Below are 144179 nucleotides of genomic sequence, written 5' to 3' on the forward strand. Positions count from 1 at the left end.
TTATGGGACATGCCTAAATAGATAATACATTATTTATAATAAATGATGTATAATAAGTCTTGATGATACAATAGCCTAGTTAATCATTACATTACTTTTAACACACTATCTATGTTTTGCTCAGTCTGTCAGTAACCCAGAACAATCAGAGGCAGATGATCTCTCTTTCAGCTGCTGCGGACAACAACTGCATGTATTGATCTTCTACATCATAGTAATTATATACTGTATGTCTGCCAGTGGCGGTCGGTGCTCTTTAAGATGAGGGAGGATGATTATTTTTTTGGAGCATGGCCTTCTTTCTATTACAGCATATTGGATGTCATTCATATTTCATTCACCCAGTTCAATGTAACATCGATAGGTTTAGGCTACTACATGACACTCATAATGTCCCTATACCCATCATGAGGTTGCTACAACCGAGCCTATGAATGAAAGTTTACAGCGTAGGTGCACAGGTCGAGAGAAATTTGAGTAATCAAGGTGACAGACAGTGATACATTCAATACTGCCTTGCACACTCTTGCCTGCATCTAGCTGATCTAGGGTGTAATCATTAGTCCAACAGTTGCAAACAAGAGTTTCTATTGGACAAATTCAGGTATGTTTATCCCCGTTTTGTTCCGTTTGTGTAACGGATGTGAAATGGCTAGCTAGTTAGCGGTGGTGCGCGCTAATAGCCTTTCAATCGGTGACGTCACTTGCTCTGAGACCTTGAAGTAGTGGTTCCCCTTGCCCTGCAAGAGCCGCGGCTTTTGTGGAGCGATGGGTAACGACGCTTCGTGGGTGACTGTTGTTGATGTGTGCAGAGTGTCCCTGGTTCGCGCGAGAGGACGGACTAAAGTTGTACTGTTACATTGATGCTGTTGACCCGGATCACTGGTTGCTGCGGAAAAGGAGGAGGTCGAAAGGGGGGTGAGTGTAACGGATGTGAAATGGCTAGCTAGTTAGTGGTGGTGCGCACTAATAGCCTTTCAATCGGTGACGTCACTTGCTCTGAGACCTTGAAGTAGTGGTTCCCCTTGCTCTGCAAGAGCCGTGGCTTTTGTGGAGTAATGGGTAACGATGCTTCGTGGGTGACTGTTGTTGATGTGTGCAGAGGGTCCCTGGTTCGCGCCCGGGTCGGGGTGAGGGGATGAACGTAAAGTTAAACTGTTACATTTGCTTCCCTATAAGAAACTTTTTTTTCAACAGAATCGGCAGAATGAATACACCCCTGATCACACACAAACAAAGTTCACTTTCATAGCTGCCACATACAAATAGCATGATTCCTTTGATCGTTGAATAATTCCGTCTCGCATCTATGCCGTCTCCTCCTCTCACGTATTCACTTCGCTTGTGGACTTCAGTGCACAACACATCAGCCGTCAGTGACACGGCGAAAAAACCTTTCCAGGCCAAACCTTCATGTCATAACCGCTAACCCCTACACAGAGCCAACATCGATGTCACCATATTAGCTAACGTCAAGTCAACATAGCTACTAGAACCAAAGCGTTAGTAAACCCGCTACAATCTTGCAGTACAGTGTACAGTTAGCAAGCAGTTTAGCAGTTACATCGGCGGTCCCCAGTGGCAATAAATGTATAAATCCAAAAGCTTACCTTGACTTGGAAGAGTTCTAGTGTTGGATAGCCATAGCAGCTAGGTAACATAGCATCCCTCTCTTTTTGAGCCAGGTGTTTGAGTAGGCTAAACTAGCTAGCTACATTCGTTAGCTAAGAAAGTGAAAGTGAAAATATGAAATATAGCTAGCTCACTCTCCCTCTCTTGCTTCTCCTTAATTTTTGAAGAAATACATTTGTTCAAAACTGTTCAACTATTGTCTTTTTCTCTCTTTGACTCAACTACTCAGCACATTTTATACACTGCAGTGCTAGCTAGCTGTAGATGATGCTTTCAATACTAAATTAATTCTCTGATCCTTTGATTGGGTGGGCAACATGTCAGTTCATGCAGGATGTCCTCCGGAAGTTGTCATCATTACTGTGGAAATCTGTGGAAAGGGGTGAGAACCACGAGCCTCCTAGGTTTTGTATTGAATTCAATGTTCCAAAAGGAGGACTGAAACGAGATGTCCCCTGGCTACACCATGGTGCTACCCAACAGAGTGCTGTTGAGACTACGGTACACGTTCATTGCTTAACAGTGTGTTTTAATCAATTATTTGGTGACGTGAATATATTTAGTGTAGTTTTCTCTAAAAATTTAACTTTTTTAATGTTTCACTATTTTTATTTTTATGAAATTCCCTGAGGATAGTCCTACCCTTCCTCCTCTGAGGAGCCTCCACTGATGTCTGCATAGCATTTTGTCTTCATTTTCTGAAGATTACCTCATGTTTTTGCTCCTTTTTTCTTCTTCTCTGGAACCAGTCAGACATTAACCCATACTGTATTGGTGGTAGGTAGCCCAGCGGATAAGGAGTTGGACCTGTGTCCGAACGTTGGCTGGTTCAAATCCTGGGGCCGGGCGCTGGAACAAAATGGGTGGAATTGATCTGACAACTGGAGGGCTACTGGGTTCACATCCTCAAAACATTCCCCTACTGTTGGACCCTTGATCAAGGCCCTTAACCACACAATATGCTCTTCGTCCAGGAGTGCTGCACTGCAACTTAAACATGTGCACATCTAAACTGTATGTTTGAGGTTTGGGGGAATGAGAACGGAGCAGAAGACACATTTTTATTCTTCGCCGTAACTGGACAAAGTTACATTGTTTTGCATTATATTGTATTGTAAAGAAGTCAGCCAGAGTTGATGTGGGCCAGCATTCAAACAAAGGCATGCTTTCCTGCCCACCGATGCATATTTCCTATTGTTTTTGTTGCATATAATGACAATACATTCTAAAAAAGATGCTACTATTCTATTGTCCATTATTTAATTGTATTAAATTATATTGTTAGCTAAAAATATTTATATTTAATAGTAGTAGCCATAATTCATGAATGTCACCATGCAGGGTTCTGTATGGAACCATTTTGTTTCAGTGAAGAAGAACATCTAAGGTTCTGATCCATATATGAAGCAAGCAATATAACCCTTTTGGGTCCTATAAGGAACCTTTTTTAAGAGTGTAGGACACAAAAACAGAAAACTCCCAACTGCCCTCACTTGTCATAGGTCCTCACTTTGGACCATAGCAGCAGAAAACATCATAACATGTATCATTACATTTAGCACTTTAGGGCTCTAGTATCAATCTAGTTACAGCTTTAAATGCTGTATCCGAAAAAATTTACCCACTGTTTATAATCAGTCGATACAGAATGTGGATGGAAGCCTAAATTCAAGGTTGAACTACAAAGTTTCTATGTCAGTATCCACAAATAAAACCACCCCCCATGGTAGGTTATTGATTTGGTATTAATTTACCAGTAGGCTATATCAGGTTCCTGACCTGCTGCGTAAAGGGAGCCTAGTGGAAGACAATTAACATTCCTACCACACGGTGTACACGTTTTCAATCAAGCGTGTCCTTGGGACATTGAGAAAATCTATACAAACAAACCTAAGATCATCAATGATATATCTATAAATTAGACAAATTTGAATAGTATAAGTGGTCTATATTAGCCTATATTAGAAGAGACTTTGAGGCGTCCCACGCGGGGATCAAATCGCCAGAGAGATTCTGCCCTGCCTCTCCTGCTCCTGGCGCGCTTCCATAGTGGTGCTGATGTTGGGAAGGACGGAAGGAGAGAAAGAAAGGGGAGGAGAGGAGTGGGACGGGGAGGGGGCGCCGCACTGCTCTGCTACAAGTTCATCCCAGTGGCTCTCTTGCTGCAGCGTGAGAAACAGTCTTGACACACGACCCGTTGCGGAACAACACACAGGACACAAACTCACTTTCTCTGTTTCTCGGGGTATATTTGATTGAAACGAATCTCATTCCGTCATTCTTTATTACTTTGAATGAAAAAGAAAACGTTTATTTAAGTGAGATATACGGCTGGTAATAATTGTGGATCGCGGTGGGATTGAAAAGGCAGGCGACAGGCGCTTCACTGAGTGATTTGTTCTTTGGGTCTGGCGTTACAGATGGAGAGAGGGAGTGCACATTTCAGAGGAGATCGCTTTCCGATAGCGCGTATGGATTGAATGGAAATGCGGAATTGAGGCGGAAGGCATTCTTGATTCTAGAAGAAGAATGATGCGAAAATCCAACGGGAAAATACCACTATATGTTTTATCTCTAATTGAAAGGGGTTGATTTATAACGCATGTGGTTGACATAGCCAACCTAAATGGTGCATTAGTATACATATCAACTTGCCACGCAATTGGTTACATTGGGTAGTCATAGTCTTAGAGTTTATTGTAAAATCGAAAAATAAATTAAACTATATATTTTTATCAGGTCAAAGAATGGGAATATAGCACCACTATAACCAGTCTTAGTACTTTACACGAGTAGGCATTTTTTCCTCTATTGGAAACTGATTAAAATATTTTGGATTTTGAAGAAATGGCAATCAACATAGACACTGAATTCGAGAAATCTAACCTGGGAGAGAGCGGCCGCGCGCCCGCCAACGAGTCTCAGGAGACGGAGAAACTTCTCAGCCCCGTGACCACCGAGCCCGCTGGCGGCAACAGTATGAAAATGTCCTCCTCCTTCACAGTCAACGTGGGGAGCGACAAAAACCTGGATGTAGACCAGAACGGCCACAGTTTGCCCTTTAGGTCGGGCTCTGCAGGGCACCTTGCTGCTGCCCCCCTTTCCCCGTCCCGGGTCAGTTTGAGTCGCAGTTGCACCTCTTCCATCGGAAACGCCGCGGTCCAAGAGGCGCAAAAGCCCAAAGACTACCTCATACTGGTCATATTGTCCTGCTTCTGCCCTGTCTGGCCCGTCAGCATTGTTGCTTTGTTATTTTCAATTATGGTAAGTGGATATATATCGTCTAGGAAAGTGGGGTCTAAAAACGCCTGTCGTTTCTTGTCAATTCACTGTCCATGCTGTATTGATATATTAATCATTATTTGCAATTTCTTAATAAAATAGAACTAGGATATTAACACTAGTAATAACCTCAAACAGCATTGTTTAGAATGCTGACTGTTGCCACTAAATCGTAGCCCTATAGCCAAGTTGAATTCGAAAGCCCCTTTTTACCCATTCGTGATCAAGTGTAGGCCTAAGGGCTCTATTCAATCTGTATCGCTGAAGTTTACAGATTGCATGCTAGAAATGTAAAGGTCATTTCCGATTTTGCCGACATATGCAGTGTTTACCTTGAATGCAGTCTCTGCTAAAACGGAACATTATATTTAAATTTCAATCATGCTGTAACAATTTCCGCGATATGGATTGTATAGAGCCCTAAACTATTCAACAAATAAATGTATGATAACGGGAAAAGGACAGTATATCTTAAATTTGGAGGGATCGCAAAAACTGGGATCACATGACATATCCATCACCCTTCAATTAATTACATTCCAAACTTGGGTGATCAAATATGACAGCTGAGGAATGTTTTTTTGTAATTTTTTGGGGTTGCAATTAGTTAAATAGGAGATGAAAAGAGGCTAGGGCTGTTGTGGGGACTGTATTACCGCCACACCAGCAGTCATGAGTCATGAAATTCAATGTGACCGTTGAGTCCTCTGGACATGTGTTAGTAGTAACAAACTAGCGTTAGCCACATAGCTAGCCGAGCTAATGTTAGCCACAACAAAGTGGAATTCGTGTAATGTACACGAATGCGTAATAAAGACAGAAAATTGTGTAATACACACAAAATGCGTTGTGATGAAAATCATGTATTAATGAGTTGGATTGATCAATTTGAAGAAAGAAATTTAACAACAGGTTGAAACTGAGTGGAACACATTGTCGATGTGGATGTTGTTTCAAAGCCTAACACAACGAAATGGACAGCAGCTGTTTTCTATTGACATTCATTTGGATACATCCATAACAATGTTTGCCTTCTCGTCAGGACACTTGACAGTGTTCATTACGAGGAGATCGCACTGCAAATCTGTCATGAGAATTTTCAATCCCAATGATAATAACTATCAATCAATCAATAGCTTTGACCAATCCCCGAGGGTTGTAAGACCATGGGTATAATAATAATTGGGCAAAGACTCAGCTTTATGCAAAAGGTTAGCACAGTTTATTCAGAGAACGTTCTAAAGTCAAGAATACAAAGACATCCATTTTATACCAGGCTCCTTAATTACGCACATACTTTCACACAAACAGTAGATATTCTACGCACATACATACACACAAACAGTAGGTGAGTTTTATCCTTCTCCATAGTTCTCACCACTGTGTATCACTACCCAGCCGACAGTTCCATTCCCCCGAGATTAGGGGAACCTTGAGAAGTACACCCTATCCTATCATAAGTTTCTCAGAGTCCTAGCCAGGTCGGTTCAAACACAGTTTAATTGTTCTTCGGTATTTTCTTAGGCACACACATACAAGTTCAAATCCTAAACTACGCCTTGCTCAGACAGTCTGTGTTTTTCCACTATACAGATACATTGTTTAATCTAATTCTGACTAAAACTACACACATCATCAGATTATAATTTTATGATTCTAATCAATTTCATACTATTATATGGTTTCAGAGTGGAATTATTTAATCATTATCTTTCAACATAAAAATTATTTTATCAAAATCCAAAATTAGGCTAGAAGCTAGCTAAATAGTTTGTTGCTAGCAAACTTGCCAATATGACAACCAAATTCAAAAATATCAGTTGCTGAAAACAGCTGGTCAAACTAGAAACGTGCAAGGATTTGACAGCATAGCGCCACTTGCGTCATGACTGCAACACTGCAGTAGGGACCAGAGAAATTAATGTTCATCACTCACTATGTTAGGTCATCAGTTGCTCCAAAAAAATATGTCTCTGCAAAAACAAATCAATGCTAGCTACCTAGCTAACTCTTTCCTAAGTGTTTACAATGTATTACATGTCGGTTTGTGTGGTTGTTGGTTTAGTTTCTGTAACTTTGTAGTAAGTAAAGTGTGTAGGCGCTTACTGTGTCATGATTGCAAGCTGTCCCAATATCTTTTCCAACTGTCCCTTTATCTGGTTTTAATGTCCATTCTAGAATGCCCTTCTTGCCAATCAGAAATGAGTATTCAACAATGCTGTGGTATAATATAAAATAATGGCACAGGACTTATAAGCATATCTTGTCTGCTAAATGAACAAGCAACAGCCTATGGCAAGGCGCATACCCAGATAACATACAGCAGGCCCACTCATATTCTGTTCTTCTGAAATAAATGTCCTTCATATTATAATGTTTCTTTAGACCTGCGTAAAATAAATAATGGATTTATTGTTATGGTTTATATTCAATTTATTTATTAGACTTTTTTAAATGTAGATGTTCCAAAGGCACGCATCAGCAGCTTGTATGTGTGGAGTCCTGGAGATGCTAAACTTGTTTATGTTAATTAACGGTACTTTACCGTGAGACCGGCAGTCTTTTGCATGACAATAACCGTCTGACAAAATATCATGACTTCCATAGCCCTAAGAGAGGCACAGTGTATGTAGGTTACGGTGTTAAGCCTCGTGCACACCGGTTGCGTCAAACTGTATGCGTTCTGGCGGAAGTCCATTCATTTCAATGGGAGGCAGTCCACACTGCTGTGACTCATCTGCCAGATTCACGGCGTGTAGTACTGCGTGCAGTGTGTCGCATGCATTGGATTTTTCCATCTTGTGTGCGTTACTTTGAAGTGTGGTATCAGACACGGAAGTAGATAAACCACCAAAGAAGTTGCTAATGTGTAGCGTGATTCTTTATGTTGTGATGCCGGGCATGGATTGCGAAGACTACGTAAAATGTACCATACAGCAATGTAATGATACAACCTGTGTACACGCTTATGGTAGCCAACCTCTTATGCTGGACACAATCAATATTGTGGTCGTGTGGTAAAAATTCGAAAATATTACATAAATGTCCTCAAGCTAAAATATACACAAATAATACATAATCTAATGAAATTGCTTTAGACAGGGATGTCTTCTCTCCCACTCCTGTTTGCACTGGCAATTGAACAGCTTGCAGAAAGAATTAGACAGGGCCCAAACCTAACAGGTATCAGTATTGGTTAACATGAATACAAACAACATTTATTTGTAGACGATCACCTGATATACCTGACCAATATTAAAAACTCAATGCCCTCTTACTAAAAATATTTTCAGAATACTCTAAAATCTCAGGATATAAAATGTATGTGTAAAAAAACAAAATAATGTCAATAAGGAAAAACCCCCGAATGATCTAGAGAAATCACTTTGCAAGCCAGCATAATGTGACTTGCAGGCCCGATGTGGCCTGTAAACTCAGAGTTTTCTAACACCACTGTGTTAGAGTATAACTAGGCCCTCAAAAAAAGGGCCCGGAACCCTTTATAGAGGCAGATAGGTAGAATCATTTACAGGGGGTTCTTTGAAGCGCCAAAACATTTTCCCCTCCTATGTGGACAAATGGAAGAATGTATGGTTCTCCTTGGCACCTTTTTTTCTAAGAGTGTAATAACTAGAGAACTTTTGGAGAGGGTTGTGTTGAAACTACTGAGATGTTACTGGTGTTTTTTTACAGATCTCATTACACTGCTGTTATGAGGCTGAAACCTCCACAGAGTTTGTGTCTGACTTAAGTTGTGACTGGCCTACATGTTGGTGGCTGTCCTTGCTGCAGGCTACATTTTCTATGCTAGTGTTCTAATAAGATAAGTTTGGTCCAGGTATAAGTGCCTCTAGCCAGTTGAGAAGAACACAATTTGGCTCATGTGTCTTCTATCTTTGGGCTTGCAGAATGACTCAAAGACAGGGACAGCACACAATAATAAAACATTCAGTTTATAAAACATGGCAGTTCTGACAACAACAGTTCTCTCCTAATGGAGCCAGTATCCTAGCTGACAGAGGGAGGGAGAGAAAGAGAGGGAAGATAAGAGAGGGAAGGGGTAGAAACCAGAGATGGCCACTAACTCAATAGAAGGCGATAGAAGTCAATTGAGCCTTTCTGCAGAGGGCAAATTGCAACAGTTATCCAGCTATGTGGCTTTGATAAACATCTTTTCAGTCCTGAGGGGAGCAAGACAATCTCTCTCTCTCACACACACACACACACACACACACACACACACACACACACACACACACACACACACACACACACACACACACACACACACACACACACACACACACACACACACACACACACACACACACGGAAGGGGGATACAGGGCTAGCATCAGGATAGGAAATTACAATATTACCTGCCCGCCACAGGGGTGGACTTGTAAAGATTATTCAGGCAGCCTACAGATTGGCTAGAACACATTTTCTAACACTGAAACAGATAGGAATTTAATCAAAAGGGAAAAATATAATAAATCCTCAAATCTTTATTTAAAAAGGGGAAAAGGACTTTTGCCTACATTCTGTATCTACATGTGGGGATAAATTCATTCCATAATTTCATAACACTGAATACCAAACAATTGGTTAATAATACAGTATATTGCTCAACCACCTAAGGCATAACAAAACGTAATAGATGTATATATATGATATATTGTACAGTATATCTTGTACAACCACCAATGGCCAACTCATGCTGATCTGTAAATAGAAAAGCAAGTTAGGCTTAACAGATGTAAGACAGCTGTACTGATGGCTATTGGTGTTGAGGTTACTGCTGGTGGACGCAGAAGACGTGGAGTCAATTCTGTGGCGTGGAGAGGCAGGGAGAGACAGGGTTATGGGCTTTTATTGGCTGTGCAGGACTGACGGCTAGGCCCAAACTGCTACTGCACACTCGGCACGTTCACTGGTGAAATATGGGCTTCAAGCTTCAGCCCAGTGGATATTTTTCCTCTTTCTTTTAAGGTGTGGGAAGGGGGAGCCGTGTGTATGTGTGTGTGTGTGTGTGTGTGTGTGTATATGTGTGTGTCTAAATGGCTTATTAGTAATCTTGTGCAGCTGCTACGTTGGGTAGTTTTGAAATCAGCATTCCCTCTGAAAACTTGGAAAGGACAATGGTGGAATAAGTACCCAGTTGTCATACTTAAGTAAAAGTATAGATACCTTAATAGAAAGTTACTCAAGTAAAAGTGAAAGTCACCCAGTAAAATACTACTTAGGTAAAAGTCTAAAAGCATTTGTAGCAGCAATTTAGCTATTACTGAAGTAGCCCTGCTGATATAGTACTACACCCTACTACATTTAACCTGGACTCAAAAACATTTTCAATGGCGATTTTCCATTGAGCTTGTTTTTAACTCCGAACTAGGCTTAATCTGTGCCCTGGAAACAGCCTCTTCATGTTGTATGGATAAAACAATATGTTTCCTCGAATACATGACAGTGGATTAAACTATGTGAATCATCAATCCTCTGGAATAGAATAATGGAATACTTTCTCCAGCCCTTCTCTTCCTTAGAGATACAGGCTTGCCTCATTCAAGCCTTCTACGCATAATCCAACATACTGTCCACATGTACCACCTCTCAGCTCTTTGACTGTTTGCCCTGGGGGAAAACAACCATTAATGAGGACTCATGATGCCTTATGTGGATACTTCAAAGCCGTATCTGTCCATCCTTGAGGAGATATCTGATTTGACATAATGAGGTTGTTGTAAGCAGAAGGGTAGAAACATTGTTTTCACCGATCCAACTCGGTCAGATCAGTGATCTCTTAACATGGCGTCCTATAAGTTAAAACATTATGTGATTGGTAAATTAACTCTCAAAATCTACTCAATTGTTTTTAGACATAGACTGACCAACTGAATGTGGTTAAGATCAGTGGTCTGTTTAGGGACGTAACATCCAACTGATAAAGTTGTGGAATTGTTGAATTAGGTGTTTCAGTGAACTCTTACACACCAGGGTTTCCTAACCCTGCCCTGCCCGTGGGCTCCGTTCCAATAGTGTAGAAATGTGTCCTACTGTCATTCCTCCCATCAAGTGGTCACTGATCTGACGTGACTGGATTGGTAGAAGCTAGGTCGTAGTGGAACTCGCCTATCAAATCAAGTTAGATCAGCGATTACTTCAAAGAGGGAGAGAAGGAAAGGAGACATTTTAGAGTTATCTGAATACACACGGGCATACACACATAGACGCCAGGGTTGGGCTCAATTCTCTCTCTCTCTCTCTCTGTGTGTGTGTGTGTGTGTGTGTATGTACAGTACAATTCCTGTCCTCCAGGCTGCTCCCATCCCTGGGACCACACTTCATTATTAATGACAGCAGCAGCAGGGAGGGAGAGCACTTTCTTAGAGACCCATAGCTCTCCATGTTCTACTTCTTTCTCTCTCCATCTATCTCTGTCTCTACCGCCATCTTCCTCTCCATCTCATCTCTGATTCTGTCCTTCTCTCTCCATCTCCGATTCTCTCTCTCTCTTTCTCCCGCCACCTCTCTCCAGCCTCGACTGCAGTGGGAACAACCACAGGGCTGGGGGAGGGGATGTGATGTGTATGTGTTTGTTGTGTGGGCTTGCCTGGTTGTACTGCAGGTGGGATGAGAGGCCAGGTTTTTGCTGAATTTCACATTCATAAGAAAAATATGAGCAGGTCTCCCTCTCCCTGTAAATCAATACAACCATTTATTACCTAGTCTGAAGGCTCCCTTCCACCTACCCCCAGCTACTAACACACAGTCACACTTTACTCTTTCTGAGAATACAGCTGGAGGTCTTTGACCCAGGCGTATCTGACTTCCAGTGCACTGTGTGAGTTCCTGCCTCACTAGAGACAGCGAGGCTCATGGGTAGAGGGAGAGGGAGGAAGGACAGGGGAAGGGTAGGGGGAAGAGAGGGAGGGAGAGGGATGAAGGGAGGGATACACGGAGGGAAAGAGGGATGGAGAGGGAGAGCAAGTGAGGGAGGGAGGGAGGACGGAGTGTTGTTCTCTGCAGTGATAAAAGGGTAATCTCATTCGTGTTTGAGTTGCTTTGTTTATCAGCAAAGTTACTTGAGATGATGTCGTTTGCAACCTGCAATTGCAACAATAATTTCTTGCAAATCGTTTTGTGTTACACAGGCTTTAAATGACAATATCTACAGGAAACTGCCAAAATAAAGGAAACACTTGAATACATGAGGGATACAAAGTATATTGAAAGCAGGGGTTTCCACCCCAGGTGAGGCTCCTGAGTTAATTAAGCAATGAAGAAGAGATCTGTGACTTTGAAACAGGAGTCTCAAAGGAGATGGTTTAAAGTGTGTGTGTGTGTGTGTGTGTGTGTGTGTGTGTGTGTGTGTGTGTGTGTGTGTGTGTGTGTGTGTGTGTGTGTGTGTGTGTGTGTGTGTGTGTGTGTGTGTGTGTCAGTCACCAGATCTTAACACTTAAGGGAGATTCTGGAGCCGTGCCTGACACAGCATTTTCCACCACCATCAACAAAACATCAAATGGTGGAATTTCTTGTGGAAGAATGGGTCGCATCCCTCCAATAGACTTCCAGACACTTGTATAATCTATGTCAAGATGCATTGAAGCTGTTCTGGCTCGTAGTGGCTCAACTCCCTAATAAGACACTTTATGTTGGTGTTTCTTTGATTTTGGCAGTTACCTATATATTATAGGTATTTACATTTGGGGTGTGCTATTTGCACATATACTGTTGTCTTCTGGATTTATTCGTCAACCCTTGCAGTTTTGGTACTCATACCAGACAGCATATTGAAAAAGTATCAGACAGTAAATATAGCATCACTGGTCTAAGCAGAAATAATAATGTATGCAATTGAAGGGTTCTGTCCCGGATCAGTCCTTATGAAGACCTAAAGCATCAGAGGACATTTAAAGAATGCATGACTGTGTTCTGTTTAAGATTATGATTTGCATTCCTCCCTGTCTGCTCAAAAACGTAACTATCACCCCCAGTTCTGAATTTGAATGAGGCTGCCGCTATGCACACAGCATTATGCATAGCTAGTAGCTGCTCTAAACAGGAAGTATTAAATCACATCTGGATGTCCTGCCAGACACACAAATGCACACACACACACACGCACACGCACTCAAGTGCGGGCGCCACACACACAACAGCAAACGGTGAAGCCCGCCTTGCTAAGACATACACACACACATTCACGCAAGTTCACATACTGTACACACACGCATACCTAGCTAATAGAGAATTACTGTATTCTGCCAATGCAATATCATTTTCATCATCCAAAGAGAAAAATGGAGGTGTATTATAAAGGAGATGGGGAAGAAAGTGTTCTAGAAGTGGGATCACCATTACAGCAGAGCCTCCAGTCATCTCCATAGATGTCATGGTTTAATAAAGGCTAATTGAATTCAGAGTTATATGTAATTTCCCCCGTTAGAATACTTTGAAAGTGTTTCCTTCTTTCCTCCATTGTGTGGTTAAAACTGATCTGACGTTGATATAAATTAAAACATAGGCCCTCATAGAGGCCAGTCCAGCACCATGGACAGCACCCACACCATGGACAGCACCCACACCATGGACAGCACCCACACCATGGACAGCACCCACACCATGGACAGCACCCACATGCTTCTCGAAGTGCTTTTGGTTCATGCTCAGATAGTACTGTATATCTGCGGTTGGCATTTTGTTGTTTTCCTATATCTTCTTCGAGATGATTGTTTAGATTTTGGTTTACAATCTGTTAGATGTGGTGATGACAGAAACAGATAATACACCACTGTACCCCAGTCTAAGAGGCTGAGGTCATTTGGAGAGATGCCTGTTGAGTAGAGATCTTTTTGTAGCTATTGATCTCCATAATGCAGTGTAGTGCAGTGGGGGTTGTGTGTGTTTGTGTGTGGGGGGGGGGGGGGGATTTCTACTGCTCATCCAAAGAGAAAAGCAGTGGCGGATTAATGGGAGAATGTGGCATTCTAGGACCTGGGTAATTGCAACCCGGTGCCATAATCAGAGGTATTTGTCTTTTGTGTCTCTCAATCACCTCCCGTGGTCCCGTCTTAGACACACAGACACACACCACTCCAGTCTGTCAACCTGTCTCTATTGTCTGCAACAGATATACGTATAGTACAGTATAAAGCTGCCTTGTGTGATTTACAGTAAGGTCCACACTACACTGTTCTTCAACTTAAACCAATAACAACCGAAAGGCTCTGCAGACAAAGTTTGATAATCAATGAATAGGCCTCACTGTGGTTTCCAAATATTGGAAATACTTTATACAACAAGGATAACCTCTTGGTCAAGTCGTTATCGTAAAATATCAATAAAGAACCTGGCAAAAGTGTAAATAAATAAAAGGTCTGCAAAGAAATGGTCCCAAATTTTGTCGAGCTTCAGGAAATCTCTCGGTTAGCGTTCATGTTCATTCCACTTTAAAGCCATTTCTCTGTGCATTAATGGACTATCAACTGATAAATATTTCAGTGACTGAGTGAAACTGCCAAATGAAATCATGTCCAGGTATGTTTGAGAATAAGTTTTCCCGTGAATCTCTGTATGGATTTAAGAGTTTCAGTTGTAAGATTCAGTTTTCCAACAAGAGCACAAGTCATACAAACAGGAAGTAAGACATCAGACAGTTTGACTATAAGATAACTAAAAGATGACATGAGAAAGGTGTAGTTCAAGATCTGGATAAGATTGTATGCTAAATGACCAAAATGTAAAACGTAACAACTCAAATTGTGTCATGACGGTTGTGTCTCTGTGAGGGTGTAAATGCATCTGGCCTTGTGTTGTGTGTCCTCTACTCTACAGTCAAGAAACAGCCTGCAGTCGGGAGACTTGGACGGCGCTAAGAGACTGGGTAAACTGGCTCGACTCCTCAGTGTCGTTTCCATATTCCTGGGTGTGCTCATCATAGTCGTCTCTGTAACGGTCTCTGGTAAGTAACACACACACACCGCTGCAATGCATAAACACATGCACATACACACATACTGCATAACAATTTCAAGGTAATATATGAACATACATAAACATACACCAGTCTGTCATCAATCACATTGATGCCTGGAAAGTGTGTGTGTCTGTGTGTCAGCTCAGCAGATTTCTGAGCTCTGTGTGGATTGATTAAAGACTTCAGCTATAGCAGGCTGGCTTTGTGGCAAGGAGAGTATCCCTCCTGCTGTTTCAGCTACAGACCAGCCTGTCAAACTGTAGGAATGACTGGACCTTAACCTTTCTCTCTCTCACCTCCCCCGCTCTCTCTTCCCTAACAGTAACCAAGTGACCAGTGTATATACTATGAAACAAGAGCACTGCTGCAAGCCAAGCAGAGGATGCAGCATGGAAAAAATATATAAATTCCGTTGATTCCTGAGATGAAAAAAATATATCATCACCTGCTCCACACTGTAATCAAGATCAAGGCAAAAAAATAAGAAGTTTAAAGAAGAGTAGGAAATGCAGTAGGAAATACACTAGCAAATGAATAAACCAAAGCAAAAATATCCAGATATGCATGCATTAGATTACAGTAACATTTGCTTGATGAAAAATAAAATCCTTGATATAAAAAGTGTACTTCAAAAGAACGTTGGACGATTGACTTTTGGTTTGAGGACTTGCTACTCTCATTCGATTCTCTGTGGAGTAAAAATAGTCTTAAGATGAAGAAGAGAGGGATGAACAGAGGAATGAAGTGATACAAACTTTTCTGTATCAAGAATGGAAGGAGACCTTGAAAATGGACTCCAAACATCAAGACAGCTGAATAATAACCTAAATATATACCTAGTTGGCCTGACCTCCTGCATTGAAAGCATATACAACTATACAGATATATTTGCAATATAAGTATATACAGATTAATATATCAATTCACATTTTATAAAAGTTGTGTATGTTGGGCTGCGATGATTGAGACTTAAGTTAAGATGGCTACCTGGCCGGCAGTGGCTGTCGCCTAATATGGTTTGCCGAAGGATGTAATATTTGACCAGGGAACACAATTCAGAGAAGATGTTTTTGAATTTATGTTGTTTTTTTTGTAGGTTTTTGACAAAAATAAGAGACCACTTGCATGCATGTCTTGACTGTAGATAGCCAACCTTCATTTTGTTTGTGAATTCATATTTGTTTGTCTGTGTTTTTACTTTGGGATATAACAAGCCAGTTGCTTAGAGCCTTTGGAGAGTGAATTGTACATAATGTGAGTGTTTCGGCTCCATGTGGGTTGACTGTGGGTAAGGACAGAAACATAATCCCCCCCCCCCCTTCCCCTGCCTTGCTGTGGGAGGGGTCTGACTATATTAATGCGCATGCCTACCCTCCCCATCCCCTCTCCAAACATCCATGCCAGAACATGGGCATAAGTCTGAGGATATTCAATTTGTCAGAACTATCACTCTCCCCTTCCCCACTGCCCCCCTAGTTCCCCCTCCAACTCACCCTACCCCAGTACCTTGTCTCATTACCTGGACTGTTAATGTAACTTGTTTCACTGAATGTATTTTGTAGTACTACAGAGACCAACACCAATCCTTAACATATTGCCACCGTGCTGTATCGGTATGACATGTATTTATATGAAGAATATATATGCAATATTATATAGGCATGCTTTGGGCTAAATGGTACCCAGGTTTTTGTATGTCACTGTAAGGACCCATGTTAAAGGAACATTGTTTTGAGGTTTGATTGATTGATTGGCAGCAGTTCTCTCTGTACCTGTACTGTAACACACTAATTTGTCTGTATTCAAATGTGTCACCATGCCATCTGGAATAAGTCACACAGTTGGTTCAAATTCTACTGCGGTAACACAACAAAGAACTGTTATATTGACACACTTCAGATGTTTTCTGGAAGGTCATAACACCTCTTATAAAACCTTCATAACCACTACATGATGCTTCATAACACCCTTGTTTGGACTTACATTCATGTTTGTATTACTCTCATAACTCATGCTCTTCAACTCCCATAAGATTTCAATACTGTAAGTTGACATTAGCGATTATTCATGTTTTCTTGATTCAACTGCTTGTCTTTTCAAGGGCTAATGTAGGTGTTAGCTACACATGAGATCAAAGAGAAATAGTTATATGATAATTTGATTGAATTGATCTGGCCTGAATTTAACATGTTCAAAGAGATATAAAGTGATTGAAAAAGCACCTGTAATTGGTGAAAAAGGTCACCATATTAACATTTGAGGTCTCTTTTGAATCCTCTAAACTATGAACACACATTGGTTAATTCCTTGCTGAATAAAAAATAATTCTGCCCCTGTCTAAGCATGCAAAGCACTAGATAAAACCTGGAAACTCTCTTGACAATCTGTGAACATTTTTGGCATCTGTACTGTATTTCTAGAAACAACAAATAGAAATAGGACCACAGCGGGTGAATGACTCAACATGGTCACGATGTTTAAAAGCACTGAACTCAAGACAGCCTTACAGCACATCTTTGGGTATGATAACAAAAAGGGCAGCAAGTTCATGTTGCTATACAAGTTATATTGTACAATAGGACGCTCGTGCAGCCAGTGTGCTTCCCTTGACAGATGGGCTGAAGAGACATCCCTGTCTAAAGAGCTCTAATGTTTATCTCTGGGCAACAGGCATGCACAAACTAACTTCCCACACACACCTAAAGGGCTTTTAGAAACCTGCCTTGGGGGGGGAAGTAGACGGCTGCTTTTGTCATACAGTAAGAGTAAACGGCAGAGGAGAGAGAGAGGGGGAGACCCCGACCCAGCAGGAGAGTCAGTAACTCAGTCTGCCACTGAAAATCCAAAATTCAACATAATGCTTATAAGACAAATTTGTCTGGTAATTTCACTGTTATCACATGAAATTCCACTTTTACAACACATACTTCCCTGACCATCTTTCTGCTGCGAGATGCATACAAGCTGTTCTGTGTCAGTAAAACAGTGACTTTCAATTCATGTCTATTTTTTGATGTCCTTATTTCTTCCCCTTTTGATAGCATATGTATATGCTGGTTTCCATCTCTGTTGTGAACATTCTGCATGTCTGGAATAAACGTTATCATGCATGGTCTCCGGTGAGTTGGATTGATTTATGTGGGTTTGGATAGCATTGATCTGTGTGTTTGTGTTTGTGCATGGACAGAGTATGTCATAGAGGAATGGTCTAGGGGGAGTGTGAGAGAGGGGGTGTAAAGGGTCAGACAACCTGCCTTTTAAAGTGGCATCTGGAGTAAAGCAGCAGCAGCTCCACTGACATAATGATCAAAGTGAATGTTCCTGTCTGGAACACTAGAACAGGGAAAGCTGTGGAGCTAAACCCTCATGTTAGCATATACACACTCTGACTACTCTAAGAATGAACCTTTTTAGTAATATTTTTTTATTGATTATTAAAGAATAAGATTGGCTCTCTTTAACTACAGTAGTAGCCCCTTGGTATATCCTGTTGCTCTGAAAAATCGGATGAACTCATAAATAGAACGAGCCTCGCAAGTCAAGTGTGCTTGAAAGGTCTATGGACCCACAAAAACAAAATGTTTGCTTGATTTCTCAAATAGTAGTTTTTTTTGGTGACGCCACCTTTACTTGTTTGTGGTTCTCCTACACGTCATTAGACACCCTCATGTGAGTTGCATCTGTGAGCTGTGCTAGAATCAGCCTTTTAAACTCACTTTATACTTCTTTGTGGAAGAACTTGAGTCACAGTGAAAGTACACAATACTTAGTTCTGCTCCAGTGATCTTCAAACCAGACAAAAGGATATGAAATATTCAGACTCTACACTGTAGCACCAGAGTAGGCTAGCTGTGTTTACTGTAAGGATGTTTGTTGAACCAGTTATAGACCAATAGCAGTACTGCACTCAGATGCCAAAATACAGTCCCCATTTACCCTCAGAGAAGAGAGAAACCTGAAAATAGAGATAAAGAATGAAAGGAATAAAGGACAGTGACATCACATAAAAAAGGGGGAAATTGGTGTACTTGGAATGGTTATAGATAATCCCACTTCATGTAGCTATACAAATATAACAAACTTCAATATTTCACAGTCAACTGAGACTAAAACATCCATGTCTAGTTACCAGATGATAAATGGTGAGATGTAACAGAGACAGAAAGACGAAGTAATTCATTTAAAACTCAGTAGTTGACTATGGAGATGACAGGGGAGTCATGACAGGTTCCTGTAGAGTCCTGGGGGGAAGCCGTCACCCCCCACAGACTGCAGTTACATCTCCCCTGCAGTGTGGCTGTCACGACACACACATGCTCCCAAGCAGGCAGGTGCACACAGTTTTACAAAACAGAGGTCTGAGGGAGTGTGTGCGGGTGACTCAGATTCTGTCCGAGTGAATTAATGTGAGCACCTCATTCCCCCAACAGTAATCTAGCTGCTGCAGCCTTGTTTACTGTAACATCTCCAGCCACTTCCACTGTAAAACCACTTAAAATGCCACTGACAATTTCAAGCGAAAGAAACTAAACTCCTTAGAACTGTAGCCCAGGGCTGCCCAACCCTCTTCCTGATCTGTAGTTTTTCAGTCCAACCCTAATTCCGCGTATCGGATTCAGCTAGTTATGGTCTTGTTGAGCAGCTAATTAGTAGAATCAGGTGTGTTAAATTAGGGTTGGACTGAAAACCCACAGGACAGTAGATCTCCAGGAAGAGGGTTGGGCAGCCCTGATGTAGAGGTTGTGAGTTGAAGGAAACACGTAATGGAAGAAGTCTGAGACTTTCACAGTTTTAGTTGAACCATACACCTGAATGTGGCCATTGTTTAAAGAATAACGGTACTTGCAGCACTGGAGTTCTATCAATGGTCTTCAATGAAAAATACAATTTATCAATACATGTCAAAGTAAAAAAAATAGACAAATAAAATAAGTGCCTAGTATCACATACTGTAAATTAATAATTTATTAATAATGCACAATGTACAGGCCATGATGATGATGAACCTCCTGAATATCCCATCACGAAAAAGGACCATTCAACTAAAAATCCTTCCATCACAGAAATCAACAGACAGTCTTTCGTTTCCACCGCCTGTCTTCAGACCATTACACTCCTTAAAGCAAGTGTTCTTTTTATATATTTTTGTATATATAATTCTTTCAAATCTATTAGTACCTTGAGATAGGCAAAAGTCATATATATATATATATATATATATATATATGACTTTTGCCTATCTCAAGGTACTAATAGATTTGAAAGAATTATATATATATATATATATATATATATATATATATATATATATATATATATATATATATATATATAATCCTTTCCTTTCAAATCTAGTCATATCAGTACATTTGGTCTCTGTTCCCTTAACCAGAGTTGAACAGCACAAACTTTTGATAAAAAAGAAAAAGATGCTGCTCCATCTCACATATCGTTCTCCATCCTTCCCTCCCACTGCTAAATACAAATCAGGTAGTCCATGCTGCCTTCGATCAATCCTGTTAACCGATTGGGCCAAGAGGGTGTCTGTCTGTCCAGTAGCCTCCAATCACTAAAGCCCATTCTCCAGAGTTCTGATTCCGATGTTACAAACGCAGAGTAACGATTGTTTGACCGGTCTGTCCGTCATCAGTGGAAGGCGTAGAGCAGCAGGAGGATGGTGCAAACGCCGATGACTCCGCCCAGGATTAGGGAGTCTCGTCTCTTCCGCAGGTTGATTCGCTGGACGAGGTTGTTGATGGCTGGGAAACGATCTGGGGAAGGAAGTTAAGGCAAACAGAACCAACCACCTCTTATTACAAGTAATGTTCAAATAATCATTACATTGGAAATATAAACTGGGTGGTTCGAGCCCTGAATGCTGATTGGCTGACAGCCGGGGTATAATCAAGCAATAAGACCCGAGGAGGTATGGTATATGGCCAATATACCACGGCTAAGGGCTGTTCTTAGACACGACGCGTCGCTGAGTGCCTGGACACAGCCCTTAGCAGTGGTATATTGGCCATATATCACAACCCCCTGAGGTGCCTTATTGCTATTATAAACTGGTTATCAACGTAATTAGAGCAGTCTGAACCCCGTCCTGAGCAACTGGGTCCTGGACTTCCTGACGGGTCACCCCCAGGTGGTGAAGGTAGGAAACAACACTTCTTTGCTGATCCTCAACACGGAGGCCCCACAAGGGTGTGTGCTCAGCCCCCTCCTGTACTCCCTGTTCAACTATGACTGCGTGGCCAAGCACGCCTCCAACTCAATCATCAAGTTTGCAGACGACACAACAGTAGTAGGCTTGATTACCAATGATGAGACGGCCTACAAGGAGGAGGTGAGGGCTCGGAGGGTGGTGCCAGGAAAACAACCTCTCACTCAACGTCAACAAAACTAAGGAGATGACTGGGGACTTCAGGAAACAGCAGAGGGAGCACCCCCCCCCCCCCCCCCCCCCATCCACATTGATGGGACCACAGTGGAGAAGGTGGAAAGCTTCAAGTTCCTTGGCGTACACATCACTGACAAACTGAAATGGACCACCCACACAGACAGTGTGGTGAAAAAGGCACAACAGAGCCTCTTCAACCTCAGGAGGCTAAAGAAGAACACCTAAAACCCTCACAAACTTTTACAGATGCACAATTGAGAGCATCCTGTCGGGCTGTATCACTGTCTGGTACGGCAACTGCACCGCCCACAACCGCAAAGCTCTCCAGAGGGTGGTGCGGTCTGCCCAACGCATTATCGGGGACAAACTTCCCGCCCGCCAGGACATCTACAGCACCCGATGCCATAGCAAGGCCAAAAAGATCATCAAGGACAACAACCACCCGAGCCACTGCCTGTTCACCCCGCTATCATCCAGAAGGCGAGGTCAGTACAGCTGGGACCGAGAGACTGAAAAACATATTCTATCTCAAGGCCATCAGACTGTTAAAACAGCCATCACTAGCACATTAGAGGCTGCTGCCTATAGACATATATTAGGAATCACTGGCCACTTTAATGTCTCCGTATCTTAAATTACTCAACTCTTATGTGTAAACTGTACTCTATACTATTATACGGTATCTTAGTCACTTTAATTGTTTGTAAATATTGCATCACCCATCTCATATGTATATACTGTACTCCATACTATGCCACTGTGTCTCAGTCCAATGCTGCTCTGACATGTGTATATATATTCTTAATCCATTCCTTACTTAGATTTGCTTGTATTGTGGGTATATGTTGTGAAACTGTTAGATATTACTGCACTGTCGGAGCTAGAAGCACAAGCATTTCGCCACACCCGCAATAACATTTGCTAAACACGTGTATGTGACCAATAAAATATGACTTGATTTGATCAGCATTCAGGGCTCAAACCACCCAGTTTATATTTCCAATTTAACTTCTTATGGCTGCAGGGGCAGTATTGAGTAGCTTGGATGAAAGGTGCACAGAGGTGCCCAGAGTAAACGGCCTGCTCCTCAGTCATAGTTGCTAATATATGCATATTATTAGTAGTATTGGATAGAAAACACTCTGAAGTTTCTAAAACTGTTTGAATTATGTCTGTGAGTATAACAGAACTCATATGGCAGGCAAAAACCTGAGAAAATATCCAAACAGGAAGTGGAAATTCTGAGGCTGGTGGATTTTCAACCAAGATCCCATTGAAATTACAGAGATATGAATTTGTTTGCACTTCCTACGGCTTCCACTAGATGTCAACAGTCTGTAGAACTTTGTCGGATGACTCTACTGTGAAGGGGGGCCGAATGAGAGGAGAATTAGTCACCACTGCCATGAGGTGACCATTCTTTGACCATGCGCGTTCACATGAGAGGGAGCTCCGTTCCATCGCTCATCTGAAGTCAATGTAATTCTCCGGTTGGAACGTTATTTAAGATTTATGTTAACAACATTCTAAAGATTGATTCAATACATCGTTTGAAATGTTTCTACTGACTGTTACGGAACTTTTGGACATTTCGTCACGTTTTAGTGAACGCGCTTCGTGACTTTGGAATTGTTTACCAAACGCGCTAACCAAAGTAGCTAATTGGACATAAATAACGGACATTATCGAATAAATCAAGCATTTATTGTGGACCTGGGATTCCTGGGAGTGCATTCTGATGAAGATCATCAAAGGTAAGGGAATATTTATCATGTAATTTCTGGTTTCTGTTGACTCCAACATGGCGGCTAATTTGACTATAGTTCTGAGTGCCGTCTCAGATTATTGCATGGTTTGCTTTTTCCGTAAAGTTTAAGGAGAGGTATATCTATAATTCCATGTGTATAACTTGTATTATCATCTACATTTATGATGAGTATTTCTGTTGAATAGATGTGTCTATGCAAAATCACTGGATGTTTTTGGAACTAGTGAACGTAACACTCCAATGTAAACTCAGATTTTTTCATATAAATATGAACTTTATCAAACAAAACATACATGTATTGTGTAACATGAAGTCCTATGAGTATCATCTGATGAAGATCATCAAAGGTTAGTGATTCATTTTATCTCTATTTGTGCTTTTTGTGACTGCTATTTTTGGCTGGAAAAATGGCTGTGCTTATTCTGTGGCCTGGTGGTGACCTAACATAATCGTTTGTGGTGCTTTCGCTGAAAAGCATATTTGAAATCGGACACTTTGGTGGGATTAACAACAAGATTACCTTTAAAATGGTATAAGACACATGTACAGTGGGGCAAAAAAGTATTTAGTCAGCCACCAATTGTGCAAGTTCTCCCACTTAAAAAGATGCGAGAGGCCTGTAATTTTCATCATAGGTACACTTCAACTATGACAGACAAAATTGAGAAAAAAAAAATCCAGAAAATCACATTGTAGGATTTTTTATGAATTTATTTGCAAATGATGGTGGAAAATAAGTATTTGGTCACCTACAAACAAGCAAGATTTCTGCCTCTCACAGACCTGTAACTTCTTCTTTAAGAGGCTCCTCTGTCCTCCACTCGTTACCTGTATTAATGGAACCTGTTTGAACTTGTTATCAGTATAAAAGACACCTGTCCACAACCTCAAACAGTCACACTCCAAACTCCACTATGGCCAAGACCAAAGAGCTGTCAAAGGACACCAGAAACAAAATTGTAGACCTGCACCAGGCTGGGAAGACTGAATCTGCAATAGGTAAGCAGCTTGGTTTGAAGAAATCAACTGTGGGAGCAATTATTAGGAAATGGAAGACATACAAGACCACTGATAATCTCCCTCTATCTGGGGCCCCACGCAATATCTCACCCCGTGGGGTCAAAATGATCGCAAGAACAGTGAGCAAAAATCCCAGAACCACACGGGGGGACCTAGTGAATGACCTGCAGAGAGCTGGGACCAAAGTAACAAAGCCTACCATCAGCAAGGGCATTGAAGATGAAACGTGGCTGGGTCTTTCAGCATGACAATGATCCCAAACACAAAGCCCGGGCAACGAAGGAGTGGCTTCGTAAGAAGCATTTCAAGGTCCTGGAGTGGCCTAGCCAGTCTCTAGATCTCAACCCGATAGAAAATCTTTGGAGGGAGTTGAAAGTCCGTGTTGCCCAGCAACAGCCCCAAAACATCACTGCTCTGGAGGAGATCTGCATGGAGGAATGGGCCAAAATACCAGCAACAGTGTGTGAAAACCTTGTGAAGACTTACAGAAAACGTTTGACCTCTGTCATTGCCAACAAAGGGTATATAACAAAGTATTGAGATAAACTTTTGTTATTGACCAAATACTTATTTTCCACCATAATTTGCAAATAAATTCATAAAAAATCCTACAATGTGATTTTCTGGATTTTTTTCTCCTAATTTTGTCTGTCATAGTTGAAGTGTACCTATGATGACAATTACAGGCCTCTCTTATCTTTTTAAGTGGGAGAACTTGCACAATTGGTGGCTGACTAAATACTTTTTTGCCCCACTGTATGTCTGAGGAATTTTAATTATGAGATTTCTGTTGTTTTGAATTTGGCGCCCTGCACTTTCACTGGCTGTTGTCATATCATCCCGTTAACGGGATTGCAGCCATAAGAAGTTAATGATTATCTGAACATTACTTGCAATAAGAGGTGGTTGGCACTTGGCTGGCCCTTAGCCGTGGTATTTAGGCCATATACCACACCCAACTCGGGCCTTATTGCTGAATTAGAATCTAAAAATGCCAAACTGCCTGCTTTTCTGTTGAGTCTGCAATTTTTTTGTCTGTTCTGAAATTGTCTCTCTGAAAGGCAACTGATCTCTTTTGACAGCAAAGTGAAATATTGTCCTATACATCGCCTTCGGAAAGTATTCAGAGCCCTTGACTTTTTCCACATTTTGTTAGGTTACAGTCTTATTCTAAAATGTATTAAATAGTCAACCCACACACAATACCCCATAATGACAAAGCAAAAACAATATTGGACATTTTTGCAAATTTATAAAAACTAAAAACTATTCAGACCCTTTACTCAGTACTTTGTTGAAGCACCTTTGGCAGCAATTACAGCCTCGAGTCATCTTGGCTATGACGTTACAAGCTTGGCACACCTGTATTTGGGGAGTTTCTCCCATTCTTCTCTGCAGATCCTCTCGAGCTCTGTCAGGTTGGATGGGGAGCATTGCTGCAGGTCTCCCCAGAGATGTTTGATCAGGTTTAAGTCTGGGCTCTGGCTGGGCCACTCAAGGACATTGAGACTTGTCCTGAAGCCACTCCTGCATTGTCTTGGCTGTGTGTTTAGGGTCATTGTCCTGTTGGAAGGTGTACCTTCGCCCCAGTGTGAGGTCCCGAGCGCTCTGGAGCAGGTTTTCATCAAGGATCTCTCTGTACTTTGCTCCGTTCATCTTTGCCTCGATCCAGACTCCCCACAGCATGATTCTGCCACCACCATGCTTCACCGTAGGGATGATGCCAGGTTTCCTCCAGAAGTGACGCTTGGCATTCAGGCCAAAGAGTTTCATCTTGGTTTCAGCAGACCAGAGAATCTTGTTTCTCATGGTCAGAGTCCTTTAAATGCCTTTTGGCAAACTCCAAGTGGGCTGTCATGTGCCTTTTACTGAGGAGTGGCTTCCGTTTGGCCCCTCTACCATAAAGGCCTGATTGGTGGAGTGCTGCAGAAATGGTTGTCCTTCTGGAAGGTTCTCCCATCTCCACAGAGGAACTCTGGAGCTCTGTCAGTGTGACTACTGGGTTCTTGGTCACCTCCCTGACCAAGGCCCTTCTCCCCTTGCTCAGTTTGGCCGGGAAACCAGTTCTAGGAAGAGTCTAGGAGTTTTCAAACTTCTTCCATTTAAGAATGATGCAGGCCAATGTGTCCTTTGGGACCTTCAATGCTGCATAATTGTTTTTCTACCCTTCCCCAGATCTGTGCCTCAACACAATCCTGTCTCTAATTACAATTAATTCGACCTCATGGCTTGGTGTTTGCTCTGACATGCACTGTCAGCTGTGGGACCTTATATAGACAGGTGTGTGCCTTTCCAAATCATGTCCAATCAATTGAATTTACCACAGGTGGACTCCAACCAAGTTGTAGAAACATCTCAAGGATGATCAATGTAAACAGGATGCACCTGAGCTCAATTTCATGTCTCATAGCAAAGGGTCTGAATACTTACGTAAAAATGTATATTAAAAAATCATCAAAAAACCTGTTTTCGCTTTGTCATTATGAGGTATTGTGTGTAGATTGCTGAGGACACATTTTTTAAAATCCATTTAAGAATAAGGCTGTAATGTAACAACATTTGGAAAAAGTCAAGGGGTCTGAATACTTTCCGAAGGAACTGTATGTTGTTCACAGAAAACCCTAGCAGCCCCCCCCCCCAGTTAAATGGACCAGATTGGATCAGATTGCTCAGATATTTCCTTAGAATCGATTAGAGTTTCTCTCTCCAGAGGCTGGTGTCCCATGTGAGGAAAATACGGAATCGCCGGCCGGAAGGCCTGATAACAATGCTCTCTGAGAAAAGAGAAGAGACCAGACAGAATCAAGCACCCATTAGTGGTGCTCCAGTCTCCTTTTCAGCTCATTTAACACCTGATTTACTTAACAAAAGGCACATCTCAATAGGTGGTCCAGGTATGTCATGACATAGCACAAGTGGAGGGGTGGGGGGGCTTCCTCTTTTGTTGCTCTTTTTCTCCTCAATTGTTCCTCAAGCAAGGTGGGAGGCAGATGACATCACAAATTCACATCAGACCAACTCATTGAATACCCTACTCCTTGAAGTTTGCAGTTGTGTGTAAAAATCACACAAATTTTGCTCAAAACATATTTTTTTTACCACTTTAGTGCATGCACTTTACTGTATTTATACTTGGGACATCACTTTTCAACAGGAAAAGTTTGAAGACCACTGGAGGATGTCTCTGGAGCCTCAGACTGAGATAAAGCGTTCTAATTGAAACATGCTCAGTGTGCCTTTTAAACAGTTAGGATGTGTAATGTGAACCGACAGGCACTCTGGCTTTCATTGTTTATGGGACTCTATAGCTGTATTGTGTCTGGTTGCAGCTCACAGGAGGCAATAGTACAGTACATAAGAAGCCTAATGAGTAAGAGTGTTGCGCTAACGATGCCAAGGTCGTGGGTTCAGTTCCTGCGGGAATCACATAACATGTACTCACTTCTGTAAATTGCTTTGGATAAAAGTGTCTACTAGGTGGCCTTAAAAGACAATTATGATCTAATAAAAGTGAACAATCTCCAGAAGTTCTTGTCTGATTAAAAGGAAAAATAAGGCATATTTGTGAATTTGTTCTTTCTCACACAGACATGAACGTAGGGTTGCCTTCCCAGACAAAGATTAAGCCTAGTCTAGGACAAAAATACATGATTTTTAATGGAGAATCTCCAATGTTGATAAGGTTTGCTTGGTGTTGTAAAGGATACTGGCCAGAGTGTTGACTCTGCTCTGTATGGACTTCAATAGCCCTCTCTGGGATGTCATGTTCTCCTTGGTCGCCATGGCAATACTGCAGGGAGAGAAGAAGAAGACAATGACATACACTACCGTTCAAAAGTTTGGGGTCACTTAGAAATGTCCCTGTTTTTGACAGAAAAGCACATTTTTTGTCCATTAAAATAACATAAAATTAATCAGAAATACAGTGTAGACATTGTTAATGATGTAAATTACTATTGTAGCTGGAAACGGCTGATTTTTAATGGATTATCTACATTGACAAACAGAGGCCCATTATCAGCAACCATCACTCCTGTATTCCAATGGCATATTGTGTTTGCTAATCCAAGTTTATCATTTTAAAAGGCTAATTGATCATTAGAAAACCCTTTTGCAATGATGTTAGCACAGCTGAAAACTTTTGTTCTGATTAAAGAAGCAATAAAACTGGCCTTCTTTAGACTAGTTGAGTATCTGGAGCATCAGCGGGTTCAATTACAGGCTCAAAATGGCCAGAAACAAAGAACTTTCTTCTAAAACTCGTCAGCATGTTCTTGTTCTGAGAAATGAAAGCTTCCATGCGAGAAATTGCCAAGAAACTGATGATCTCGTACAACGCTGTGTACTACTCCCTTCACAGAACAGCGCAAATGGGCTCTAACTATAATAGAAAGAGTGGGAGGCCCCGGTGCACAACTGAGCAAGAGGACAAGTACATTAGAGAGGACAAGTACGTCTAGTTTGAGAAACAGACGCCTCACAAGTCCTTAACTGGCAGCTTCATTAAATAGTACCCGCAAAACACCAGTCTCAACGTCAACAGTGAAGAGGTGACTCCGGGATGCTGGCCTTCTAGGCAGCGTTGCAAAGAAAAAGCCATCTCTCAGACTGGCCAAAAAAAAGAAAAAATTAAGATGGGCAAAAGAACACAGACACCGGACAGAGAAACTCTGCCTAGAAGGCCAGCATGCCGGAATCGCCTCTTCACTGTTGACGTTGAGACTGGTGTTTTCTAATGATCAATTAGCCTTTTAAAATGATGAACTTGGATTAGCTAACACGACATGCCATTGGAACACAGGAGTGATGGTTGCTGATAAATGGGCCTCTGTACGCCTATGTAGATATTCCATAAAAGATCTGCCGTTTCCAGCTACAATAGTCATTTACAACATTTATAATGTCTACACTGTATTTCTAAACAATTTGATGTTATTTTAATGGACAATTATTTAAAAGCTTTTCTTTAAAAAACAAAGACATTTCTAAAATGACCCCAAACTTTTGAACGGTAGTTTACATAGGTTAAATGGGAGAGGTAACCCACCCTACAATATCAACCCTGTAAGACTTCTGCTATGTTATAAACAGCTTTTTTCTAGCAGAGAGTATGAGCCACGATTGTGTGTGTAGGTCCCCCAAGTGCAACTACCATGACAGACAGAAGGTGGGTGGAGGAGGAGAAATCCATTTGGGGGGGGGGACTTTCACATTAACTTAAAATGCAGAGAGCGAGAGAGAGCATTACAGGGGGAGCTGAGTCACTGAGGACCGGTGGATATTAGCGCACAGAAACACTGAGGCATGTACTGCCAGCACACACACAGTGTTTCCCCTAGGTAATTTTTCAGGAGTGGTGGCAAGGGTAGGTGCACACAACCACACTACGTTGTAGAATAATAGTGAAGACACCAAAACTATGAAATAACACATATGGAATCATGTAGTAACCAAAAAGTGTTAAACAAATAAAAAGAAAATTGATATGAGAGTCACCCTTTGCCTTGACAGCTTTGCACACTCTTGGCATTCTCTCAACCAGCTTCGCCTGGAATGCTTTTCCAACAGTCTTGAAGAAGTTCCCAAATACGCTGAGCACTTGTTGGCTGCTTTTCCTTCACTCATCCCAAACCATCTCAACTGGGTTGAGGTCTGGTGATTGTAGAGGCCATGTCATCTGATGCTTCACTCCACCACTCTCCTTTGTGGTCAAATAACCCTTACACAGCCTGGAGGTTTGTTGGGTCATTGTCCTGTTGAAAAACAAATGACAGTCGCACTAAGCGCGAACCAGATGGGATGGCTCTAATGTCCATTGCTCGTGTTTCTTGGCCCAAGCAATTCTCTTCTTATTGGTGTCCTTTATTAGTAGTTTCCTTGCAGCAATTCAACCATGAAGCCCTGATTCACACAGTCTCCTCTGAACAGTTGATGTTGAGATGTGTCTTGTTACTTGAACTCTCTGAAGCATTCATTTGGGCTGCAATTTCTGAGGCTGATAACTCTAATTAACTTGTCATTTGAAGTAGAGGTAACTCTGGGTATTCCTTTCCAGTGGCGGTCCTCGTGAGAGCCAGTTTTATCATTGCGCTTGATGGTTTTTGCGACTGCACTTAAAGACACGTTCAAAGTTTTGGAGATTTTCGAGATTTACTGACCTTCATGACTTAATAATGTCTTTGCTTATTTGAGCTGTCCTTGCCATAATATGGACTTGGTCTTTTACCAAATAGGGCTGTCTTCTGTATACCACCCCTACCTTGTCACAACACAACTGATTGGCTCAAACGCATTAAGAAGGAAAGAAATTCCACAAATTAACTTTTAACAAGGCACACCTGTTAATTGAAATGCATTCCAGGTGACTACCTTAATGAAGCTGTTTGAGAGAATCCAGTTAGTTAAATATATTTTGGCAGTTAACACTCAACTCCTTTTAGCCCCGCAATGGCATCTGATGTAGTTAACCCTGCACCTTAATCCACAGCCCAAAACCCCTCTCCCAATGACTTCCCTTATAACGTGCTAAGATCTCAAATAAGACAGTATTTGGCAACATACTGATAGATTTGTTTTTAAGTGGAATTCCTGGATTTAAATACAGGATACAGGCAGCCTCTTTTTTGGGGGCAGCGAGGAGAAAAATGGTTGGGATCAAACAGATGTAAACAATTTATCCCTGGTTACAAATATGGGAACAAATCTGTTGAGGCTAATTGCCTAGCTGCAGGGACAGGTAGGATTACGCAACAGTCAGCCCTGGCCTCAGAGACTGTAACAAGGTGACAACAGTAAAACACGAAAGGGTGTCCTGGGGGCACCGTAGGCCAGGTATGGCCCTTTGTGAGTAGAACCCAGGGGGGGGGTCAACCAGACTTGTTTACATGGCTGTCAGAACCTAGTATACTGAGCCTGGTTGTCAGATTAGTGACTTGGTCAGGTGAGTGAGCATATGTGCGTGTTTGGTGTTTTTGAGTGAGTTTGACCGAGCAAGGATGTGAGTGCACTGTGTGTTTGAGTGTGTATGCATGGGTGCGAGTGTGTTTGATTGAGAAAGTGTGGTTGTTTAAAATGTGTACTCTGTTTTCTTTGTAAGTACAATGTGAGTTTGAGTAAATACAGTAAGCGTGTGCAACACCTCTTGCAGGGTATTGCTGAGGGGACAATCTCTCTCTATGCCAAGGGTCTAGCTCATATATCATGTTCTCCAGAGTCAGAGGGGAAGACAGATCGCCTCTCTTCCCAAAGCCCAACACTGCTGACGGACTGTAACACTGGGCCAGCGTTAGCGCTACGCTAATGTGCTACTGGCAATCAGAGCTGCTATCTGATAGGGGCTGGTCTAATGCTAACTCATACACAAACTGACTCAACCTGGCTGAACACCAGCTCAATGCTAAACTAGCTTAGCTCATTACCGTTAGCATCTCAAGGAAAATGACCTAAAGTAAACTCGCTGTGGGGCTTCTAGATATGTTTATTGAGACCAATTCTCTCCAGTCTCACTGCAATTTGAAACATCTAAATATGGAGATGTTAATGTAACTACCAAAAACAGCATTTTTTGTGTTGTAAGAATCTCACACTTTCCTTTCTGCTTCGGGGCACTCACTGGAGTACCTGATCAACTGTTACTCTCAAAACATTGCCAGGTGTTATCTCCAACCTGTGAAAGGGTCTTAAAACCTGATTGCATATTAAGACACATAAATCAATCATATCTCAGCCCTCCTCGTCCTCACAGGGCATAATAACACAAACAATCAAGAGAAAAAAGAAAGAAGCTTCATTATCTTCTCGCTGTGTGTGTGTGTGTCTTGTTAGGCGTGTTCAAGACTTCGAGAGAACCGGTAATGATGGTGACTTTCTCATCCAGTGTAATTTTCTGCTTCACTTAAACAAGAGGAAGGAGAGTGGGAGAGGGAGGCTGGACGGGAAGAGGCGCTGCATGGCTCACAAGTCCACTTAATGAAGCACCTGTGCCAGTAGCCTCCCCTACGGGTAGCAATCTGTGGGTGGACTGCGGCAAGGAGAGAAGATGGATGGGATGGGGAGGGAGGGTGGAGGAGGTTGGGCTGGTTGGCCACACATGACTGGGGAGGTTGGGGACACCCCTTATGGCATATGAGGCAGAGGTAACAGGGAGGCTGAGATGGTGGGAGGAAAAAATGCAACAGGGAGTCTGAGATGGTTGGAGGGATAGCGGCATAGTCCACTTCCTCTCTCCTCAAACTGTGCTTGACCATATCAGCCCACTTAGGCCTGAAAGCTGATCTTGTATCCATCTCTGGGCTAATGGTGTAATCTCTTCATCTAATGGTGTCACAGTGGATGTTAAGAGGTGGGGTCAGAGGCAAAGCGCTCCACACAAGTCACCATCTGATTTGTGTGGATCACTAATGTCTCTGTACTCGACTCTTTAGACTTCACCTCATGCCCATGGAGATGTCTAACATCCACTGTAGCTATGTGGAGGAAATACATTTTCATGACATACTATACTGTTTAATTAGACATACTATGCTGTTTTTTTCTTAAATATTGTACGTTATATGGTAGTATTGTTTTCTGATACAAACTTGCCTTGTGTGACACCGCAGTGTGACCTTCTGTGTTTACGATCGGCAGGAATTTAGCTATGTGGGAATTGCAGGGAGAAAAAGAGAATTCTGCTAACTGTCACATAGACAAGAAGATGTACATTCTATTAAAGGAGAAAGACAACTCTGTTCGTTGGGCTTTTTAACTGTGCAAGGTGAGTGAATTGTTGACCTGCTCCATTTTCGCATATCTTATAATAAAGTTGTTGTTTGTGTCACGTTCCTGACCTATTTATGTTAGTTTGGTATGTGTGTTAGTTGGTCAGGACGTGAGGTTGGGTGGGCATTCTATGTTTTCTGTTTCTGTGTTGGTTTTGGGTAGCCTGGTATGGCTCTTAATTAGAGGCAGGTGTTTGGCGTTCCTCTAATTAAGAGTCATATTTAGGTAGGGCGTTCTCACTGTTTGTTTGTGGGTGATTGTCTCCTGTTTTTGTGTCAATGTTACACCATACGGGATTGTTTCGGTTGTTCGTTTTCGTTTCGTTTCGATGTAGTATGTTTCCTGTCCGTAAGTGTTACGTGTAGTTATGTAAGTTTATGTTCAGGTTTCGTCTACGTCGTTTTCTTATTTTGTATTTTTGAAAGTGTTTTGTTTCGTTTCGTGTTTGCCATCGTGTTTATAATAAAGATGGCTTATTTCCCAAAGCCTGCGTTTTGGTCTGAAGATCCTTCTCTCCTCACCTCATCCGAGGATGAGGAGAGCGACAGCCGTTACAGAATCACCCACCACGCTAAGACCAAGCGGCAAGGGAAAACTAAACGGAGTAAGGGACAGGAGAGAAAGGAGCAATGGACATGGGACGATGTTTTGGACGGAAAGGGTTGCTACACTTGGGAGGAGATCCTGGCTGGGAGGGATCGCCTCCCATGGGAACAGGTGGAGGCACTGAGGAGAGCAGAGGCTACCGGGGAGAGGAACCGGAGCTATGAGGGAACGCGTCTGGCACGGAAGCCCGAAAAGCCCGTAAGTAATTCCCAAAAATTTCTTGGGGGGGGGCTAAGAGGTAGTGGGCCAAGGGCAGGTAGGAGACCTGCGCCCACTTCCCAGGCTTACCGTGGAGAGCGGGAGTACGGGCAGGCGCCGTGTTACGCAGTAGAGCGCACGGTGTCTCCTGTACGAGTGCATAGCCCAGTGCGGGTTATTCCACCTCCCCGCACTGGTAGGGCTAGATTGGGTATTGAGCCAGGTGTCATGAGGCCGGCTCAACGCGTCTGGTCTCCAGTGCGTCTCCTCGGGCCGGCATACATGGCACCTGCCTTACGCATGGTTTCCCCGGTTCGCCTACATAGCCCGGTGCGGGTTATTCCACCTCCCCGCACTGGTCGGGCAACCGGGAGCATTCAACCAGGTAAGGTTGGGCAGGCTCAATGCTCAAGAGTGCCAGTACGTCTCCACGGTCCGGTATTTCCGGCGCCACCTCCCCGCCCCAGCCTAGTACCTACAGTGCCTACACTACGCACTAGGCTACCAGTGCGTCTCCTGAGCCCTGTTCCTCCTCCACGCACTCTCCCTGTAGTGCGTGTATCCAGTTCGGTGCCTCCAGTTCCGGCACCACGCACTAAGCCTCCTGTGCGTCTCCAGAGCCCTGTACACACTGTATCTTCTCCCCCTACTAATCCTGATGTGCTTGTCCTCAGCCCGGTGTCACCAGTGCCGGTACCACGCACCAGGTATAGAGTGGGCTTTGAGAGTACAGTGTGCCCTGTCCCTGCTCCCCGCACTAGTATGAAGGTGCGTGTCCTTAGCCCGGTGCCTCCAGTTCCGGCACCACGCACCAGGTCTACAGTGCGCCTTATCCGGCCAGAGCCATCCGTCTCACCAGCGCCATCTGAGCCATCCGTCTCACCAGCGCCATCTGAGCCATCCGTCTCCCCAGCGCCATCTGAGCCATCCGTCTCCCCAGCGCCGTCTGAGCCATCCGTCTGCAATGAGCCTGCAAAGCCGCCCGTCTGCCATGAGCCTGCAAAGCCGCCCGTCTGCCAGGAGCCTACAGAGCCGTCCGCCAGACAGGAGCCGCTAGAGCCGCCCGCCAGACAGGAGCCGCTAGAGCCGCCCGTCAGACAGGATCTGCCAGGGCCGCCAACCAGACAGGATCTGCCAGAGCCGCCAACCAGACAGGATCTGCCAGAGCCGCCAACCAGACAGGATCTGCCAGAGCCGCCAACCAGACAGGATCTGCCAGAGCCGCCAACCAGACAGGATCTGCGAGAGCCGTCAGCCTGCCATGAGCGTCGAGAGCCGTCAGCCAGCCATGAGCGTCGAGAGCCGTCAGCCTGCCATGAGCGTCGAGAGCCGTCAGCCTGCCATGAGCGTCGAGAGCCGTCAGCCTGCCATGAGCGTCGAGAGCCGTCAGCCTGCCATGAGCGTCGAGAGCCGTCAGCCTGCCATGAGCGTCGAGAGCCGTCAGCCTGCCATGAGCGTCGAGAGCCGTCAGCCTGCCATGAGCGTCGAGAGCCGTCAGCCAGCCATGAGCGTCGAGAGCCGTCAGCCAGCCATGAGCGTCGAGAGCCGTCAGCCAGCCATGAGCGTCGAGAGCCGTCAGCCTGCCATGAGCATCCAGATTCGTCAGTCAGCCAGGAGCTGCCCTTCAGCCAGAAATGGCTATATACCCAGAACTGCCCCTCAGTCCAGAGCTGTCTCTCTGTCCGGAGCTGCCTTTCAGTCCGGAGTTGCCCCTCTATCATGATCTCCCTCTCTATCTTGATCTACCTCTTTATTCTGATCTATCCCTCTGTCTTGATTTATCCCTCTGTCCCGGTGCTGTCCCTGTCATGGATGTTACTAAGAGGATTTTGTGGGGGTAAGATATGGGTGGACATTTTTAGGGGTAGATGGAGGCTAGGATTGATTATGGTGGGGTGGGGACCTCGCCCGGAGCCTGAGCCACCACCGTGGTCAGATGCCCACCCAGACCCTCCCCTAGACTTTGTGCTGGTGCGCCCGGTGTTCGCACCTTATGGGGGGGGTTATGTCACGTTCCTGACCTATTTATGTTAGTTTGGTATGTGTGTTAGTTGGTCAGGACGTGAGGTTGGGTGGGCATTCTATGTTTTCTGTTTCTGTGTTGGTTTTGGGTAGCCTGGTATGGCTCTTAATTAGAGGCAGGTGTTTGGCGTTCCTCTAATTAAGAGTCATATTTAGGTAGGCGTTGTCACAGTGTTCGTTGTGGGTGATTGTCTTCCGTGTCTGTGTTTGTACACCACGCGGGACTGTTTACGGTTTGTTCGGTTTGTGTAGCCTATGTTCCTATTCGTGCGTTTTCTTGTTTTATGTAAGTACGTCGTCTAGGTCTGTCTACACCGTTTGTTGTTTTTGTTAGTTTAATCAAGTTCGTGTTTTCGTTAATAAAATATGTCATTTCACTACGCTGCGCCTTGGTTCCCTCAATACTCCTCCTCTTCAGATGAAGAGGAGGAGGACTGCCGTTACAGTTTGAAAGAATCTTCAGTCCCTCTTCCTATAGAATTGCTACCACACCAACCCCCCAATTCTGGAGCCAGGATAGATAAATAAGCCAAACAAATTATATATACACTGCTCAAAAAAATAAAGGGAACACTTAAACAACACAATGTAACTCCAAGTCAATCACACTTCTGTGAAATCAAACTGTCCACTTAGGAAGCAACACTGATTGACAATACATTTCACATGCTGTTGTGCAAATGGAATAGACAAAAGGTGGAAATTATAGGCAATTAGCAAGACACCCCCAATAAAGGAGTGATTCTGCAGGTGGTGACCACAGACCACTTCTCAGTTCCTATGCTTCCTGGCTGATGTTTTGGTCACTTTTGAATGCTGGCGGTGCTTTCACTCTAGTGGTAGCATGAGACGGAGTCTACAACCCTCACAAGTGGCTCAGGTAGTGCAGCTCATCCAGGATGGCACATTAATGCGAGCTGTGGCAAGAAGGTTTGCTGTGTCTGTCAGCGTAGTGTCCAGAGCATGGAGGCGCTACGAGGAGACAGGCCAGTACATCAGGAGACGTGGAGGAGGCCGTAGGAGGGCAACAACCCAGCAGCAGGACCGCTACCTCCGCCTTTGTGCAAGGAGGAGCACTGCCAGAGCCCTGCAAAATGACCTCCAGCAGGCCACAAATGTGCATGTGTCAGCATATGGTCTCACAAGGGCTCTGAGGATCTCATCTCGGTACCTAATGGCAGTCTGGCGAGCACATGGAGGGCTGTGCGGCCCCACAAAGAAATGCCACCCCACACCATGACTGACCCACCGCCAAACCGGTCATGCTGGAGGATGTTGCAGGCAGCAGAACGTTCTCCACGGCGTCTCCAGACTCTGTCACGTCTGTCACATGTGCTCATGTGCTCAGTGTGAACCTGCTTTCATCTGTGAAGAGCACAGGGCGCCAGTGGCGAATTTGCCAATCTTGGTGTTCTCTGGCAAATGCCAAATGTCCTGCACGGTGTTGGGCTGTAAGCACAACCCCCACCTGTGGACGTTGGGCCCTCATACCACCCTCATGGAGTCTGTTTCTGACCGTTTGAGCAGACACATGCACATTTGTGGCCTGCTGGAGGTCATTTTGCAGGGCTCTGGCAGTGCTCCTCCTTGCACAAAGGCGGAGGTAGCGGTCCTGCTGCTGAGTTGTTGCCCTCCTACGGCCTCCTCCACGTCTCCTGATGTACTGGCCTGTCTCCTGGTAGCGCCTCCATGCTCTGGACACTACGCTGACAGACACAGCAAACCTTCTTGCCACAGCTCGCATTGATGTGCCATCCTGGATGAGCTGCACTACCTGAGCCACTTGTGTGGGTTGTAGACTCCGTCTCATGCTACCACTAGAGTGAAAGCACCGCCAGCATTCAAAAGTGACCAAAACATCAGCCAGGAAGCATAGGAACTGAGAAGTGGTCTGTGGTCACCACCTGCAGAATCACTCCTTTATTGGGGGTGTCTTGCTAATTGCCTATAATTTCCACCTTTTGTCTATTCCATTTGCACAACAGCATGTGAAATGTATTGTCAATCAGTGTTGCTTCCTAAGTGGACAGTTTGATTTCACAGAAGTGTGATTGACTTGGAGTTACATTGTGTTGTTTAAGTGTTCCCTTTATTTTTTTGAGCAGTGTATAAGTACCAGTCAAAAGTTTGGAAACACCTTGTCATTCAAGGGTTTTCCTTTATTTTTACTATTTTCTACATTGTGGAATAATAGTGAAGACATCAAAAATATGAAATAACACATACGGAATCATGTAGTAACCAAAAAAGTTTTAAAACAAATCCAAATAAACATACATATCTTAGATTCTTCAAAGTAGCCACCCTTTGCCTTGATGACAGCTTTACACACTCTCAACCAGCTTCACCTGGAATGCTTTCCCAACAGTCTTGAAGAAGTTCCCACATATGATGAGTACTTGTTGGCTGCTTTTCCTTCACTCTGCGGTCCAACTCATCACAAACCATCTCAACTGGGTTGAGGTCAGGTGATAGTGGGGGCCAGGTCATCTGATGAAGCACTCCATCACTCTCCTTCTTCGTCGAATAGCCCTTACACAGCCTGGAGGTGTTGGGTCATTGTCCTGTTGAAAATAAATTCTCGTCCCACTAAGCGCAAACCACATGGGATGGCGTATCGCTGCAGAATGCTGTGGTAGCTATTAGAGGTCGACCGATTAATCAGAATGGCCGATTAATTAGGGCCGATTTCAAGTTTTCCTAACAATCGGAAATCGGTAATTTTGGACGTCGATTATGTATTATTATTTTTTTACACCTTTATTTAACTAGGCAGTTAAGCACACATTCTTATTTTCAATGACGGCCTAGGAACGGTGGGTTAACTGCCTTGTTCAGGGGCAGAACGACAGATTTTTACCTTGTCAGCTCAGGGATTCAATCTTGCAACCTTACGGTTAACTAGTCCAACGCTCTAACCACCTACCTCACGAGGAGCCCGCCTGTTACGCGAATGCAGTAAGAAGCCAAGGTAAGTTGCTAGCTAGCATTAAACTTATCTTATAAAAAACAATCAATCAATCATAATCACTAGTTATAACTACACATGGTTGATGATATTACTAGTTTATCTAGCGTGTCCTGCGTTGCATATAATCGTTGCAGTGCGCATTCGCGAAATAGGACTGTCATTGCCCCAACGTGTACCTAACCATACACATCAATGCCTTTCTTAAAATCAATACACAGAAGTATATAATTTTAAACCTGCATATTTAGCTAAAAGAAATTCAGGTTAGCAGGCAATATTAACCAGGTGAAATTGTGTCACTTCTCTTGCGTTCATTGCACGCAGAGTCAGGGTATATGCAACAGTTTGAGCCGCCTGGCTCATTGCGAACTAATTTGCCAGAATTTTACGTAATTATGACATAACATTGAAGGTTGTGCAATGTAACAGGAATATTTAGACTGATGGATGCCACCCATTAGATAAAATACGGAACGGTTCCGTATTTCACTGAAAGAATAAATGTTTTGTTTTCGAGATGATAGTTTCCGGATTCGACCATATTAAATGACCTAAGGCTCGTATTTCTGTGTGTTGTTATGTTATAATTAAGTCTATGATTTGATAGAGCAGTCTGACTGAGCGATGGTGGGCACCAGCACGCTCGTAAGCATTCATTCAAACAGCACTTTCGTGCGTTTTGCCAGAAGCTCTGCTGTTTATGAATTCAAGCCTATCAACTCCCGAGATTAGGCTGGTGTAATCGATGTGAAATGGCTAGCTAGTTAGCGGGGTGCGCGCTAATAGCGTTTCAAACGTCACTCGCTCTGAGACTTGGAGTAGTTGTTCCCCTTGCTCTGCATGGGTAACGCTGCTTCGAGGGTGGCTGTTGTCGATGTGTTCCTGGTTCGAGCCCAGGTAGCGGCGAGGAGAGGGATGGAAGCTATACTGTTACACTGGCAATACTAAAGTGCCTATAAGAACATCCAATAGTCAAAGGTATATGAAATGCAAATCGTATAGAGAGAAATAGTCCTATAATAACTACAACCTAAAACTTCTTACCTGGGAATATTGAAGACTCATGTTAAAAGGAACCACCAGCTTTCATATGTTCTCATGTTCTGAGCAAGGAACTTAAACGTTAGCTTTCTTACATGGCACATATTGCACTTTTACTTTCTTCTCCAACACTTTGTTTTTGCATTATTTAAACCAAATTGAACATGTTTCATTATTTATTTGAGGCTAAATTGATTTTATTGATGTATTATATTAAGTTAAAATAAGTGTTCAGTATTGTTGTAATTGTCATTATTACAAATAAATAAATAAAAAATAAAAAAAATCGACCGATTAATCGGTATTGGCTTTTTTTGGTCCTCCAATAATCGGTATTGGTATCGGTGTTGAAAAATCTAAAATCGGTCGACCTCTAGTAGCTATGCTGGTTAAGTGTGCTTGAAATCTAAATAAATCACTGACAGTGTCGACAGCAAAGCACCCCCACACCATCACACCTCCCCCTCCATGCTTCACGGTGGGAACCACATATGCGGAGATCATCCGTTCACCTACTCTGCGTCTCACAAAGACAAGGCGGTTGGAACCAAAAATCTAAAATTTGGACTCATCAGACCAAAGGACAGATTTCCACCGGTCTAATGTCCATTCCTCATGTTTCTTGGCCCAAGCAAGTCTTCTTACTGGTGTCCTTTAGTAGTGGTTTCTTTGGAGCAATTCGACCATGAAGCCCTGATTCAAGCAGTTTTCTCTGAACAGTTGAAGTTGAGATGTGTGTTACTTGAACTCTGAAGCATTCATTTGGGCTGCAATTCCTGAGGCTGGTAACTAACAAACTTATCCTCTGCAGCAGAGGTAACTCTGGGTCTTGCTTTCCTGTGGCAGTCCTCATGAGAGACAGTTTCATCAAAGCGCTTGATGGTTTTTGCGACTGCATTTGAAGAACCTTTCAAAGTTCTTGACATTTTCAGGATGGACTGACCTTCATGTCTTTGCTTATTTGAGCTGTCCTTGCCATAATATAGACTTGGTATTTTACCAAATAGGGCTATCTACTGTATACCACCCCTACCTTGTCACAACACAACTGATTGGCTCAAACGCATTGAGGAAAGAAATTCCACACAAATTAACTTGCACAAAGGCACACCTGTTAATTGAAATGCATTCCAGGTGACTACCTCATGAAGCTGGCTGAGAGAATCCCAAGAGTATGCAAAGCTGTAATCAAGGCAAAGGGTGGCTACTTCGAAGAATCTCAAATATATTTTGATTTGTTTAACACTTTTCTGCTTACTACATCATTCCTTACGTTATTTCATAGTTTTGATGTCTTCACTATTATTCTACAATGTAGAAAATAGTAAAAAATAAAGAGAAACCCTTGCATGAGTACGTTTGTCCAAACTTTGACTGGTACTGTATATGTGTGAGAGACTATACTCGTGGGTACCGGAAAAAAAATTCGCCCAAAAAGTCCCAACAAGGATAGTAAAACAAGGAAAATTCTCCCTCGTGGGGATATTTCCCAGCTATTTTAGGCTTAGAGGTTAGGTTTAGGGTTACACTTAGGGTTAAGAGTAATGGTTAGGTTTAGGGGTCCGGGAAAAATAGGATTTTGAATGGAAATACATTTTAGGTCCCCACAAGGATAATAAAACATATGCTGTGTGAGAGAGAATGTATGTCTGCATTAGGCTTACCTTATTGTGTCATCCATCAGGCGGTCAGAGCTGCAAGGAGAGAGAGTAGAAAAGAGAAGAAAGAGATGGTTAGTTTCTGAGGTGAGGCAGCAGCAGTGTGGTGATATGGGGGAGACTGAATGACTTGATCTCCACATCTCTCTGGGAGTCAGGATCAGGGAGGCAGCAATCGATGCCAAGCTGCCCAGAATCCTGATCAGGTCCCTGGGCTCGCTGCGCTGGGCCGGGAACCCCCTTCCCTCCCTCCCCAGCAGCACCCAGCCTAACAGAGCCGATGAGCTGAAATACTCAACTTTGATTTATGTTGTGGGCCTTCATTCCAATTTCTCATGGACTTCAATGCATGATTTACAAGAAAATACAGAGTTGCTTTTGTGCATCTTGAGTTAGGATGAGGAACCACTGAATGTATCACAGGGCACGGATGGGGTCATAAATACCAAATGATTTGATGGGATTGCTTATGACAGCTGTTGTGTCACCTTTATGACAGCTCTATGGCATTGCATTCACTGAGGTGAAAGGTCACATGAAACATTCATAACAGGAGTCATGTCCTGTCCACACACATCAGCCTGCAGTCAGGGATAGCATTGTCAACACAGTATGGTACCACTATGGCTTTCTCTATAGCTGACAGAGTAGACTTTATTGGCTACAGCAGCATTGCAGTTATCTTCACAAATCAAATATTTCTTCAATCAAAAAACATATGATTCCCAACAGTATTAATGTCATCCTCTTGTCAATTTTTTAAAACTAAAAACAACCTCTCTCAGAGGCGCATAAAACAGTGTTAAATAAATCTTCAGTCTAATTCTTTAGAATGTCATGTCATTGTCAGGTGGTTTCAGGGGAGGTGTGGAAAACATATCTATACTGTGATCTGTCCAGCCATCTCTCTCTCCATCTCATAAAAAGGAGGAATGACTGTCTAGCAGGTTTCAGCTCCATTACATGTATAATACGTAGAAGCGAGAGGAAGGCCGCACTAAGCTCCTAAAGTGCTTTCCTTCACTCTCTCCCTCCAACCCGCTAGCCTAGCGCTACAACCACAGCTAACACTTTGCATGATAATGCTGCATGACCAGACAGGAGGGGGTTGAAGGAGGGAGGGGGTGAGAAACCCTCTCCTGAATGTACAATTGAAGTCGGAAGTTTACATACACTTATGTTGGAGTCATTCAAATTTGTTTTTCAACCACTCCACAAATTTCTTGTTAACTTTTTAGGGATGGGGCAGCATTTTCACTTTGGATGAATAGCGTGCCCATAGTGAACTGCCTCCTACTCTGTCCCAGATGCTAATATATGCATATTATTATTACTATTGGATAGAAAACACTCTGAAGTTTCTAAAACTGTTTGAATTATGTCTGTGAGTATAACAGAACTCATATGGGAGGGAAACTTCCAAATAGGAAGTGGAAATTCTGAGGCTGGTTGATTTTCAACTCATCGCCTATTCACATCCCAGTAAGATATGGATCTGTTCGCACTTCCTACGCCTTCCACTAGATGTCAACAGTCTGTAGAACGTTGAATGAAGCCTCTAGTGTGATGTGGGGCCGGATTGCAGCTGTTTGAGTCAGTGGTATGGCAGAATGCCAGTTGTTGGTCACGCGCATTCCTCATGATATTGCCTTGCAATCCATTACTTCTGTAGACACAAAGGAATGCTCCGGTTGGAACGTTATTGGATATATATGATTACAACAACCTGAAGATTGATTCTCTACTTAGTTTGACAAGTTTATTCGACCTGTAATATAACTTTTTGAAGTTTTTGTCCGAGTTCGCCTGGACCGGCGCCAGCGTTTGGACATGTGAACTAAACTTGCTAGCAAAAGTAGCTACTTGGACATAAATATTTTACATTATCGAACAAAACAGCAATTTATTGTGGAACTAGGATTCCTGGGAGTGCATTCTGATGAAGATCATCAAAGGTAAGGGAATATTTATGATGTAATTTCGTATTTCTGTTGACTCCAACATGGCGGAGAAATGTTGTGTATATCTGAGCGCCGTCTCAGATTATTGCATGGTGTGCTTTTTCCGTAAAGTTTTTTTGAAATCTGACACAGCGGTTGCATTAAGAACAAGTGTATCTTTAATTCTAAGTAAAACATGTATCTTTCATCAAAGTTTATGATGAGTATTTCCCGTTATTTGATGTGGCTCTCTGCAATTTCTCCGGATATTTTGGAGGCATTTCTGAACATGGCGCCAATGTAAACTGAGATTTTTGGATATAAATATGCACATTATCAACAAAACATACATGTATTGTGTAACATGATGTCCTATGAGTGTCATCTGATGAAGATCATCAAAGGTTAGTGATTCATTTTATCTCTATTTCTGCTTTTTGTGACTCCTATCTTTGGCTGGGAAAAATGGCTGTGTGTTTTTTGGACTTGGCGATGATCTAACATAAATATATGTTGTGTTTTCGCTGTAAAACATTTTTTAAATCGGACACGATGGGTAGATTAACAAGATGTTTATCTTTCATTTGCTGTATTGGACTTGTTAATGTGTGAAAGTTACATATTTCAAAAAAATATTTTTGAATTTCCCGCGCTGCCTTTCCAGCGGAATGTTGTGGGGGGGGGTTCCGCTAGCGGAACGTGTGTCCTAGAAAGGTTAACAAACTATAGTTTTGGCAAGTCGGTTAGGACATCTACTTTGTGCATGACAAGTAATTTTTCCAACAATTGTTTAGACAGATTATTTCACTGTATCACAATTCCAATGGGTCAGAAGTTTACATACACTAAGTTGATTGTGCCTTTAAACAACTTGGAAAATTCCAGAAAATTATGTCATGGCTTTAGAAGCTTCTGATAGGCTAATTGACATAATTTGAGTCAATTGGAGGTGTACCTGTGGATGTATTTCATGGCCTACCTTCAAACTCAGTCCCTCTTTGCTTGACATCATGGGAAAATCAAAAGAAATTATCCAAGACCTCAGAAAAAAAAATTGTAGACCTCCACAAGTCTGGTTCATCCTTGGGAGCAATTTCCAAACGCCTGAAGGTACCACCTTCATCTGTACAAACAATAGTAAACAAGTATAAACACCATGGGACCACGCAGCTGTCATACCGCTCAGGAAGGAGACGTGTTCTGTCTCCTAGAGATGAACGTACTTTGGTGCGAAAAGTGCAAATCAATCCCAGAACAGCAAAGGACCTTGTGAAGATGCTGGAGGAAACAGGTACAAAAGTATCTATATCCACAGTAAAACGAGTCCTATATTGACATAACCTGAAAGGCCGCTCAGCAAGGAAAAAGCCACTGCTCAAAAACCGCCATAAAAAAGCCAGACTACGGTTTGCAACTGCACATGGGGACAAAGATCATACTTTTTGAAGAAATATCTTCTGGTCTGATGAAAAAAATATATAATTGTTTGGCCATAATGACCATTGTTATGTTTAGAGGAAAAAGGGGGAACCTTGCAAGCTGAAGAACACCATCCCAACCGTGAAACATTGGGGTGGCAGCATCATGTTGTGGGGGTGCTTTGCTGCAGGTGGGACTGGTGCACTTCACAAAATAAATGGCATCATGAGGGAGGAATATTATGTGGATATATTGAAGCAACATCTCAAAACATCAGTCAGTAAGTTAAAGCTTGGTCGCAAATGGGTCTTCCAAATGGACAATGACCCCAAGCATACTTCCAAAGTTGTGGCAAAATGGCTTAAGGACAACAAAGTCAAGGTATTGGAGTGGCTATCACAAAGCCCTGACCTCAATCCTATAGAACATTTGTGGGCAGAACTGAAAAAGCGTGTGCGAGCAAGGAGGCCTGCAAACCTGACTGTTACACCAGCTCTGTCAGGAGGAATGGGCCAAAATTCACCCAACTTATTGTGGGAAGCTTGTGGAAGGCTACCTGGAACGTTTGACCCAAGTTAAACAATTTAAAGGCAATGCTACCAAATACTAATTGAGTGTAAGTAAACTTCTGACCCACTGAGAATGTGATGAAAGAAATGAAAGCTGAAATATATAATTCTCTACTATTATTCGGACATTTCACATTCTTAAAATAAAAGTCGTGATTCTACTTCAACTGTATGCATGTATGTATGTATGTATGTATGTATGTATGTACTCCTGACTTCCTACTACCCACGGTACCTCCTATCCCAGTCTTGTTGTTTATGTGGGGTGTCGCCTCATACGGTGTCAGCCAACCCATTCAAGACAAAGCCTGTGAGATTAGCACTGTTAGCACTGTGCTGCTAATTGTTATTAATGGCCCCAGTTGCTGCTGACGAGGCACTTTACTAGATCTCTCCTTCTCTCAAGCTTTAGTCTCTCTCCCTGTCCTATATTGTTACACAGTTCTCTTTAGGCAGCAGCATGGAAATGGCTAACTCCCTAATTTCCCATAACATCATCTCTCCCTTCATACCTCTCTTTCAGCTAGCCAAGCGTTACCACCCCAGGTAACACTTTGCATGCTAATGCTACATAACCAGACAGGAGGGAAGGAGGGAGGGATGGAAGGGGATGAGGGACCCTCTCCTGAACGTATATCTGAGAGATGTGTGCTATATCATTTTCACTGTCAGTCAAAGTCAGGCTTACATCATAGCTTCCATCTAGATTCACCTGCTCAGTCTAGGTCATTGAAAGAGCAGGTGTTCATAATGTTTCGTAAACTCAGTGTATACCTGACTTGAATATGAACACACAGCCAAAATAGTACCACTCCTAACCTCTTACTACCCACAGTGCCCAATCATATCCTTCAAACAAATAGCTTTGCTATCATCCCTAGTCCCCATCACTGTGACACAGTACCAATCACCTCAGAGCTCATCTTCAGATACAGCTAATAGCCTGTTTAGCTGGTGTGTCACCTCATACTGTGTCATTCATCTGCAGCCAACCCGTTGATGACATATTAAGCCTGTGAGCACTGTTAGCAATGTGCTGCTAATTGTTATAAGTGGTCCGTTGCTGCTGACGAGACCCTTTACTCTGTCTCTCTTCCTGTCCTTCAGCAATAGTCTCATTGACATTGGACCCCCCATTTTGTGGTTGTGCAGAGAGCCTCACACACAAGTTATCCAAAAAAGTATGGAGTTTAAAAAACAGGTAAATTACTACTAGTTTACCCTAGACTCATTCATCTACTGAAGTCAAAGGAATAAAAGTGTAGGCTGCCTCTCACCTAGGGTGGGAGTTCTGTAACTAAGTATTTATTGATGAACCAAACACAAGCAAGTCTTTATTGCTATTATCCCAAATTGTTGTTACAGAGCTCTCTTTAGGCAACAGCATGGAACTGGCCAACTCCCTCATTTCCCCTAAGATCAAAGAAAATTCCAAAATGGAGTTGATCTTCCCTTCTCCCTCCCCCCAGTTTAACTTGAACACATTTTCCGGGTGGCTGTCCTTTGTAGGTGTGATGAGATGGAGATAATGGCTAACGTCGTGAAGTGGCTCAACAGACGGAAATAATGTTGTGAATCTGAACTACAGTGAATGCAACACAGCCAGCTGCACACAGAGACCAGGCACTGCTTCACAGTATGTCTCAAATGGCACCCTATTCCCTATATAGACAGTGAACTACTTTTGACGGGCCCTGGTCAAAAGTAGTGCACTATATAGGGAATAAGGTGCCATTTCTTTGTACTTCCATTGCACTTCCTGTATATATTACAGCATTATGGATGCTAACCAATTAGAATGGAGCAAATGGTGTGGAATGGTGGTGGGATGTGATGACTGTTACAGTATATGTGCACTGGGCAGCATCTTACATTAAATATTGCTGTAATGGAAATACTGTACGCATTCTGAAGACAAGGCAATCTGCTGCACCTGTAGCTCTGTGTGGCTTTTAAAAAGGAGCACCCCCGCCCCACCCTTTTCCTGAACCGACCGACAGAGCGTGTGTGTGTGTGTGTGTGGGGGGGGGACAGGTTAATTAATCCCGAGGTATATTGTTGTGATGTTGATGGAACCAGGCAGTAACATCTAAGCTAGAGATAATGAGGTTTAGCTGGAGCCAGTCAGAGTAAATAATTTGTTTGGTCTTCCAGGCCCTGGATGACTAAGAGGGATGGGCTCAGGAGAACCAGGATCTTGCTCCCCTGAGTAGGAGAGTCCCCAGAGTCTTCTTCCCTACCCTGGAGGAAGAGGGCATGGCGAGAACTCCTCCATCTAGTTCCACAGAGCCTAATAACCTCTGAGCAGGCACACATATTCTTCTAGTGTCACAATCCCCCCCCCCCCCTTGCGGCTCAAGTTGCTCATCAAAAACAATGGTCACAGCACTTTATTTCCTAATTAAATCAATACTGGTAATGTCTCAGAAAAAAAGAGGATAAACAAAAACAAAGTAGCAGTCAGTAGTGAGTTTAGTCCTCCCTTCACGGGAACAGGACACCAGAGTGTATTGCTTGGTCATTGGTGGACAAACCTCAATTATTGGTCGGAACAATTATGATTTTATATTCTGCCAGACAGGATGCGATTGTGATAGTCAAAGCAATTGTAATCATGTCGTACACAACAGTACTACACAATGTCTCGGCTTTGCGAAAGCACACACACGGACACACTTCATCCCATATCCCCCCCAGTGATTAATGTCCTCCGGGGGCAGTAGGGGATGCGGGCGTGGCCATCCTTCCATCCTGTGCCACCTGGCTTTACTGAGAGAGAGACAGATCTATGACTGGCAAGGCCCCCTTTTTACTAATGGGCTGACCCCTGCCTGACAACCACATCTTTTATGGTTAGGACAGGAAAGAACAGCACAACTAGAGGAAGGAGAGAAGGGAGAGAAAGGAGGGCGAGGCGAGTATAGAGCTAAGTCGGTCTGGCTCGTGTCCAAGAGGAAGAAATAGAGGTAGTCAAATCAGGGCGGAGTTCTTGATCATCAGGGCGGAGTTCTTGATCATCAGGGCGGAGTTCTTGATCATCAGGGCGGAGTTCTTGATCATCAGGGCAGAGTTCTTGATCATCAGGGCAGAGTTCTTGATCATCAGGGCGGAGTTCTTGATCATCAGGGCGGAGTTCTTGATCATCAGGGCGGAGTTCTTGATCATCAGGGCGGAGTTCTTGATCATCAGGGCGGAGAGAGAGAGTAGACAATACAGTAGGAGGGGAAATAATATTAGGGTTATTTAGTGAGATGTTTTAACATCATCTGTATCACTTCCAACAAATACACTAGTTGTGTGTTCCTACACAAAACTCTGTTGTAGCTTCTTATCAAACCATTATGGGTACAACTGCATTTAGTGAGATGCTTTAACTAAACATGGTTTTGCCATTTCATTGCTCCGAAAATAACATGTCCGTTATGTCTTGATTCCTGTTTTAAAACTTACTAGAAGATAAAAAAGGGGTTGTTATGGGACATTGGCTGCGTTAGGATTATCTACCCTTCCTGAAGCATGTACTTTTAAATCCATGAGGGGGAGTGTATAAGGAATGGACTGGTGTGAGGAATATGGTGGAAACTCCTTCCAGCTAGGCTTGCACCAATCCAACGCATGATTGTTAGTGAACGAGTACACACCCCGAGAAGGGTAGAGAACTGGAACGAAGCCAGGTTGTCCATATGAAGGGACGATCTGGACGTTAGGGTTCAGGACAGGAGGACCAATAGAAATGCAGCAAATGACCATGAAGAGATTGAGAATAGTGGTTTAAAATAATTACTCTGCAAAGTCATTGGTGGAGGGACACCATAGCCAAAAGGCCTTGTCCTCATATGGCACCTGACCAGTCAGACCTCTGAAGGCCAGATGAGTCACACACACAAACAGGTGTTCCATTCCAATACAAACGGTCTTAACCTCGCACAATTACATCAGCATCACACATGTACCACCAAAACATAGCCCATGGTAAAAAATACAAAATAAAGGCTGGATACTGCATTATGAATAACCATATATGGTATTTACCCCTTTGTTTGCACAGTTTTCCCATTTTGTCAAGAATAGATAAATGTTGCCCCAAGAGGAGATAAAACATTCAGTTTTAAAGCTGTTTTGGTAAAAGTCTGAGGGATGGGGCTGGAGAACTACTCTTACATTCATAGACCGCTCTGGACGTAAAGACTGTCCATCCACGGAATGAAAATGATAGTTTACCATGTTTTGAATGGTTCTGATTGGGTAAGAAAGTTATACTATGCTCATGTGGCATAAGTTATATTCTTCAAGAATCAATGGCTATATCTCAGAAAAGTCCCAAAAAAGGATGTATTGATCTCACAGTAGCTTTAAAAAGTTGCTAAGACCAAAAGCTTCCAGGGTCTACGGCAACAAAATTGTGAAAACTGCAAATCCACCTACATTCATAGATTATCAAATTGTTAAGCTGATTTTGTAAAACTTAGCATGCACGCACATATTAGTTCAGGAAAATACACAGGCGTCTGATTCTCACCATGGCTTGTTAGTCAAGAACCAAAAAGCAGTACTGGTACCTTGACGTCAATGAACACACAGCTACAACATTTCCACCCAGTCAGCAGATACGGTCTATTGCACAGTTAACTCCATAAAAATCTGTAATGTTGATCATGTTATTTTGGGCTCATCACAGGCATAAGAGTCAGAATCAATCAGAAAAACCATCAAAACAGAAAACGAGACGACACAAATCAACGTGAAACAACTCTCTCCACCCGGTAAAATGAAGGTAATGTTGCTCCTGGCTCTATTGGCTCCTGTAGCCGTCCACTCTCAGTAAACCCTGCCTTTAGACTGTGCTGACATCTACAACCATGACAACACCCAACCCAGCAGCATCTACAGCGTCTACCTCATTGGCCCAACGTCCGGCGTGCAGATGTACTGGCCACTGACGGCAGGATGGACGGCACAGGCGATGGGATCACTCCGGGTGAGATGGAAGACATATTCCATCTCACCCAGAGGAGGAAGTATGAGGATGGACATGGAGGACTTTGAGGGGAAACGAGAGAGTTTGCCAAGTACTCCTCCTCTGTGGGTCCAGGAGCTGACGACGACACACTGCACATCGCTGGATTCACCAACGGGGGAGCAGGTGACTCAATGTCCTACCACAGCGATCAAAAGTTGACAGAGATCAAGACTTGATATTGATTTAAACTGCACTTGAGAGTTAATGAGGGCGTTCTGGTATAACGTTGGTGCTCTGACAAGCCCTAATGGTGTGTATGTTGTCGTAGCTGAATCATTGTCTTCATAATGAATATATCTGTGAACCCATGTTAGCCAAGGGCTCCACTATGTCTGTACTCTAGTCATTCCCTCATTTTCCCATTGGGGGGGGGGGGGGGGGGGGAGTATGGCAGTGTCTGGAACCATTATACCACCCCTCTGATGTTGAACTTATCTTTCATAGTATATGACCTAGAGGTTCACTCCCCTTAGTGAACTTCTCCAGGAGTGGGGAGAAGAGGGGGTGTATTTGAGATGGGAGTATCTAGAATTGACAATTGATATATGCCATTGGATGAGGTAATGTTTTGGTAATATGAAGTACCAAGAACGAGAAGTAGAACCTCGTCTAAGAGACCAAACTGAACGATAATTTATAGCTAATGCTATCTGGCTATGGGATACTCCTCTTTCAAGTAAAAGGCCCTTTGTGAAGTTCCTAAGATCTGTGGTTCGTCATGTGAGTTGAGAGGGGTGTATCTTGGCTATAAAAGATACTAAGTATTCTTTTGTAAGCACTCAGAGAATTTATTTATAGACACTGAATTGATCTGAGAGTCAAAGGGCTATGGTGAAGCTCATATAATTAAAGATGGAGTTTAAAATATAACTCTGACTTGTGTGTGGTTTGTAAACTCTTTCCATTTAATAATACAGGAAATTACCACGAAAATGTATGGGGAGTTGATGATTACTTCCTTCCAGTTGGTGTTAACTAGCGTTCCTGGAAAGATGACCTCTCTTAAGTCTATTAGCATAAGACCTGCGGTCTCTCTGGCCACTCTAGAGGAGTAGTGTGACAGTGTTTTCCCATCAGTCTTACAGCTGTTGATGATCTAAAGCCTCATTTATACCCTACGCAAGTATGCAATGCAAGACTGCAATTAGCTACTCATTGAAGCTTGAGTAAAGATCCGAATCAAATGAGCTTGTAAACTTTTGAGGACTAACTATTTGGCTAGAGACAAAGACATAGGATGTAATCCATATTAAAAAGGTGCCAAAATCAATATAAAAAGTGTCTTAATAGGGAGCCGCTTCAATGCACCTTTGCATAGATTCTACAAGTGTCTGGAACTCTATTGGAGGGATGAAAAGAAAGAAAGTACAAAATCGGAAAATTGACATTGTAGTGCAACATGCGTCAAATTAATGAGCCAATGAAATGGCCCAATGCTGCCGTTTTTAGATCAATATGAAATAATTTCTGGGTAACAATTAAGTACCCGACTGTAATAGATTTCCATTCAAAAGGAAAAAAGTTTTTGCAAAAATAATTCAAGCAAGAATTGTTCTAGGACTGTCGGAGTGGTCTGAGCAGGAAGGGGAACTGAAAACTAGCTGTTATTGGCAGAAAGGTTTAAATTCTTTGTTATTGGTCTATTAATCATGGTGACAGCTGGGTGAGGATAGTGGTGAGGGGGTAAGGAGGACAGCTGGGTGAGAGTGAGGAGAGGTTGACACCCACCTGACAAAGCTGTTATTAGAGGTTGGGTGAATTAATAAAAGGCAAGGTGACCAATGGAAGGAAGAAAGGATGACTGGTAAAAGTCTGGGCCTTCACCGTCAGTCTTCTATGGTGCTCAGCTAGTAAATCATTAGGTGCAGAAGGTGGAGGTGCAGAAGGTGGAGGGGGGTGGAAACTGTTGAGAGCTGAGGCGAGAGCTGATTCATGGCATTTTTATAAGCGCCAATGAGACTGGGGACGGATTTATGTGTTGCGCACTCGCTCTCAGGCTATATGGTTCAGTTGTTGAGGTGAGGTAGGACAAGATAGGGATGTGTGTATCCTCGCGGCGGGCACAGCTACAACTCGGGTATTCTCCATCCCGCCTCTTAGCTCAGTGCTCTGTTGTTGCGGTCATTAAAATCTGCCATTAGAACAAAGCGAATTCTCTGTGGTATTGCAATTTATCCTCTAGAAACCTACCTTTTCTAGGAGCAAAACTTCCCAGCAAGTGCAGAGATCAATGACTCAGTGAAGCACTAACGTCCAGTAACAACTGCATTGCGGAAGGCATCCACACACTACTGCATTCTGTCACACACTGTCCACAATGCCTCCTAAAATCAGAAAGAAACTACTTGGATTAACCTTCATAACTTTTCAGATAGAAACTTCTGTACTGTCTTGATAACTTTTCTGAGATAAAGGGGGTGAGTGAGCAGATCGATGCCAGATTAGGAAATCAAATAGCTAATTAAACAGGCATGGCTACAAGGCTCAGTGGTGCTGTCAATCATCCAGTGAGGAAAATTGACCCTGTTATGTGATCAATCAAATTGGACCTCATGTGATTCATCAACCATGATCAATCAGCCTCAGCTCTGCTATGAGTATGTCAGTTTCATTGATGGACCAAACAAGACAGATATTGGAGAAAGATACTTTTTAAACAAAAATAAAAACCACAGTCTTGCTACAGCTTCTCGTCGGGACTGGGACTGTGTGTGTGAGAGATTTATGTCCACGCTACTGAGAACTGACACAAACGGAGGGAGAAATGGTGTGTGTGAGAGAGTACTGGCATGAGGGGTGATGGGGAGACACCATGAGGAAGAAAAGGAGGTAGAGGAAATCGCGTGAGTGTGAAAAAGACTGGATATACACCGAGTGTACAAAACATTAAGAACATCTTCCTGATATTGAGTTGCACCCCCCTTTGGTGTCGAAAGCCTTCCACAGGGATGCAGGCCCATGTTGACTCCAATGCTTCCCATAGTTGTCAAGTTGGCTGGATGTCCTTTGAGTGGTGGACAGTTCTTGATACACACGCGAAACTGTTGAGCATGAAAATCCCAGCAACGCACCTACCACCATACACTGTTCAAATGCACTTAAATCTTTTGACTTGCCCATTCACCCACTGAATGGCACACATACACACAATCCATTCCTCAATTGTCTCAAGGCTTAAAAATCCTTCATTATAGCTTAGCATAGCTTTCACCTGGATTCACCTGGTCAGTCTATTTAATGGAAAGAGCAGGTGTCCTTAATGTTTTGTACATTCAGTGTACATGTACAGGACTGTCGATTCCTTCACTTTTCATGCCAATAAAGTTTCTTGAATTGAAAGAAAGAGTGCATGAGACAGCGCTCGCTCTCATTCCACCACTGTGGCCCATCTCACATCTGCCACTACTGAGACAGAACAGAACTACGTGAAACCACAGTAGCACTTATGGGTCTCTCAGCTTCTGGATGTAAAAAAAAAAGAAGGTACAAGGCAAAGACAAGCCATCACACCACTGAGCCTGTACCCACTGAGAAGTGGGACTGATGAATGTGGTGTTCTATAAATTGAGGCAACATCAAGTACGCAATAATTTTGCCATGCCTAGGTCATATCCATATAGTCTTCACTTAGTTATGAGGTTTGAGGTTAAATTAAAATCACACAACCATGTGTGTATATACAGTGCATTCAAAGTATTCAGACCCCTTCCTTAACTGTTAGAACATTTTGTTACGTTACTGCCTTATTCTAAAATTGATTAAATGGTGTTTTTTGGGGGTCAATCTACACACAACACCCCATAATGACACAGCAAAACACAGGTTTTTAGAAAGCACTGAAAATTAACAATTACATAAAGCATTCAGACCCTTTATTCAGTACTTTGGCAGCGATTACAGCATAAATTATTTGTGGGAATGACGCTACAAGCTTGGCACACCTGTATTTGGGGAGTTTCTCCATTCTTCTCTGCAGTTCCACAAGCTCTGTCAGTTTGGATCGGGAGCATCGCTGCACAGCTATTTTCAGTTCTCTCCAGAGATGTTCGATCGGGTTCAAGCCCGGGCGTCTCAAGGATATTGAGACTTTTCCCGAAGCCACTCCTGCGTTGTCTTGGCTGTGTGCTTAGGGTCGTTGTCCTGTTGGGAGCTGAACACTCACCCCAGTCTGAGGTCCTGAGCGCTGTGGAGCAGGTTTCCATCAAGGGTCTCTGTACCTTGCTCTGTTCATCTTTGCTTTGATCCTGACTAGTCTCCCAGTCCCGGAAAAACATCCCCACAGCATGATGCTGCCACCAACATGCTTCACCGTAGGAATGGTATTGGCCAGGTGATTAGCGGTGCCTGGTTTCCTCCAGACGTGACGCTTGGCATTCAGGCCTAAGAGTTCAATCTTGGTTTCATCAGACTCTTTCACATTGTCTGAGAGTCCTTTGGGTGCCTTTTGGCAAACTCCAAGTGGGCTGTCATGTGCCTTTTACTGAGGAGTGGCTTCCGTCTTGCCACTCTACCATAAAGGCCTGATTGGTGGAGTGCTGGAGAGATGGGTTGTCCTTCTGGAAGGTTCTCCCATCTCCACAGAGGAACTCTGGAGCTGTCAGAGTGACCATCGAGTACTTGGTAACCTCCCTGACCAAGGCACTTCTCCCACAATTGCTCAGATTTGGACGGGCAGCCAGCTCTAGGAAGAGTCTTTGGTGGTTCCAAACTTCTTCCATGTAAGAATGATGGAGTTCACTGTGTTCTTGGGGATATTCAATGCTGCAGAAATGTTTTGGTACACTACTCCAGATCTGTGACTCGACACAATCCTGTCTCGGAGCTCTAAGGACAATTCCTTCAACCTCATGGCCTGGTTTTTGCTCTGACATGCTGTCAAGAGTGGGACCTTATATAGAGAGGTGTGTGCCTTTCCAAATCATGTCCAATCCACTGAATTTACCACCGACGGACTCCAAACAAGTTTTAGAAACATCTCAAGGATGATCAATGGAAACAAGATGCACCTGAGCTCAATTGAGTCTTATAGCAAAGGGTCTGAATACTTAAGTAAATAAGGTATCTGTTAATCTATACATTTGCTAACATTTCTGAAAACCTGTTGTTGCTTTATCATTATGGGGTAATGTGTGTAGATGGATTTTTTTATATATATATAAAAAAAAAAAAAGTAGAATAAGGCTGTAACGTAAGAAAATTTGGAAAAAAGTGAAGGGGTCTGAATACTTTCAGAATGCACGAATACGCGTTTGTCTGTGTGTCACATACAGTCACGAAGAAACTCATGCACGGCGAAAGATTAATCCAATCACGACACCAACATGATTCTCCAAAGTTGTGCTGTCTTTCTGGTGTGTCATTTTGATTCTCCTCTATACAACGGAGTGGATTACTAAAGGGCCTGTGGATCTGCAGTTGTTTAGTGGTTTTATCTCTACAGCCACAGATACTGCCTCTAGACTACAGTTCTACTGAAATATCCCTGAAAAATGTTGGCCTTATGCAGAGAAATATACGGCTGTGTCTGAATGTGTCCTGATGTTTTCTGCTACACAAGACAAAGACAGACGACAGATTCACACACACACACACACACACACATCCTTTACCATCTAGCAAAGAAACTAATCACCACATGTAGTAAGAGTACTAACAAATATGTTACCAGTTATATTATAAGGCAAAAGCTTCAGCAAAAACATGTGCTCTGCTATTAAAGGCAAGGTGGGTTTACGTCAATATCAACATTATACCTGGAGCGACACGGTGGAAGTGTTCGTGCGGAATTTGCAAAGGCCATCATGTAAACACATACAAGGACACCTTATCCTTCCCTCTCACATACACCTAAACTTCCACACCCAACACACATTTAAAACAGTCACCCATAAGCACAAGGAAACCACCGATGCTGTGCAATAAAATGCATTATGAAATGGATTTAAGGAATTATAAAGTGTGCTTTTAAAGCATTATGAAGAGGGTATCCAGACTTAAAACAATGAATGCGGAACATCATGCCATAGTGGGTGACGATGATGCTTTTGCTACCTCCGGTACAGGGTGGGACTGGCTCTGTCTCTACCCACTCATGAGCAGTTCCTGGGCAGAGAGGAGGAGCAGGCGCGACTCCCTCTCTGGTTCCCCAGGGCTTTCCCCACTCATGCAGAGTACATTAACATATCTGGAGCTAGCATAATATGCACCAGGCCAGCCACAGGAAGTGCAGTGGTCGGAGAGAGCGAGATGAGGCAATATAAATGGAAAGAGAGCACCAGTGGGAGACAGCGTGTATGAGCTTGCTTGCGTGCGTGTGTGAGTGAGACACACAGAAATAGTGGGTGAGGGAGAGAAAGGGAGCAGACAGAAGATAACATAGCAGAGAGAGTGGAGGGAGATACAGAAAAAGTTAGAAGCCGGAAGGAAAATGGAGCGAGAGAGGGTGAGAAAGAGCATGAAGAGGAGGTAAATTCACAGAAGCAGGATAGATAAACATAATGAGAGATGGGAAAGGTTGACAGAGAGCGGAAGGGAGGGGAAGAAACAGAGAGGAAGAGATTGAGAGAGGACTAAGGCTGTTACCATGACCGTATTACCGCCACACCCACGGTCTTGATGCCAGTAAAATTCCACGTGACAGTTTAGTCATGGTAATTAGGTTTCTGCAAGCTCTGGTCATTAGTAGCCTACCAAACTTGCTAACTGTTCGGTATTCAGAACACTATTGTAATTCTAATCACTCTGACAATAATGCAAATGTAATCGAAAATCTAATCAAAAACACTTCATTAGAGCCCATGAGCTCATGTTGCTCAACATTTCTACAGGCTATGCAATTGCGTGAGAAAACAGAGTTTTGATGGACTCTACTAAAAAGAGTAGGATACCATTCGATTTTATTTAGACTAGGCCTACTATTTATCAACTTTCCTAATAGTAAGCACATTGCTTCGCTTTAAAAACAGGTGCATAGCCTACCGATCTGGCATGAAAATGTGACTCGTTTCAGGAAACTAGGCGCATGTCACACGTCACTTCTTCACAGGAGCATCATTTGAACGTAAACATTTAATTTATCAAAATTCATTATCCATAAATACAAATAAAATAGTTAAATTACGAGCCTAGTTGGTTGAGCCACGGAAAAAGGATGGAACCTTCCCGCTTCCCATGATTGGCTGAGATAATGGATGGGCTGGACATGCCGGGAGATGAGCGAGGTGCTGACCTGTTGCACCCTCTACAACCACTGTGATAATTATTATTTGACCCCGATGGTCAGCTATGAACGTTTGAACATCTTGGCCATGTACTGTTATAATCTCCACCCGGCATAGCCAGAAGAGGACTGGCCACCCCTCAGAGCACGGTTCCTCTAGGTTTCTTCCTAGGTTCCTGCCTTTCTAGGGAGTTTTTCCTAGCCACCGTGCTTCTACATTGGTGTTACGTTCACCAGTTTCTGTGTTGTTGTGGGTTTGTATGTGTGTGTATTTCAGGAAATGGCTTCCTGGATTCCTGAGGCAGCTGATTGGTTGGCCCCATCGCTGATTGGAGCTCTGATCCCTCCCTCTCGTCAGGGGATACAGCTTTCTCTTCCTTACAAACTCCTTCTCCAGCTTGATAAAAGCCAGTATTCCTTAGTCAGGGAAGAGAGCTTCTTTTTATGTCCTGTGTTGATTGTTGTGGTCAGTGAAAGTTTTTGATATTTTGTAGCCGCTCCTTCAGAGTTATGTGTATGACAATAGGACTTAGTGTTTTTGGTTATTTAAAATGTTCACTTAAAGAATCGACAAATTATTGTAATAAAACAGGCAGGGAGCAGGTCTCGAATCCTCGACCTTCTAGCCCGAGGTCCGGCGCGCTATCGACTGCGCCGCAAAAGCATGCTCGAACGGCAGTGTCGACTTCCGCGCTTATAAACCCAGGGTCGTTACACTACTCCCTCCTATCAAAGAGCGCGTCCTCGCGCTAGCTTGCGACTCTACGTCTTACAGGAACGCGCTCACCGGCCAAGCACACGCACTGTCGTGGATGCAAGGTCCGATCACTTCTGACACCAGTGTAATGAAACAGCAGGGAGCAGGTCTCGAACCCTCGACCTTCTAGCCCGAAGTCCGGCGCGCTATCGACTGTACTGCAAAAGCATGCTCGAACGGCAGTGTCCATTTCCGCGCTTATAAACCCAGGGTTGTTACATTATTCTGTTTCATGTGTTCCCAGTGGGGGGAAGGGGAATGCACCTTGGGAGTGTTTAGGCAAGAGGGCTGCGGGCATACATAACCCGTAGTATTTAATCTGTCTACGCACACTAGGTAAAACCTGGGCGGACCACCCCGTATTTTGGTTAGCACGCCAGGTGGTGCTTAAGGTTAGGTAAAGAGTGGGAAGGCAGGTAAGGTAGGAGGGGATTCCTTAACTTTTACTATCTTTGCTTTGGTTCCGTCCAGCCCCTTCTCCCCACATTACCGTGTTAAGGAATAATAAATTCCCTGTAAACGGTATTTCTCTGCCTCTGCCGTCCTTCCCCGCACCTACGATCACATACTTTTTTCACTCCACAGGGAGTTGATGTAGCGGGGTGTTGCGTTCCCCCCTCCAAGAGGCGTACGTAACAATCTGCATAGCTTGCTGTTTGGGGTTTTAGGCTGGGTTTCTGTATAGCACTGTGACCGGCTGATGTAAAAAAGGCTTTATAAATACACTTGATTGATTTGGATTGGTCTGCCATGTAGCATGCGTTTGTCTATAACGTGAGCTGTTCAGTATGTGTTGACAGTCCTTTCTACCGCGCCATTTTTGAAAGATATAACGTTAGCCATCGAGAACTACAAAAGTTTTGCTTCTTTTTTCAACATTGACACCCTGAACTTACTTAGCATGCGCTATCAACAGATCAGTTGGAAAGTGATGGGCTACTTTCTGCACACGCCACGGTCAGTATGAACCGGATTGACTTGACAACGCTGGCCAAACAAGACGTAGCTACAAACAAAACAGCGTTAAATGGTTCCAGTCTGTCGTAAAGCGTTCATCCATGTATGTAAGAGTCTAGCTACATTTTCAGATAAATCCATATTTTTCATTAGGTTATTTTTATTGCTAGTTAAAGCATACTGTTAGTTAGCTAGCAAACATTAGCTTGTTGGCTTGCTAGCTAATGTTACATGTATGATCTGTGTAGTAATATATGAATCAGAACTATTTACATTGCTAGTTATAGCCTAATATTAGCTAGCTAACATTAAATCTAGTTTGTTAGCTTTAGCTACCTGCAGATTCCTACTACAGCGATGACAATGTTTGTATTGGTAGTAGTATGAGTTGGGATTATGCCGGGTCATTGTCAAAAAAAGAAAAAAAGACTCCACTTCGGCAGGATATTTACATGACCTATTAAATTAGCCAGGTGTGTCTGCGGGTGATTACAGCCATCTATTGTGTGTACATGTCTCGACAACAGTGACCCATCCTCTTAGCTATATGTGGCTGGGGGGTGGTTATAGCATTTCTTTCACATGACCCATCAATTTGGACAAGTGTGTCAGGTAAGCATCATCTAATAATGATAATAGTTTCTGGACACTTGTTTTTGGTACTTCACTGTACCGTTTACACTTTCTGTATCCTGTGCATGAGAAAATATCCTGTGTTTTATTAAGCTACGTTCAATTGTATTGTGTAATATTTGTGTTGTGGAGAAATGACCAGGCAGGAGACGGGAGTACAGTTAGTTTTCGTTTAGTCAAAACCTCTCGTGCTCTACAGTTTTCCGGGCACACTAGTGCGCATGTGCATTTCCTATTAGGTGTAGTAACGTAACACTGTCGTAATACATCACCGCTTAGTAACAGCATAGTAACTAATATAAACAGATATAGATCCCAGATACTACACTCCTCCCCCATAGTGTTTAACTCCCAGAGAACAAGGTAAATATGTTAGGGAACTACTAATGCAATATCTGAACAATGCATTCTTAACATTTTTCAACTACTGGGTTGAAGCAGACTTTTCAGAGCCCAGCACAAATCCAGGGGATTATTCTGCCCCGAAGATGGAGTTTGTGTCCTAATAACTAACCCAGGTAATGTCCGTTTTCTTTCCTTTTATCTAGGACATATTAAAGTGTTTGTTTGTTTTACTGTCTGTTACCTTAAACAGCTCAACTCACAGGTCAAGCTTTTGAGGTGCCCTTCGCTGTCGAATAGGATATCTCCGCTCCTCCTGGGCTTCCGGTAGTGGGCCAGGTTCGGGTGGAAGGTCAGGCTCTGTCTCTCCCGTACGTCCACAGTCAGGAGAATAGTCCTGGGGGTCGTTATTGTTCTTGTTCTCTCGGCATGTCTCTGCTGGGGCGTTGGACCGTAGCAGATGATCCACATGAACGTTGACCTGGCGATGACCAATTTGGACTTGGTAAGTCAAAGGTCCTTTGCGTTGCAAGATCACACCTGAGTACCACAGGCTCTTGGGGTGTCTGAAATCACGTACCATCACCCTCTCTCCCTCTTTGAATTCTCTGACAGTCTTTGAGTGTCTGTCATGGGCTTTATTCTGCTGTAGCTGGTGCTTTGCCACAGTGCTTGACAAGTCTGGTTTCAACAATGTCAGACGGGTACGTGGTTGGCGTCTCAGAAACAGTTCAGCTGGTGTACATTCCGTTACTGTGTGTGGTGTGTTACGGTAAGTAAACAGGAACCGGGGAAGCCTTTGGTGGGTGGGCACAGACTGAACCTCGAGTCTAGTCCAGGCCTTCTTAAAGGTTTGCACGGCTCTCTCCGCTGCTCCGTTTGATGCCGGATGGTAAGGTGGTGACAGGATGTGCCTTACTCCATTGTTCTTGAGAAACATTTCAAAATCGTTTGACGTGAAAGGAGGGCCATTGTCCGATACGAGCTCCTTGACTAGTCCAAAGGATGCGAACAGGTGTCTGAGAAGATTGATGGTCTTCTCAGCTGTGGTCAGTTGAGTAGGGAACACTTCCATCCACTTGGAATGGACATCGACGACAACAAGGAAATGTTGCTTGTCAATCTCGGCGTAATCCACATGGATGCGTTCCCAAGGTGTAGCAGCCCAGGACCATGGATGAAGAGGTGCAGCAGCAGGCTTGTTGCGAACAGCTTCACAAGGTGAGCAGTGGCCTACATGCTGTTGAATGTCCTGATCCAGTCCAGGCCACCACAGATAACTGCGAGCGAGTGATTTCATTCGAGTGATCCCTGGATGTCCCTCATGCAGGTCAGATAGCAGTCTCCTCTGGAATTTGTGAGGTACCACCACCCTTGATCCCCACAGAACACATCCTTGATCAGTGGACAACTGGTCTTTCTTGTCGATGAATGGACGAAGGTTATCGTCATTTACGAAGTTTGGCCAACCTCCTAATGTTAAGTCCAAGACTTTGGAAAGCACTGGATCTTTCCTTGTTTCCTCTGCTATGTCTGAAGCAGATATGGGAAGTTCATCAATGAGAGAGATCTGGAAGACTGCTCTATCATCTTCACTGTCGGAGTCACTATTGCATGGTAGTCTTGATAGTGCATCTGCATTTGCGTGATCACTGGATCGTCTGTACTCAATCTCGTAGTCGTAGGCTAACAATATCAGAGCCCAACGTTGCATTCGAAGTGCAGCAAGGGTTGGTATAGCTGATTTTGGTCCAAGGATGGCCAACAGAGGCTTGTGATCTGTCAGCAGTTGGAACTTCCTTCCGTACAGATATTTGTGAAACTTCTTCACTCCGAATATTATGCTCAGGGCTTCCTTCTCAATTTGAGCATAATTTTTCTCACGGTGACAGAGTCCGTGATGCAAATGCAATAGGGTGTTCTTCACCTGACGATAGAACATGTGAGATGACAGCTCCTACTCCGCATGGAGATGCATCACACGCGAGTCTCAGCTTCATCTCTGTGTTGTAGTGGGCAAGCCACTTGCTCTTTAGCAGACGCTGTTTGCAAGTCTTGAATGCTTCTTCGCATTGTGGGGACCAATTCCACTTTGTATCGGCCTGCAGCAGTTGGTGAAGCGGATGCAACAATGTGGACAAGTTTGCCACAAACTTTCCGTAATAGTTCAGGAGCCCCAAAAATGACCTCAGCTCTGAGATATTTGTGGGTGCTGGTGCGTTTACGATTGCTTCCACCTTGCTGTTGGTTGGGTGCAGGCCTTGTGCATCAATCTTGTATCCGAGATACTCCACTGAGTCCTGGAGGAACTCACACTTGCTGCGTTTCATTCTCACTCCGTATTTCTCCAGTCTTGACATCACTTTGTCCAGCACTACAAGGTGCTCTCCAATGGTTGGTGCTGACACGAGGATGTCGTCCATGAAGCACACAATGTTGTCTATACCGTCCAAGATCTGATCCATTGTGTGTTGGAATATCGCTGGAGCTGTCGAGATTCCATAGGCCAAGCGATTGAATCTGAATAGCCCCTTGTGTGTATTGATGGTCAGATACTGTTCTGACTCCGGATCCAGCTTCAGTTGCTGATAAGCGAATGCCAGGTCCAGCTTACTGAAAACCTTCCCACCAGCTAGAGTGGCAAACAGATCTTCAGCGTTTGGTAGTGGATATTCCTCTGGTAGTATGCAGCGATTTACTGTGACCTTGTAGTCACCGCACATTCTGACGGTCTTGTCTTTCTTTGGGACTACAACAATCGGAGCGGCCCAGTCGCTCCTCGCTACTTTCGTGATTATGTTATTTTTCTGTAGGCGGTCCAGTTCCTTCTCTATTGCTTCCTTAAGCATAGGGAACTGAACGTGGTTTGTGAAAGATAGGCTTGGTTCCTTCTTGCACTCTGACTTTTGCTGTGAAGTCTTGTATTTCGCCGTAGCCATCTTTGAAAAGTTCTTTGTGCTTCTCCAGCATGTTAGTGAGTGTAGCCTGACTCACTGGTTTGTCCTTTCTCAGACTGAAGATTTCTCCCCAGTTCAACTTGATCTTTTGTAGCCAGTTTCTGCCTAGCAAGGCTGATTTTTCTCATTTAACAATGACAAGCGGTAGCGTCCACTCCTTCCCCTCATACCGGACTGGTACCTGGATCTGCCCTAACACAGGAATAGTGTCACCAGTGTATGAAGAAAGGCGGATGGACGCTGGCTGAAGAGGGCACTCTTTCAGTTTTTCTTTGTAGAGTCTCTCTGGAACCAGAGATAGACGCTCCGGTGTCCAGCTGCATTTTTACCGGTTTTCCCGCTAACTCCATGTTGAGATAGATTCCATCTTGTTGTTGTTGAGCTGTGTACACTGTGGACAGTTCCAATACTGTTTCAGTTGTACCTTCCTCTTCTTGTGCTGCGTCTGACACTTTGTGCGCTCTTGCTGTGCATTTTGAGGCTTTACACACTTTCTGTAAATGTCCAACCTTTCCACAATTGTGGCACTTTACATTTTGGAATCGATATTCACTGTGCTGATGATTATCTCCCCCACACCTGTAGCAACTTGGCTTAGACCTTTGAGATGTGGGCTGCTTTGTTCTTGTGTAACCTTGAGGACGGGACTGAGAAAAGTGTGACTTTCGTGAGCCTTTTTCACCACGTGCATCACTGACCTTGTGAACACCTTTCTGACGTTCTGCATATCCCGATAGCTCAATAGTATCCCTGTGGGCAAGCTCGAGTCCAAGTGCGATATCACAGGCTTTCCGAAAGGTCAGGTCCTTCTCTGACAGAAGCCTTCTGTGATATGCTTCACCTGTGAGACCACATACAAACTTGTCTCGAAGAGCATCATCAAGAAATTGTGCAAACTCACATGTACTTGCTAGCCTTTTCAAAGCAAGGATGTAGTCAGCCACGGTTTCCCCTTGACTCTGGTGACGTTGGTAAAATCTGAAACGTTCTGCAATGAGAATTGGCTTAGGCTTGAAATGCCTTGAAAGAGTTTCAGTCAGTTCTGCATAGTTCAACTCCACTGCTTTTATTGGTTCAATGAGACCTTTCAGCAATCCATACTCAGTTGGACCCAAAACACTGAGAATTACGTCTGCTTTCTTTTCATCTTTGATTTCATTTTCAGCCAGCCAACGCTCAAAACGCTCCAAATAGGAATCAAAATCCTCTTTTGTGGCCTCAAACTCTGGTACTCGACCAATGGTTGCCATATTCACAGTTAATTGTTCAGTTTCCTTATTCCTTGTATTCCTTAATTTTCATCTAACTCTTCACTTCAGAAGTTTCTGCAATTACTTCGTTCACTGCACTCATTTGTAATAATGTACACACCGTGTTACGTTCCTTCTTCCTTTTTTTTCCCCTTCTTGACAATATTTCTCCACTGAGATCGCCTAATTTCAATGGGTTCAATGACAGTTTTTTTTTATTTAACCACCAGAGGGCAGTGTCGCTATTCTGGACTCCAATAGTCTTGCTACTTGGCAGCTCCTGAACACTGTACCTGCTAGCAGTGCTTAGCCTTTTTTTACTGGCGAAAGAAAATAAAAAATAACTGACGAATTACATAATTATTTTGAGTTTCATTACTCACGCAACATTCTTCCCTTCAAGCAATGTCCGTTAAAGAAGTTTAATCCCATCCTCGTCGCCACTGTAATATTTGTGTTGTGGAGAAATGACCAGGCAGGAGACGGGAGTACAGTTAGTTTTCGTTTAGTCAAAACCTCTCGTGCTCTACAGTTTTCCGGGCACACTAGTGCGCATGTGCATTTCCTATTAGGTGTAGTAACGTAACACTGTCGTAATACATCACCGCTTAGTAACAGCATAGTAACTAATATAAACAGATGTAGATCCCAGATACTACATATTGTTCATACTATAAAATAAAGAATTAAGCAAATATTGTCTGCTAAATAAACTAGTGTAGCCCACAGCCATGTGGCATATTTCTTCATATGTTTTTTTAGACTTGTCTAAAACAAATAATGGATTTATTGTGATGGTGTAGGCTATATTACATTGATTTATTTGCCTTTTTAAAATGTAAATGTTTTTTCCAAAAGGTCTGCATCAGAGGCTTGTGTGGAAGCCAGGAGATGCTAAACGTGTTTATGCTAATTACCGCTCAATTACCGCGAGTATGGCAGTTATTTTCTTGACAATCACTGGCAGACAAAATGAATGACACAACCCTAAAGAGGACTAGTAGTCCAGAGAAACATCTAAGCCATATGTCTGTTTAGCCCTGAGTTGATACTGCAGACATTCATTCACCAGTGAGAAAAAGAGAATCAATTATAGAAAAATAACAAGAGCAGAGAATCTCTCACTGCTAGTCTCTGAAACAGAGTGCTGAGTCACTGGCCTGCAGGCCTCCAGCCACCTTTGTTTCTTCTGTCCATGAGAGACTACAGATTGACAGACACTGATTTAGTGTGGAAATTATATTTTCCAGCCCTGAAAAGGTATTTCCCAATAGAAAAGAGAGGACTGGATCCCTTGTCTCCTTCCTGTCTCAAACAGCACATAAATAATAGGAACATGTTCTGCCTTTAAGCAGTACAGGATTCTGCTGGAGGCAAGACTGAAATGGCCAGGGATGGATGATTACCAGGCTGGAAACAGAATGAGAGAACAGCAGAGAAAGAGAAAAGGAGTGGCGTGAGAGTGACAAAGGGAAAAATCTGTAAGGGAGCTGCAATCAGCAGAGCCACAACCAAAATCAGTTTGTCACTCTGGACTGATTGGTCCTGCAGCCCGCTCCTCACTTCCCCTCATTTAAATCATGACCAGACCTCTCTTTACAGATAATGAGCGAAAGGAAGAGGCTATGTAATGGAAAGAGCGCATGAGTGGGAGACAGTACGAGGGTGCGTGTCTGCGTCTGTGTGCATGCGAGAGATTAAGACATGGGCCTAAACACTACGGCACAACACACTTCAAGGCCCCGGCCATAGCTGATAAGACAAGTGTTCCCTTTGGGGAAAACAAACAGACTCTCCCACTCACCTCTGAGAGACGGGGAACTAGGGAGTAACGTAGTGGAGGACAAAACAATCACAGGAGTTCCCCTAGCCATTTTGGTACACAGTGAAAAGTCTACTCTCCAACTTCACAGAGCCAGTCACTTTCCACCCAAATCTGATTACAAAATGGATAGGTTTTAATAGATATTACATGTACTGTACTCTGATTTTAACATAAGTTATAGCATATACACAACTTAGGTATAGGCCTATAGTGTTTTCAGATCCCCTTTCAGTCAATGAGTATCCACATCCAAAACTAGCCTTCACCATTCACAAATACTATGGCTTCAGATGGGACAGTGGAGAATTATGTTTATAATATCTCACAGTGACACCATACTAGGGCTGTGGCGATCATGAAATTGTCAGCCGGTGATTGTCAAGCAAATAACTGTTGGCCTGACAGTAATTGACCGTTAATGAACATGAACACATTTAGCATCTCCTGTCTTCCACACATAGCCTACAAGCCACTGAAGCAGACTTTTGGAACACCTACATTTAAAAAAGTCTAATAACGCCATGTAATATAGCCTACAACTTCACAACAAATCCATTACTTATTTTAGACAGGTCTAAAGAAGCATGATATGAAGAAAATGTAGTCTATTTCAGAAGAACAGAACAGCATACTCTGAGTTGTTCTTATGCCGATGACAACAGTGGTAGGCCTGATCACCGACAACGACGAGACAGCCTATAGGGAGGAGGTCAGACCTGGCCGTGTGGTGTCAGGACAACCTCCTCTCCCTCAACGTGATGAAGACAAAGGAGATGATTGTGGACTACAGGAAAAAGACCGAGCACGTCCCCATTCACGTCGACGGGGCTGCAGTGGAGCAGCTTGAGAGCTTCAAGTTCCTTGGTGTCCACATCACCAACAAACTAACATGTTCCAAGCACACCAAGACAAGTCGTGAAGAGGGCATGACAAAACCTATTCCCCCTCATGAGACTGAAAAGATTTGGCATTGGTCCTCAAAAGGTTCTACAGCTGCACCATCGAGAGCATCCTGACTGGTTGCATCACTGCCTGGTATGTCAAAAAAGGTAAATAGAAAACACTTCAACAATAGTTGCAAACAAAATAAATGTAGGCCTAAAATATAGATTTGTAGGGGCTTGCCTGTTTTGCATGTTATTTTGGCATTAATGGTAGCCTAGTGGTTAGAGCGTTGGACTAGTAACCGAAAGGTTGCAAGTTCAAATCCCCGAGCTGACAAGGTACAAATCTGTCGTTCTCTGCCCCTGAACAGGCAGTTAACCCACGGTTCCTAGGCCGTCATTGAAAATAAGAATTTGTTCTCAACTGACTTGCCTAGTTATATAAAAGGTAAAAAAACAAACATCAATTTGCATTTGTTACCTTGGGTCAAGTGTTAGCGACAACTCACGAAACCCCCGTTTCTCGACCGTGTACATTGGGGTCATGTCTTTGCAAATCTAAGTTGTAACAGCAGCTGTTATCTCCTTCCATCTTCGTGATTCTTTGCCATATGGTGTGCTGCGGGCAACATTTGAGTCGGTGGTTTGTTTTGAGCACTCGACTGTACTTTTTGGGTCTCATCCATAGACTCTCCGTACGGTTTCACATGATTCTTGCGTAGGTGGTAAAAGAGGTTAGTGGTGTTTGAGCCTGTTGTCGGGACCGGCCTGCGGCATATTTTGCAGAGGACGGTTTTCTGGTCCTTGTCAGACTTTTCATACCCAAACCACGTCCATGCGACCGAAGTAGCACCTCTTTTAGGTACGACCTCCGTGTCTCTGTGCTCTGCGTCACATTCACTCGCCATGTTTGTTTGTGTTGCAAATTTTGGAAGAACGCAAAGCATCGTCCAATTGACTAAATATATTGCCGTAAAGAGCGATTTGCGACACAACGAAATAAACGATAGAGCATAATATGAAACGATAGACGTTTTTCTATCGTCACACGATATATCACCCAGCCCTACTAGAGGGTAGTGCGAACGGCCCAGTACGTCACTGGGTCCAAGCTTCCTGCCATCCAGGACCTCTATACCAGGCCGTGTCAGAGGAAGGCCCTAAAAATTGTCAAAGACTCCAGTCACCCTAGTCATAGATTGTTCTCTCTGCTACCGCACGGAAAGCAGTACCAGAGTGCAAAGTCTAGGTCCAAGAGGCTTCTAAACAGCTTCTACCCCCAAGCAATAAGACTCCTGAACATCTAATCAAATGGCTACCCAGACTATTTGCATTGCCCCCCCCCCCCCCCTTTACACCACTGCTACTCTTGTCATAATCTATGCATAGTCACTTCCAATAACTACATACAGGGAGGTACCGGTTAGTTTAGTATTTTTGGGGAAACTGCATTGTTGGTTGGGGGCTCGTAGGTAAGCATTTCACTGTAAGGTCTACAATTGTTGTGTTCGGCGCATGTGACTAATAACATTTGATGTCAGGTCCTGATCTGGCTATGCCAATTGGCTGTGGGCTACACTGGTTCATTTAAGCCAATTGGCTGTGGGCTACACTGGTTCATTTAACAGACAATATTTGCTTAGAATTCCATGGCATTATTTTATAGTATGAAGAATACAAAGCTAAATAAAATAAAGGATATTTCACCCAAACAAGTTGAGGCTTATTCTGTGGTAAGCGGTTAACAAAGACATAGGTTTTCCATAGGTACTCCTATATGCTTAATTTAGAGTTAATAATGAAAACGTAGTTGTTCAACAAACATTGGGCTATATGTTTTGATTTTTAATACATTGTAAGGCTGCATGATGCAACTAATGTTGATTTGTAAAAAAGTAGCATGAAAAGCAAAGGCTCTGCTTTGTTTTTTCTGAAGGCTGTACACACTTCATCAGTCTCTCATTCACAATTTGAAAATCACTTGATAATGCCTCAAACTTCAAGGCGGCATCCCTTTAGTGTGACCCTAATGCGCCCTAAAAAAAAAATCCATGCCTTTTGCCGCCATTATGCCTTTCTCCCTGAGTGCTGCACGCTCCAAATCACCTCTCACTCACACGGCTCTCCATCATGTGATCGGGTCTTTCTAACAGGCTACAAGTGAAGACCGACACATCGGACAGAACTATGTGCGTCTTTATCCAATTCTGAGGTGCATATTGAAGATATTGAAAGAACTGTCCACATTTACTTTGTCAGCCAACAAGATGCGTAGGCCTAACGAACAGCAAAAGCAGTAGCCTATGTCAATTTACTATCCCCCATAGTACAAAAGTTGACCTATTCTGTGCAAGAAATAAATATTCAAAACAGTCTGGGACAGTTGTGGGATGCGATAGATCCCAAATGAATACCACCACTAGCATCAAAAAAACTTTTAGCTTAAAATGTTGATAAACTATTAGGCTATTTCTTCACATAAGCGCAGAAATGCGCACACGGCAGTAGGCGCGAATGTTCCATTAGCGGAAAACACCATTATCAAAGGTCACCGTTTGGTAGGCTACTAATGACCATCAGCAGCATCAGAGCTTGGAGAAGCCTAATTATTGTGATTAAACGGTCACGTGGAAATTGACTGCCTTCATGACCGCCGGTGTGGCGGTAATACGGTTACCACAACAGCCCTACACCAGACTGCACCAAGCAGGGGTCCCAGGAAGTCTTATGTTCTGTGTGGTTTCATATGGTGCCCATTCATTTAGTCTGTTCCTCAATGAAACATTGTGTGTCCTACAGGTCAACCAGTGAATACAGAAATTGGAGTTAGTAATAAATAAAGAAATACAACTCCTGCAGGGACAGTGCCTCTGCATTTCTGGCCTGGGCATTCGGTGTATATCCTGACAGCCTATCATTTTCATCTGCCAAGGTAAGGTTTACCTCCTGTAGAGTAATGTACTTAGGGCAAGGAGTTTTTCCTGACCATGGGAAACTGGGCCCGCACGCACTGCACCCAAGCTCAAACATGTCCACTGCTCTACGGAGCAGAGCTGAAAACCTTGATAGGGGCCGAAGGAAGAAATACTTCCCATTTGTTTGTGTCTAAACCTCTTTAGGCCATTACCACAGCAGCCAGTAACATATTTCATCTCTTCTTTCCTCCATCCCTCTTTCCTGCCCTCTCTTTAATACAATAGCTCTAAGGTAATAGAATCACGCCCACTAAGCTACAGCTCTCTCCTCATTCTTCATTGGTGCAGTAAGGGAAAGTCCTCCCTGTTATCTCCTGTGGTTAACATGGTATTATCCCTAAATCACATCATCATAATATCATGTGCTGCTCCCAGCTTGTTGTGTGGTGAGGCTGTGTACCAGTACCGCGACTGCAAATATTAACACATTTTCCTAGATTGTATTGAATGTTTGATTATATGTCTGAGCTGGCACAGAGCTCAGATACTACTAATGACATAGATGGCCTCCGCTCTTAGACAGGCTCTGGGGACTGGTCTAGGATCAGGTTTCGAAACAAACCAAGGTTCTCTACCAAAGCATCGTGAGACAGAACTTTACCCAGATGAGCTCCACGTGCCATCTTTTCTCAATGTAATGAGGGCAACAATAATATGCGCACTATGCAGCTGTGACATTAACAATGGATATTAGAAATTATAAACTAGGTGGTCTGAGCCCTGAATGCCGATTGGCCCAAAGCCGTGGTATATCAGAGCGTATACCACGGATATGACAACAACAAAAAACACACTTGTTACTGTTCTAATTACGTTGGTAACCAGCTTATATAGCAATAAGGCACCTCAGGGGTTTGTGGATAATGGCAAATATACCACGGCTAAGGGCTGTATCCAGGCACTCTGCGTTGCGTCCTGCAAAAGAACAGCCCTTTGCCATGGTATAATGGCCATATACCACATCCCCCTCAAGCCATATTGCTTAATTATATTGCGCATCTGCAGCATTTCAAATAAGTGCTATTTCAAGTGCTGCAGTTCTGCCTTATAAATGTTAACCTGACACTCAAGACAGATTCAGCAGCTGTCCCCATGCCCTTCTTATTGTCATGTAGTTAAATCACATTAATGTACACTACAACAGGATAATGTGTTTGTAGAGGTTTTGTTTGATTTCTTTACTTTATTTAATGTTCTGCACTGGCAGTTCTGTTCATGGGCCATCTCTTTCATTCACAGAGAGGGAAACTGGCTGCTTCACAAACAAAACCTGCATCAGCAGCACCCGATTAAATAATACCCAGTCAAACAGGTCTTCCACCAACACAGCGTTTTGTAAGGATTCCTTTGGTACTAAAGTAAACAGCACACAGGGTGTAATGCTGGTGATAATGCTGAGAAGCGGACCCTGCCGTCCGAGGCAACTGCTGAGACAGTCACACACACAAAAACCATGGGTCCCCTTACACTACCGTTACTATCAAATTACACACAGAAAAATACAGTACTTGAATGAGCACATTCAGTGCAGTAACTGGAAAAATACCATTCAGCAATTGTGACAGAATAGTCAGACAGGTTCTTTAATGAATGGAGGTTTGTGTGTATCTAGAGAAACTGCTATTTGGGGACAATCCTTCAGTTTAACCAGGACACACTGGGGTTAGTAGAAGAGAGCAGACCAATCATTATAGTTCTCCGTTATGCCTAAATTGTCCCCTCAGTCAGATGAAGGTTTGCAAGACCTCCCTCCTGACACTGTCCATGACACATGCAACTCTGTAGTTAATGTGTGTGTGTGTGTGTCCCACGCTGATAGCAAATTGACTACACAGAGGTAAACAAAGAATTAACCCTTGAATCCAAGTGCTCCATGTCAGGCCATTAAAGTTGAGATAGAACTATCATTTTATCATATTGCTGTGTTGCACTGTGTGGTGCTTATGGTCTGACCTTCTACAGTATGTCCACACTGACTGGGAGTAACCTTCCTGAACTCAAATGTATAGTGGTACTATAAAGACATGACCGTGTGTGTTTGGTCGGGTTTGAGGGATTTGACCTTCAGGAGTTATTGCCTTGCTATATTTATGGGAGAATAATACACAGCATGAATTATTTTATTCATTAATTAGTCTGAATTAATTCACTTGCATGCAAAAGCCAATTAGGCCTAAATGTCCCTTTACCTTAAATCTCTTTTTTCCTCTTACATTTCCTTAAAACAGATCGTTAACTTAAGCAGCCAGGTTGCTGTCTACTAAAAAATATCAAGATCACACTCACTGATTTATACACCAAAACAACATTACCCGAGCTCTACCTTTAAATTGAAAAACCCAAACAGCTTCCCATCTGTCCTTTTGGGATCAGAACTGCTTAAGCAGTGGTTAGCAAGCAAACAGCAAGAGCAGGGAGATCATTTCAGAGTTATTCAAAATGGCTGACTTCACCCATCAACATGAGTTATCCCAGCACTGTGCTGCTCTGCAGACTGCTATTGGCTTCTGGGAAGTAGCAGCTCCTGAGAACTGATACAGTTCTGAGAACTGCTCTGGGAACAGCAGACACACTGAATTTGTTTATAAGAACTTCAGAAAAAGCTTGAGAGAATAATTGTGAGATGATAGTATGGGTACTTGGAGAATACTGCAAGATGATATTGCGAGGTAATCTGGTAATTTAGGGGCACAAAAAGTCAGGAGCAGTGTGTGTGTGCGTGTGTGTTCGTTCAGGATCGTACTTTCTCAGGTGTTCATGCTCCTTCAGAAACAGTTCTGTTCTTCTGTTGTTCACTCCTGAGCCACTCTTGTATGTCCTGTTGGACAGAAAGAGAGAATGGGTTTCATTCATATAATACTGTGCATATAAATTAGTCAGACACACAAACAACTCAAGATGACATCACTGCTATGACCATCTGAAATATTTACTGACAAATTGATCCTGATTAAAGTATTACCAAATTCAGCCACGATTGTATTAAACACTTCATCCTTGTGACCATTTGAAACAAGGTTTGTCTGAATCAAGGTTAGTCTATGCAGCTACAGTCCAAGCAAACAGGCACAGTGTGGTAAAAAGGACTACTTCATGTATAATAGGAGTACAGCAATGCTGAGGAGGTGGTTTAAAGAGCCAGCCTGGCCTGAATGGAAAACACTGAGGAGGGTTTCTCCGGTTGTCAACATCACCATGTAAGCTAATGGGCAGGGTCATTCAGCTCGCCCTCTCCCCCTACCACCACTGCTGCTGGGGGGAGAGCAAAAGCGAGTAATTAGAGCGAAATAACAGCATGGGAGAAGTACAATGGAAATAGATGTGAAAAGATAGTAATGGAATGGTCCACATCTCAGAGGGATTGGCTCGTCATTGCTACAGTAACAACCTTAGAGGTCCTGCTGGTCATTACGCTAACACTTGCTAGCATTGGCTCGCGAAACTACCTCTAACTTCCTCTAACTTCCTCCATACTGGACACAAATGCTTAAAAATGAGATCCAAAAGTACAACTGACTCTTTGGAATTAGATACCATTGCCAAAACCTCGAAGTATCCCTTTAAGATGGCTGGAGCCATGTGTGTGCGTGGTATTGTTAACAGACAGAGAGCCCTCATCTCCTGACCACTTAAGCAGCCACACACACCCAGTCAGGTCTGCTAATGCAGATGGGTCTACTGCCACCTAGTGGGTAACAAGGGAATGTGCGCTGTATATCCATTTACGCTTGTATAACAAAGGTTTATAGTTACACAAGACAGACACCACTCAGCCCCACATGTCAGGTTTTCTAGAACCATTTCAATAATAGTTAATTAAGTTTGAGCTGAATGGTAAAACATCACAAAATATGGAAATACGCTATCAAAATCCCATCAGTTTTACAGGATTGGCTTTCACAAACCACACACTGTTATAAACCGGGTGGTTCGAGCCCTGAATGCTGATTGGCTGATAGCTGTGGTATAGCAGACAGAATACCATGGGTAAGACAACATTTTTTTAGTGCTCTAATTACATTGGTAACCAGTTTATAATAGCAATAAGACACCTTGGGGGTTTGTGGTATATGGACAATATACCATGACTAAGGGCTGTATCCAGGCCCTCTGCGTTGCGCATAAGAACAGCCCTTAGCCGTGGTATATTGGCCATATACCACACCCCCTTGGGCCTTATTGCTTAAAAATAAACACGGAATGCTGATTGGCTGAGTGCCCTATACCACGGGGCTGACAAAAAAATACATTTTTACTGTTCTAATTATGTTGGTAACCAGTTTACGCTAGCAATAAGGCACCTCAGGGTTGTGGTATATGGCAATATACTACAGCTAATGCATTGTCATCACATAGCGTCATGCCTAAGAACAGCCCTTAGCCGTGATATACTGGAAATATACCACGCCTCCTTATGCCTTATTGCTTAAGTCTATACTGTTCAGTAGCCTATACAACGGCAGACTGTTGTTTAGGCCACACACAGAGTGGATATGAGCACCCAGCAACCCGTGCCGAAAGCTCCTTAGCACTACTCTCAATTCCCACTGCAGTGGCTGCTATAGGAAGTGGCTGCTGGACTAGCTATAGGCTGTAAGCCCATAAGCACTTTAGTGATGCTCTCCTTCCTCTCCACTGACCTGGGGAAAGGAGGCAGCCATTGTTTCAATTCTTGATCCAGGAGGGGATGAATGCATAGAATTAGGAATTAGAATAACAAATGTAATTTAAATAGATCAAATGTCTCTGCTGTAACCAAGAAGCTTGATCTTGACATCTAGCCACTTTGCTAGCAAGTTAGCAAACCAAATGCATAGCTGGAGCCCTGAGCTGGATATAATTTTAAAATTTGACACAGCTTAGATTTCTTATTAGTTATAATTAACTTCTAGTTATACGCAGCACCATTTTTTTTTTTTTTACAGTATTGAAAATCCTACCGTTTGTATATCAAAATATACTATTTATACCATATACCGGGGTATCGCCCAAGCCTACTAGAGGGGTAACATCCATGGTGGATAAAGTGTTATTATACAATGGGTGGGTCTAATCCTGAATGCTGATTGGTTAAAAGCGCATTTCAGCCAGTGTCTATTCCACAAGTTACCACCGGCTAAATCTATGACGTTAAAATGCCTATTTACTCTGTTCCATCTGACTGCGCAATCCACTGTCTCATCAGCCCAGGCAGGGAAGTTATAAACTTGATCTCCACTATAAAAAAAGCATTTAGACATGATCTCACATTTCTTTTAGACTAGCATTTAGTTTAACAGTGGAGATTTGTATAAACCTTGCTGTCTGTCTCGCTGACATTTGCAACATAGAATTTGAAACAATCTCCAACTGTTCCATAGTAATGAATGTGTCCGAAGTCGGGACGAGACAGACAAGTAGCATTTCTCAGCCTGCTAGTCAAAATCATGAATTAGCTGGCATAATTTTTATGGATATATACAAAGAAATGTCAATTGAAAAAAAAAAAGTTACAAAACGAAGTGCAACTAGTTTGCAGTGTTCCCAGCTTAAGTTTGAAGTTATTGTGTTAGCTGTGTTGTTGGCTAGCTCTTCTGAACAACAGTGTCCTAACGAGAGAGCACATTTTCTATGCCAGGCGAAATCATGGCTCATTAGCTCATAGTTATGGATGAATCCAAATAAATGTCACTAGAAAACAGCTTAAACAAATGCACCTACTGTTATTGTGTCTGCACTGTCTGACGTGACTAAGTTAGCCATAGTTGCCTAGCTAGCATTGTACAATAAATGGGTAGAAAGAACAAGAGAACACAACAGTTATTTAACTAGAAGAGATGCTGAATTCTTCTTTATAGTAAGGTCAGCAAAGGCAGCAGAGTGAAGACAAAATTACTATAAGTTTATTTCATAAAGACTGTATAGTATCATGTATAGCTGTATCAGAGAAACTGAACTTGTGGACCTTGACAAAATGGACAACTTAAAAAATAGTGGTGAAGCATCCCAGTGGTGCCTTAACAGACTACCACCTCCCTCTGTGTCTCTCCATATCTGTCCCTCTTCCTTCCCTCACTGTCTCAATTTCCCCATCTCTCAGGGTTTCCTGGAAATGGAAGCTCCGAGTCTCCATATCTGCATGACTGCCTGCGTCTCTTCTCCAGTGGTGCTGTGTGGGACCATGACTGCAGCTAGAACCACGAGCTGTCAGCCCAGCCTAATGTCATCACTCCAGTCTAGTGCACATGGCTCACTGCAGCGCTCTAGCCTCCAGGGATCCATCCACATCACCGCCCTCCCAGGAGGAGTTCCACTATGATGCCAACTCAATGCCTGATAGTGTACAATACAATAGGGGTTCTTGTTAGCCTAGTGTTGTTGTAGTGATTATTAGCACTGCTGTTAGCGTCAGTAGCTTGGCTATTAGTGTGTGTTAGTTCAGCATTAGCACGCCACAAGACTCAAGCACGTGGGCTGTGAAAGCATTACAACACCAGTCTAAATCCTTGAGGAACAGCATGTATGTAGTTTGTCATTTCCCAACGTGTAGATTAATGCTTACAGTACATCATAGGCTACATGGATCAGAATGCACACACACACACACACAAAAAAAAATTGTCCTTTGGGGACTTTAGTGTTTTTGAAAACCGTGATAACTCAGACAGGACTACCACTAAAATAAAGCTCACATTTCCCATCACATTGTGTGGGTGGGCAGTAATGTCATCTTCCCAAGCAGAACAATTATAAATTCAGTCCACAGCCAACAGAACAGTGAAAGGTTCATTCCCAGGCACTATGATATATGGTTAATGTGGAGCACATGGAGAACAGACATGAGTGCATGGAACAGTGAGCACTGATGAATAAGGCTATCTGCATATAAAAGGAGGGTAGTTTGCCGTGTGTGTTTTCTCAATAGGAATCATACAGTGGTCTCGAGGTGCGCCCTGCTGCATCTTAGATAGATCAATAAGCCATTAAAACACAGACAAGAGTCATAGTCTGGTTGCCCAGCCCTCATTTACTACCAAGCCAATCAGTGGAGCACTGAGCACCTTCTCTCTCTCATTACAGAGGCCCATGGAGGTAGGGCTGGGCAGTAAACCATAAAAACGATATCGGTATCAGTGGCGGTGAGTGCCACTTATGATGACAGAGGACCATTTTTTTAATCATGAGCATGGCCTTATTACTATTACAGCATGTTGGATGACTGTCATTCATATTCCATTCACCCAGTTCAATGTAACATAACTAATTTGCCCTATACCCATCATGAGGTTGCTACAATCTAGCCTACAAATGAAAGTGTACAAAGGTCGATAGAAAAATTTGAGATGATAGACAATGACACATTCAATACAGCCTGGCACACTCTTGCCTGCATCTAGCGTAGAATCATTAGTCCAACAGTTGCAAACGAGAGTTTCGCGTCACCATTTTTGAAAAAGATGTGTTGAAAACTGTTCCAACTATTGTATTTCTCTTTGAGTCCATTACTCACCACATTGTTGGCACTGCAGTGCTAGCTAACTGTAGCTTATGCTTTCAGTACTAGATTCATTATCTGATCCTTTGATTGGGTGGACGACGCTCGTCGGATGTGGCAGGGCTTGCAAACTATTACAGACTACAAAAGGGAAGCACAGCCGCGAGCTGCTCAGTGACACGAGCCTACCAGACGAGCTAAATTACCTCTATGCTCGCTTCGGGGCAAGCAACACTGAAGCATGCATTAGAGCATCGGCTGTTCCGGACAACTGTGTGATCACGCTCTCCGCAGCCGATGTGAGTAAGATCTTTAAACAGGTCAACATACACAAGGCCAGACGGATTACCAGGACGTGGACACCGAGCATGTGCTGGCCAACTGGCAAGTGTCTTCAATTACATTTTCAACCTGTTCCTGACTGAGTCTGTAATACCAACATGTTTCAAGCAGACCACCATAGTCCCTATGCCCAAGAACACTAAGGTAACCTGCCTAAATGACTATCGACCCATAGCACTCACGTCTGTAGCCATGAAGTGCTTTGAAAGGCTGGTCATGGCTCACATCAACAACATTATCCCAGAAACCCTTGACCCACTCATATTTGCACACCTCCCCAACATATCCACAGATGATGCCATCTCTACTGCACTCCACACTGGCCTTTCCCACCTGGACAAAAGGAACACCTACGTGAGAATGCTATTCATTGACTACAGCATTCAACACCATTGTGCCCTCAAAGCTGATCACTAAGCTGAGGACCCTGTGACTAAACACCTCCCTCTGCAACTGGATCCTGGACTTCCTGACGGGCCCCCCTCAGGTGGTAAGGGTAGGTAACAACACATCTGCCACGCTGATCCTCAACACGTGGGCCCCTTAGGGGTGCGTGCTCAGTCCCCTCCTGTACTACCTGTTCACCCACGAATGCAAGGCCAGACACGACTCCAAATCCACAATTTTCAGTCTCCCTCTCAGGAGACTGAAAAGATTTGGCATGGGTCCTCAAAAGGTTCTACAGCTGCACCAGACAGCATCCTAAATGGTTGTATCCCTGCCTGGTATAGCAACTGCTCGGCCTCCGACCGCAAGGCACTACAGAGGGTAGTGCATATGGCCCAGTACAACACGTGGCCCCAAGCTTCCTGCCATCCAGGACCTCTATACCAGGCAGTGTCAGAGGAAGGCCCTAAAAATTGTCAAAGGCTCCAGCCACCCTAGTCAGACTGTTCTCTCTGCTACCGCATGGTATGCTGTACCGGAACGCCAAGTCTAGGTCCAAAAGGCTTCTTAACAGCTTCTACCCCCAAGCCATAAGACTCCTGAACAGCTAATCAAATGGCTACCCAGACTATTTGCATTGTACTCCACCTCTTTTACACTGCTGCTACTCTATTATCTATGCATAGTCACTTTAACTCTACCTACATATTACCTAAATTACCTCAACTAACCTGTGCCCCCGCACATTGACTCTGTACCGGTACCCCATGTACAGTGGGGAGAACAAGTATTTGATACACTGCCAATTTTGCAGGTTTTCCTACTTACAAAGCATGTAGAGGTCTGTAATTTTTATCATAGGTACACTTCAACTGTGAGAGACGCAATAAAATGCAAATTAGGGCCTCCCGGGTGGCGCAGTGGTCTAGGGCACTGCATCGCAGTGCTAGCTGCGCCACCAGAGTCTCTGGGTTCGCGCCCAGGCTCTGTCGCAGCCGGCCGCGACCAGGAGGTCCGTGGGGCGACGCACAATTGGCATAGCGTCGTCCGGGTTAGGGAGGGTTTGGCCGGTAGGGATATCCTTGTCTCATCGCGCTCCAGCGACTCCTGTGGCGGGCCGGGCGCAGTGCGCGCTAACCAAGGGGGCCAGGTACACGGTGTTTCCTCCGACACATTGGTGCGGCTGGCTTCCGGGTTGGAGGCGCGCTGTGTTAAGAAGCAGTGCGGCTTGGTTGGGTTGTGCTTCAGAGGACGCATGGCTTTCGACCTTCGTCTCTCCCGAGCCCGTACGGGAGTTGTAGCGATGAGACAAGATAGTAATTACTAGCGATTGGATACCACGAAAATTGGGGAGAAAATGGGATAAAAAAAAAAAAAAAAAAAAAAATGCTAATTAATTAATTACATGACATAAGTATTTAATCACCTACCAACCAGTAAGAATTCCGGCTCTCACAGACCTGTTAGTTTTCTTTAAGAAGCCCTCCTGTTCTCCACTCATTACCTGTATTAACTGCACCTGTTTGAACTCGTTACCTGTATAAAAGACCCCTGTCCACACACTCAATCAAACAGACTCCAACCTCTCCACAATGGCCAAGACCAGAGAGCTGTGTAAAGACATCAGGAATAAAATTGTAGACCTGCACAAGGCTGGGATGGGCTACAGGACAATAGGCAAGCAGCTTGGTGAGAAGGCAACAACTGTTGGCGCAATTATTAGAAAATGGAAGAAGTTCAAGATGACGGTCAATCACCCTCGGTCTGGGGCTCCATGCAAGATCTCACCTTGTGGGGCATCAACGATCATGAGGAAGGTGAGGGATCAGCCCAGAACTAAACGGCAGGACCTGGTCAATGACCTGAAGAGAGCTGGGACCACAGTCTCAAAGAAAACCATTAGTAACACACTACGCCGTCATTGATTAAAATCATGCAGCGCACGCAAGGTCCCCCTGCTCAAGCCAGCGCATGTCCAGGCCCGTCTGAAGTTTGCCAATGACCATCTGGATGATTCAGAGGAGGAATGGGAGAAGGTCATGTGGTCTGATGAGACAAAAATAGAGCTTTTTGGTCTGAACTCCACTCGCCGTGTTTGGAGGAGGAAGAAGGATGAGTACAACCCCAAGAACACCATCCCAACCGTGAAGCATGGAGGTGGAAACATCATTCTTTGGGGATGCTTTTCTGCAAGGGGACAGGACGACTGCACCGTATTGAGGGGAGGATGGATGGGGCCATGTATCGCGAGATCTTGGCCAACAACCTCCCTCCCTCAGTAAGAGCATTGAAGATGGGTCGTGGCTGGGTCTTCCAGCATGACAACGACCCGAAACACACAGCCAGGGCAACTAAGGAGTGTCTCCGTAAGAAGCATCTCAAGGTCCTGGAGTGGCCTAGCCAGTCTCCAGACCTGAACCCAATAGAAAATATTTGGAGGGAGCTGAAATTCCGTATTGCCCAGCGACAGCCCCGAAACCTGAAAGATCTGGAGAAGGTCTGTATGGAGTGGGCCAAAATCCCTGCTGCAGTGTGTGCAAACCTGGTCAAGAACTACAGGAAACGTATGATCTCTGTAATTGCAAACAAAGGTTTCTGTAACAAATATTAAGTTCTGCTTTTCTGATGTATCATGCAATAAAATGCAAATTAATTACTTAAAAATCATACAATGTGATTTTCTGGATTTTTGTTTTAGATTCCGTCTCTCACAGTTGAAGTGTACCTATGATAAAAATTACAGACCTCTACATGCTTTGTAAGTAGGAAAACCTGCAAAATCGGCAGTGTATCAAATACTTGTTCTACCCACTGTATGCTTGTGTCACCACACCCAAAGTGGGTGAAATGTCACAAAAACTTTTTTATAATAAACTTCAGCATCTAAATAGCATACAGGACTGGTATTCTATTCTTTTGTTTTCAATGACATCGATTTGGAATTTGAGACAAAGAGGGAGTGTTCTTACATACAGAAACATAATAAATCAATATAATCGTATGCTTTATCAATCACCCTTTTCAGTTGAAATAAAATCCACAACCTGTTGTTTCAAGTCAGTAGAACGTTTTATGGTAAGAAATGATCTATGGAGGGATGGCTGGAGGGAGAGATACTCACTCAATGTCTTTGCGGACAGACCCCAGCAAATCTTCTCTCTCCCGGATGGCAAGAAAGTTGGCTTTGGTTTTGTGGAATTCATGAGTGTAGTCCTTGGGTACAGCAACAAAAAACAGGAGTTAAGGGGATGCAAAACTATTAACCCCATGGGAGTCAAGTGAAAATGTAAATGATGCATGCAGATCTCAAGTTATGACTAAGAGATGAGACAAGGGGAGAGAAACAAAGAAAGAGGGAGGGAGAGAAAAAGGTAGAAATAGTAAGAGACAGGCACAGACTTGCAAGATGTCTCTGTGTCTCTGGAGCGTGTGCATCAGGGCTGCATTAAGGGACGTCACCCCCGGGGTGCTGGTGTACTCAGCCATCTTGTCATTCACACCTGTGAGCTGAGAGACACAGCACTATCAGTACACACAATGCAAGATTCAACCATGTTGACATGCCTATGATAGTGAAGCTGAATACAATTATTTGCTGTTTAGTCTTACTTTGGCCAGCAGCTGTTCAATCTCCACAGACATGGTCTCAAACATTCTGTCCTGCGTCGAGTTGTTGAGGAGGGGAGCAGTATCTGAGTTGCTATAGCACGGATAGGAAGACAAGGAGGCCATTAGGACTCTCAACATGTGGGCTTGGTGGAGGTACTGTATCACCATATTTGTAACACCTATCAGTCCAATCAGATCCATGAACACCAAGAAAAAGCACATTTAAAAGAGAATCTCCATTGAAAGTGCTTTATAGTCCAGAAGAAGGCTTAATCTCTGTTTGGGAACTGGCCACGAAGGTGTAGAAGGCTAGGAGCTAGAGGAAGGGACTAGAAACCTGAATGGGACTGGGCACTCGTCTGACCTGTAATTTAGGCCCTAGAGGAAGGGGTTAGTGACCTAAATGGAACTGGTTTTAGTCTTACCTGTCTCCTCGATGTCCATCTCTGGAGCTGCTGTAGCTTGTACACAGTTTACTTAAGGACACCAGCTTCAGGTCCAACTCATTCTCCAGCTGCCTGGCCTGCTTTCGCAAATCTGGAATGTGCAACACATGTAGCACACACACCGTTTGGAATTGAGAAACAGGGTTGGCATCAACAGTAATCTAAGCCTACAGAAAGACTAATCCACATAGCTAATGAGTCATATTAATAATATGTTGTCTTGCTGTCTTTTTCATATAAACGTTAGTTAAATATCCAACTTTTTCTGAACATAAGTACCTTATTCAATTAGTCATCTATACAATAGTGGTAGGTAGTAGTGGAGACAAAAAAAAATAATCAGGCAGCACTTCTCTAATCATCCTGCTGCTGTTGACAAAATAACATGGCTGGCTAACCCAACTAACGTTAGCACACAAACATAATTTGGCTAACGTTGGCTGCACATATTGATAACTAACTAACTAGGTGAAATTGAAATCACAATTTAGCTAGCAACGTTTTTATTTCGTTAGCTAGCTAACTATACAACGAATCTAAAATAGCTAGCTAAAAGATATTTGAAGGTAACTCGCTAGGCTAACCAACATTAGCTAGCTGACGTTACATCCGTAAACGCTTTACTTGCTAGCAAAGCTTGTTTTGCTAGCTGAGCTCGTGGACAGGCCACCCAACCCAACGGCGTGTCGATTTGCTCCAAATGTGACAACACTTTTGGCATGTAAAACCCCGTTCAAATTTACCAAACATCGTTGCAAATGTATCAAATAGTTGTCCGATCGCACCCTAGTTGTGCCAGTTTGCCACCTCACCTTCCCAGTAGTTGCTGCTTCCTCCTGCCATTTTTGTTGTCCAACGTCATCAGCTGACGCACAGCCCACCTACAAGACATGGAACTTGAAAACCCCTACCACACTACAAATGCGCCTCCCGGTGCGGTTAACTAGTCATGTGCGGCATCCATTGACAAACTGGTCAGCATCTTGGGAACAGAAAAACCGGTGTATATATTGCCTCGTAGACAGTAATTGATAGCGGAATGATTGTGTGAGAAAGACAGCTACAGACCACACCTGCCAGTAGAAGATAATATGTTGCCTTTAATGCCTTCTTTTCAGATAAACTGTGTCCACAGAAGCAATGAGGAATGCTGTGAAACTGGTCCAATTCTCTCAACATTCCGCTTCCCCTCCCCATAAAAATAAAATGGCAAACGCTAGTAGTCTGCACACAAACTGCATTTTGACATCGCAAAATCCAGTCTATTAAATTGACTAAACTAAATCTGCAGTAACACATTTTTCACCTCACAGCAGCCACCATGCAAGTTGTCTTCATACAAAACATAAATTCATTGGTTGTCCCCTAGTGGCAATGGTGGGTCAATAGAAAATGCTACAATTGCGATTCTGCTTTAACATTTTGCTGCTGAATGACAGATACAGTATAATCTGGCTGAGAAAAGATGAGAGCAGTGTCATAGCAACGAATTAGGACATAATTTATTTTCTTTACATATTGTTTAATTCATCAATGTCTTGAAGAATGTTCATGTTAGCATGTCTGTCATATCACCACATACAACGTAACAGGTTGGTTTGTTATGAAATGTGTGTGTTATTCAGGGTTAACATGAATTGCATTTATTTTTCTCATTCAAATACACTTGGCAATAGTTCATTATCTACAATCAATTCAGTTTCATATAAAAATAAACAAAAATAACCATTTACATCAAAACCCCAACATCCATTCAGAAAACACTCTCCATCCCTCTCACACACACAATGTAAAACAAATAGAAAAATAACTTACTTTCTCCCCCTAAGATTACCTGGCTTTGCTACAATATTGATTATGTGCAACTGAGATGATAGTTAGGAGTCAGACACCCCTGTAGATTAGTGGTCCTTCACCCTGGTCCTGGAAAACTACATAGCGTACAGGGTTTTGTTCCAGCCCAGCACTAACATACCCGATTCGACTAACCAGCTACTCAAAAAGACCTTGATGAGAGTAGAATTGGGAGGGTTAGTGTTGGGCTGGAACAAAAGTCTGCACACCTTATACTCCTCATGACCAGGGTTGGTGACCACTGTTGTAGAGGAAGATGCCCTCCTCTCTAAACACTCTCCCACAACTGCTGGATGGTTCTAGAGCAGACGTTCTGCACCTTTTCAGTAATGTAGGGTTGACATCTAGCACAAGGACTTGATAGAATTATAATTTATCAGATGTACAAATAAATCATGAATGCATGAAAAAAAATACAAGTAAATTACAACAAAATATACATCTATATGTTGCGGCTGATTATTAAAGCATGGGTAAGTAATTTGCCATCTTAAGGGTCATTTTGAGATATGAAACGTGTGTAGAAAGAAAAAGCATAGATTCTCTTTCAAATGGAAAAACATTAAGAAAACCATCCATTTATGATTTACAGTATTTGCATCTATTTCAAAGTGCATTCCCTGAACAATTAAATGGGGAATCTTGTATTTGTATTTAACATACAGTGCTTGTAGTAAAATGCAGAGGGCCTTGTGCTGTATGTTCAAGAGGACACATGAATAATCAGAGGGCAATAGAAGTGAAAACACATGCAGCCTGTGAACCCGGTCCATTGTAAGTCTTCTGCTCTGAAAGAGTGCATCTCTTAAAATACTCCAGACCCCTGGATGAATCCTGGATGACTAATGTCTTCCATATCACCTGAGTATATGATGGATCACAGATTATAATCTGTACTAGACCATAATCTGGACAAGATTCTAGTATATCTAATACCCACACCACCACGCTTCTGTACTGTAGCCCTAAAAGAGAGTGGCGTGTCTAACTCTACATCAGCCAAGGCACTGTGTTTGATGCTCCCTCTGAATGACTGGCTAACTGGACTGTGACAACACTGACAAAAACCTTGAGAAACAGACATTTCTTGAATCATTTCAAATGACTGCAATTGGTATATTCATTGGTACTAGTTAAGCAAGTATCAAATAAATAAATGGACAGGTTGATGAGTGGCTAACTGCAAAAGTGTGCATGAAGAAAAAAAAGGTTGCCCAGCTCCACTAGGCCTTTAGTGTGCATCTGTAAACAGAGCAAAGCAGGTGTTAATTTGGACAATTCAGCTTGGACACCAGCCATAGAGGATCATTGTGGTCTCTGAAACAGCTCTCTCTGGTGGGCGGGAGGAGGACAGGCAAATGGGACCTTGAGAATCTTATAGGGACGGACAAGAACAAGCCCTCCCTGCTCCACCTCGTCCTCTCCAGTAGAGCAGAGCCACAGAGCACAACAACTGCCAACTCAACAGTCACAGGGAGGGGCAGTAGTAGTAGAGCAATTCCACAGTAACAGGGTGAGTTTCAGATTTTTCACTTGAAAATGTATTTCAAACAAAAACTATACAACTCTATGCACTCTAACTCTACTACAATTTCCACAGAACATAATAAAAATACAAACAAAAAAAACAGAATAACGGCCCCAACAGCACAAACTGTCATTCTGTTACTAAACTTTGTATCTGCACTGTTCTTCAAGTAAATGTGTTACTGTAAAATGTTCTATGGAAATGGTTAAAAGTAGTCCCTGTGCATCGAGTTTTACGGTGTGTTCAACTCTGCAATCATTGGTTTTTGTTTTATCGGAGTCTCAGCATCACTCTGTTAATGTGGAATTGCCCAGTACTAACAACAGGGTCATATTCATTTGGGCACACTGTAGCAAAACGTTTTCGAACAACATAAAGCAAAAACGAGCATTTCTTGTTGTCCCTTCCCTGTTTCCATCCATTTGGTGCCTAATGAATATGACCCAGGTTGGCCATGTATGTATGTCTATAGTATATATGTATGTGGGATCTCAGAGTTTGTTGGCGTTCACGTAGAGCGTGTCCTCATCGCTTTCGCTCTCATCCTGGAACTCGTTTGATAGCAGGGACTTCTTGGAGCCCATGGAGGTAAGGCGAATCTCGTCCTCGTAATCGTCACGGTGCTGCCGCAGCCGGTGGAACCCATCCTTCTGCTGGTTGGATTTAGCAGAGCACACACACCAGATGATACAGGCTGTCACCACCAGGGCCGTCATGGAGGCCGCTGCAGGGAAGGAGAGAGGAGAGACAAGCATATATACACATGAGGCAGAGGCACAAAACAAACGTATGTCCTAAAAACCTACAGAATTTAACTTATTCACCTTGTTTTACTCCCTACAATAGTCCTCGGGCCGACTACGTGAAAAATCTGTCGATGTGCCCTTGAGTAAGACACTTAACCCTAATTGCTCTGGATAAGAGCGTCTGCTAAATTATTATATATATATTTTTATTTATTTTTTATTTAACCTTTATTTAACTTGGCAAGTCAGTTAAGAACAAATTCTTATTTACAATGACGGCCTAGGAACAGTGGGTTAACTGCCTTGTTCAGGGGCAGAACAGATTTGTACCTTGTCAGCTCGGGAATTCGATCTAGCAACCCTTCGATTACTGGCCCAACACTCTAACCACTAGGCTACCTGCCGCACCAATGACTAAAATGTTTAAAAAATAATAATTATCTGCAATCATCTGGCAACATTATACAACAGGTAACATCTCCACAAAAACCAGTTCTCCTCATGCTTACCTGCAGTAGCCACAACAAACTCCCGGGGAAGACCAAAAATGCGGTTGTCCATGTCAAACTCTATGATGATGGAGCTGGCGGCTTCATATGACGACACAACCACCTCCTGCCGTTGTTGCTGGTAGCCATCAGCCACAGCCTCTATGTTGTGGATTCCTGGTGCCAGAAGAGCATGGAAGTAGCCTCCCTCTGCAGTGAACACCCTCACACCCCCGTTCAACACTATCATGGCCCCCACGATGGGCTTCCCACTCTTATCCTTTACCATGCCACGCACACCTTTATGGACCTGAGGGAGACACAGAAACACAGATTGAATGTAAAGTACACAGAACAAAAATTAAGTAGCCTTGTCCAAGCCAGAACGGCCAATAGGGCAGGAGCCTATATCCTGTTACTGTAGCGTAAGGCAGCTTGATGTACAGAACAAGTATACCCCCTAAACAGGATGCTAGTCTATCGCAGGAAGATAATGTAATATTATCTTCATTTCATCTTCTGTGGCAATACTTGCACATGTATGCCATAAATGCATTCAATAATGTATCAAACAAACGCGTTTGATAAGTAACCAATCCAAGCCCTGAAATGCATTAATTAATTATTATCAAACACACTCAATAACTCATCAACGCATTTGTAAACTTATCGAATGAATTTGTATTACATGACCCCAGGTCAGAGGTCAAGGGTATTACTGACCTCCACCAGCATGCTGAGCAGTGCCTTCCTGTTCTCAGCCCACAGCGTGGCCAGCTGCTCGGCCGGGGGGAACAGACAGCAGCCTGTATACACCGTGATCTCTGGACAGTGGCCAAAGTCCACACTGAAGTCCTAGAAAGAAAGACAGACAGACAGATCAGAATAGCCATATTGACGACCAGTAAAGCTTAGTCCAGAATGGCCACTGTACTTTAAAATCAAACACAATTGATCAGGCTCTTACACAGTTAGTTGAAGTTAAATACAGACTTAGCAGTGGAAGTCGTGTCATTCCAGGACTCAACAAGCAGATGCCTCTTTGGGCCGGGTGACAGAACAACCCTTCTCTTGTGAGAGATATAGCATTAGATAGCATTAGGAAGTAGGGTATGAAACATACCTTCATACTGCCCATGTGACTTTGTCTCTCTGCTGCCCTGAGTACTCCATCTGGGATGTTACCCACTGGGGAGAGAGGAGAAGAGGAAGATGAAACATAGGAGTCAGTAGATGTATATAAGCCATCTTTTCCAATTCACCACTTGGAATTCAGTCTATAGGTCACAGTGGTCTATTTGTGGTGCTGTTGGTACATACTCTGGCCATTGCTTGGACATCCCGTATCCCCCAGGTGCATCTTGGGATGGTTGCTGGCGTACACATTGGCCAAGTACTTCAGAGTTTCCTCATTTTCAACTGAAAAAAAGTACACTATTAGTTAACTATTTATTTTATAGTTTTCTAGTATTCTAAATTTGGAGCCCCATGTTCCTACCTGGCTGTACAGGCTTGTCGTAGGGGTAAGTAGCCAACAGCGAGCCTCCATCCAGGGCTACAGAGAGTGTGAAGCCCCTCTCTAAGATCAGGTCCATCACTGCCCTGGTCTCTGGCTGAGCCTCCACCACCCGCTGGGAGGCATTACCTACAACAGCAGCACACACAGACAGGACACCATCAAACATGTAAGGGCATGCAAGTACACACACACACACAACACAAATATCTCCGTCTATACACCAACCACAGCAGGTACTGACCAAAGAAGTCAGTGTCCAGATCTTTCCCGTGTGTGTTGGTCATGCCCACAGTAGAGGTGCACTGTTTCTCTCTGGCCAGCTCTCGTCCATCTGGGTTGATGGAGGGAAGGATGACGATCCGCGTCTCGTTTATCAGCTGTGGAGAGGAGAAGAGGGAGAAGGATAAAGAGGAATGAGGGGTAGAACAACAGTACATCAGTTATATTTAAAGGGAGCTTTTTTATTTTAGAACATCTAAACTTTTTTGCATGTTCTTTCCTTTTTAAAGTGTGGTCGATAAAAATATCAAAATTGTATGAATATTTAGTCATTTTAAGGCAACACAACTGTGCAAGGGAGTGAATAATTTCACTAGGCACTGTAGTTATGATTGGTGTAGTAAAACCATCTCAGTTAAAACATCTCACCTTGGTGATGGTGGGGTTCTTGTCGTAGTTGATGCAGAGGAAGGCAGCGAACTCCAGCAGGAGCTCTGTGCCCACGGGGGCGTTGCCATGGATACCTCCCACCAAGCGGATCTTGGGCGTGGCCGTTTCACGCTCGTCTGGTTTGTTGGAAATCTCCAAGGCCCAGATGGTCCTGTACTCCACACTCTGGCCCAAACTAGACAGAAGAATGCATGTTATTATCAATTCCACTGTAGATTATATGGGATAATGGTTACCTAGCAGACTCTTCTGCAAAGACACGTAGACTGTAATTCCAACCATTTGGAGGAGAGGTTTTGAGGTTAGCCATTAGGGGTACAGGGGGGCAGGTAGCCTACCGGTTAGAGTGTTGGGCCAGTAACCGAAAGGTTGCTGGTTTGAATACCCAAGCCGACAAGGTGAAAAATCGGTCGATGTGCCCTTGAGCAAGGCACTTAAACCTAATTTGCTCCTTGGGCACCTTACCACCATGGCAGACCCTGTAAAACAACACATTTCACTGCACCTATCTGGTGTATGTGATAATACATATACACATGTTTTTTGCATGACAAGCTAAATTATTTTGATTAAGGGCAGTTACACTAGGGGTTAGAGGTCAGGGTTACCCTGTGCAGGGAGGTGACATTTGATGAGGAGGTCAGAGGTCATAACTCGGGCCAGCCTACCTTTGCATGGAGGTCCTCTTGGGGAAGTTAAGTTCTAGATGTTAGACATCAGGTTAGGGTTTAGAGGTCAGGGGTCATAACTCAGGCCTACCTATGCAGGGAGGTGATCTTGGGGAAGTTGAGAGTCAAACCCCTCAGGAACTCTGACAGCTCTTTGTAGCGTCTGTATCTGAAGCTGCTCTCTGTGACGGTACTCTGAACCAGCTGCTCCAGCCCCTGGCCCAGAGACAGGTCCTTAATGAAGCTCTGGAACGCCTCCTCTGCAGGGTCCTGGGTAGCTCCAGGGTCCTTGGGGGCCTGGCCATTGGGCTCCGAACGCACCCGCGTCAGCCGGAAGTCTACCAGCTCCACCCCCTCCTCTGGCACTGTGGCGTAGATCTTTACTGAGTTGTACCTGAGAAGAAGGGGAGGGAGGGTTAGGGCACAGAAGGTTGTTCATTCTAATTCTGTTTCTATGGGTTAGGGTGGGGTTACCCTACAAATGTAGACCCAGTATTGGGTCCACATTTTAAACAAACTCTAATTTATCTCAGCTACTTCTACGGTTCTGTCTCTCACCCCTGTGCGGAGGCGGTGAGGTGGTACGTCCCAGGGACCAGAAGCCTCCAGTAGTCTCCAGCTAGGTTGGTTGTGATTGGATGATCGATCTCATCCACCATGATGGTGGCATTAGGGATGCCTGTACCATCTTTAATGTCTATCACCATGCCCTTTACTCCTCTGTGGACCTTCAGAGGGACACACACACACAGAGGATGAACACCTAAAATTCAAGTTGGTGCATTTGAGACAAAGTAAATGGGCAAGACATATATAAAGGGAAAGAGAGAAATGATACGTTCACATTTTTTTTTAGTTTGGAGAGAGAGAGAGAGAGAGAGAGAGAGAGAGAGATGAATGAGCCAATGACAGCATAGTGAAGGACAGTATGTAAGTATGCTGACCTGGTGGATGTACTGCAGTAAGGCTCTGCGGTTCTGGTCCCAGTACAAAGGCAGGTGCTGGGCCTTAGGGTACTTCACACAGCCCAACTCTATGGTCACCTCAAAACAGTTAGTGTTCAGATAGTTCCAGTCCTGCATCCCACCTGGCGAGAGAACACAAAGAGAAGTCAGATACACACAAATTGTTCCTCTTACTGTATGTATTGGCATGGGAAGGCACGAACCGGGAACATTGTACCAGTTGGCACCGTTGGTGATGCCGTCCTCAAAGAACGCCGATGGGTAAAGGTCCTCACAAGGGTGTCCTTTGTGCATCAGAGCATTTTCCTACACACACACACAAAAGGGCAAAGGTGACAATGCAATACAAACAGCAGAATTGAAACAGTAAACTTATCAACAACTGTCCAATGTTTTTATTAACGTAATAAACATTATCTTCACAACTGCATGAATACATTTAGTAAATGGAGTGAAATAAGGACCCAAATTGTGTGTTGAAGTCCACTTTACCTGAGAGTAGGATCTGGCCACCTGTTTAAAGACCTTGTCATCAGGACACTTGCTGTACTCCGTACGTCCCTGCTTGTCATCATCATATGGGTAATTGACCACCAATGACCCTGTAGTGGGCAGAGAGGAAATACCCAATGAGAATATAGTATATTACTGAAATAATAAAGTTGTCCTCCAGAGTGGGCCAATATGTTGGTGGCGGGCCAATATACATTTTCTATAAACATCGAAAAATGGGGGGAGCTTAGGGCTTACCTCCATGTAGGTTGGCTGAGAGTACAAAGGGATTACTCTTGAGCCAGTTCATCACAGCGATGGTCTCTGGCTGCCTGGGTTCAGTGATGGTAGTAAACTGGTCAGGGAAGTTACGGTTCAGGTCAAAGTTGTTACTGTTGTTGCGTCCCGTGTACCCTCTGACATCACCTGCGAGAGAAAAAGAACAACAAGATCTTAGCTAGCAAGCTAGACAATCAGTCATTATCAAGAATCAAGTCGACAATCTACTGGCAAATTCTTTTCAATCCTTATGAAGAGAAATTAGACAAAATGTATCGGTGCTCATCGGCAATTGGGCATCAACATCACACAACAAGTTGGAAATCGCAAATTCAACAATGACTGGTTTGGAAGGAATCAGTGGCTAACTACAAGCATTGCAAAGCAATCACTAGCCTGCTATTCAGTGGAGTGGGTGTGTGGTCCAAGTCTGGGTTTAAGGGTCTCTTTTCCAAGCTTAAAAAGATAAACATTCACATGCAACACCATGGGCCAGAAAAGGTTGAATAAATTGGCAATGCTGTCAATCCAGCATGACTTCTGCTGCGTTCAAGACAACTGGGAACTCTGAAAAAAACAAGCTCTGACTGGGAAAATACCTTTTGGTCATCCAACTCAGAATTCCAAGTCGTGAACTCGGGCCTCTTTCAAGAGCTCCGACCTGAAGATCACCGACGTCATGATTCAATGTTGTTCCCCCCCCCCCCCCCCCCGAGTTCCCAGTTGTCTTGAAAGCACCATAAATACAGAGAATGCCATACTTTGATGACAAAGTTTGATGGCAAAATTTGCACACATGAAGAACCGCCGCGCCACCTTCCTGTTCAAGTGAGCACAGCACAACAAGGTGAGTCCAAAAATGTATTGTATGCTGCTGCATAAATTATGGAATATGCCAGGGAGACAAGTATACTGTAGCTAACAAAGTAATACTAAGTGTATGCGGTGTAGTAAGCTATTAGTAGCCCATGTGCCTCACCATAATAATTTGGTCCCTTTCCCCCTCGTAACTTAGCCTACTGTTCTGACTTGGTGGTGTACATGTAGCTTATAACCTGTGTTAGAGAAATGTAATCATCGAATATTGTAAGAGCTTTCATTGTCTGCTTATATGCCCCCTTTATTTATCCTATGGTTCTGACTTGGTGTACAGGGAGAATACTGTAAGAATGGCCCATGTTCTAAATTCTGTCACTGTATATTTCAAAAGTGCTGAACAAATGGTTAGATTGACTACGTCCATCCTAGCGCGCTCATTAATGTCTTAATTGAAATTACAGATTGGCATAAGGGGACGACGAGCGGATAAGAGGCATAGTTTGTACATATCAATTCTCAGTAGAAACCACATTTGTTTAAGCAAGTAAGCCATAAGTTTTTTTTAAAGGCAGTAAATGAGGCTGAATGAACTGTTTTGCTGCCAGACAAGGCTCCGCTGATAGCCAGGTGTAGCAGTGGTAAGGATTCACTCCATGGTGCTGAAAAGAAAGCTCTGCTGTTAGAACAGCTTTATGTCTGACACTTGTTTTTGTTTACAGCCAGACAGTAACTTAGGCCAGGTCTTCCCAAACTTTTTCACTCAGGCCCCCTTCCCAGCACTGGGGAACATCCCGCCTATACATTTTGCCTTGTCTAATGTGTATTCTTGTGATATTTGAGTGACTCAAGCACTACAACTGTTGGGTTCGACATTTTGAACATTGAGATATTAAATAAATGATAGAGAAAGAAGCATAGAATCAAAGGAGAAAGTAAAGGGTTCTCTGTAGAAGGACAGATAGCTGTGGAATGTGTTGGAATGTGTTGGGGGATGGGAGCAGAGCACTGTGTGAAATATAGGGAAGACAGATGGATATCTGTGGATCAGGAGGTGAGGGGTGAGGTCAGTTCCCCTTAAGGGAGTAATCAGGGTTAGTATCTGGTTAACTTCTTTCTCTTGGGCATAAACTAAGGATTGGAGAGAAGGAGTGTCTTAAGTAGGATGTATATAACCAAATGGAGAGAAATGTTTTGCTGTCTGATTACAGCTGTACAGAACCTTTGGGAAGAATTAAACTTGGTTAAAGCTTCTCTAGTGTCCGTGGGTTATTTACTCTGAAAAATAAGACCCTAACACAACAAATCTATGGGCTACAAAACCTAGCTAAAAAACGTTAACTGACATGGGCTAGTTGATCAACTGGACATTTCTTCCAAGTTATAAATAGCTCTCTAAGGTATGCAATGACTGACTTGAGAGAAAAACTGATGATCCACTACCCAATTTCGAAATTGCACCTTGTGCTTCTACTATTACAACTTTCAAGAGTAAGTTGAAAGCCAGACTGATCCTTCAAAAATAAAATAAAACAAAGTATATATTTTTTGGGGGGGGCACTGACTTTATGCTACTGGTAATCATGTTTAATGTCTTAATTTAGGGGTACACTGTATTTTTATTGTGGACAGGCAACGTCTTTCACAAATAGACCCCACACACACATTCCTCTCTTACCCTCCCTGGCGATCTCATAACCATCTGGGTTCATGGAAGGCATGATGTGTATCCGGGTCGTGTTGACCAGCTGGGTGACCTCAGGGTCGCTGCCATAGTTATGGCACAGGTAGTCAATGAGGTTGAGGAGCAGCTCGCGTCCCACCACCTCGTTCCCATGCATGTTAGCTATATACTTGAACTCTGGTTCACCTAAAGGGGAGAAAATAGTGGGGGGGGGGGGGGGGGGGGGAACGTGTTAGTGCTATTAAAAGAGAAGTAGGGCAGAGTCGGCTGGGAGAGAATGAGGGACGGAAGTCTCCTGAACAAATTCACACTCAATTAAACTAAAGCACACCATTCATTTGAAAACCCTCCTTATCCTTGCACTGTAATTTCTAGGCCAGCCACTATTGAAAAAATACACTGCTGTAATGGGCCTGCAGATAAGAGTGAGTACCCCCACATTCAAAAGGATATGAAGCTACTAGATCATTGAGCTGAATCAATAATATCAGGATCTTTTACAGGAAGCAATCAGCAGAACTGCTATTTTTTTTAGACTATGAACTTCTGTGTATGAACACAATCCAGTTACTATAAGAAGTTAGATCAACATAAACCACACAGCCATAGATTGAAGGCATTGCTTTAGAGTTAATAGTCTCTTCTGGAGCTCCAGTGTCACCAAAACACATCCATACCTGGCTCATGGACGGTGGGGTTGTCTGATATCACCATGACGTAGAGCTCACGGTCCTCTGCTGACTTCCCAATGGAGTAGAGATGAGCGATGGAACGGAAGCTGTTGCTGTACCTGTTGTGTTGAAAGAACAAGGCTTTTCACATTTTATTAAAGCCGTCACATCCTAACATTACTTGCTAGCATAACATTTGAAATGCTTAATTGCAAAGGCAAGCCTATTAAGCAAACATAACAGTACCTGCGCAGGAACAGCTCCATGTCATTGTAATGGTGGTGGCGGAAGTCCTGTGGCTGGATGGGCTGGTGCTCAGGCTGGGCTGGGGGCTGAACCTCCTGGGGAGTGGAGCTCTCGTTGGCCCCAGAGGTCCCCATCTCAGAGGTGGTGCTTGATGTCTCGATGGTGGTGGAGTCAGGGTCAGAGGTTGTGGTAGGGACAGAGGTTGTGGTAGGGACAGTGGCAGTGGTAAAGGGTACGGTTATGCCACCTGTGGGTTCATTTCCCAGGGGTGCCAGGGTGAAGTTGAGCTCGGTGGCCTTGCCCTCCACCACTTGAACCCCAACTACTGTCATGGGCATGTACCTATGAAGAGAGAAATATTGAATATGTTTCTTTTGTTGCAGTTAAAATAAAACATATTAGAAATGCAAGAAACTAAGTAAAAACCCTGTGCACAGCAGTGTATCTAAATCCAGGTGATATCTTTTAAATGTATTTCACCAGGAAGTTTCAGGAATAATGGGAAAGTACCAGAATGGGGAAACATCTTAGAGGAAATGAAGCTCTAAGATGTACATTTACTTCATGTAAGAAAACACCATACACAAATCAGTTCCAAGGAAAATAGGAACTAAAAATCAGGAGTAGAGTATGCTTCTTTTGTTAAAGACTTTCTTTTCTGTACCCTGTGCCTGCAAGTTACTGTAGCAGCAGGAGAGGAGTTCATTCCTCCAGCAGTACTCACCCTGTGGCTATAGCTGAGACATTGTATGTCCCAGGAAGCAGCAGGCGGTAGAAGTCACCAAACTTGGCCGTGGTCAGGTTATGGTTGATGCCTGCCACCACGATGCTGACATCAGGCAGAGCTGTCCCATTGGTAGCCTCGTTCACATAGCCTCGAACTCCAATGTGAACCTGGGAGATCAACAGGATAACGTCAGAAGAGATGAAGAGATGAACAAATGAAGCTCAAATAACTGAAGTGCTGCCTATAAGTAACTACTGCAAATGGATGTCAAGATGTAACAATCTCTTCAATTCAAATAAATAAATAAATAGAGTACAGTAGTAAGAACCAGAGAGTAGTTAGGAATACTACAGCTAGTCATATGTGCAATTAAATTGTGTGTGTGATAGTTTAAAAGTTTGAGTGTGACACTGTGTCTTGTGAAAGCCAACCTGCTCCAGGTAGGCAATGAGTGACTCCCTGTTATACTCCCACTCTTTCTTTAACTCGGAGGCCGGTGGAAATTTACAGCAGCTCAGTTCCATGGTGATCTCCAGGCAGTTTCCATTCAGGTAGTTATAGTCCTGCATGCCTCCTGAACAGGGATGACAAATTGTACCTTATGTCAAAATGTTTTGAGTTTGAGTTTATTTTTGTATTTTTTTCCTGCAAACATTTCAAGATCTCTCTGCTTGAAAACCACTCACGAGGACATCAGTATTAATTTTGGAAGCACAACCTAAAGAAAGTGGACAAGCATACAAAATAAACTGTCAAAAGAAAGTGTGTTGACTTCTGTTGAGGTCATGAAAGCAACAGCATGAACACAGGCCTAATGCTTTGCATCAGGATGTCCTTAAATCTTCACATAACCCAGGATGTAGGCTCAAGGTGTTGATCAATGCAAAGTGCCTCTGGCAGAGCAGAGTAGGCTGTGGCCAGCACCAGCCTTTCCTCCAGTCCAGGGCTGCCTGGTGGAGGACTGTGTTTGCTGTGGCCTGGTGCCACCTGCCACTCAGGCAGCGTTCCCAGCTTGTTTTCAGCACAAAGCCAGACAGTAGGCCTCTGGAAGGTTGCCATGACTGGGTTTGACCAGCAGCATTTTAATTTACCAGACATTTGAGAAATTTACCGGACCCATATGCATTGACTGTCTAACCTGACTAGGGCGTCCATCCATGGTGCTCAGAAAGACAGAAATCAACAAGTGTAATTCATGTTAAAAGAACATGCAAGACGAGGATACAACGATGTGTGGTCCTTATTGAAATATGATGTGCACTTTGAAGATGTTAGAATAACTGTCTACATGTACTTTTCCTCTGCCAACAAGACAAGTAACGAACAGCTAAACACTAGCCTGTCAATATACCATAGTCCCCATAGAATAAACGTTTACCCAGGCCTATTCTGTTGGTCAGCTTGTCGATTAAAAAAAATAGCCTATTCCAAACAGACTCTGGGACGATAGATCCCAAATTCATACAACCAGTAGGCATAAACAACATTAAAAAGTAAAAAAGCAACAGATCAGAACGTTTAGCTTAAAATGTTGATAAACTATTATTTCTTCAGATTATATTACGCAGCAATGCGCACAGGGCAGTAGGCTAAGTGTAAATATTTGTTCCATAACGCAATTAGCAGGAAAATTGTCAAAAGCACACCGCAAATGCGAGCAGTTTCATGTGACAGAGATTAAAATATTATTTAGAAATGTAGAAAGAGTGGAGATCTAATATGCCACAACTAGCATGGGTTACTAATATGACTAGGATTGTGCTTTAACTACTGGACCATGAAAGAAAGTTGATATAAAATAATTTCCTCCAAGGATATGGTCAGATTTTGGCTAGGCTACTTTGAAGCAAGGTAAGACATGACTCGTAACATGTAGTAACACTATCAGGTTTCAAACATTTAAGTTTTGATTTCAAAATGCATACTGCTCATTGCAGTGGTGTGTGACGCGCTGTTTGAGACGCTGTAGTAGCAGCTCGCGCTGTCTGACAGATTTTACGCTCAAAGGCTTTGTATCTCTCTATGCTTTACACGTGTGATAAATAAGATGCATAACAAATATACTGTACACACACGCCAATTTAATTCCACTAAATTATGCAAAGTAACCTATAGAGTATAGACCGATAAGCATGACCAATCAAATGTATTTCCAACAAATGGTATTTCAATCAACGAAAAGTCTAAAAAGCATTATTTCGCAATGAGATTTTTTCTTCTCCCGGACAATTGGCCTGCATCAATTTTAGTAAAATCGGCTTTTCTATTTTTGTAAATTTTAGTAAAATCGTCCAAAAGCCGGTTATTACCAGCTAACGGAAATCCTGAACCCAATATAAGTAGGATACTCAACCCTCGTCCTCACTCACACAAACAAGGCCAAGTCACTCTGTCATCCTTAAACAAACACAATCCAGGGTACAAATGCACGCACCCACACACTAATTCACAGGAGACAAACAGCACAAGCAACAACGCCAGCTCTTTCATCTGAATGTGTGAGGTCTACCAGCCTCAGGTTAGAAATGCTGCTGTGTGCATATGATATTAAGACAGCGTGATGTGGGCAAGATACAACACAGCAGATTCAGCATTTACATAATCAAACGACACACACACACAGCAGAGACAACTAACGTGGCTGCTTGTGATTTAGCCAACTACAGGATGTGGCCCTAATACAGGAATCTTCAAAAGGTATTTGACACAGAGAGGGAAAGGAGGGGAACAGGAGGAGGAGAAACAGAGGGGAGAGGAAGTGAGTGTCCATCCAGCCATCATTAGTTAGTGACTGTAATAATTTACATGGGACCAGTTAATAAAAAAGTAATATCCAGTATGGCGGCTGTTTAATCCACACACATCAGGGTTAAATGTGTGTGTGTTAGGCTACTTCTCACAGAGAGGAAAGGTATCCGAAAGCACAGAGTAAGCCCTTATTAACACAATACTGAGTCAGCCCAGGACAAGCTAGAATACAAGCCAGAGTGGTACATGCAGCTGTTGAACATCCTCTCAAATGGCTGCATCACTGTAACTGCCTGGCATGCAGATTAATTCTGGGTACTGTGGTTTTGGTTGACTGGTAAAGACTGTTGTAAAATGGCGCCGGAAGAAATGGCAGCAGTTTTACGGGCGCCCAACCAATTGTGCTATTATGTGGGTTTTTTCGCGTTATTTGTAACTTATTTTGTACATAATGTTTCTGCAACCGTATCTTACGGCAGAAAAGAGCTTCTGGATATCAGGACAGCGATCACTCACCTCGGATTAGACAAAAAATTATACAACAAGGACGACGCACAAGACATTCTCCAAACACCCCACAGGGCCGACATCCCCGTTATTTGCAAGAGGAAGCGACGCAGGTACAGAAGACAAAGAGAAGGATGCCTGGTAAGGACCCGGAGAAGGCGACTGGGAAAGCTGCCGTTACCGTTAATACTACTCGCTAACGTAGCGGGATATACGCTGCACCGGCAAGATAGAACAGCACACTCCGGTAGGAGGATGGGGGGGGGGGGGGGGGGGGGGGGGGGGCGGTCTGTGCATATTTGGAAACAACAGCTGGTGCACGAAATCTAACGAAGTCTCTAGATTTTGCTCGCCTGAAGTAGAGTATATTGTGAGAAATTGCAGGTCACACTACTTGCCTAGAGAGTTTTCAGACATACTTTTCGTGGCTGTTTATTTACCACCACAGACAGATGCTGGCACTAAGACCGCACTCAGTCAGCTGTATAAGGAAATAAGCAAACAGGAAACCACTCACCCAGAGGCGGCGCTCCTAGTGGCCGGAGACTTTAATGCAGGGAAACTTAACTCAGTTCTACCAAATTTCTATCAACATGTTAAATGTGCAACAATAGGGGAAAAAATTATATATCCCCTATACTCTACACGCAGAGACAAATACAAAGCTCTCCCTCGCCCTCCATTTGGTAAATCCGACCACAACTCTATCCTCCTGAATCCTGCTTACAAGCAAAAATTAAAGCAGGAAGCACTAGTGACTCGGTCTATAAAAAAGTGGTCAGATGAAGCAGATGCTAAACTACAGGACTGTTTTGCTAGCACAGACTGGAACATGTTCCGGGATTCTTCCGATGGCATTGAGGAGTACACCACATCAGTCACTGGCTTTATCAATAAGTGCATTGAGGACTTCGTCCTCACAGTGACTGTACATACATACCCCAACCAGAAGCCATGAATTACAGGCAACATTCGCACTGAGCTAAAGGGTAGAGCTGTTGCTTTCAAGGTGCGGGACTCTAACCCGGAAGCTTACAAGAAATCCTGCTATGCCGTGCGACAAACCATCAAACAGGCAAAGCGTCAATACAGGGCTAAGATTGAATGATACTACATCGGCTCCGATGCTCGTCTTATGTGGCAGGGCTTGCAAACTATTACAGACTACAAAAGGGAAGCACAGCCGCGAGCTGCCCAGTGACACGAGCCTACCAGACGAGCTAAATCACTTCTATCCTCGCTTCGAGGCAAGCAACACTGAGGCATGCATGAGAGCATCAGCTGTTCCGGACGACTGTGTGATCACGCTCTCCGTAGCCGACGTGAGTAAGACCTTTAAACAGGTCAACATACACAAGGCTGCGGGGCCAGACGGATTACCAGGACGTGTGCTCCGGGCATGTGCTGACCAACTGGCAGGTGTCTTCACTGACATTTTCAACATGTCCCTGATTGAGTCTGTAATACCAACATGTTTCAAGCAAACCATCATAGTCCCTGTGCCCAAGAACACAAAGGCAACCTGCCTAAATGACTACAGACCAGCTCATGTCTGTAGCCATGAAATGCTTTGAAAGGTTGGCAATGGCTCACATCAACACCATTATCCCAGAAACCCTAGACCCATTCCAATTTGCATACCGCTCAAACAGATCCACAGATGATGCAATCTTTATTGCACTCCACACTGCCCTTTCCCACCTGGACAAAAGGAACACTTGTGTGAATGCTATTCATTGACTACAGCTCAGCGTTCAACACCATAGTACCCTCAATGCTCATCACTAGGCTAAGGATCCTGGAACTAAACACCTCCCTCTGCAACTGGATCCTGGACTTCCTGATGGGCCGCCCCGAGGTGGTGAGGGTAGGTAGCAACACAAATAAATCGGTTCCCTCTGCCACGCTGATCCTCAACACGGGAGCTCCACAGGGGTGCGTGCTTCAAGTTCCTTGGTGTCCACATCAACAATAAACTAGAATGGTCCAAACACACCAAGACAGTCATGAAGAGGGCACGACAAAGCCTATTCCCCTTCAGGAAACTAAAAAGATTTGGCATGGGTCCTGAGATCCTCAAAAGGTTCTACAGCTGCAACATCGAGAGCATCCTGACTGGTTGCATCACTGCCTGTTACGGCAATTGCTCGGCCTCTGACCGCAAGGCACTTCAGAGGGCAGTGCGTACGGCCCAGTACATCACTGGGGCTAAGCTGCCTGCCATCCAGGAACTCTACACCAGGTGGTGTCAGAGGAAGGCCCTAAAAAATTGTCAAAGACCCCAGCCACCCATAGACTGTTCTCTCTACTACCGCATGGCAAGCGGTACCAGAGTGCCAAGTCTAGGACAAAAAGGCTTCTCAACAGTTTTTACCCCCAAGCCTCCTGAACAGGTAATCAAATGGATACCCGGACTATTTGCATTGTGTGCCCCCCCCCCCCCCAACCCCTCTTTTTACACTGCTGCTACTCTCTGTTTATCACATATGCATAGTCACTTTAACTATACTTTCATGTACATACTACCTCAATTGGGCCAACCAACCAGTGCTCCCGTACATTGGCTAACCGCATTGTGTCCCGCCACCCACCACCCGCCAACCCCTCTTTTACGCTACTGCTACTATCTGTTCATCATATATGCATAGTCACTTTAACCATATCTACATGTACATACTACCTCAGCCTGACTAACCGGTGTCTGTATGTAGCCTCGCTACTTTTATTGCCTTGCTACTGTATATAGCCTGTCTTTTAACTGTTGATTTATTTCTTTACTTACCCATTGTTCACCTAACACCTTTTTTGCACTATTGGTTAGAGCCTGTAAGTAAGCATTTCACTGTAAGGTCTACACCTATTGTATTCGGCGCACATGACAAATAAACGTTGATTTGAAGAGTTTAGATATAAAACCACAAGACAGTTGTGTGGTGGGTTATTATAAATCTATTTGATGCCAGGCCTTATGGCGGCGGCATAGCACAAAATATATTTCTACAGTTCTCATAATATTTTGCTTGAGTCATGGTAGAGGAAACATTGCAACACTTGTTGGACTGCCTTGCATGGCTGTTAAATGGCAGGGTGTGTGCAAGCCCCAGTCTAGTTATGCTAAGCTGACAGCTGTAGTGAAACAGATCAACATGGTGGTGTCCCATGTGAGCCTGTTAGAGAGTACTTTAGAGATGTTAGTTAGAATAGTTCCCAAGGGCTTAGTCCCCTATGGTGACACCAACAGGGTGCAACAGGCCTAGGCTATGTCTCTGACAGTGCCTCTATGGACACTGGCTAATAACCTTAGCATGAAAAAGACTGTACAGTGTGCATTGTAACAATGCTCCTAATAATAGTAATTTTACAGTGACTTTTCATGTTTAACGATTTGCCTGGCGGCACCTGTAATGTGAGTATCATATGACATGTCATAGTAGACAATATCTGAGAGCAAACATCCTCCAGACATAGAGCTCATGACAGGACATCTAGCCTATCAGCCCCAACCTCCACATCCTCCCTCCCGGCAGGATACACCAATGACTGTATATATACGATATATACAAAAGTATGTGGACACCCCTTCAAATTTGTGGATTCGGCTATTTCAGCCAAAACAGTTGCTGACAGGTGTATAGAGTCATGCAATCTACACAGACAAACATTGGCAGTAGAACGGCCTAACTGAAGAGCTCAGTGACTTTCAGTGTGGCACCGTCATACGATGCCACCTTTCCAACAAGTCAGTTCATCAAAGTTTTGCCCTGCTAGAGCTGCCCCGGTCAACTGTAAGTGCTGTTATTTTGAAGTGGAAACGTCGAGGAGCAACAATGGCTCAACCGTGAAGTGGTAGGCCACACAAGCGCACAGAACGGGACCGCCGAATACTGAAACGGTGGCGCGTAAAACTCTGTCCTCAGTTGCAACACTCACTACTGAGTCCCAAACAGCCTCTGGAAGCAACATCAGCACAAGAGCACTAATGGTCTTGAGGCTGAAGGGAGGCAAGTCCCCGCAGCAATGTTCCAACATCTAGTGGAAAGCCTTCCCAGAAGAGTGGAGGCTGTTATAGCAGCAAAGGGGGGACCACTTCCATATTAATGCTCATGATTTTTTGAATGAGATGATCGACGAGCAGATGTCCACATACTTTTGATCATGTAGTGTATGAATGGACAAAGCCATCAATCGTGTGATACCATTCATTCCTATGTGAATACTCAATAGTGCATTAAAGCCAAATGAAGTCGGTTAAGATGACGTCTCATGGAGACATAACATGCGCAGTTTGAGCTACTCCAGGAAGTGACATTGCAGTCTGCCCCCTCTCATTGAGTTGAAGGCCGACCGGGTACTTGTACTGTAGCAACTAAATTATCCTTAGAATTTCCTCTGTGTGCTATTTTAAAATAATCGGTTCAATGACATACATCTGGTGTATTAGAAGCAATTATTGATGCCATGATTGTCTTAGATGTTTTTTCAATTTACATAAAGATTGCCATTTTTACATTCACTATAATGGGGATCCTGTTTTCTGCTAACAATACCTGCAGTACCGTGGTCGGCCTTGAACTTCCGTGGCTTCAATGAGAGAGGCAAGTCATTCTCTCCTGGAATAGGCTAAACACACCCTCATCCAGTGTTTTCCCTAAGTACATGGAGTAGGCAGCTAAATAGGGAAAAAGTAGCCAGCCAGGGAGTTCCGGCTGGCTACTTTGCAGAACGAGCTCTATTTTGGTGGCCTCTGGTACATTCTAACAGCTTGATTCCATCCAAAATACACTGCACTAAATTATTTAATACTTTAAAGACTTTACCTCCCAAATTGATCAAATGAGTTGTGGTATTGAGTAAAAATGAATTCAGATATCGTCTAGGCCTATGATCAGGTCAATTTTTTAAATAAGATAACCTTTTTAACATTAAACCTGTCCTCTTGAGAATAAAGTCACATGTATAGTCTGAGAAACAATATAGAATTGCAGGAAAATGGTTTTAAAAATGCAAACATTTTCAGTGGTAAGACCACCCGACATATTGTATAAAAGTGGCGGTGCACAATGAAGCAGGTGTTAAAAATGGGCTTTGCTACACAGAAAGCAGCAGTTGACTACTACATTTTTGACACTTTAATCAGTAGGCCTATATCAATATCTTTAATAATACCATAGAAGTATCATTACCTTTTATAACCTTCAATCTGTTATCATATTTTGGACCAGAATGAGGCTCTCTTAACACCACCTACTGTTCCTGCAGTGAGGATTCAACATCTTCATTGAATGTTTTCAAAATGTAGCCGCAGATAATCGCTAGTACCAGGTGAGACCCCATTTTGCCTCCCGAACAGCCTGAATTCTTTGGGGCATGGAAACGTTGCTCAATTGATATCAAGGGACCTAACATGCCAGGAAAACATTCCCCATGCCATTACACCACTGCCACCAGCCTGTACCATTGACACCAGGCAGGATGAAGCCATGGACTCATGCTTCTTACGCCAAATCCTGACTCTGCCATCAGCATGACGCAACCGGGATTATTTTTCCTCTCCTCAATTGTCCAGTGTTGGTGATCGCGTGCCCACTGGAGTGGCTTCTTCTTGTTTTTAGCTGAAAGGAGTGGAACCCAATGTGGTCGCCTGCTGCAGTAGCCCATCCGTGACAAGGACCAACGAGTTGTGCGTTCCGAGATGCCGTTCTGCACACCACTGTAGTATGGAGCCATTATTAGTCTGTTTGTTGCCCACCTGTTAGCTTGCACAATTCTTGCCATTTTCCTTCAACCTCTCATCAACAAGCGTTTTTTTTCACCCACAGGACTGCCGCTGACTGGATGTTTTTGTTTGTCGCACCATTCTTGGTAAACCCTAGACACTGTTGTGCGTGAAAAGCCCAGGAGCCAGGCCGTTTCTGAGATACCTACGAGTATACCACGCTCAAAGTCACTAAGGTCACTCATTTTGCTCCTTATAACGTTCATTCGAACAGTAACTGAATGCCTCGATGACCGTCTACCTGCTTTATTTAGCAAGCCACAGTCACGTGACTCATTGGCTGTAGGAGCGAACCATTTGTGAACAGGGTGGTGTACCTAATAAACTGGCCAGAGTGAACAAACAAGATTTGTTTTACTTGTCCCAATGCGATACCATGGACATAACCATATTGTATGATTTAAAAATAGCGAAGGGATATAAGGAGATGTACTTTATTTTGTCAGTTCGACACCTTTTATAAACTAGCCAACATTTGCTGTTCGGTCGCCAATCAAAGGAAAGTAAATGGCCTATGCACCCAACTCCGTGGCTGGTTATATGAAAGTTGAAACACGCAACATAAAATAAATGAATGTGCCAAAAAACAGTAATTAAGTGGATTTCAACTCATTGTTACCACTTACATTAAATGGGACGTCTAAATTCACTCACAGGAGATGAAAGAGCATCATGCTCTCCCTCCTCCGTGAAAAGAAATTTGACTGCAGCCAACCACAGATAACAAAAACAACACAGGTACCAAGCGGAGGGACAGACAGCCAACTGACAAACCAGCAGTGTTTCCAGGTCATCGCTCGCTTTGTGACTGACAGGCGCCTGTCGTATCAATAGAAGATGCATATCGTTCATTCTAGCGGGAGAAGGCTATACAGACTTTTCTGACTAGCAAACTTGAAACTTTTAAATGAGCAGAAGCCTGAAGTGAAGTGGAAAAGGTAGCCGGCCGACAATGAGTCTGTTATCGGCTGTTTAGACGACGGCTGGCAATTAGGGAAAACACTGCTCATCATCTCACTGTGAGGTAACCATTGTGTCTATATCTTTCACCTGACCCATGCCCTGGCCAAAGCCCCCAACGATACATAATATAAGAACGAACGGCGTTAAAGAGGCTATGTGGGGTTAAATGTAAATACACTAGGCCTGTTACTCCCTCTTCACTTTACTCTGAAGTGGTAGCGGACAAAGAGAAAAGTGAACAGGAATGAATGTAACATTACACTGTAAAAAAGAAAATCCAGTTGTTTTTATGGTAACTTGCTGGCAGCCAGTTAGCTGTAAGTTACTGTAAAAAAAAACAAAAAAAACAAGTATGGTATGTTACTGTAAAACGAAATAAGCTTTGGTTTAACACTACATATTAAATGTAAGCTCCCAGAAAGTTTTTGTTCAGGTAACTTCCATGTAAAAGAACCCATAAACACCAACATGTGAAGATCAATCAATCAATCAATCAAGTTTATTTTATATAGCCCTTCGTACATCAGCTAATATCTCGAAGTGCTGTACAGAAACCCAGCCTAAAACCCCAAACAGCTAGTAATGCAGGTATAGAAGCACGATCATAGGAGCATGTCAAATTGAGTGTCAAATGAAAGCTAAGAGTCAATCTTTTTTTAGGAATTATGGCGTGTATCCATTTTCAACCATTTCTTATTAAAAAAATATTGGAATAAGCACAGGCTTTGGTTTCATGTCAAACAGATGGAAAAGGGGTCTTAGAAAAAGTATTACAAGTTATTAGAAATAGAGTACCAGTGAAAAGTTTGGACACACCTACTCATTCCAGAGTTTCTTTATGTTTACTATTTTCTACATTGTAGAATAATGTAGAAGACATCAAAACTATGAAATAACACATATGGAATCATAACCAAAAAAGTATTAAACAAATATATTTTATATTTGAGATTCTTCAAAGTAGTCACCCTTTGCCTTGATGACAGCTTTGGACACTTGGAATTCTCTCAACCAGCTTCATGAGGTAGTCACCTGGAATGCATTTCAATTAACAGGTGTGCCTTGTTAAGTTAATTTGTGGAATTTCTTGCGTTTGAGCCAATCAGTTGTGTGTGACAAGGTAGGGATGGTATACAGAAGATGGTCTTTTCCCAAAATAAGGCTAAGTCCATATTATGGCAAGAACAGCTCAAATAAGCAAAGAGAAATGACAGTCCATCATTACTTTAATACATGAAGGACAGTCAATCCAGAAAATGTATAGAACTTTGAAAGTTTCTTCAAGTGCAGTCGCAAAAACCCTCAAGCGCTATGATGAAACTGGCTCTCATGAGGTCCGCCACAGGAAAGGAAGATCCAGAGTTACCTCTGCTGCAGAGGATAAGTTCATTAGAGTTAACTGCACCTCAGATTACAGCCCAAATAAATGCTTCAGACTTCAAGTAACAGACATCTCAATATCAACTGTTCAGAGGAGACTGTGTGAATCAGGCCTTCGTGGTCTAATTGCTGCAAAGAAACCACTACTAAAGGACACCAATGAGAAGAAGAGACTTGCTTGGGCCAAGAAACATGAGCAATGGACATTAGACCGGTGGAAATATGTTCTTTGGTCTGATGAGTCCAAATTTTTGATTTTTGGTTCCAACCAAAAGACGCCGAGAAGGTGAACGGATGATCTCCGCATGTGTGGTTACCACCGTGAAGAATGGAGGAGGTGGTGTGATGGTGCTTTGCTGGTGCCATGGTCTGTGATTTATTTAGAATTCAAGGCACACTTAACCAGCATGGCTACCACAGCATTCTGCAGCGATACACCATCCCATCTGGTTTGCACTTAGTGGGACTATCATTTGTTTTTCAACAGTACAATGACCCAAAACACACCTCCAGGCTGTGTAAGGGCTATTTGACCAAGAAGGAAAGTGATGGAGTGCTGCATCAGATGACCTGAAGGAAAAGCAGCCAAGTGCTCAGTATACGTGGGAACTCCTTCAAGACTGTTGGAAAAGCATTCCTCATGAAGCTGGTTGAGAGAATGCCAAGTGTGTGCAAAGCTGTCATCAAGGGAAAGGATGGCTACTTTGAAGAACCTAAAACATATTTTGATTTGTTTAACACTTTTTTGGTTACTACATTATTCCAAATGTGTTATTTCACAGTTTTGATGTCTTCACTATTATTCTACAATGTAGAAAATAGTAAAAAAAAAAAAAAAAAAACCTTGAATGAGTAAGTGTGTCCAAACTTTTGACTGGCACTGTACATCAAAATAAAACATTGGCTTGTGTCTTGGAATTCCGTTACTAAAAACCCACATATCTTTACGGTATTTTCTAAATGTTCTCCCATATAAGGAGGGAGGATAATTAAAGTTCACAGAAGTAACAAGGTAGACCTATCAATTAGTTAATGTTTTTACTGATAATAATTCAGAAAAATAATTGATAAGTGACTAAAACAGGAAATTATTTTACCAAATCAGTAACAGAAGTTCAGAAAAAAAATTGTAACAGAATTTCTGCAGTCCCTCTCCTTCCCTTTACCAACCTCCCTCTCCCGACTCTTACACCTACCCATGAGCCCCCTCTCTTTCCATTTACTGTAACCAGCATCCTCATCCACTGAGCACCGACCAACACGGAAGTCCATGGACATTGAAATGTAGTTTAAATTTGGTCAGTCCGCCCTGGCCTTGATTTCAACGTCCACAGACACCGTTTTTTGGTCTGGTCCCAACCAGCCTTGATTTCAAATGTCCACAGACGTCTAAGACGTCTAGACCAGCCTTAATTCGGCCCAAACATATTCGTCCATTTGGTCCGGACTAGAGGTTGACCGATTAATCGGAATGGCCGATTAATTAGGGCCGATTTCAAGTTTTCATAACAATCGGAAATCAGTATTTTTGGACACTGATTTGGTCGTTTTTTTGTTTTTTTTACACCTTTATTTAATCCTTATTTAACTAGGCAAGGCAGTTAAGAACACATTCTTATTTTCAATGACGGCCTAGGAACGGTGGGTTAACTGCCTCGTTCAGGAGCAGAATGACAGATTTTTACCTTGTCAGCTCGGGGGATTCAATCTTGCAACCTTACAGGTAACTAGTCCAACGCTCTAACCACCTGATTACATTGCACTCCACGAGCAGCCTGCCTGATACGCGAATGCAAGGTATGTTGCTAGCTAGCATTAAACTTATCTTATAAAAAACAATCAATCAATCATAATCACTAGTTAACTACACATGGTTGATGATATTACTAGTTTATCTAGCATGTCCTGCGTTGCATATAATCGATGCGGTGCGTATCGTTGCTCCAATGTGTACCTAACCATAAACATCAATGCCTTTCTTAAAATCAATATACAGAAGTACATATTTTTAAACCTGCATATTTAGCTAAAAGAAATCCAGGTTAGCAGGCAATATTAACCAGGTGAAATTGTGTCACTTCTCTTGCGTTCATTGCACGCAGAGTCAGTGTATATGCAACAGTTTGGGCCGCCTAATTTGCCAGAATTTTACGTAATTATGACATAACATTGAAGGTTGTGCAATGTAACAGGAATATTTAGACTTATGGATGCCACCGTTAGATAAAATACGGAACGGTTCCGTATTTCACTGAAAGAATAAACGTCTTGTTTTCGAGATGATAGTTTCCGGATTCGACCATATTAATGACCTAAGGCTCGTATTTCTGTGTGTTATTATGTTATAATTAAGTCTATGATTTGATAGAGCAGTCTGACTGAGCGATGGTGGGCACCAGCAGGCTCGTAAGCATTCATTCAAACAGCACTTTCATGCATTTTGCCAGCAGCTCTGCTGTTTATGAATTCAAGCCTATCAACTCCCGAGATTAGGCTGGTGTAACCGATGTGAAATGGCTAGCTAGTTAGCGGGGTGCGCGCTAATAGCGTTTCAAACGTCACTCGCTCTGAGACTTGGAGTAGTTGTTCCCCCTTGCTCTGCATGGGTAACGCTGCTTCGAGGGTGGCTGTTGTCGATGTGTTCCTGGTTCGAGCCCAGGTAGGAGCGAGGAGAGGGATGGAAGCTATACTGTCACACTGGCAATACTAAAGTGCCTATAAGAACATCCAATAGTCAAAGGTTAATGAAATACAAATGGTATAGAGAGAAATAGTCCTATAATTCCTATAATAACTACAACCTAAAACTTCTTACCTGGGAATATTGAAGACTCATGTTAAAAGGAACCACCAGCTTTCATATGTTCTCATGTTCTGAGCAAGGAAATTAAACGTTAGCTTTCTTACATGGCACATATTGCACTTTTACTTTCTTCTCCAACACTTTGTTTTTGCATTATTTAAACCAAATTGAACATGTTTCATTATTTATTTGAGGCTAAATTGATTTTATTGATGTATTATATTAAGTTAAAATAAGTGTTCATTCAGTATTGTTGTAATTGTCATTATTACAAATACATTTTAATAAATCGGCCGATTAAATCGGCATCGGCTTTTTTTGGTCCTCCAATAATCGGTATCGGCGGTGAAAAATCATAATTGGTCGACCTCTAGTCCGGACCAAATCCGAACTAATCATAGGCGTCCATGTTTCACAAGTTTGGACGGAACAGTACAGTGGAGCACAGTACAGTAAAGAGAGGTCAAGTATAGTTCAGTACATTCCTGTACTATACAGTAGAGTAGTGGAGTACAGTACACAGTTGAGCACACTAGAGTTGAGTACACTATAAATGTACTGAAGTTTACTCTACTATACTGAACTCTACTGCACTGTGCTGTACTTGTGAAACATAAACATGTATGATTGGTTCAGATTTGGTCCAGTCCGGACCAACCAAATTAGGTCTTGTTTGTTGGCGGAGCTCATTAAAATGATCAAATCTAAAATCAAATAAAAATATTATTTGTCACATGCTCCGAATACAACAAGTGTACACCTTACAGTGAAATGCTTACTTAATAGCCAGTGTATAGAATAATACCCGAATATGCAATCTTCCAATGAATATGTTTTTGTAAAATGTTCTGTTTAAATTGTTAAGAGTAGTCCTTATGCATAGAGCTTGAAATCAATGTTTTTTGTTTGGCATACATTTTAAGTGAAAAATCTGAGTCTCAGCACAATTCCATTACAGTGGAATTGCCCTACATTAACTTCACATCCCAAGACAAGTAGATAATTGACTGACTTTGATAATCATAAGAGGACAGACCTTCGACAAGTGGGAGTCTTATGGCAATTGACTTCTAAAAGAGAGAAATTCCCCAGAACTAACCTTGTCATCACTACAAACACCATATGTCTGTTGTTCTGTTTGCAGTGATGAATGTTTGTAGCATTAGGCTACCAACCCTGCAATCCTGTTTGTATTGGCTTCCTACCCAAACCACAGTGACCTACTACCTTGCTCAACCAGCCCTGTTCTCATTCGCCAGTAAAGAGTTGATTCATTCCAGAATCCAGACAAAAGCTGCAAACACAAAGCTGCAAGGCCTATGAATACAGGGTACCTAATCCGGCTAGCAGGAAAACAACCTTGTTTGAATAACATTCAGTGCAGAGCTGGAGCAAATCGGCCTTCAGTGTTGTAACCGTAAATGAGGCCACATATGTTCTTCAATATAGTTCTCTACTACAGCATAATGATTTGTCCCGATGGCTGTTAACAGGTTAGCTGTGATGTCAGTGAGCTAGAAGACAACAGCCCATCTATGAGATAACTATCAGTTATGAAAAACAAATAACAGACCTATAGGGCTCCTGAGTGGCACAGTGGTCTAAGGCACCGCATCTCAGTGCGAGAGGTGTCACTACAGACCCTGGTTCAATTCCAGGCTGTATCACAACCGGCCGTGATTGGGAGTCCCATAGGGGCGGCGCACAATTGGCCCAGCGTCGCCCGGGTTAGGGTTTGGCCGGGGTAGGCCATCATTGTAAATAAGAATTTGTTCTTAACTGACTTGCTTAGTTAAATAAAGGTTAAATAGTAGGTGCATCATACAATGCAGGAACGATACGCTTTAGTTTGAAATGATTCGAAGGGATTTGGTATGATTAGACAAACAAATCAATGAGATTCGGTTCAATGCATTAACATTTGGTGAATAAACATTCATTTACCACAGTAAATTTAAATCTGCTTCTGATGGAGCTCATGAGTGGGATCTGTTTGAGCTGACGTCTGTCTGCCTGTGTGTATGATGTATATGTCTATGGTGTATCTAGTCACCTGAGCCATAAGGCATCTACCACCCCCCTATTAGATTAGGGGGAGGCAATGAATGCTTTAAACCATCACCCACTTAAAAGTGAGCTAGTAATGTATCAATATGTATCTTTACAAATTAGCCATGACATAGCCAATGAATATATAGCAGAACTTCGGATTTCACCCAGTCTCAAAATGAAGTGGTTTTGACCATTTGGAAGTTTCTATGAAGTGAGCTCCTCCCGTTTCGACAATGCAGTGCCGCTTCCCTTGCAAAAGTGATGATGGCTGTCATCATTATGAAATTATCAACTTTACCCTGTATATCTAAAAATGACCATATACACTGATTGCATAAAGCAAAACAACCAAAACTATTACTGATGGTGAACCTGATTAAAATAAAATCTGATGTAAACCCTGTTCAGCATTTGGGCTATTAGCCAGATGAGTTGTGTCTCTGGTACCTTACTTATATTCCGGTAAAACACCACTTTCAACAGCGCATTTGATAACAATAACCTATCAAATCAATTGGCTGTCAGTCAATAATAAAGCCTAATAGGTGCCGCACAGATGTGCAAGATCAGGAATAAGGTGGACAGCGCATGAAGCAGAGCACAGTGCGCAGTGTGACTAGACTGCTGATATTGAGGTTGTTCGGAATGCAAAATGACTTGTAGATTAACGCAGTTGTCACAAAATATGAGGTATTTTTAGAAGGTAGAAAACATAAACCAACGATTCATGACGTTTTTCTGACAGAGTATATACATTTGGATCGGTTAAGGGTTCCATGGACCGATGCATCTTAAAGGTCCTTTACTGTTGTTCTGGGATTGATTTGTACTTTTCGCACCAAAGTACGTTCATCTCTAGGAGACAGAACGGGTCTCCTTCCTGAGCGGTATGACGGCTGCGTGGTCCCATGATGTTTAGACTTGAATACTATTGTTTGTACCGATGAACGTGGTACCTTCAGGCGTTTGGAAATTGCTCCCAAGTATGAACCAGACTTGTGGAGGTCTACAATTTGTTTTCTGAGGTCTTGGCTGATTTCTTTTGATTTTCCCATGATGTCAAGTAGAGGCACAGAGTTTGAAGGTAGGCCTTGAAATACATCCATAGGTACACTTCCAATTGACTCAAATTATGTCAATTAGCCTACCAGAAGATTCTAAAGCCATGACAAAATTTTATGGAATTTTCCAAGCTGTTTAAAGGCACAGTAAACTTCTGACCCACTGGAATTATGATACAGTGAATTATAAGTGAAATAATCTGTCTGTAAACAATTGTAGGAAAAATTACTTGTGTCAGGCAGAAAGTAGATGTCCTAACCGACTTGCCAAAACTATAGTTTGTTAACAAGAAATTTGTGGAGTGGTTGAAAAACAAGTTAATGACTCCAACCTAAGTGTATGTAAACTTCCGACTTCAACTATATATATGTATACAGCCTCCTCTGTCTTACAGAGACTGGACTCTGTTAATCATGCATCCTTGCACTTTATTACAAATACCAAGTCACTCACCCACCATTGCATGGACCTGACTTTATATGCGCAGAAAGCTACATTTGTATGTGTTCATCTACAAAGCCCTTTCGGGTAAACTCCCTCTTTACCTCCGTAGTCTGGTCTCCTTCACCACCAGCAGTTACCATACCGGGTCTGCTTTGTGGTTGCTACTTAAAGTCCCCAGGACATTTACAGTATTAGGCAAGACTGCCTTCTCATCTTGTGCACCAGAGGCATGGAATAGTCTACAATCTACAATATGTTAGTGCCACTGAATTAATTTAACAATTTGATGGGAGACACTGATAGAGTGTAATGCTTTTTTAAGGCTGGATCATGTTGTTGTATTTGTTTTAATTCAGTAATGTATTGATTGTTTCTGCCTTCTTGGCCAGGTCTCCCTTGAAAGAGACTCTGGGTCTCACATGGGGTTTTCCTGGTTAAATAAAGGTTAAAAAAAGATGAATAATATGAATGTTCAGAAACAGAGCAGTGGGTATTGCTGGTTAGTAAAAGGACTAGGCTACTTAAAATGATTTAGGCTATGAATAGGCTATAGGCCCAAGTAGTTTATAAACTGTTCATTAATTAATATTGAGTTGAAAGGAAAAACTAGCACACAAGGCCAGGGTTTCCTAAACTCGGTCCTTAGGACCCAAAGTGGTGCACGTTTTTGTTTTTGCCCTAGCACTGCACAGCTGATTCAAATAATCAACAAATTATCAAGCTTTGATCATCTGAATCAGCTGTGTAGTGTTAGGGAAAAAACATGCACCCCTTGGGGTCCCGAGGACCGAGTTTGGGAAATGCTGCACTAGGCCCTCCATGGAATGAGTTTGACACCCCTGGCATACAGGAAAGAGGTAAACTCGCTATAAAATGAGTCTACAAAAAAAGCTTGTCAAAAGGTTATCAGTCATCTATTGCAATTATCCAAGTCAACCCACACCACCAGGTACCTAAACTTTCCCTCTCTCCCTCCCTCTCCCTATTATTATTTCTCAACAGTCACCTCTCGGGAAGGTCATAATGACAATTATCTAGATTCTAAACTCACATTCGTAATGTTCTAATAAGATCCTACGATATCGTTGGGTACATTTCAGTCCTGTCATTTCCTCATTGAGCATTGTGTAAGTCTTTTCTCAAAGTTCATCAGAGAATGGACTCATATTTCATTAGACGACGCCATTCTGTATACATCTGGCCCTTCTTTGGACACTGTACTTACAAACCTACAAACGAGCTTCAACGCCATACAACACTCCTTCCGTGGCCTCCAACTGTTTTTAAATGCTAGTAAAACTAAGTGCATGGTCTTCAACCGATTGCTGCCCGCACCCTCTGGACGGTTCTGACCTAGAATATGTGGACAACTACAAATACCTAGGTGTCTGGTTAGACTGTAAACTCTCCTTCCAGACTCACATTAAGCATCTCCAATCCAAAATTAAAGCTAGAATCGGCTTCCTATTTCGCAACAAAGACTCCTTCACTCATGCCACCAAACATACCCTCGTAAAACTGACTATCCTACAGATCCTTGACTTCGGCGATATCATTTACAAATTAGCCCCCAACACTCTACTCAGCAAACTGGATGTAGTCTATCACAGTGCCATCCGTTTTATCACCAAAGCCCCATATACTACCCACCACTGCGACCTGTATGCTCTCGTTGGCTGGCACTCACTACATATCGGTCGTCAAACCCACTGGCTCCAGGTCATCTATAAGTCTTTGCTAGGTAAAGCCCCGCCTTATCTCAGCTCACTGGTCACCATAGCAACACTCACCAGTAGTACACGCTCCAGCAGGCATATTGCACTGGTCATCCCCAAAGCCAACACTTCCTTTGGCCGCCTTTCCTTCCAGTTCTCTGCTGCCAATGACTGGAACGAATTGCAAAAATCACTGAAGCTGGAGTCTTATATCTCCCTCTAACTTTAAGCATCAGCTGTCTGAGCAGCTTACCGATCACTGTACCTGTACACAGCCAATCTGTAAATAGCACACCTGACTATCTCATCTCCATATTATTACTTACACTCTTGCTCTTTTGCACACCAGTATCTCTACTTGCACATCATCATCTGCACATCTATCACTCCAGTATTAATGCTAAATTGTAATTATTTTTGCCTCTATGGCCTATTTATTGCCTACCTCCCTACATTTGCACACACTGTACATAGATTTTTATTTTCCTTTGTGTTATTGACTGTATGTTTGTTTATGTGTAACTCTGTGTTGTTTTTGTCGCATTGCTTTGCTTTATCTTGGCCAGGTTGCAGTTGTAAAATGAGAACTTGTTCTCAACTGGTTAAATAAAGATTAAATAAAATAAATTAAAACTGGTTAAGACACCTAATCCTTACACCTCCTAGTTTCACCTTTAAATGACACCTCTGCTGTTCCTTTAACAGTGCTTATAGAAGACAGATCTATGCATCAGATGAACTCTATCTCCTGCAGTCTCCATTAACCACGGAGGCAGTCAATTTAGATTCAGGTGAGTGATGATGAAGAAACCAGAATTAGTCTTCTGCTGAGTCATAATTTACAACTGAAACAGAGGCAGTCTGTTAGAGCGGGTTCAGGGATTATTGAGGAATGTCTGAGAAAATACATGGAACTCACAACTCCCTATTTGACTCACACAGACACATGATAAACAGTCTCACTGTAAATACGCACATGCGCGCACATGTACAGAATCATCTCATCACCCCTAGTCTGGCTCTCTTCCCAACCCCTGACCTGCTAGCAGCCACACAGCACAACACAGAGACTGGGGGTCCGGTTACTGCCTGTGGACCACAGACACTGGTATTCCTGAACATGAAGGGGGGGGGCAGCAAGCTGCATGGACAGGTCGTGTCTCTCACATACGCACGCGCACACGCACACACAAACAGCTCGTAAAAGACGGATAGGATAACCTGAGACCAGTCAGGCTTTCTGTGAGGAGAACAGAGAGCAGGTCTGTCTTGCAGAGGTGAATAAAACAATACTAGCTAGCTGGGTCTGTTGTCCTCTGCCACAGCTGCTTTGCTAGATAGTGAAGTCAGTGCAATGGAACACCTGTAATGAATGAATTAATGACATTATGAATGATTTCAATTTTATTTTGGTGTCAAATCGCCAGATGGCAACCGATCCCTTGTGGCATTAATTGACACAAACAAATATTACAATAATTCACTGTGAAAATTCAGTGCTAATTCTTCTTGTATGTTCAAAGCCATACTCTGATTAAATAACCTAATTAGTGGGGTTTTAAATTAAGACTAGACTGTGGATCTGCTGGTTTGGTTCTCAAATAGACCCAAAATGAGTGGGGGGGAAGATATTCTGTGAAAATTGGGCCATGGAAAATGTACAGTAGCAAAGACAGAGGAAACCATCACACTAATTAATTAACCCCTTTTCATGGCAACACATAGCCTATACATCACACATCAGGCTTTGTCCCAATGACAAAAAGTAGGCCTGTACCATGGTAGTGAAAGCCCTCACTATACATGTTATCAAATACCCTTTAATACCCTACAGTACATGTCATTCGATATTCATTTCAAGGTGTCGCCATGAACTCATACAACACTGAGCTGAGTAAAACCTGATCTCCAACTAATTATGAACGCCTGAAAAGTAAAAATACCACATGATTTTGTCAGTCCCCGAGAAGAGACAAATTCAAAATAGACACCAATAGACGTAGTCGTCATGGCAACCCAGCACTCCGCTCTCTGTCTCAACAATGTGCGATTATTCTGAGTGATGAGGGATACTGAGTTAAACAATCAAAAAAAGCAACTGAAGAAGCCAAGGAAACAACTTACGAAGAAGAGAAGAAAATATATTCGAAATCAAGAAAGGAAGATATTGGACCTGGTCTAGGCTACTTTGTGTGTGAACCATCACCTCTTTTCAACAAACGAAGAAGGAAAAAGAACATGACCTACCTAAAAAAAGAGCATCATCAGTGGTCTGACAGTTAAGAAGGAAAAAGTCTTACCGGATACATCATACCACTTTGCCCCGTTGACGATGCCATCCTCAAAAGTTTCGTCGGGGGTATCTGGGCACTTGGGTTCCCCGGTCCTCATGACGGGGTGGTTCTTGGCGTAGGTCAGCGCCAGGTGTTTAAACAGGTTGTCGTCCACAGAGCTGCTGTAGTAACCCTGCATCTTGTGGGAGGCTGAGTCATCAAAGGGGTAGCTGGCCACCACAGTGCCACCATGCAGGTTCCCTGACAGGACAAACCTGGAGGGACATAACAACACAATGTTATCAGGAGGCAGGGGATATATAGTAAGCCTGGTATCTACTGTCTGCAGCCTACATACTATTATCAAGGCCAAGGGGAAGGGGGGGAAACCTTTCACTATCCAAGGCTGATCTGAAGTACACACACGAGCACGCCCCCATTCACATCGATGGGGCTGTAGTGGAGCGGGTCGAGAGCTTCACGTTCCTTGGTGTCCACATCACTAAGGACCTATCAAGGTCCAAACGCACCAACACAGTCGTGAGGAGGGCACGACAACGCCTATTCCCCCATAGGAGGCTGAAAAGATCTGGCATGGGACCTCAGATCCTCAAAAAGTTCTACAGTTGCACCATCGAGAGCATCCTGACTGGTTGCGTCACCGCTTGGTATGGCAACTGCTCAGCATCCAAACGCAAGGCGCTACAGAGGATAGTGCGCACGGCCCAGTAAATCACCGGGGGTCGAGCTCCCTGCCATCCAGGACCTCTATACTAGGCGGTGTCAGAGAAAGGCCCTTGAAATTGGCAAAGACTCCAGCCAACATCATTAGATGTTTTTCAACAGCTGTTTGTTTAGTGACAGCTGGAAGGTATAGTGCTTGTTTTGACAGGTCTTTAGACAAAGGTAGCCGGCCTAAAGTAGTATGGCAGGCTACTTATGTTGGCCTATTGGAGTCTGATGTTGATCGAGGGCATTCCCAACAGTTAGCTGGCAACAGTGGGCCCTTAGGTAAATGGAGAGATCCTTCAGGGGGGGAGGGAGGTGGTATTTGGGGTCCATGAGGAGGTGCTTAAGAACAATAGGAACAACGACAGATGCAGGCTGCCAGTAAAGTCCTTGGGTGCAGCAGTTACCATTTGCAGTAAGCGATGTCTGTGGAGCTCAGGGTCCTGGAGTCACTTCATATTTTGTATTTAACCGACCTGGAAGAACAGGTGTGTGGTGTGTTGAATTTAGGCAATCAATCATCTCAGTTTGTCAGGTGTGGTGCCTATGTTGGAAAAAAATTCTGAAGTACCTGCGCCACTCCAGGAAAAGGGTTGCCTACCCCTGGTGTAGCCCATACATTTGAGCCATCTGAATTAGGTTATAAACAATGTGAGCTAAACAAACACAAATAATGTTGTATGTAGGTCTATGTAAATTGACCAGAGAAAGAAAGAAATACATACTTTTTCTCCAGGATCCATTTAATGACAGCTGTAACCTCTGGAACATCGTCTTTCTGGACGTTGATTTTGTCAAACTGGTCAGGAAAACTTCTGTTGAGGTCCATGTTCTTGGCGTTGGAACGACCCCCAGCGTCGCCACTACAGTCCCCCTCTCTGGACCTTTCGAACCCGTCTGGGTTCATACTGGGCATAATGTAAATATCCGTGCTCGTCACCAACTCCGTGATACGCGGGTCTTCTCCATACCTCGTCAGTAGGTAGTTCACAAGGTACACCAACACCTGCCTCGAGATAGTTTCGTCCCCGTGCATGTTCCCCACGTATTTACATTTGGGTTTTCCCGGTACGTCAGCTTTGGGGTCCTTTGTGATTCGCATAACCCACAACTCCCTGCCCTGCACGGACTGGCCTATACTGGACAGGTTGGAGATGTAAGGGTATTTCATGGCCATGAACTTCAGTAGCCGGGTCATTTCGACATAATTGTAGTATTTTGTATAGTCTTCTACCTCCACTTTCGCGACGGTGTTGCTTCTGACAAGCCTCGCCTCGCCGACGCTGAGAGCCGTGATGGGGCCAACAACAAAAAGGAGGTAGACGAAAAGTGAGACGCATAGTTTCGGCGCTGTATGTCGATGCTCCAGCAAATATGTTGCCATGTTTCCTACTCTCCTACCTCTTGAATATCCAGTCTTGTGAAATAAAAAGGTAAACGATTAGAACATTGCTATCGAGCTAACCTAGAGTATTGTCTCTCCGGCCAGCCTGCCTGTATGCATTCAACTTCCCGTTAAGCGTTCATAGGGGCGGGGCTTTGTTTTGATGTCACTATTCTTGAGGAGGATCCTCTTTTTAAAGTGGCTTGCAGAATATATAATTTGAGACTACAGTACAGTAGTAGTGTATTTTAGTTCTGTAAAATGTATATCTGACAATATTAGTCAGTATTGTAATAACCCCCCTCCAAAAAAGTGCAATGCATTGTATGAATATTTATAAAACATGGTAGGTTGTAAATTGCCATTGTTTTCTCAATATTTATTTATTTATTTCACTTTTATTTAACCAGGTAGGCCAGTTAGGAACAAGTTCTCATTTACAACTGCGACCTGGCCAAGGTAAAGCAAAGCAGTGCGACAAAAACAACAACACGGAGTTACACTTAAACAAACGTACAGTCAATAACACAATAGAAAAATCTATGTACAGTGTGTGCAAATGTAGAAGAGTAGGGATGTAAGGCAATAAATAGGCCATAGAGGCGAAATAATTACAATTCAGCATTAACACTGGAGTGATAGATGTGCAGGTGGTGATGTAAAAGTAGAGATACTGCGGGGGGGAAAGAGCAAGAGGATAAGTAACAATATGGGGATGAGGTAGTTGGGTGTGCTATTTACAGATTAGCTGTGTACAGGTACAGTGATCGGTAAACTGCTCTGACAGCTGATGCTTAAAGTTAGAGAGGGAGATATAAGACTCCAGCTTCAGTGATTTTTTCAATTCGTTCCAGTCATTGGCAGCAGAGAACTGGAAGGAAAGGCGGCCAAAGGAAGTGTTGGTTTTGGGGATGACCAATGAAATATACCTGCTGGAGCGCGTGCTACGGCTGGGTGCTGCTATGGTGACCAGTGAGCTGAGATAAGGCGGGGCTTTAGCTAACAAAGACTTATAGATGACCTGGAGCCAGTGGGTTTGACGATGAATATGTAGTGAGTGCCAGCCAACAAGAGCATACAGGTCGCAGTGGTGGGTAGTATATGGGGCTTTGGTGACAAAACAGATGGCACTGTGATAGACTACATCCAATTCGCTGAGTTGAGTTTTGGAGGCTATTTTGTAAATGACATTGCCGAAGTCAAGGATCGATAGGATAGTCAGTTTTACGAGGGTATGTTTTGCAGCATGAGTGAAGGAGGCTTTGTTGCGAAATAGGAAGCCGATTCTAGATTTAATTTTGGATTGGAGATGCTTAATGTGAGTCTGGAAGGAGAGTTTACAGTCTAACCAGACACCTAGGTATTTGTAGTTGTCCACATATTCTAGGTCAGAACCGTCCAGAGGGTGCGGGCAGCAATCGGTTGAAGACCATGCACTTAGTTTTACTAGCATTTAAAAACAGTTGGAGGCCACGGAAGGAGTGTTGTATGGCATTGAAGCTCGTTTGGAGGTTTGTTAGCACACTGTCCAAAGAAGGGCCAGATGTATACAGAATGGTGTCGTCTGCGTAGAGTTGGATCAGAGAATCACCAGCAGCAAGAGCGACATCATCGATATGCACAGAGAAAAGAGTTGGCCTGAGAATTGAACCCTGTGGCACCCCCGTAGAGACTGCCAGAGGTCCGGACAACAGGCCCTCCGATTTGACACACTGAACTCTATCTGAGAAGTAGTTTATGAACCAGGCGAGGCAGTCATTTGAAAAGCCAAGGCTATTGAGAAAGCCGATAAGAATGCGGTGATTGACAGAGTCGAAAGCCTTGGCCATGTCTATGAAGTACTGTCTTTTATCGATGGCGGTTATGATATAATTTAGGACCTTGAGCGTGGCTGAGGTGCACCCATGACCAGCTCGGAAACCAGATTGCATAGTGGAGAAGGTACAGTGGTATTCGAAATGGTCGGTGATCTGATTGTTAACTTGACTTTCGAAGATTTTAGAAAGGCAGGGCAGGATGGATATAGGTCTATAACAGTTTATGTCTAGAGTGTCTCCCCCTTTGAAGAGGGGGATGACCGCTGCAGCTTTCCAATCTTTGGGGATCTCAGACGATACGAAAGAGAGGTTGAATGGGTTAGTGATGGGGTTGCAACAATTTCAGCGAATAATTTTCATTGTCTCAAATTCCCAAACATAATCCTCATACAGTAGACTATTAGCTACCAAATTGCATTGGATAAGCCTGACAGATACCATGCATTTAGGCACGATTTGTCCTATGCTCAATATTTCAGATGGAGAATGGTACTGAATGGTACTGAATTGAGACAGATTGTGTTTTTTAGTGTTGGCTGAGAGGGGCAGTGTTGGATAAACACTTCATGACATCTCATAGAGCTGGGTTAAATTGAAACATTTTACCTTACACAAAGTATTTAATTTGAATATTGAAGCTTTATATTTTCTTTTGCATTATGGCTAAAATGTTTTAGATTTCTGAGGTTTGTAATTGTGTGCTATAGGGTGTAATAAGGGTGTAATATAGTTTGATATTTATATTTCCTATATTTTTTATAACCAATGGTGGAAAAGGTTTGTTCAAAGAGATGGGACTACTGAGAACTGCTGAAAAATATACTAGTAGAGAGTAGAGAGAAACAACTGTTAAAACAAGTAAAGACAATTGACACCAGTGCAGGTTAATAGCACTCTTATATCACTGTTTATTTTTGTTGCTCATTCTCTCTTTATTGATCACTGTGGCTGTGAATTCCCCGTGACAACACTGAAGAACAGCATCAAAGCCTGAGTCGTACCACCCGAGACCCTTCTCTCCACTCGCTGTGGGGCGTATTCGTTACTTTTATTTTCTTTCTTCTTCTCTTGTTCTCTCTTTTTTTATTCTTTAGGCGATGGAACAAAACAAAAGTGCTGTAAACATGGTTGTCGCTGTGGAGCACCAGAAGCGTCAGGAGCCGTTGGTATTAGAGGTCTGACAAGACTACTGGCCAAGCTTGGAATGATAGAGTGGAGGAGGGATAAGAGGAGGAGGAGAAGGGAGAGGAGAGGAGGAAGAGGAGGAGGCTGTGGAAGCGCTCACTGTTGGATGCGACGCAGAGACTGGACGTGGAAAGTCTGAGCGTGGGAGCCCCACTCCCTGTAGTTTTTGTACTCTCCGCCATGACGGTCGCACTCCATGATGTACTGGTAGCCGCAGTAACTGGGGAACTGGTAGCACACCCAGCTAAAAGAGGAGAGGGGAGAAAATATCCCGTAACAAGCCCCAGCCCTTAATCTAGGCACTTGTAGATCAGAAAGAGTTGGCCTGTACAGTACATGTTAGTCATCTGTATAATATCCAGGGACACCATATAATAGCTCATTGTTTCAAATGTTTCACCATAGTGTCCCTTTACACATTTGACAGAGGGAGGTCAGTAAGGTCACAGGACACTCATTTAGATAATTCATAATTTCAGTCCTGAAATTGGGTTTTACTTAGTTCTATTATGATCAATGACAGAAATGATTATCCTGTCACAGTTTATCTAGTAGATCAGACTCACCACCTGGCCAGAACACTGTTGAAGGGGAAAGGACCGAAAAGTAATGAAGTTGCTTTATATACATTTATATACATTTCACAGACTTTATATAGACTTTGTAGCTTTACAATAGTGGCTTGTGTTATATTTTATATTTAACTATTCTGTGCTATTCTTACTGCATACTGCACTTTTTTGCAGTTTGTCCAAGTTTTGCGACCACTAGACTCAATTGATTCTTCTATTTCTGATTGTTATGAGCATAATCTTCTGTAGTGTGAAAAAGGAAGCCAGGACTTTTACTCATTTTACTTACACTCCGTTCTGGACCTGCATGGATCCGATCTCGTTGTTGCCCCAGCCCATGGACTGCAAGGAGGGGTAGTCGTCGTTCATCTCCCACTGTTTGCCAATTCAATTCTCCCTTTCCAACACCACAATATTGGACTCATGGTTCTGTGCAGTTCAGACAGAGGAGTGGTCAACTTCAGGTCACATTCAACCTGTTTCAGCCCTATTTACCATATATATACTGTGTAGAATTATGATGGAAAGTACGAGATCTTTATAATTATGTGTTTGCTTTCCATGATGTTCTACATCTTTAATTAATTTAGTCTTTCAATGCTTTCAATAACGCTGGTAGAGGCTACCAAGGATAGCTATTTGTATCTATTAAATGTAATAATGACAGTGTCAGTAACAGTGAGTAGAGCCAGACTCTGTCAGTGTCAGTCACAAGAGCCAGAGACATGGACTGAGGCCAGAAACCGGGCTTCTGGGCCTCTGTTCCAATATCTGGGCCTCTGTTCCAATATCAGTACTAGCATACTATGTGAATGAAGCAATGTATTGGTTATTCTAAGTGGAATGCTAGAATGGCTAGAGGACTAAGCCCTTGGGAACTATTCTAACTAACATCTCTAAAGTACTCTCTAACAGGCTCACATGGGATCATGTTGATCTGTTTCACTACAGCTGTCAGCTTAGCATAACTAGACTGGGGCTTGCACACACCCTGCCATTTAACAGCAATGCAAGGCAGTCCAACTTGTTTAGTAATGTTTCCCCTACCATGACTCAAGCAAAATACTCAAGAAATACTATATGTTATGCTGCCACCATAAAGCCTGCATCAAATAGATTTATTATAACCCACCAAATAACTGTCTTGTGGTTTTATATCTAAACTCCTTACTAGTCAATGAAAACAACATAATATAGTGCCTGTCTGGTCTGTCTGGCCTGGTCTGGTCTGGCAGAAACAGGAAGTTGGCTTCAGGTAGTTATAGTCCTGCATGCCTCCTGAACAGAGATTACAAAAAATAGCCTATGTCAAACATTTTACCTGTAAACACTTCATTGTCTCTGCTTCAAAACCACTCACTTTTGGAAGCACAAACCAAAGAAAGTGGGCAAGCATACAAAATAAACGTGACTGTCACAAGCAAGTGTGTTGACTCAATCTTTCTGTTTAGGTCATGAAAGCAACAGCATGGATACAGGCCTAACAGTTTGAATCAGAAACTTCCTTAAATCTTCACATAACCCAGGATGTAGGCTACAAAGTGTTGATCAATGCAAAGTGCCTCTGGCAGAGCAGAGTAGGCTGTGGCCAGCCAGTCCAGGGCTGCCTGGTGGAGGAATGTGTTTGCTGTGGCCTGGTGCCACCTGCCGCTCAGGCAGCATTCCCAGAATGCCCTCAGCACAGAGCCAGACAACCCTAGCTCCTAACCCTAAACCTAACACTAATTCTAACCTTAACCCTAAACCCCCTAGAAATAGCATTTGACCTTTGGGGACTAACAAAATATCCACAGTTGGTCAAACTTGAGCTTGTTTACTATTCTTGTGGTGACTTCTGGTCCCCACATTTATAGTTAAACACACACACACACACACACACACACACACACACACACACACACACACACACACACACACACACACACACACACACACACACACACACACACACACACACACACACGCACACACACACACACGCACACACACACACACACAGGCAGCTGCAGAGACAGCTAACCTGGCTGCATTAGATTTGGCCAACTACAGAACGTGGCTTTAATACAGGAATCCTGAGAAGGTATTTGACACAGATGCAGTGAGAGGAGATGAGGTGGGGAGAAAAGGAAAAGAGGAAACAAGTGTCCATCCATCCATCATCAGTGAGTGACTGTAATCACTTACCAGGCACCAGATAAAAAGCTATCTCTAGTAAGGCTGTTTAATCCACACACATCAGGGTTAAATGTGTGTGTGTTAGGCTACTTCTCACAGAGAGGAAAGGTATCAGAAAGCACAGAGTAAGCCCTTACTAACACAATACTGAGTCAGCCCAGGACAAGCTAGAATACAAGCCAGAGTGGTACATGCAGCTGTTGAACATCCTCTCAAATGGCTGCATCACTGTAACTGCCTGGCATGCAGATTAATTCTGGGTACTGTTGTTTTCATTGACTAGTAAGGAGTTTAGATATAAAACCACAAGACAGTTATTTGGTGGGTTATAATAAATCTATTTGATGCAGGCTTTATGGTGGCAGCATAACATATAGTATTTCTTGAGTATTTTGCTTGAGTCATGGTAGGGGAAACATTACTAAACAAGTTGGACTGCCTTGCATGGCTGTTAAATGGCAGGGTGTGTGCAAGCCCCAGTCTAGTTATGCTAAGCTGACAGCTGTAGTGAAACAGATCAACATGATCCCATGTGAGCCTGTTAGAGAGTACTTTAGAGATGTTAGTTAGAATAGTTCCCAAGGGCTTAGTCCCCTATGGTGACACCAGCAGGGTGCAACAGGCCTAGGCTATGTCTCTGACAGTGTCTCTATGGACACTGGCTAATAACCTTAGCCTGAAAAAGACTGTACAGTGTGCATTGTAACAATGCTCCTAAAAATACCAATCTTGTACTGACTTTTCGTGTTTAACAAAATTTGCCCGGGAGCACCTGTGATGGCAACATGTCATATTACACAATATCTGAGAGTAAACATCCTCCAGACATAGGCTAGAGGTCCTGTCATGAGCTCAATCAGCCCCACCCTCCACATCCTCCCTCCAGGCAGGATACACACGGAGTGATAGTGACACACCCTCATCTCACTGTGAGGTAACCAGTGTGTCTATATCTTTCACCTGACCCATGCCCTGGCCAAAGCACCCCAGCTTTCACAGATGAGAACTATACATAATATAAGAACGAATGGCGTTAAAGAGGCTACGTGGGGTTAAATGTAAATACACTAGGCCTGTTAGTTACTCCTTCTTTACTTTACTCTGAAGTGGTAGAGGACAAAGAGAAAAGTGTACAGGAATGAATGTAACACTACTGTTATCAGCCCTTGTTGTGGTTTGTGGGTTTTCTGACATTCTGATTCCGAAATGTGCATGTGTGAAAACCAGACCTAGGTTAAAATAGTAAGGCAATGTATTTACTTTCAAATATACAGTAGTATATTGTAGTAGCTGAATTTGATTGAATTTCAAATGATATATTTTCCAACACAATGTCACAAAAAAACATCCTTAATGTGACACAGCTATTGTCCAAGAGTCTCCCAGGGAGTTGTTGTACATTAACCTCACATCCCAAGACAAGAGGATCATTGACTGACTTTGATAATCATAAGAGGACAGACTTTCAACAAGATTCACTTCAAGACATGTGATTGTGTTATGGCAATAAACTTTTAAAAAGAGAAATCCCCAATAACTACGCTCGTCATCACTACAATCACCATCATGTCTGTAGTTCTCTCTGTTTGCAGTGATGAATGTTTGTAGCATTAGGCCTACTAATCCTGCAATACATTTTGTATTGGCTTTCCACCCAGACCACAGTGACCTATTTATTGCCTTGCTCAATCAGCCCTGTTCTCATTCGCCAGTAAAGAATCGATTAATTCCAGAATCCAGACAAAAGCTGCAAACACAAAGCTGCAAGGCCTATGAATACAGGGTACCTAATCCGGCTAGCAGGAAAACAGCCTTGTTTGAATAACATTCAGTGCAGAGCTGGAGCAAATCGGCCTTCAGTGTTGTAACCGTAAATGAGGCCACATATGTTCTTCAATATAGTTCTCTACTACAGCATAATGATTTGTCCCGATGGCTGTTAACAGGTTAGCTGTGATGTCAGTGAGCTAGAAGACAACAGCCCATCTATGAGATAACTATCAGTTATGAAAAACAAATAACCAGAAAAACAGACCTATAGTAGGCCTAGCAGTTCTCATTTCAGCATCATGCTAAATCATGATGATAAACACTAAACTAGACACAAGAGAGACCACAGGGTACCAAGATCAACAGAATTGACTGTTGTTGTCATCCAACTATGACAACATTTGTTCCTAGTGAATACACCCCTGAAATAAATGTTTTGTCTGTCTCAGACTGTAGACTCCCAGTCATAAATAACACGTCATACCATTCCTACTTACTAACTGTATCAGGTAAGACCCAAGTGCAGACTGTGTTGAAGTAACAGTGTTTATTGCAACAAAAGGGGCAGGAAAACAACAGGTCAAGGCAGGCAGGGGTCGATAATCCAAAGTAGTGGGGGCCAAGGTACAGGACGGCAGGCAGGCCCAGGGTCAGGTCAGGTCGAGGTCGGTAATCCAGAGTAGGGGCAAAGGCACAGGACGGCAGGCAGGCAAGAGTCAAAACCAGGAGGCCGCGAAAAGAGCGACTGGGGAAAAGCAAGCGCTGAGACAAACCGCTAGTTGACTTGAACAAACAAAACGAACTGGCACAGACAGACAGAAAACACAGGTATAAATACCCAGGGGATAAGTGGGGAAGATGGGCGACACCTGGATGGACTGACTGTGGGTTAGCCAGCCAAGCTTCCTGTCTCAGGGTCTGTCTGCCTTTCATACGCTTTACCAACCCAACCCAATCTGGTGGACATCTGTAGGGGGCTTTATCCATTTATCCATGTAATCCATGTAATATTGTCACGCCCTGGCCATAGAGAGGCTTTTATTCTCTATTTTGGTTAGGCCAGGGTGTGACTAGGGTGGGCATTCTAGTTTCTTTATTTCTATGTTTTCTATTTCTTTGTGTTTGGCAGGGTGTGGTTCTCAATCAGAGGCAGCTGTCTATCGTTGTCTCTGATTGAGAACCATACTTAGGTATCCCTTTTTTTTACACCTGTCTTGGTGGGAAGTTGACTTTGTTACGGGCACATAGCCTTTAGCTTCACGGTTTGTTTTTGTAGTGTTTATTGTTTTGTTCGGCGTTCTTCATATTATAAGCGCAGCAATGTGCAATGCTACCAAATACTAATTGTGTGTATGTAAACTTCTGACCCACTGGGAATGTGATGAAAGAAATAAAGGCTGAAATAAATCATTCTCTTTACTATTATTCTGACATTTCACATTCTTAAAATAAAGTGGTGATCCTAAGTGACCTAAGACAGGGACTTTTTACTAGGATTAAATGTCAGGAATTGTGAAAAACTGAGTTTAAATGTATTTGGCTAAGGTGTATGTAAACTTCAGACTTCAACTGTACATACATACACACACATATATATATATATATATATATATATGTATAAACATTCATACATATACACATATACACATACATATATACATACATACATACATACATATACACACTTCTTTTTAATATACTGTGGCAGACGGCAGGGAGAGGTGAGGGGAGTGGTAATTGAGGAGAGATATATTCCACGTCGATGGCTCCACCCCCAAGCCTTATATGCACTTCCTGCCCCAACGAGGCAAGACTGTGCTTCGTTAAGCCAGGGAATGATTGGCAATAAAAGAGGAGGCAGCCTGCACAAAGTGGCAGAGTGGGGGAGAACCAAGAGTGGTATGAAAAGTGAGAAAAGTAGGGGTGGGATAACCTGTTGTGACCTGGACTGTCAGATTATCCTACTTGTGTACCGGATTGGCTAAGGACCTGAGTGTGAGGAGTGCCACTGGAAAACGGAACGGACAATGAGAACGGCTAATGAGAACGGCTTGTGGACTGTGAGGTGATTGGTGCATTTCCCCCTCTTCCCCAGTGTACCAAAACCTCTAATAAACTTCCCATTTGCAGTCTATTTGTGCAACTGGTGCCTGTTTTGTTATTGAACTTGGTGACGTGGAAACCCCACACCATTGAGCCTGCTACAATACCTTTATTATTTCCCACAAACCCTACCATCCCTACCCAATTGGAGTAAACTAATAAACAATAACACTTAGGCTTCTACCTTCAGTTTATACATATTATACACACTTTACAGACAATCCATTTTACAATGGTTATATTTTTTTTCTTTTTAGCCCTTCCTCTATTTCTGATGTCCATCCAGTTTGATTTCTATTTGTAACTGCTATTTCACAACATTTCTGAACCTATATACATTTTACAGACCCTGTATGTTTTACATTGGTTATCTTGTTATTAGTCCCACCCTTCAGCTCCATTCAACCCCTCCCATCCATCTCTTAACACCAACCATTTTGGATTTCTATTTGCCATATATTTTTCAAGTGTGCTGTGATGCTTCACAGAAGTCCCGAACCTTTCTATTTTCATAGCTTCTACAGATTGTTAATTAAAGAAACATTTTTGCTAAAATAATTATATTATTGATCAATTGACTATGACTTTTCAAATCACCCAGTATTGCTATCTGCAGCGTTAGTTCTAGGTAAATGTTGCAATTTTTCAGCCATTCCTGGACCTGTGACCAAAAACGAGTTACATATGGACAGTACCAAAATAAATGATCTAATGACTCTGCCTCCTCGCAGAAAAATCTGCAGAACTGGAAAGGTTGTTGGTAAAAGAGTTTATAAGGTTTAAATATAAATGATTCAATAATTCTACCCGGAAACTTAACCATTAGGGATTAGAGGTTATGTAGCATGGATAAGGAGTAATTAAAAGTATTAAACATAAGTCCAACTAGGTTAGACTGGGAGAGAGAGGAATGTGTGTATGCATAAGAAAACACCTAGAAACAATTAAACTATGGTTGAACCGACCCGGCTATAACTCTGGGAAGATAAGATAGGACAGGGAGCACCCCTCCAGGTTTCCTTTATCTGGGGGGGACTGGAACTATCAGCTGGGTAGTGAGAAACTGTGGTGAGAATTGTAGAGAAGAAGATAGCTCTCCTAATGTTAGTGTGTATGTATGTGCGTAGGATATCTACTGTTTGTGTGGAAGTATGTGCGCAGCTATAAAATGGATGTCTTTGTATTCTTGACTTTAGAGTGCTCTCGTGAATAAACATTTGACTATTGTAGGCTGGGCCTCTGTCTGTTTTCATTTCAACCAGTATCTTACAAATTCTGGGTTGCAGACTGAGTAGTTAATTGAAGTTCAGTTTATGAACATTGAGAACATAATTCTTTCAACAGTTGTATCCCCCATATATATAACATTCTATTGGTTGCAAGAATATTGTATAATATTTTAAATTGAAAATGTCAAAGTTTTGAATCCAGCGTCGTTTGCGTGTCAATTCATAAACCATGTGCCATGAAATCGGTACATCGAAAATCTCTTACCAACTATTTTGCCATTCATATGGCACAGCTGTCATTTTTGTTGGTCCTTAAATTAAATTGATATCTTTTTATTTATCACAATTTTCTTTAACCATTTTTGGTCTTTAATGCAGGGCCGACAGACAAGTTCCTTACTTTTTCCCCCTTCCACTTGCCTCTTCCATTTTTGTGGTAATGCTGCAATTAGTTGGTAGTAATTTTGGGTAGAGCAGACATTTCCATATGTCTGTGTTAGCTGCATGTCCTATTTATGATATAATTTACAAAAATGATACCTTTTTTTTTATATTGAAAAATAAGTTTAATCAATTAGTGTATTTGAGTTTAACCACAATATTTGTTGTATTTGTTCTGTCTTTTCAGGTGGATTAAACTGAAATTGCAACCAACTTTCTAAGGCTTGTTTAAAAAATAACAATATTTTGGAAACGATTTTGTTTTCAAATACCTGAAAGTGAACAGTTGTAATCTGAATAAAGGGAATAAGGCCATTCTTGAAAATGGGGTGAGACGTTCTTACTGATTTACTAGAGAACCATTCCAGATTTAAGTATAACTTTTGTATGACTGATGCCTTTAGTGAGAGGTCTAATGCTTTAATATTTAATAATTTCTGCCCCCCGAATTCATATTCATTATATAAATAGGCCCTTTTACTTTTGTCTGGCTTGCCATTCCTAACTAAATGGAATATTTTTGGTTCATATAATTTAAAAAGCAGGTCACTAGGTGTAAGCAAAACCATAAGCAAATAGGTAAACTGTGAAATGACTAAAGAGTTACTCAGGGTGATTTTTCCACAAATAGACAGGTATTTTCCTTTCCATGGTAGCAAGATCTTATCTATTTTTGCTAACTTTCTATAAAAATGTATTGGAGTGAGATCATTTCTTTCTTTCGGGACATGTATACTGAGTATGTGCACATCCCCGTCAGACCATTTTATTGGTAAAATACACGGTAATGTAAAAAAAAAAAAAAAAAAAAAAAAAAAATCTTTCACCTTTATTTAACCAGGTAGGCAGTTGAGAACACGTTCTCATTTACAATTGCGACCTGGCCAAGATAAAGCAAAGCAGTTCGACACATACAACGACACAGAGTTACACATGGAGTAAAACAAACATACAGTCAATAATACAGTAGAAAAATAAGTCTATATACAATGTGAGCAAATGAGGTGAGATAAGGGAGGTAAAGGCAAAAAAGGCCATGGTGGCGAAGTAAATACAATATAGCAAGTAAAACACTGGAATGGTAGATTTGCAGTGGAAGAATGTGCAAAGTAGAAATAGAAATAATGGGGTGCAAAGGAGCAAAATAAATAAATAAATACAGTAGGGGAAGAGGTAGTTGTTTGGGATATATTATAGATGGGCTATGTACAGGTGCAGTAATCTGTGAGCTGCTCTGACAGCTGGTGCTTAAAGCTAGTGAGGGAGATAAGTGTTTCCAGTTTCAGAGATTTTTGTAGTTCGTTCCAGTCATTGGCAGCAGAGAACTGGAAGGAGAGGCGGCCAAAGGAGGAATTGGCTTTGGGGGTGACCAGAGAGATATACCTGCTGGAGCGCGTGCTACAGGTGGGTGCTGCTATGGTGACCAGCGAGCTGAGATAAGGGGGGACTTTACCTAGCAGGGTCTTGTAGATGACCTGGAGCCAGTGGGTTAGGCGACAAGTATGAAGCGAGGGCCAGCCAACGAGAGTGTACAGGTCGCAGTGGTGGGTAGTATATGGGGCTTTGGTGACAAAACGGATGGCACTGTGATAGACTGCATCCGATTTATTGAGTAGGGTATTGGAGGCTATTTTGTAAATGACATCGCCGAAGTCGAGGATCGGTAGGATGGTCAGTTTTACGAGGGTATATTTGGCAGCATGAGTGAAGGATGCTTTGTTGCGAAATAGGAAGCCATTTCTAGATTTAACTTTGGATTGGAGATGTTTGATGTGAGTCTGGAAGGAGAGTTTACAGTCTAACCAGACACCTAGGTATTTGTAGTTGTCCACATATTCTAAGTCAGAACCGCCCAGAGTAGTGATGCTGGACGGGCGGGCAGGTGCAGGCAGCGATCGGTTGAAGACCATGCATTTAGTTTTACTTGTATTTAAAAGCAGTTGGAGGCCACGGAAGGAGAGTTGTATGGCATTGAAGCTCGTCTGGAGGGTTGTTAACACAGTGTCCAAAGAAGGGCCAGAAGTATACAGAATGGTGTCGTCTGCGTAGAGGTGGATCAGAGACCCACCAGCAGCAAGAGCGACATCATTGATGTATACAGAGAAGAGAGTCGGCCCAAGAATTTAACCCTGTGGTACCCCCATAGAGACTGCCAGAGATCCGGACAACAGGCCCTCCGATTTGACACACTGAACTCTATCAGAGAAGTAGTTGGTGAACCAGGCGAGGAAATTCATTTGAGAAACCAAGGCTATCGAGTCTGCCGATGAGGATGTGGTGATTGACAGAGTCGAAAGCCTTGGCCAGGTCAATGAATACGGCTGCACAGTATTGTTTCTCATCGATGGCGGTTAAGATATCGTTTAGGACCTTGAGCATGGCTGAGGTGCACCCATGACCAGCTTTGAAACCAGATTGCATAGCGGAGAAGGTGCGGTGGGATTCGAAATGGTCGGTAATCTGTTTGTTAACTTGGCTTTCGAAGACCTTAGAAAGGCAGGGTAGGATAGATATAGGTCTGTAGCAGTTTGGGTCAAGAGTGTCCCCCCCATTTGAAGAGGGGGATGACCGCAGCTAATTTCCAATCTTTGGGAATCTCAGACGACACGAAAGAGAGGTTGAACAGGTTAGTAATAGGTGTTGCAACAATTTCGGCAGATAATTTAAGAAAGACAGGGTCCAGATTGTCTAGCCTGGCTGATTTGTAGGGGTCCAGATTTTGCAGCTCTTTCAGAACATCAGCTGACTGGATTTGGGAGAAGGAGAAATGGGGAAGGCTTGGGCGAGTTGCTGTGGGGGGTGCAGTGCTGTTGACCGGGGTAGGGGTAGCCAGGTGGAAAGCATGGCCAGCCGTAGAAAAATGCTTATTGAAATTCTCAATTATAGCGGATTTATCGGTGTTGACAGAGTTTCCTATCCTTAGTGCAGTGGGCAGCTGGGAGGAGGTGTTCTTATTCTCCATGGACTTTACAGTGTCCCAGAACTTTTTTCAGTTTGTGTTGCAGGAAGCAAATTTCTGCTTGAAAAAGCTAGCCTTGGCTTTTCTAACTGCCTGTGTATATTGGTTTCTAACTTCCCTGAAAAGTTGTATATCACGGGGGCTGTTCGATGCTAATGCAGAAAGCCACAGGATGATTTTGTGTTGGTTAAGGGCAGTCAGGTCTGGAGAGAACCAAGGGCTATATCTGTTCCTGGTTCAAATTTTCTTGAAAGGGGCATGCTTATTTAAGATGGTGAGGAAGGCATTTAAAAAAAAAAACAGGCATCCTCTGCTGACGGGATGAGGTCAATATCCTTCCAGGATACCCGGGCCAGGTCGATTAGAAAGGCCTGCTCACTGAAGTGTTTCAGGGAGCATTTGACAGTGATGAGTGGAGGTCGTTTGACCGCTGACCCATTACGGATGCAGGCAGTGATCGCTGAGATCTTGGTTGAAAACAGCAGAGGTGTATTTAGAGGGCAAGTTGGTTAGGATGATATCTATGAGGGTGCCTGTGTTTACGGCTTTGGGGTGGTACCTGGTAGGTTCATTGATAATTTGTGTGAGATTGAGGGCATCAAGCTTAGATTGTAGGATGGCTGGGGTGTTAAGCATGTCCCAGTTTAGGTCACCTAGCAGCACGAGCTCTGAAGATAGATGGGGGGAAATCAATTCACATATGGTGTCCAGATCACAGCTGGGGTTAGAGGGTGGTCTATAGCAGGCGGCAACGGTGAGAGACTTGTTTTTAGAGAGGTGGATTTTTAAAAGTAGAAGTTCAAATTGTTTGGGTACAGACCTGGATAGTAGGACAGAACTCTGCAGGCTATCTCTGCAGTAGATTGCAACACCCCCCCCTTTGGCCGTTCTATCTTGTCTGAAAATGTTGTAGTTAGGGATGGAGATTACAGAGTTTTTGGTGGTCTTCCTAAGCCAGGATTCAGACACGGCTAGGACATACGGGTTGGCAGAGTGTGCTAAAGCAGTGAATAAAACAAACTTAGGGAGGAGGCTTCTAATGTTAACATGCATGAAACCAAGGCTATTACGGTTACAGAAGTCATCAAAAGAGAGCGCCTGGGGAATAGGAGTGGAGCTAAGCACTGCAGGGCCTGGATTCACCTCTACATCACCAGAGAAAATGAGGAGGAGTAGGATAAGGGTACGGCTAAAAGCTATGAGAATTGGTCGTCTAGGACGTCCGGAACAGAGAGTAAAGGGAGCAGGTTTCTGGGGGGGATAAAAAAAGTTGCTCTTTGCTGTATTTGTTGAGTCTCTCTCTAGTCATGGTTTTAATAGTTTTGAAATATCACATTATCAACTTTGCTGTGTGTTCAAGGAAATTGTGCAGACACTGTGATCTGAGCTATCTGATTGGCCAGTGGTAGGCCTAATAGGTGCATTTTTTTTTTATCTCTGGACCTGCTGAGTAGGCGGAGTTCTACCTTCAGACACATTAAATGGTTCAACATGGGAACACTTTGCATTCCTGGCACTAGTGCTGTTGAATCAAGTCAAGATCGTGATCGACTGATGTAGGGAGTTTTTCCTTGGGTACTGGTTTGATTGAGCTCTGATTGGATGACAAGCTCTGTTTCTGGTCTGTAGAAGGGGGGTAGGATAATAGCTAGGGTCACAAATCTTTCCTATCCAATTGACCTGACCATGAAAAACTCTGGTCCCTATACAGGAACACAGGAAGTTCTTACCGTCATCACTGCTATCATCATTGACACTCAAAGTAGGGTTAACATGTTTTTGCTATCCAACTACTTAGGGTCTGAATTTTGCATAGCTAATTGTAGAGCTTGTGTTTGTACGTACGTAGGGTATAAATGAGGCTTACGGGCCTTGTTTGGGGACCCAGGTAAAGTTCCAGCCTCCCTGGGTGTTCTTGCGGACGAAGGCCTGTCCCTGGGGAAAACTGTGTGTCTTGAGTCTGACGCTGCTGGAAGGGTTTAGGGATATGCTGAAGGCCAGCTCTGTCTGGCTACGTGGGGTAGACAATGGGGTAGTCATCACGTCACCCCCTATGGGACTGGAGAGACTACGGCAGTGCAGGCTGGGAGTGTGGTGCATCCCGGGACTCCTGTCCTGAGACAGGTTGGGTGAGGAGGCTAAGATGGGCCTGAATGACTGTATTGGATCAGGTGGCGAGAGAGTGTTGACCGATTGGGGCAGTGGGGGTTCATAAGGGGTGACATGGAAATTGGGGGGGACTTCTATGCTAGGGCTGTATAAGACAGACAGCACAGTTCCAGTGAAGTCAGAGCCGGAGTCTGTAGAGAGACTGTAGTCACTGTTGGTGTTAAAGCAGTAATCATTGGATAGTCCTATACTGGCACCATTGCACAGGCCATCAGTAGGTGAGTCATAAGCAGTATTTTTGTGATCGGTTGTTTGGCAGTAGTCACCAGAGGAGTCTGTGACGGAGCTGGATTTGGTGAGGGAGCTAATGGAGCAGTTGAAGCTGTATTCAGTGGATGATGTATCGATGGTGTCCTCGTCTTTCAGGCCCAAGGTATGCAAGATCCACAGGTCCACAGAATCGGTGCAGGCTAGCTCCTCTTCAGAACAGAACTCCAGGGACAAGTTCCGGCAGGTCCGTTTCACCTGAGAACCAAGGAGCAGCTGACTGGCACTGAGGTTCCGGAATTCTCCAACACCATGCAGATTCTGGATTTCAGAATTCCGCTTCCGGTTCCTCCTCCCATCGCCACTCTGAGCAGAGAGAAGGCTCTATGGAAAAGGAGGAAGAAGCGAAAGAGCGAAAGAGACGGTTTGAGAGAAACTACACCTCTGTAAAGTGGGAATATGAAGTAAATGCACCATCATGTTGCAGGCAATATTCCCTAAAAAATGTTGGGCACTGACCAAATTTCAGGTCTACTGAGCACAAACTTGAATGTTGTGAACACTGAGGCTGTACCTGCTTTAAGTTACAGTTAATAGTGGCCTACCTACTAAAACAATGGAGAAAATGCATCCCATAACATTTTAACATGGAAATAGCTGTTCTATAATTCAGCCTACAGTAGCAGCCAATGTGTTGTGTTCAATGTTGGCCTATGTTCCATGAGACTTTTGAAAAAACATGCAAGGCTTCACATAAACCTGTTTATCCACTTGTCCTTCAGACAAGGAGTTGACTGAAAATGTTGTTGTGTTGTTTGATGCAAGAAACCACTTTACAAAATAAAATGCATTATTATTCCCATACCATTATTACAGAGAATCAGACAAATTATGCTACCCTCTGCCTATTGGCTACTTAGCTTATTGAAGCCTGTCTCAAAACACACCACTGTCCCTTTAAAAAAAAAAGCTCTTTACCTGACTTTTCAAAGAAGTCTAGAAATGTACAAGTTTTGTCCTCTTGTAGGAAGCAATCACTCCCCTATTGCTGACTACAAAGGATCTATAACTGGGCTAATAACTCACGAACTAACAAAAGATATTAACAAAATGTGCACACATGGCTACATGCTACTCTCACTTTGATCTCAAACAAGCGCATCTACTCAAGACCACTCATGCTTTAAACAGTCCAGTTCAAAGTAAATGGCACAGATCCATATATGGTAATGGTTTATTTGCATTTATAAACTGGGTGGGTCGAGCCCTGAATGCTGATTGGCTGACAGCCGTGGTATATCAGACTGTATATCATGGGTATGACAAAACATGTATTTCTACTACTCTAATTATCTTGGTAACCAGTATAAAATAGCAATAAGGCACCTCGGGTTTGTGGTATATAGCCAATATACCACGGCTAAGAGCTGTGTCCATGCACTCCGCGTTGCGTTGTGCATAGGAACAGTCCTTAGCTGTGGTATATTAGCCATATACCACACCCCCTCGGGCCTGATTGCTTAAATAAGCCTACTGCAGTTCTGATTGGTTATGTCACACCGGTCTGTGTAAAGCATGTCAATACTAATATTGTGTTGATTTGATCACAATTACCACAGTAAATGGAAACGTTGACAGTGTTAACTAACAAGAAAAAATCTAAAAAGTTGAGATTTTCTAAAAAGTTCAATCTGATACTGTATTTCTTCTACCCCGCAGTCCAAGGGGAGCGGCGCGGTCTGCTGCGCGCCAGGGGAACGCACGCAGTTTAGAGGGAACATTGGTTGCAGGCTTTCCAAAGGGCAGCCTTATTTACTATGCTATGTTTAGAGATGAAACTTTAGAGAAACAGATGAAATTTATCAACCAATTCATCCATGAAGCAATTACCTTAGTTTTTTCCTCCAAGGCTTTCACACATGAGGAGTTTAAGAATTCTTTTAGATTGTTATTTTCCTCTTGCAGTCTTGCCAATTCCTCCTCTCTTTGTATCAATGTGTCTTGAAGCTTAGGAAAATGAAGGAAAAATGTGTAAATATCAACAGTACAAATGATATCTTCATTATTTTATTTACTCATTTGAATATACAGTGGGGAGAACAAGTATTTGATACACTGCCGATTTTGCAGGTTTTCCTACTTACAAAGCATGTAGAGGTCTGTAATTTTTATCATAGGTACACTTCAACTGTGAGAGACAGAATCTAAAACAAAAATCCAGAAAATCACATTGTATGATTTTTAAGTAATTAATTTGCATTTTATTGCATGACATAAGTATTTGATACATCAGAAAAGCAGAACTTAATATTTGGTACAGAAACCTTTGTTTGCAATTACAGAGATCATACGTTTCCTGTAGTTCTTGACCAGGTTTGCACACACTGCAGCAGGGATTTTGGCCCACTCCTCTATACAGACCTTCTCCAGATCCTTCAGGTTTCGGGGCTGTCGCTCGGCAATACGGACTTTCAGCTCCCTCCAAATATTTTCTATTGGGTTCAGGTCTGGAGACTGGCTAGGCCACTCCAGGACCTTGAGATGCTTCTTACGGAGACACTCGTTAGTTGCCCTGGCTGTGTGTTTCGGGTCGTTGTCATGCTGGAAGACCCAGCCACGACCCATCTTCAATGCTCTTACTGAGGGAGGGAGGTTGTTGGCCAAGATCTCGCGATACATGGCCCCATCCATCCTCCCCTCAATACGGTGCAGTCGTCCTGTCCCCTTGCAGAAAAGCATCCCCAAAGAATGATGTTTCCACCTCCATGCTTCACGGTTGGGATGGTGTTCTTGGGGTTGTACTCATCCTTCTTCCTCCAAACACGGCGAGTGGAGTTTAGACCAAAAAGCTGTATTTTTTGTCTCATCAGACCACATGACCTTCTCCCATTCCTCCTCTGGATCATCCAGATGGTCATTGGCTTCAGACGGGCCTGGACATGCGCTGGCTTGCGCAGGGGGACCTTGCGTGCGCTGCAGGATTTTAATCCATGACGGCGTAGTGTGTTACTAATGGTTTTCTTTGAGACTGTGGTCCCAGCTCTCTTCAGGTCATTGACCAGGTCCTGCCGTGTAGTTCTGGCCTGATCCCTCACCTTCCTCATGATCATTGATGCCCCACGAGGTGAGATCTTGCATGGAGCCCCAGACCGAGGGTGATTGACCGTCATCTTCAACTTCTTCCATTTTCTAATAATTGCGCCAACAGTTGTTGCCTTCTCACCAAGCTGCTTGCCTATTGTCCTGTAGCCCATCCCAGCCTTGTGCAGGTCTACAATTTTATCCCTGATGTTCTTACACAGCTCTCTGGTCTTGGCCATTGTGGAGAGGTTGGAGTCTGTTTGATTGAGTGTGTGGACAGGTGTCTTTTATACAGGTAACGAGTTCAAACAGGTGCAGTTAATACAGGTAATGAGTGGAGAACAGGAGGGCTTCTTAAAGAAAAACTAACAGGTCTGTGAGAGCCGGAATTCTTATTGGTTGGTAGGTGATCAAATACTTATGTCATGCAATAAAATGCAAATTAATTACTTAAAAATCATACAATGTGATTTTCTGGATTTTTGTTTTAGATTCCGTCTCTCACAGTTGAAGTGTACCTATGAAAAAATTACAGACCACTACATGCTTTGTAAGTAGGAAAACCTGCAAAATCGGCAGTGTATCAAATACTTCTCATCCACTGTATATATATATATATATATATATATATATATATATATATATATATATATATATATATATATATATATATATACATACACACACACACACACACACACACACACACACACACACACACACACACACACACACACACACACACACACACACACACTTTAAAAGGCTAATTAATCATAATAAAACCCATTTGCAATTATGTTAGCACAGCTGAAAACTGTTGTTCTGATTAAAGAAGCAATAAAACTGGCCTTCTTTAGACTAGTTGACTATCTGGAGCATCAGCATTTGTGGGTTCGATTACAGGCTCAAAATGGCCAGAAACAAAGAACTTTCTTCTGAAACTCGTCAGTCTATTCTTGTTCTGAGAAATGAAGGCCAATCCATGCGAGAAATTGCCAAGAAACTGAAGATCTCGTACAACGCTGTGTACTACTCCCTTCACAGAACAGCGCAAACTGGCGATAACCAGAATAGAAAGAGTGGGAGGCCCCGGTGCACAACTGAGCAAGAGGACAAGTACATTAGAGTGTCTAGTTTGAGAAACAGACACCTCACAAGACCTCAACTGGCAGCTTCATTAAATAGTACCCGCAAAACACCAGTCTCAACGTCAACAATGAAGAGGTGACTCCGGGACAGTGTCACCAGCAAAGCACCGTCACACCATAACACTTCCTCCTCCACGCTTCACAGTGGGAAATACACGTGCAGATATCATCTGTTCACCAACACCACATCTCACAAAGACACAGCGGTTGGAACCAAAAATCTCCAATTTGGACTCCAGACCAAAGGACAAATTTCCACTGGTTTAATGTCCATTGCTCGTGTTTCTTGGCAAAAGCAAGTCTCTTCTTATTATTGGTGTCCTTTAGTAGTGGTTTCTTTGCAGCAATTCAACCCTGAAGGCCTGATTCACCCAGTCTCCTCTGAACAGTTGATGTTGAGATGTGTCTGTTACTTGAACTCTGTGAAGCATTTATTTGGGCTGCAATCTGAGGTGCAGTTAACTCTAATATACGTATCCTCTGCAGCAGAGGTAACTCTGGGTCTTCCTTTCCTGTGGCAGTCCTCATGAGAGCCAGTTTGATCATAGAGCTTGATGGTTTTTGCAACTGCACTTGAAGAAACTTTCAAAGTACTTCAAATGTTCCATATTGACTGACCTTCATGTCTTAAAGTAATGATGGACTGTCGTTTCTCTTTGCTTATTTGAGCTGTTCTTGCCATAATATGGAGTTGGCTTTTTACCAAATAGGGCTATCTTCTGAATACCACCCCTACCTTGTCACAACACAACTGATTGGCTCAAACACATTAAGAAGGAAAGAAATTCCACAAAATAACATTTAACAAGGCATATCTATTAATTGAAATGCATTCCAGGTGACTACCTCATGAAGCTGGTTGAGAGAATGCCAAGAGTGTGCAAATCTGTCATCAAGGCAAAGGGTGGCTACTTTGAAGAATCTCAAATATATTTTGATTTGTTTAGTAAACACTTTTTTGGTTACTACATGATTCCATATGTGTTATTTTTGATGTTTCACTATTATTCTACAATGTAGAAAATAGTAAAAATAAAGAAGAACCCTGGGATGAGTAGGTGTGTCCAAACTTTTGACAAGTACCGTAAGTATTCAGACACTTTGCTATGAGACTCGAAATTGAGCTCAGGTGCGTCCTGTTTCCATTTATCATCCTCGAGATGTTTCTACAACTTGATTGGAGTCCACCTGTGGTAAATTCAATTGATTAAACATGATTTGGAAAGACACACACCTGTCTGTATAAGGTCTCACAATTGACAGTGCATGTCAGAGCAAAAACCAAACAAAAACCAAACCACTACTAAAGGAAATAAAGGTGAAATAAAAATAAAAGAGGCCTAAGGAATTGTCCGTAGAGCTCCAAGACAGGATTGTGTCGAGGCACAGATCTGAGGAAGGGTACCAAAACATTTCTGCAGCATTGAATGTCCCCAAGAACACTGTGGCCTTAATCATTCTTAAATGGAAGAAGTTTGGAACCACCAAGACTCTTCCTACAGTCGTGGCCAAACGTTTTGAGAATGACACAAATATTAATTTCCACAAAGTATGCTGCTTCAGTGTCTTTAAATATTTTTGTCAGATGTTACTATGGAATACTGAAGTATAATTACAAGCATTTCATAAGTGTCAAAGGCTTTTATTGACAATTACATGAAGTTGATGCAGAGTCAATATTTGAAGTGTTGACCCTTCTTTTTCAAGACCTCTGTAATCCGCCCTGGCATGCTGTCAATTAACTTCTGGGCCACATCCTGACTGATGGCAGCCCATTCTTGCATAATCAATGCTTGGATTTGTCAGAATTTGTTCTCAATGGGATTAAGATCTGGGGAGTTTCCTGGCCATGGACCCAAAATATCGATGTTTTGTTCCCCGAGCCACTTAGTTATCACATTTGCCTTATGGCAAGGTGCTCCATCATGCTGGAAAAGGCATTGTTTGTCACCAAACTGTTCCTGGATGGTTGGGAGAAGTTGCTCTCGGAGGATGTGTTGGTACCATTCTTTATTCGTGGCTGTGTTCTTAGGTAAAATTGTGAGTGAGCCCTTGACTGAGAAGCAACCCCACACATGAATGGTCTCAGGATGCTTTACTGTTGGCATGACACAGGACTGATGGTAGCGCTCACCTTGTCTTCTCTGGACAGGCTTTTTTCCAGATGCCCCAAACAATCGGAAAGGAGATTCATCAGAGAAAATGACTTTACCCCAGTCCTCAGCAGTCCAATGCCTGTACCTTTTGCAGAATATCAGTCTGTCCCTGATGTTTTTCCTGGAGAGAAGTGGCTTCTTTGCTGCCCTTCTTGACACAAGGCCATCCTCCAAAATTCTTCACCTCACTTTGCGTGCAGATGCACTCACACCTGCCTGCTGCCATTCCTGAGCAAGCTCTGTACTGGTGGTGCCCCGATCCCGCAGCTGAATCAACTTTAGGAGACGGTCCTGGTGCTTGATGGACTTTCTTGGGCACCCTGAAGCCTTCTTCACAACAATGTAACCGCTCTCCTTGAAGTTCTTGATGACCCGATAAATGGTTGATTTAGGTGCAATCTTACTGGCAGCAATATCCTTGCCTGTGAAGTCCTTTTTGTGCAAAGCAATGCTGACGGCACGTGTTTCCTTGCAGGTAACCATGGTTGACAGAGGAAGAACAATGATTCCAAGCACCACCCTCCTTTTGAAGCTTCCAGTCTGTTATTCGAACTCAATCAGGATGACAGAGTTATCTCCAGTCTTTTCCTCATCAACAATCACACCTGTGTTAACGAGAGAATCACTGACATGATGTCAGCTAGTCCTTTTGTGGCAGGGCTGAAATGCAGTGGAAATGTTTTGGGGGGGGGATTCAGTTCATTTGCATGGCAAAGAGGGACTTTGCAATTAATTGCAATTCATCTGATCACTCTTTATAACATTCTGGAGTATATGCAAATTGCCATCATACAAACTGAGGGAGCAGACTTTGTGAAAATGTATATTTGTGTCATTCTCAAAACTTTTGGCCATGACTGTAGACCTGGCTGCCTGGCCAAACTGAACATACGGGGAAGAAGGGCCTTGGTCAGGGAGGTGACAAAGAACCAGATGGTCACTCTGACATAGCTCCAGAGTTCCTCTGTGGTGATGGGAGAACCTTCCAGAAGGACAACCATCTCTGCAGCACTCCACCAATCAGGCCGTTATGGTAGAGTGGCCAGACGGAAGCCACTCCTCAGTAAAAGTCATATGACAGCCTGCTTGTAGTTTGCCAAAAGGAACCTAAAGGTCTCTCAGACCATGAGAAACAAGATTCTCTGGTCTAATAAAACCAAGATTCAACTCTTTGGCCTGAATGACAAGCGTCACGTCTGGAGGAAAACTGGCACCATCCCTACGGTGAAGCATGGTGGTGGCAGCATCATGCGTGTGGGATGTTTTTCAGCGGCAAGGACTGGGAGACTATTCAGGATTGAGGGCAAGATGAACTGAGCAGAGTACAGAGAGATAGATCCTTGATGAAAGCCTGCTCCAGAGAACATTCCAACAGGACAACGACCCTAAATACACAGCCAAGACAACGCAGGAGTGGCTTTGGGACAAGACTCTGAATGTCCTTGAGTGGCCCAGCCAGAGCCTGGACTTGAACCTGAATGAACATCTCTGGAGAGTCCTGAAAATAGCTATGCAGCAACGCTCCCCTTTCAACCTGACAGAGCTTGAGAGGATCTGCAGAGAATAATGGGAGAAACTCCCCAAATACAGGTGTACCAAGCTTGTAGCGTCATACCCAAGAAGACTCAAGGCTG

At 43.1% G+C, this 144179-nt stretch overlaps 3 protein-coding genes and 1 pseudogene across 7 annotated transcripts; 1 reads left to right on the forward strand and 3 right to left on the reverse strand.

The window, feature by feature from the left end:
* The first annotated feature begins 4479 nt into the window (after nt 1-4479).
* On the forward strand, nt 4480-15226 carry trarg1a (trafficking regulator of GLUT4 (SLC2A4) 1a). Its single transcript, XM_038973642.1, has 3 exons — nt 4480-4896; nt 14752-14878; nt 15216-15226. Exons 1-3 carry the CDS (start codon nt 4480-4482, stop codon nt 15224-15226), a joined length of 555 nt encoding a protein of 184 aa, XP_038829570.1.
* A 4982-nt stretch (nt 15227-20208) lies between these two features.
* Nucleotides 20209-83224, reverse strand: LOC120028233 (Golgi SNAP receptor complex member 1-like). 3 transcript variants are annotated; one of them, XM_038973392.1, is made up of 9 exons: nt 83155-83185; nt 82322-82433; nt 81897-81987; nt 81687-81794; nt 81409-81500; nt 72828-72902; nt 41344-41373; nt 27789-27871; nt 20209-20664 (listed from the first exon to the last, which is right to left on the reverse strand). In XM_038973392.1, exons 1-9 carry the CDS (start codon nt 83183-83185, stop codon nt 20540-20542), a joined length of 747 nt encoding a protein of 248 aa, XP_038829320.1. In that variant the 3' UTR covers nt 20209-20539. The 3 variants fall into 3 exon arrangements, with proteins under 3 accessions (XP_038829320.1, XP_038829321.1, XP_038829322.1); XM_038973393.1 differs by having other exon boundaries at nt 20540-20664; nt 83086-83156; XM_038973394.1 differs by lacking the exons at nt 20209-20664; nt 27789-27871; nt 41344-41373 and adding exons at nt 47638-48442; nt 52476-52609 and having other exon boundaries at nt 83155-83224.
* A 595-nt stretch (nt 83225-83819) lies between these two features.
* Nucleotides 83820-119655, reverse strand: LOC120029108 (carboxypeptidase D-like). 3 transcript variants are annotated; one of them, XM_038974412.1, is made up of 22 exons: nt 118872-119655; nt 117445-117692; nt 96126-96268; nt 95692-95861; nt 94968-95309; nt 94728-94840; nt 94045-94236; nt 91530-91697; nt 91272-91381; nt 90983-91085; nt 90759-90901; nt 90373-90542; nt 89906-90208; nt 89485-89625; nt 89126-89321; nt 88719-88854; nt 88457-88603; nt 88279-88377; nt 88082-88146; nt 87682-87813; nt 86980-87268; nt 83820-86448 (listed from the first exon to the last, which is right to left on the reverse strand). In XM_038974412.1, the coding sequence occupies exons 1-22, from the start codon at nt 119528-119530 to the stop codon at nt 86216-86218; spliced, it is 4302 nt and encodes a 1433-aa protein (XP_038830340.1). In that variant the 5' UTR covers nt 119531-119655; the 3' UTR covers nt 83820-86215. The 3 variants fall into 3 exon arrangements, with proteins under 3 accessions (XP_038830340.1, XP_038830341.1, XP_038830342.1); XM_038974413.1 differs by lacking the exon at nt 89485-89625; XM_038974414.1 differs by lacking the exons at nt 117445-117692; nt 118872-119655 and adding an exon at nt 98959-99167.
* A 2973-nt stretch (nt 119656-122628) lies between these two features.
* LOC120028420 overlaps nt 122629-144179 on the reverse strand; it is a 22942-nt pseudogene continuing 1391 nt past the window's right edge.

This window comes from Salvelinus namaycush, chromosome 34 (assembly GCF_016432855.1).
Source record: "Salvelinus namaycush isolate Seneca chromosome 34, SaNama_1.0, whole genome shotgun sequence".
Classification (NCBI taxonomy): Eukaryota; Metazoa; Chordata; class Actinopteri; order Salmoniformes; family Salmonidae; genus Salvelinus; species Salvelinus namaycush.

Bases quoted from the DNA above. Each gene is read 5' to 3' on its own strand.
- trarg1a (XM_038973642.1), top strand. From the start codon at position 4,480: ATGGCAATCAACATAGACACTGAATTCGAGAAATCTAACCTGGGAGAG. The intron at 4,897-14,751 runs GTAAGTGGATAT...TCTACTCTACAG, and splicing joins CTTTGTTATTTTCAATTATG to TCAAGAAACAGCCTGCAGTC.
- LOC120028233 (XM_038973392.1), bottom strand. From the start codon at position 83,185: ATGGCAGGAGGAAGCAGCAACTACTGGGAAG. The intron at 82,434-83,154 runs GTGAGGTGGCAA...TGCACATTCCAG, and splicing joins AAGCAGCAACTACTGGGAAG to ATTTGCGAAAGCAGGCCAGG. The intron at 27,872-41,343 runs GTAAGCCTAATG...CTCTCCCTGCAG, and splicing joins CTGATGGATGACACAATAAG to TATTGCCATGGCGACCAAGG.
- LOC120029108 (XM_038974412.1), bottom strand. From the start codon at position 119,530: ATGGCAACATATTTGCTGGAGCATCGACATACAGCGCCGAAACTATGC. The intron at 91,698-94,044 runs GTAAGAGAGGAA...TTTCTCTCGCAG, and splicing joins TTATGAGATCGCCAGGGAGG to GTGATGTCAGAGGGTACACG. The intron at 88,855-89,125 runs GTGAGATGTTTT...TCCTCTCCACAG, and splicing joins AGAACCCCACCATCACCAAG to CTGATAAACGAGACGCGGAT.